Consider the following 144,179-nt stretch of genomic DNA (forward strand, 5'->3'; position numbering starts at 1 on the left):
GGAGGGGTTAAAGGACCCTTAACTCAAAAGGAACGTGAAAGGAGGCGGCAGTTAAAATGATGTCTTTATTGTGGGAATTCTGGACACTTTCTACGAGATTGCCCGGCAAAACCGCCCCGAAAGGCGGTAGGAGCCGCTGATAAAAACCATGAAGACTCTGTTTCGGGAAACGACTCCGCCCGACAAGTGTAGGGGTCCGCTTGCCGAGCTTGAAAACAAACTTTCAGACCTCGCATTTCATTGTGCCAATGGTTCTCGTAGATCCAGAACAGCCTAAGCGGTTGCATGCAATAAAGGCATACATCGATAGTGGGGCTATTGGAAACTATGTGGATCGTGAATTGGTCTCTAGGATTAACCTCCCTCTCCATCCTAAAACCAGCAAAGATGTCATCACCACAGTCGATGGAACTGAAATTGCCTCTGGACCGGTAACACATTCCACTACTGAGGTGACTCTTATTGGTCCCGACGGCCATCGGGAGGGTGTTGTGTTTGATGTAATCTTGGAATCCCTTGGTTAGAGACACATAATCCTCGAATTGATTGGCGAGCTAAGAGAATAACCTTCCCGGATTGTACACAAACCTGCTACCCAGAAAATCTGAAGATTAATCTAGCATCTGTAACCTCTGCCTCCATGCAACTACCTCCGGAATACCAAGACTTTCAGGACGTCTTCCAAAAGGAACAGGCCAACACGTTATCTCCTCACAGATCGTACGATTGCCAAATCGATCTGGTGCCCGGTGCACAACCCCCTTGTAGCAGGATTTATGCCCTTACCGAACCTGAGAATCTGCATTTGAGACAAAATTTGGATCAATACCTAGCTAATGGTTTTATTCGCCCGTCAAAGTCCCCGGTATCCTCGGCTTTGTTCTTCGTGCCCAAAAAAGAAGGCGACCTTAGAACTTGTATCGATTACCGCGCATTGAACCAGATAACGGTTAAAAACCGTTATCCTCTGCCTCTGATCCCTGAACTCCTTGACCAGGTGAAGGACGCTTGCATATACACCAAGTTAGATCTCCAGCGGGCTTATCATCTGGTACGAGTTAAAGAAGGCAACGAATGGAAAACTGCCTTCCGTACTAAATAAGGATTATTCGAGTACCAGGTGATGCCTTTCGGATTGTGTAACGCGCCGGCTGCCTTCCAATACTTCATGAATGATGTCCTTCGGGAACTCATCGATGTTTGTGTTGTCATATATATCGATGACATTCTTGTGTACTCCTCTTCGGAATCTGATCACAGAAAACACGTCAGGGCAGTAATTGAAAAACTGCGCCAACACAAAATATTTGCTAATTTGGAGAAATGTGTTTTCCATACCACAGAAGTCGAGTTTCTAGGTTTCATCCTGACACCCAAAGGAGTCCTAATGGACTCAAGAAAAGTGGATGCCATCCTCAAATGGCCATCACCTAGCTCTGTAAAAGGGGTTCAAAGCATGCCAATTTCTATCGCAGGTTTATCCCGGAACTTTCACGCGTGGTACAACCCATTACTGCACTCTTGAGGAAAAACAAACGTTTTGAATGGTCTGAAGAAGCCGAGCAGGCCTTTCAGGATTTAAAAGCTAAGTTTACCTCCGCACCTATATTGAAACACCCGCGTCCAGATCTCCCTTATGTCGTCGAGACTGATGCATCCAGCCTAGCCATGGGAGCTGTCCTGTCCCAAAGAGATCCCGAAACCAACCAACTGCATCCCGTAGCATTTTGGTCCAGAAAATTCTCAGCACCCGAGGTTAATTATGCAATCACGGACAAAGAACTGTTAGCCATTAAGTCCGCTTTTAAAGCCTGGCGCCATTATCTGCTTGGAGCTCGACATACCATCACAGTGATCACTGATCACCGGAATTTACAGTATTTGAAAACCGCCAAGGCTCAGTCATCACGGCAGCTCCGATGGGCTTTGTTTTTCGCTGAATTTGATTTCGTGATTACCTATCGACCTGGCTGCAAGAACGGCAAAGCAGACGCCTTATCCCGAATTGGAATGGGAGAATCTGATACAAACTCAGAACCAGTACCAATAATTCCCGAACAGAGGATTCTAGGCATGACTTCGTTACAGACGCTTGAAGACATTCAAGCCAGAGTGAAACAACTCCGACCCTACAACCTTACAGGATTGGATACAAAAGGGATCAGACTTTACCATAGATAATGGTTTACCTTATTTCCAAGGACGCTTATTCCTGCCACATAAGGAATTACACGAACTAGTTATTTCCGGTTATCATGATGCATTAATAGAGGGACACCCCGGTATTGCCAAGACAGAGGAAAAGGTGAAACGACAATTTTGGTGGGCCTCTTGGCGAAAAGATGTTAAATCTTTTGTGATGTCCTGTGGTGTTTGCGCCCAAAATAAAAGTCAAAAGAAAAGACCAGCCGGTCTCCTTCAACCTCTAGACATACCGCCAGCACCCTGGCACACCCTATCAATGGATTTTATTACGGACCTGCCTCCTTGTTCGGGGTACAATACTATTCTGGTAATTGTGGATTTGTTTTCCAAAATGGCCCACTTTATTCCTTTGAAAGGTTTACCTTCAGCTTCTGTCCTAGCCAAAGAATTCCTCGAAAATATTGTTCGGCTACATGGATTCCCATCTATACTAATCTCTGACCGGGGAAGCCAATTCATTTCCCACTTCTGGCGCAAATGTTGTCAAATGGCGCAGATCGACGTAAGATTATCGACCAGTCACCACCCTCAGAACGATGGTCAGACCGAGAGGACAAATCAGACCCTTGAGTAATACTTACGGTGTATGTTACAGCAATCTGAAAGCAACTGGAAAGACATTCTATGGATAGCCGAATACGCATAAAATAATTCGGTACACTCTGGAACTGGCCACAGTCCTTTTTATACTTTGTTTGGGCATCACCCTCGAACCTCAAACCTTGACTCACCTCAGAACCTCGGAATGCCTGCAGTAGAACATCTGCATTCTACAATTACCCAAGCCTTCAAAGAGGCAACTATGCATTTACAACAAGCCAAGAGAAAATACAAGGTGAATGCTGATCTACATCGGAGTGAAGCACCTCCGTATCAGATTGGGGATCAAGTGTGGTTAGCTACCAGACATTAACCACTCAAAGGGCCTCGAACTTTTAACCCGAAATATCTGGGACCTTATTCTATTACGGCAATAATTAACCCAGTGGCTGTTAAACTTGATTTACCAGCTAGTATGCAAATTCACCCTGTTTTTCATGTGTCACTTCTGAAACCATTGGTACCCGGAACCCGACTACTCAAACCTCCAGAACCTATTCTAATAGATGGGGAGCCCGAATTCGAAGTGAAGAACATTTTAGACTCAAAAATGTTTAGGTCAAAACTGTTCTACCTAATTGATTGGAAGGGGTACGGACCTCAGGAGAGGTCGTGGGAACCCAGCGACCATGTGCATGCACCTCGATTAGTCAGGAAATTACACCAACTCTTCCCAGACAAACCAAAACCCCCGGAGGGAACAACCTTGGGAGGGGCCTTGGGGGGGAGTGCTGTCATGATGCCCACTCCCGGGGAGCCGGTTCAAGCCCTGCGTCCGCGAAAGCGGACATCCAGTTCCCAAGGAAGGACCCAGCAACCTCATATAGGGGCCCTTTGGACAGTGTCCTGGTGCCTATGGTGCCAGGCTCATAAAAGACATCATTCCTGGCGCCATAGGCGCCAGGCTCATTATGGAAGTGCTTGGGTGCACTTACCTAATGCAGACCATGCTGCAGGATCCCGGCCTCCTTGAGGCCTGAAAGGAACTACTTTACCTGTGGGACTAATTTACCATCCGGGCGTGGTCAGGGAAGGATACATACTTATTGGAGGAAGGATACATACCTGGAACTTCTTCCAAGGCTATTTAAACCCCACCCGAACAGCCACACGTGCTTCGCGTTGTTCTGCATCTAGCAGCTGGACGCTCACCATGTCTGCTCCTGCATCCTGACTTCTGCCACGCCTGCCAGCATCCTGGATCACCTGCAAAGGAAGAGAAGAAGAGAACAGAAGAAGGAAAAGTCCTTACCTGCTAAAGCCGCATCCCGGAGACATCTCGCCGACAATCCTGAAAAGGAAGACTTTTATTTAAAAGCTCATCGCGTCGATCGCTGCAGCGCCGCATTCCACTCACCTTTACAGGGCGCCTCCATGTTCAGCAGCGATAATCCGGATTCGCAGTCACGCCCCAGCGCCTAGGGAGAAAAAGACCAGAACAAAAGGTGAGAGAGAGAAGGGAATAAGGAAAGCTAAATCTCCATGTTAAGACTTACTGTTGATTCATTCCCTCTTCATTTCGGGTCCGCGCCGCATCCTGGCATTTCCGGACCCCGGCCCCTAACGGGAAAAAGAGACATCAGTGTTAATGAGCGAATGAAAAGACATTACCAGAAAACGCTCATTAAAGACTTACCTGATTTCTACAAGGATTTCACCTCTCATCTCGGGTCGGTGCCTGTTCCCCGGCATTCCGTACCCCGGCCCCTATGAGGAAAAAGACACTAGCATTAGTACATGAATGGATGGACACAAGGGGAACCTCTTATCAAAAAACTTACCTGGAAGCCAAGCAAGTTTGGTTCTCACCAATCCGAAAATCCAGTGAAGTAACTGGATACCAACGCGCCCCTGCATCAGAAGCAGGATGGAGAGCTCGTCCTTCTAGACCCTAAGGTGAGACGCTACGAGGAATCACAGAAGGGTTTCGAGGAGGGTGAGAGGGGAAAGTGGGAGGCTGATTGCATTACCCCGCAGACAGTTAATCCCCTATTTTCGCCTACAGAAGGATACTTCTGCGAGCTAGACAAGCCAGATTTGGGGGCCCGGTCCAGTCCGTCTTCCGAACCCTGCGCATCACCTTAGAAGAGGTCACAGCAGCGCGAACCAGGCCAGCGCCTCCGTGGGAGTCAGGTGAGCGTTACAGGTATCTGCCAGAGAACAAATCTTTAAATTCGACCCCATCTCAGAGGCAGATATGTTGGAGGTGCTGAATAGCATGAAACCTACCACTTGCACAGAAAATATCCTGCCTCCTGGTATCATCCTCCAACACAAAGATATTTTTGCTCCCATCCTCCGGAGAATAGTGAATGCTTCGTTTCAAGAGGGCATGGTGCCTAAAGATCTGAAGAGAGTCACTATCACCCCACTTGTTAAAAAAGCGGGCCTAGATCCCAAAGATCCCGCAAACCTTCGTCCCATAACCAACTCGAACTTTGTTCTCAAACTGTTAAATAAGGTAGCAACACAGCAACTCCAATACTTTGTAGAGAACCAGGAGATTCTGCACCAGCAACAATCTGGCTTCAGAGCATCCCACAGCACTGAAACAGCCATGCTGGACTTGCAGAATCAGATGCTGACTTTGTTGGACGAAAACAAGTTGGGGATGCTGATGCTCCTAGACCTTAGTGCCGCATTTGATTTGGTGGATCACCACCTTCTCATAAAGGCGCTTAGAGAGAATGTTGGTTGCTCGGAGGGAGCTATTGATTGGCTCCTGTCCTTTCTTTCCAACCGCCAAGCGAGAGTACACTGGGGTAGCAGTTTCTCCGACCCATGTGACATCCTATTCGGAGTTCCTCAAGGGGCCAGCTTATCTCCAATGCTGTTTAACATATATATGCACACTTTGTGTAGCCTACTGGTGAAAGCCGGAGTGTTGTTTACAAATTACGCAGACGACACCCAACTCATATTGGAGTTGGGGGGTAGGAATCATGCCACGGACAGTGAAGTGATCACTAAGGTTTACAAGATAATAGACGACTGGATGCAGGCAAACTGGATGTGCCTTAACGATTCAAAAACCGAACTGATGCTGTTTGGCTCCAGTCCTCAGCTGGAAAAACTGGGGGCAGAGTACAACTCATTCCAAATTAAGAATGCCACTATTCAGGTGGTCCCCAAGGTGAAGACTCTGGGTATGATGGTCGACTCTGGGGTCGACTCTCATGCCCAGACCAGTTTCCTCCAAAAAAACACAGCGTACTATCTCAGGCTTATGAAAGCCATTAAGCCATTGCTTAATGAGGGAAATAGGGCAACGATAGCCAGAGCCATTATCCTCTCACGGCTCGACTACGGGAATGCCCTGCTGTTGGGGGCCTCATCCAAGGATCTATCCAGCTGCCAGGTGATCCAGAACAACGCGGTTAGGTTAGTGAAAAATCTGAAGAGGAAAGACCATGTTACTGAAGAGAGGCTTTCTCTGCACTGGCTTAGAGTAGAAGAACGCATAAAGTTCAAGGCTCTCTGCCTGGTACACAAGTGCCTTTTTGGCAGTACGCCTGCCTACTTGAAAACGAGTGTAGTGCCCTACAATCCCAGTAGAAATCTACGCTCGGGGGGAAAATGCCTCTTGATCGTGGCCAAGTTCAAGCTAAAAACCGTACTAGGCAGATCTTTTCTTGTGCTGGCTCCTAAATTGTGGAACAGCGTCCCCGTATCCCTGAGGTCGGAAGTTAATCACTCCGCGTTTAGGAAGCTGCTGTAGACACACCTTTTTAGATGAGAATTCGGGTGAAGGCCATTTCTTAGGGGCACTCATAAGGCAGTAGCTATTCGTACTTGTCGTCCGTCTCGTACTTGTCATTCCGTCTCGCAGTATCAGTGTTTTATGTACAAGCGCCCTGATGCCCGTGGGCTACCGGCGCTATACAAAAATTAAATACATACATACATACATACATATTGCATGATTTCAATGGATCGAGTCAGCATCAAGTTGGTCAAGTCCATTTGATGCGGTCCAGCAATGCGATATGGTTCTGAAGTCGTGATCAGTTTGAACCGACTGGAGAAGCGGTACCTGTACCACCGCTTCTCCAGTCGGTTCAAACTGATCACGACTTCAGAACCATATCGCATTGCTGGACCGCATCAAATGGACTTGACCAACTTGATGCTTACTCGATCAAAGCGGTCAAGTCAGTTCAAAGGAGTCCAGGGATGTGATGCAGTGCTGCAGCAGTAAATGTCTTGAGCTGGCTGAAGGAACAGGGAGGCGATGGTCAAGTTGGTGACTCAACAGCCTTCAGTGGTTTAAAAGGCATCAAGTGTTAAAGGCTGCTCCGTGGGCCTTGTAGTGGCTTGAAGATAACTTGAAAGGGGTTGCGTGTGCTTAAACATTATTCAAAGTGGGAAACAGAGCATAATGCTGTTCCTCTGCATCTGGATTAATGGGGTGTCTTGATTCCTTTATAAAGGAGTGACCAGAGGTCATGGGTCTACACCTCATAAGGAGGCTGTGACCAGTGGCTCCTAGCCATTAGTTTCATGCCTAAAGCAAGCCAAACATGATTCTAGCACCATGCATCTTGGGGCCTAGACTAATGTGCCTTTAGCATGACAAAACACAAACAGTCAGGGTATTTTATTGAGTTTGAAAACACCTGTTGCAGCTGACAGCTCTGAGTCATTGCACAAATGAAAATGCCACTGGGTTATATATCATGTATTTTAATGGTACCCATTATTTCCTAAAAGCAAGTACATTTATAAGGCAAGCAGCAAGACTAGCAAAGGTAACATAACAACCTATCAATCCTAACACTAAAACAGTATAATATAAGTGAACAATGAAACATGTATTCTAGTTTAAAATGCATGAAAAACACATCTTTCCCCTGTACTCCATGGCCAGTCTAAACACAGTCTCAGCAAGAGCCATTGTACTCAAGTTGGAAAGAAAAACAAACAGCTGCACGATAAATGGTTTCCTCTCCAATGAGTTCCATTCTACTGCCATCTGTCTTCCTCTCCCCAGCCCTCCAGATCCAAATACGGCTTGCGCCGGCCGAACAAGACTGCTGATAGTGTGTGTGTGTGTCTTGGCTTTATGTATTTAATTTGTTAACAAATATGGCCGCCAGTAAGTTTGAACATCTTAATGTCCATTCTTACAAGTCATTTGGTTACATGCTCCCCCCTCTGTATCAGAGTTAAGATCTTTGTAACTTCAAATGTTCAAGTCTCACTTACGCAGTCTGCGAATGCTTCTTACGCAGGGAAGTTTAGAATTCTTAACCAATGTGGATATATCTTGCTTTCTCAGGAGGGTGACAAGCTTTCTCAGCATAGAACAAAGGAAGCCTGTAGGGCTGCGCTTCCCCCAACCTGCAGTCTTTTTGTTTGAAACACATCTGCAGAAAGTGATACACAAATGTTAAATGAGTCACTAGAAAATAGCTAACTGAAGAGTTCTGGCCAGTATGCACATGTGAATCACCGATTTCGCTCATGAGCTCATTTTTACACCTTTGGACAAATATTATGACATTTTTTGAATCTTTTTTTAATTTTTTTTTATTGAAACATCAGTTTAATATGCCTCAGTGCAAACACTGTGGCATCAGACTTTTATTACAACATGATGACATTCTTAAATTTTACTAAAACAATGCATGATATGCTGCTCCAACTTAAATGCCCGAGGAAACGGTGGTCTTGGATTGGTCATAAGTTTGCCTCTAGTCTTAATGAGTCTACAAAATCGACTATGGCACAGCTCAGTTTGACACAATGACCAGCCACAGCATATGACCACCAATCACGGCCACTTGAGATCACAGGGATATGGTTTCCTAAGTGCAGCATCCGTTTTGGTATGATCTGCGTACATTCAGTAAGAAGATGTTCAGAGGTTTCAGTTTCATTCAGGCAGAAGTGACACATGTTGTCGTTTACTTCGTTCGAGTGACGAAGCCATAGCATCTCTTTGGTTTTCACAGCGTTTAAACGAAATCTCAGGAACTGGTCGCGGTGATGTCGAGAGGGACAGTTTGTTAAGTATCGACTTGGGACACTTAACTTGTGTGCTCCTATTCCAGAGTCTAAGGTAGTCGACATCTTGAGATGTTGATCATTGTTCTGGATCCAACACCAATGTTCAAACTTTTTTTTTGCAGATTGCGGTCTCATTATAAGGTCATTCGAAGTCAGATCGACGCTGAGTAGAATTAGTTCCATGATTTGTTTCCACTCTTCTAAACGTTTTGATTTTCCTGAGCCTGGTCTCGTGGAAAAAAGTTGAAATGCTGGCAATGTGTGAATCAAATTCATCTTCCGCAGTGCCATTAGAGATTTCCACATGACGCAGGCATGAAGAGAGTTTAATGAAAGTTCATACCTTATCTGAATCATCGAGATATAGGAGGGAAGCTTCAAAACACACCGCCAGAAAATACCTTCCAGCTTCTGCCAAAACAAGGCATCAATATTCCACCCCGCTTCTGACCCAAAGCTGATGGCCGGGACTACTTTTTGAGCATAGAAGGTCAAAACGGGAGCTAATGTAAATTTCCCGTAGGTTTTATTCAGCTGCTGGCCTTGTATGCTAAATTGAATCATTTGGTTTGTCATGTCGATCTTCCAATGATGTTTGCCAAGTGAACTGTTGAATGTGATTCCCAAATATCTTATTGAGCTCACTACATCCAGATGTTTACTGTCAATATTCCACGTAAATGAAGTTTGTTTTTTGATGTTTGTTTGATCAATAATGACGATATTGTTTTTTCGGTGTTTAACGCTAAATCGTTGTCATTCAAATATTTGTGTAAATGTGTTAGTTGCCGTTGTAAGCCTATCTGGGTCCAATCTATCTAGAAGGACCACATCGTCAGCATATATAATAAATACGATTTCAGTATTGTTTAGTATCGGTGGAAAACATCGCATGTTTTTGCGATGAACTGGGATGTCAGAAATAAAAAATTTGAATAGCTCGGCAGCCAAGGGGCATCCGTTTCACTCCCATATTCATTGATATTTGGTTAGATAGGGTGCCCTGGTTGTTTAGTCTTATGCTGATGACCGTTTCTGAATGTAGAGCTCTGATGGGTTCAATCAAATTACTGGGACAGTTCCAGTTTATCAGTTTTTGCCATAGTTTGGAGCGATTGGCACTGTCGAAAGCACCACGTAGGTCAATAAAAGCCAAGTATAGATGTGTTTTTGCCCTCAAACTTTCAAGCTTTAGTATGGTTAATAACAACAGGTTTACTTCCACACCGACACCTTTTTGAATCATCAGACAGGTGATCATTTTATAATTATAACTCATGGTTTTGAATTGGATATTAATTTGTAGGAAAATGTTTATCATAATGTAACAGACAATGCTGATAACATATGTTTATAGGTTTATGTTATGGGGTGAAGGGCATGGTGTTAACTGGAGTACAATGTGAAACAGATTAACTGGAGGCAAGCAGTGACCCAAGCCACACCCCCAAGTCTTTATCAAACAGCCTGCAACCCAAAGGGTAAGCCTACAGTGAAGGGTGCGGTGTTAACTGCAGGACCGTGTGAAACAGATCAGCTGGAGGCGAGCAGTGATCTAAACCACACCCACAAGCCTTTATCAAGCGGCCTGCAGGGTAAGCCCGCAGTGAAAGTCTCAGTATTAACCGTGGGTGTTCGCCGCAAGGTGGAAGTCGGCAGTGGCATGGACCTCAAGCACTAGTGTTATGGCCGCATCACAGCAGCATTACTACAGAGAGGCATGAGTGGAAAAGGCAAAGGTAAGGGGATTACTTGTTTACCTTACTTCTAATTGCGATTACAGACCACTGAACTCTGATTACTCCATGAGACTCTAAATTACAACGGAGCGCGAGCGACAAACACAATGGTTAAGCGGAACACTACTTGCAACATCTCACCTATCAATGGAAAGAAAAAACTTTACAACATTTTTAAACTGGTCGACGAAGTAACTTCACTAGTGAATGAGATAAAAAAAACTGCTGAATGATATTGATGGCATGGAGGAGGGAGGAGGGCCAAACAGGGGTAGAGCCATAGCCAACTGCATTGTGAACAATGATTGACTGGATATGATTCTCTCAGCATTGAACGACTTAGGGACAACAATTGTTAGACCAGGTGTTAAGACTGGAAGGAGAGCTGACCCATTTGAAGGTTGGGAGGTAGGCAAGAGACCTGGACAGATAGAAGTCAAAGGTTATTGCATCCCAGTGGGAGTAAATAGGACTTACGGTTTGGGCACTGTTGAAGGAAGCAGTGCATTAGTCGTTTTAGAATCATCATTGACTATTAGTGCTTTTGGGGCCACGGTGGAAGCTAGGTGTAATTCCCCATGTAATCCCCTAACTTCAACTACCTCTCAACCCCAGCTGAAATTGAACGAGCAGCCAGTGCAAAACATCCCGAGAATGGAAACATCTGAAAAGTCTGATGGGCGAAATTAATACACAGGATGGACGGGTCATGAAGATGATTGGAGCTTAAGTGACAGATGTGAGCAATCGTCTGGAAATGTGGTTCCTTTGATAGAGGGGACCACCAAGATTGATGCAATTAAATGGACTAAAGTACCTGCTAGAGGAGGAACAAAAGAAGGGGCAAAGTCTGTGGAAGGAGTAGAAGTCTTGGTATTATCTAATAGATATGCTCCTCTAGAAGACTTACCAATTAAGGAAGATTGAGTCGGCATGGTTGCTCTACCTGTTAGGGATACAGATGCCAGTAGAGACAACGATGTGATCCTTAGTGTGACCTTTGATGGTGAAGAAGGGGTTGGGGTTGCTGGCATAACTAACTTCTCAGCCAAGAGGATCTTGGTGAAATCAAGTCCCTAATCAGAAAATTGGCTGAGAAAATTGACTGCCTGGCAACAATAGTACTTAATATTGAGGGAGATCCAATGCTTGATTCGTCTGTTAAGGGTCCCCTTGACAGGTGCTGCAAAATCTGCAACCATGTGCTAACTTCAAGGCCAAAATTCAATGCCACCTAGAAAGCGAATGAAAGGGATGGTCCACCTATTGAGGAGCCATGGTTGGGACGGATCATTGGAGGTATTGAAGATAGCAATTTGACATCAAACTCGTCCAAACTAACGTATGTTTACCCAAAGAATGCCCCTTTGCTCTATTACCCAAATAAAGGAGGAGTCAAACTTCCTGCATCAAGATCTAACTGTTTGAATTCCCAAGCACAGACAGCACCAACATTACAGAGGAACAGGTTTGCTCTGGTATTTGCACAGTCATTGATAAATATGTGCAAGACAACCCACGTAGGCGGCCCCCACTGCAAGAACAATTAAATAGTACCCTAAATAAATCAATATATGTTTCCCAGATCTCGAGGAATGACAGTCATAGACCTGACTTGCAATCGGCTGGAGGCAACTATGCCATGGACAAATGTCGGGTCTACATGGTCAATGTCCAGAAGTTGTCTAGGGGACAATTCGAAGATAATTAATTCCTTATCAACAAGGTAATCCGTTGGATTAGCAACATAAGAGGATGCATGTCATTAATCAGAGAAGACATTCTTATCGGCAGCAGGAAACAAACATCCCAGCGTGGTCTTGACTACATTGAATTAATGTTAAGGAATTAATCTTTGGCAAATAGGCTTTTAGCTATAGATTGACGTACCTACCCACCGAGTTCGATTAGCAGCACTTTGCGGCTGCACCCCTGAAAGTTTTATCGAAGGGTGAGTCTCTGTGCAAATTTGTGGTGAACAGTCAAGTGTTCCAACTGACTCTGGTTTGGAAGAAGTTGATTGAGTCAGCCAGGAAAAAGATCATCTATTAGGTATAGCTCCCAGACTCCTCTCATGGAATGTTGCAGAGCTAGCGAAACACACGATAGATCCTGATTGGAATTTAATTTCAGGGTTTGATCTGATATGTCGTCAGGAGACATGGGCCTTGAAGCAAACCGATCTACAAGAATATACAACATACACAATACCAGCAATTAGGAGACAAGAGGCCGTCCAAGTGGGGGCATGTTTACCTGGGTTAGTGCCTCGTTGAATTGGAAAGCATCCCAATTGTAAATAGACTTGAATGATCTACAACATCTCGCTCTTAAACCAAAGGAGGACACCAGGGTCCATTTATATAACATCTTTAATAAGCCCATGAGTGCAACCCCAATGAGTACCTTGATTAAGATGCAAGACATCATAGAGGATAAGGCTGGTGATTCTGGTGACACAACTGTAACTTTAATAGTGAGCAATCTAAATCTTCAATTTGTGCCCTTGGGTCTTACAGAGGATATGTGGCAGGGACAAGATGAAGCATGTGGGATTCCATCTTTAGAAGGAAAACACACCCTATTGCATTGGAAGTGGCCCACCTTCTGAATACTGCTAACCTTAGAGCCTGTAATGGACACTGTGCTGAAGAACAACTGCCCTAGTCCACTTTTTCCGGCCATAAAGGCAGGAGTCATATTGAATATTTTATGCTAGGTGCCAAGGATTGGGGGCTGATCAAGTCATTTGACGTACTTGATTGACACAACAGTGACCATAGACCCATAGCTTTGTATTGGCGCCTAATAAGTATTCAAGGGCTGTTTCAGAGTCTGACAGTAGTGGGCTCTCGGGAAGATTTGTTAAGTGGGCGGAGGTGGTGACTAAGAATTGTTTGGCAGATATATATGCAAGAATTATAGGACATATTGAGGTCATTTGCAACCTGTTAATTGGACCGCAGGGATGTATTGACTCATTTTGATGAATTTGAATTGGTCGTAGCGTTGCATCCAGTATTTACTAGACCAGGCGCCAAATTAAAGAGACCTGCTCAGCTGTCCCAGGGATGGTATGATGCTGAATGTCAATGCAGTGAGCAGGATATTTTGGACTGTTTGAAAAAAAGACCAGCTGTTGACGCACCAAAATTAAGAACTTTAAGAGCAAAATATAAAGCAATGGGTGTGTCCGAGAATCATTTCTTCTATGGCGCAAGATGGGAAGCATTGTTGGAGGCAAGTCATGCAAACCATAGACATGGTTTTTAGAGGTTGGTGGGGGGCTTACCCACAGACGAACATCATGTTCCAGATTGTAGTATAACTCCGGAGGCTTGGAGGGTTAATTTTTCGAACTTGCATAAACTCTCTGAATCTCTAAGTAGTGTACCGAACCTGTGCATACAAGAAGGGACATCGCACATATAAGGCTCAGATGTCATAGTGAGCATGCAACAGGTTACTGAAGCCATTGTAGCCTTGTGGGGTCGTAAGGCGCCAGGGCCTGACTGTGCACCTGTGGATCTTTTTAAAATGAGTTAAACATATGGGTCCCAGAGATGACAAGAGTTTGTAATGCTGTTATTTCAGCGGGCTTAGTTCCTAGTACTTGAGGGGAGGCTGTAATAGTGCCAATTTTTAAAAAGGTGGTGTAAGCATCCACCAGAAAATGACTGCCCAATGTCATTGTTGGATGGGGTGGGGAAATTACATGCTAAGGTAATCTTGGGGCACCTTCAAGAATGAGTAGACTCGTCTGGAATAATCAATCTATTGCAGGTGGGCTTCCAACAGAGGATGGGCACTATAGAACAGTGAACTTATGGATGAGATGTATTTTTATTTTTACTTACATTGGTATTAGTATATTATTCTGTGTTTTGTTTCCTTTTAAAATAATTCTTTTTTAAAATTGTTTTATAAGTGATAATGGTATAAATATTGTAAAGTTGTTGTAAATCAGCTGAATCAATAAAAAAAAGAAAAAACAATATTTTTTCTCCAGATATATCAGAGTGAGAATACATTTTTTGTCCAAGCTCAATATTTTTGGTAAAGCAGTGAAGCCAGGATTTAAACCCATAGTGCAATTTATGTACTTGACAACATACCTCCAAGCTCTAATTGGTCAAATATATTTAGGTGTTCGCTCTCAAAGATGACCATTTTATAGAGTTTACTTGCAAAGTACACAGATTGCATAGCAGAGCGATGTGACAATATATAAGTCCTCACAGAAGTATGTTAAGCCAAAAGAGTACCCATTGCAGCTTTATTGTCCATGCCTTGAATGGAAGGCTTAGTGCCAGAATGCAAAATAATGCAAACCTAAAAAATCTCTTTGCTATATTTTCAGAATTTAGACAAACAATAAAAGAAATTGTGTAATGAAGACACCTGCCAAAAGTATTTGTTTGACACAAATGTCCAGCTTGTTATGCAACATGAATGCCAATATTATCCATTCCATTTGGGAGGCAAAAGCCCATTGCTGGTTTGAACTTTGAATTTGCAGTCCTGGGTTTATAATGGGAAAATCAAGGACTACCAGCCCCAGAATGCAAATTTACAACCAGAACTGGACTGGCTTCGCCCAAATGGATTTCATAATGCTAGTGTGTGTACAGTTTGTCCTGCCCCAACCCGGAGGACCACTTGGGATTGGGGCCAGCCCTCAATGAAAGCACACACACAGGCCGGTACAGACAAACGTTTATTGTACGCCTGTGTAAGGCCAACTGCCGTTTTCCCCTTGTTCCCACCGCCTCTCTACCCCAACCTCACTTACCTTTGTCCCAGCCCAAGTGTGGGCCTTCCCCTCATAACAATGAGGGAGGGCTATGTGCCCTCTTCACGACATGACATCTACCCCCTTTTTAAAGTGCCAGCTCAATTTACAGTATACCCCATCTCCTCAATTAGTCTCTGAGGCTTTATGCAGCATAGCTGGGGTTGCATCGGTACAGTAGGCACATTCACCATTTTTGGGCCATCCAACTCTTCCCTGCTGGTTTCTCCCTCTCACTGCTCTCCGTCTCCTAGATATGCGTCGTCAGAGACCAGGTCACTTTGGCTGCCTCAAGAAGATTCCCAGGCAGAGCACATTGTACCCTGAAGTTTTTTGAAGTGGGAGGAGTTCCTTGTATGGAGTTGTGCCGCTCACCACTTGCAGTTATCATGGTTCCTTGTCGGTTAAGACCATCCATTCCGGAGTGAACGGGGGGTCTTTCTTCCTCATTTCTGGTTAATGCCCTAGTACTTGATCTCCTATTTCTATGTCACACTCTTTTGCTCCTCACCTGGAGTTTGCTCATATTTTCATCTATCTCTTCTCTTCTTGATCTCGGGACTTGGCTTGTTGTTCCAGAGGCCCGGTGGGATGCTGTCTGGCACCTTCTGATAGTCATATCCGCACCGTTCTCTGGAACATAAGGTCAGATGGGCAGACTCCTGTGGTGCTGTGGGGAGTGTGTCGGGATTTGCGCAGGAGTTGGTATAGGGCTCGGTCAAATGACTTGTTAAGAATTTTGGCTATTTGTAGTGTTCTTTTGATGTTGGCCATAAACCTCTTGATGATGCCATTGGCTTGAGGCCATTGTGGTGTTATTTTCCTGTGCTGGAAGCCCATGTAACGTGGAAAGTTTTAAAAATCCTGGCTGGTGAAGGGTGGGCCAACATCTGACTTAATGACCTTGGGTATCCCATATGTTGACAGCATGCAGTCTAGTGGCGGTATGACGCAGGTGGCTGATGTGGATCCTGTTAATTGGGCATCGGGGAAACATGAGTTTTCGTTGCTCAGTACTAGCACGTACGCTCCATTTCGTAGTGGCCCAAATAAGTCCACGGCCAGTTCTTCCCATACGGCTTCTGGAAAAGGTGACATTTGCAGAGGGATAGGATGAGGGTGTTAAGCCACTTGAGAGCAGATGGTGCATCGGCTTGTGACGTTTTCTACTATGGTGTCTAGTTTGGGGAACCATAGTTTCTGCCTCAAGAGATGTTTTGTGGAAACTATCCCCTAGTGGTCTTTATGCACCAGCATGACCGGTCTTTCTCTGAGCGCTTCTGGTAGCACCACTTTGCAATCCTTCATAATAAGGTGGTCATCCACAAGCATCAGCTCATACTTTACTAGTTCTAGACATCGTATATCGTCTCTCATGCGCTCTGTCTCTTCCTTGGCCTGATTCTTTCTGGCCTTCATGGAGAGGGCAGGGTCCTGTTCCAATTCTTTTACGAGGGTGGTCCAGTCCACAGGGAGGGGCTACAGGTGATGGGTCATGTAATTGATGTACGCATCTGCAATGTAGGGGCCCACCTGTGCTGGCCCTGTGGGTTGTCTCGTTATATTGTCTTACTTGTCCAGCCCTTGTATGATGTCGAATTTGTAGTCCTGCAGCCGCAAACCCCAGTGTGCTATCCTCTGGGGCAACCTTGCTTTTGGGTCGCCGTAGATTGTAAGATGTGCTTGGTGCTCTGTGAGGACAATGAAGACTTTACGATATAGGAAGAGATGTAAGTATTCACAGGCCCAGACGACCGCCAAGATCTCCTTTTCAGTCTGGGAATATGCCTGTTCTGTGTGTGTGAGGCTCCTACTTGTGTACGCTATGATGAACGTGTTGCTTGCATCCGTTGGGTACCGCTGTGTCAGTATGGCCCCTAGACCCACAGGGCTGCCATCAACTATTACGTCAGTTTTCCTCCCCGCGTTGAAGTATGCCATGTCCTCGGACTTGGAAATGTTATTTTGGATGGTCTCGAAGGCGTGATGACAGTCTGCCAACCACTCAAAAGGTTGGTCCTTCCTTGTGAGTAGATGGAGGGGGGTGCTGATCGTCACATAATCCTGGAGGTACCTTGAGCAATAGCTTGTGAGTCCCAAGAACAAGCGGAGCTCGGGCACGGTCTGTGGTGGCTGGGTGGTGTTGAGGCTAGCCACCTTGTCAGGGTCGGGCTACATCCCCTTCTCTGAGAATATATGACAAAAGAACCTGAGTGAGCCCTTCTGGAACACACATTTGTTTTTGTTGAGCGTCAATCCGGCTGCATCAAGTGCTGCTTTAACTCAGTGAAGGGCTGCACCGTGTTCTTCGTTGAACTTTCTGAATACTAGGACATCTTCCGAATAGTTGAGACAGTTGGAGACATGCAGTAAAACGTTATTGATCTTGTCTTGGAAGATTTCTGCAGCGGACGATATGCCGAAGCTGAGCCGATTGTATTGAAAGAGACCCATATGGGTCACGAAGGTTGTGATGTAATGTGACTCAGGGTCGATCTCAAGCTGACGTATCCCTTTCTGAGGTCCAATTTGTAACAGGTGGATTGCATCAGTTATCCTGGGTGCCTGTTGTCTTTCCCGCTCTATTGCTTCATTCACTCTCCTCATGCCCACGCATAGCCTGATGGAGCCGACCAGTGATTATTTGGGGACGGGGACTATGGGCGATATCCAGAAGGTGGGTCCTGTTGCTAGTTCGATGATGTGCAGTTTCAGCAGCTTGTCTAGCTCCTCTTCGACCTGCTGTTGTATGTTTACAGGTATGCACCTGTAGTGTTGAGCGACAGGCTTGACATCTGGGTGAATGTGCAGTTGAATCTTTTGGTTTTTGAGTTTACCCAGTCCTCGAAACAAGTTCGGGAATGCCGTCTTGATGTCTTCTGTTTTCGCAAAGTATTTATGGGCCATGAGTTGATAAAAGATGTGCATGAAACCCATCTCCACAGCCGTTTTAAAGCTAAGAATGCATCCGCTGTTTATTTCGATCTTGAGTATGTGTAGTGGGACCTCTGCTGTGTGATATTTTTGGGTGCACGTAGCAGTAATGACTCTGTTGCATGATGATGGCGATGTTGATCTGTAGGGATAGATGTCGACGGTGAATCGCTTGAGTTTCGGGGGCCGGTGGAGTGACTTGTACGCATCTTCACTCATGATGTTAACCGTCACCCCTGTAGCTATGAGAAATTCTAGGGGGGTGTCATTGACGTGGAGCATGAGTACCGGGCTGTGTTGTTTGGCCATGTTGTTGTTCAGCGCCCAGATGTACCCTTTCTTGCATTGGTCGTCACCCGATGATGGTGATTCACTGCTAGGGGTTGACCTCATCTCGATGTACCAGACATAGCACCAGCAGCCCCATATCTGGAGCCTTCTTATGGCTTGTGGTCTTCCCGTGCAAGAGGCCGTATTCATGGTCGTCTCACCTATGTCTTCTGATTCACTGTCCAGGCCAGCCTCATGTGGGCTCGCCTGCGTCATCTTCCGGCGCTCTCTGAGTGATCTTCTATTGACTGGGGGCAGGGGTACGTTTGTGCAAACAGCACAAATGTGGTCATCGTGCCTCTGCATGCAGTGCATTTTTGTCCCAGTGCCGGGCATTCTCCAGTGTGGGTATTCATAACCGCATCTAGAACACTTTGCGTCCGAGTGTCGGGCCGGTAAGTTTGGGGCAGTGTTTAGTCTGTTGACGGTATCAGTCTTGGTTGCTTTTGACTGTATTGTGACTTTGCACAGGTTGTCCACCTGTAATTCTACTGTTGCTTCCATGCATGCCAATGCCAGGATCTCCTCCAGTGACCTCTTTCTGAATGCTTGAGAGTCGCATCCAGCGATAACTTGGGATCTCAAAGCCTCCTTGCTGGAGTACCGATGGAATTTGCAGTGTTTTAGCTTTATTCATAGCCTCGTGACAAAGTTGTCTAGGGAATTCCCCTTTGTCTTGCCAGTTTGTGTGAAAAATGTGTCATTCATAATCAACGTTGGTATGGCGCGTGAAGTATTCTGACAGTTTCCTGCTTAGATCCTGGAATGATGCTGTCTTTAGGTTGAGTAGTTCACCCGCAATGTCCCTGCGGGTCCAATAGCCATAGATAAAGTGTTCTTTAGTCTCTCGTCTTCTGTGAGCCCAATGGCTCCCCATAGAATGTTAAATCTCTTAGTTATATTGCCCACTGTGGCCCGAGGTTGCTCGTGTCACGTAGGTCAAATGCATGCGGCAACTGCAGCATCTGGGATCAGCCACCTGAGGGGAGAATGGGTCCCGAGTTGCCACCTGCTGACGTGGAGGCAACTTCATCTCCTGACATGATGTGCATGTTGTTTCACTTATTCCGTTGCAAAAAGTGGGGGGACTGTAGTTGTGCAGGTGTCTGTGTGCTGGTGCCTTGCGCTCTTCTTTGGGCAAAAATGAACGTCTTGTGTGCACCTCATCCCTTTTAACATGTGTGTGCTTTCCCCTCTCTTCCCCCTTATTTCGTGTTCCTTGCTTGGGGGGTTTCATAATATTTATTTTCTTGAGCTGAGAAGGGTTTTCCCCAGGGCCTGTGCCTCCCCCGTTGGATCTCCTTTGGTGGGGTTTGGGTGCGCTTCCCACTACTTCCGCATACACCGCCATTTGCAGGCGCCTCATGGGAGCTATCTGTATCCCTCCCCCGCCGTACCTTGAGCGAGCGCTCACATGCGCTGTGTCGCCGGGTTGGCACATTTGATGAGGTGGCGCACTGATGCACGTAGGCTGTGTCCTCCTGTCTCCCACCTTCACAAGTGTGCCAGTCAGGCCACTGTGGTTTGCGGCTCACCTGGCATTCGCAGGTGCGTGGTGATAACTGACACATGAGTCCAATTTTGGACACCTTCCTCGCCAGTGTACAGTTTGGCCTGCCCCGACCCGAAGTACCGCTCAGGGCTGGGGGTCGGCCTTCAATGAAAACACACGCAGGCCGGTACAGACAAACGTGTCTTTATTGTATGCCTGTGTATGGCCAACTGCAGTTTTCCCTTGTTCCCTCCTCCTCCCTAGCCCAACATCACTTGCATATGTCTTGGTCCAAACGTGGGCCTTCATCCTTCAAGTAAATAACCTGATACATGGGGCACATGCCAATGAGCATTTACCCTTTTTACCTTTGGTGGGGCTTTTGACTTTGCTACAAGTGTACTAAGGACATGCTTTGTTGGGTGTACCCTGCGGGTGCTGGGTGTCACGTGTAATGCGTGGCATTGGGGCTCTTGGGTTGCGGTGGTACATTAGTAGTAACACCACATTTTCCAACTGTCTACCTGGCTTTGTGCACAAAGATTTCAATGGAAGTATAGATAGAAGACACTTTTCGCAAGTGATGATAGGTATTTTATTTTATTTTTTATTTATTGGGTAGTTATAATGCGCCTATACAGTAAAAGGTGTTTCAAGGCACAACAAGGCAAAAGAGGGGTGGGGGACAGGGATGAAGAAAAATTAATACGGCCCTACTAGGCCTTGTGTCATTTGGATTGTGAAAGTGCAGTAACAAGAAGTGCGGGGGGGAAGGGAAGGGGGAAGTGCTGGTCAGGGCGGAGGGCCCATGGGCTTTGTGTGTGCCAAGGGGAGGCCAGGTGGACAAGTGCCAGGGGAATGCAGAGAGTGCAGGGGAAGGAAGGTCCACGTGCTACGTGCTAAGGACGGGGCTGGAAGGGCTCAAAGGGTACAGGTCCAGCCAGGCTAGTGCAGGGGGAGGGAGCCCGGAAGGGCAAGTGCAGGTTATGGGGGGTGTCAGGGGAGAGCAAGTGCAGGGGTAGACGGGTGAGGAGGGCCTTGTGCCCTGTGAGAATGTGAAGGAACCGGGCAGCCAGTCAAAAGAGGAAGAATTTGGAACAAGGGCATCCGTGTTTTTAAGTTTCCTCCATTACCAAAATTGTGGGATCCTGCTAAAATTGGCTTCTAAAATTCGAATGGTGGGTTTTGATACCTTCAACAGAGGGTGGGGCCCCTGCACCGCGGACCACAACGTTTTAATATCAAATATAACTGTAAGAACAACTTCCAGTAACGGCATGAAACTACGTCAGTACATTGTTTTTGTTGTACGTGCGAATGGAACTATTAAGGATGTTTGATGTTCAAAGACAAGAAGGTAGCTTTGGAGTCACATTATTGCTCACATGTGCTCGACCATCCAGATAGTGCACCTGCAACTATACTGGGGTTGATTGGCATTGAATATTGTTTTTGTGAAAATGCCAAATAGTTTCCTACCAAATTCGGAGAGAACACATAGGGCCTCATTAAGAGTATGGCGGTAGCCATGCCGCTTTTAGCGGCATGGCTACCCCCATACCGGGTACCGGGTCCGGGTTCATGGAATGGGGAAATACCGGGCCATTCTGACCTTGGAGGGCCCGTAATTCCCTTTCCCAGGACACGGACCCAGTACATCCCCATTCCCACTTGAGCCCCCATAGGGCTCAATGGGAATGGGGAGGATGCTAACAACGAGCCCGTTAATGACGAGCTCGTTGTTAGCATCCTAGCCTGCTAGCGGGTCCCGCTAAGTATGCCTGGTTTTACCAGACGTCCTTAGCGGGACCCGCGGGCAGACCTCGTAATGAGGCGATAGAGGGTTAACGGCACTGGCAGCTCTACCGGCGCCATTAACCCTCTACCGCCTGGGTCGTAATGAGGCCCAAAGGGCCTAATTCATGGAGCTATTAGCGTGGTGCAAAGAGAATTTGTGCTGGTGCAAAGGGACTTTGCACTGCCAACAAACGCCCTGATTCGCAGAACAGTGCAAAGTGTATTTTTGCAGTGCAAATTGACAATACACTTTGCATCGCTCTGTGAATCAGTGTGTTTGTTGGCAGTGCAAAGTCACTTTGCACTGTGCTAAAGGTTCCATAAATTAGGCCCATAGTTTACGGAGAAATGATGCAAACAAAATTAAAAAGTCAAAACTTGCTCAGCACAGTAGAGAGAATCCCTAAAAAGTGAATGGGTTAAATCTTTTTTCACCTTCAATGTTATATGTGTGCTTCTATTACATTAATATGAATAAAGAAGGCATGGTCTGGGAAAGCGGAGTGTTAAAGTGGTGGGAATGGCGCATGCACTTGGTTGGGCCTAGGGCATCACAAAACCTAAATACATTGCTGACAGTAATTTAGAGGTACAGTATTTATCATTTGGATCAGGGATGCAAATGGTTAAGTGCAGCCCCTTGCTCTCGGAATCGTGGCTTCCAGCAGGCAGTTCACAGGGGTGCGCATTACTCTTTAACTGACATGTGGCCAAACTACAGGGCAATTGCTAGGGTATCAAAAGCAGTTCCAGCACATATATAAGCATAGGGCATTGTGAAAGTGAGTCCCGATTAACAGTGCTCACTTTCTTAGTCTGAATTACTAGCATCATTCTGTGTTATAAAACTGTTTACAACCTGGGATTACCTAGCGGCGCAGATGGCGGGCGGGGCGTGGGGGGGGTGGAGGATGAGGATGGAGGGGGTGGGGGGGAGTGCGTGTGTGTGTGTGATAGACAAAATGAAGGGCAACATGCAGTTCTTCTCGGGGGTGGGGGGCAGTGCAAAAGGAAAGGGTGGCGGGGTTCTTAAAAGGAGAGGGCGTGTTGGATCCTCCGCTCTAATATGGAGCTGTACAGCATATAGTCTAGAAGGGGAGTGATATGATGGTGGCAGTGAGATCGCGCGCGCGTGTGTGTGTGTGTGTGTGTGTGTTGTATGAGTTGTGTGTGGCGGGGTTAGGGGACTTACTCGTTTTAGAATGACTATCGTGCATGTGGATGGCAAAGGGATTGGGGGAATCATGTCTGCTCTATGAAAGGGGTGTGTAGGGCTCTGGTGAGACATGTCTTGCACTCTGGGCATGTAATGGGTCTTTTGCCCGATTGGCTCAAAGAGCCAAGCCAGACCTCACCATTGGACCCTGGTTCGGCTGCCCCACCCCTATCGGGCAACGTTCCCTATAGCAGAAATGCACATCTCCAGGCCGTCTTTACATAATAAGCCTGCGTGCTTTATCCATTTTACGTGCCACTTCTAAAAATGCAGCAAAACTAAACTGATTGCTCCCTGGTTATCCAGATGTAGAAAGAAAGACGGGGAACATTCTGTGAAACGAATTTAAAACTCAAATTCATCGCGTCCCATAGTTCAAGATGCTTTCATCAAAAATGGCCGATTCGCATCATCTGAGAGGCAGGTGGAATGCAGGAAGCAAAGTATGACTGCACTCAAGGGCCTTGCGAAATGGGGCGGTAAAAACGCCGTCGTTTCCAGACTATTCCCAGTGAAAGAGGGAAGCATATCTTCTGCAGGGCCCTGGGCATTTCCCTTTAGTATTTAGGGCGGGAAATTGCTCAGGACCAAATCCAACACATTTTGAAAAACGCCCTCGGCATCCCTTGGTGTATCAAGGCCTCAGTCTTGAAATTGTGCCTGAGGGGATGAGCAGTAACCCGGTTGGAGGCAGCCGGGCCTCGCGTGTAGAATGCTTTTTCGTGCGGAAGATGGGAGAAGTGTAGCCACAGGAACCTCCAATGAAAAGGCGAGCCTTTGTGCGTGAGCCTGTTTACAGTATCTGCTGCTAGTATCTCTCGACTTACATTTTAAGATGCGGTTCTAGATATGAGACCACAAAAAGTCAGACATTATTATTAAGGGTCAAATGCTGCTGATTACGACTTTTATCCTTTTTGGAGGCATATCCTCGGACTTTAGCACAATAGATAAACCTTTATTAATGGTGGTTTAGTCGTTTTACAATCTATATGATGATAGTAAACATAAATGGTATTGGCGGTGGCACAATCAAGAATTTGTCGTCTCAATCAACGTTAATACACCACGTCCACAAGAATTGACTGTAAAATTGTACATTTCAGAAAGTTTCCTGGCTCAAATTTAGTTTACATTAAAAACTGCAGCTCTCATTTCAGATGCAATGCTGCCACCTAGTGGTCACCTGATTGTATTTCATTTGAACATACATGAATTCAGAGTAATGATCAATACACAAAGCACTGGAATCTTTCTTTTTGATTGGGTTTACTCTAATGTATTGCCTTACGTGCTCTGATGTTTCCAAAGTGTGTGCTAATTAAAAAATGTATGTATATATGTATCTATGTATGTATGTATGTATGTGTGTATGCGTGTATCGGATTCCATTATCCACAAAAGCTATAGCGAACCATACATAAAACAACGAAACGTTCAAAGCAAACACACACTATATGCAAACAGCAGTCCTAAGAGGTATACATAAACATCAGCAACAATTTAAATAAAGGCAAAGTTTTAAAATTGGAATACAACAATAAAACAATGTTCAAACAGAACAACTCATCAGCTGGCAGTATTTCGAATACGACAGCCAAGCCAACAGTAATATAATGCCCCCGTTATATTATGTAAATATCTGTTTTCTTCAGCTTTCAAGCTCGTGATATGAAGTTAATTACATCTCACCCAAGCAGATCAGATTTGGTGGAACCAACCAATTAATTATACAGCATTGGCAACAGTACCAAGCATTGGCAATGCCAAACGTTTGGGCTTTTGTGGAGGCATGGGAAAGGCACTTGCCTGGCACAGCCATAGTGATATTTACTGGCCAATGATGGTAGCAGATGCAAAATGGTGCAAGTACCTGGGCATCTGATAGCAGTGCCTGGCACATGCCTAATATGTTTATACATGCCTAAACTGTTGGCTTTGCCAATGGTTGTTTTTAACAGGACTTTAGTGAAGGACACGCAGAGTGCCTATAAATTGAGTGGTTGAAGGCAGACCTGGTAAGATATTTGTATTACACTATTATTGTTTACAGCTACAAATAAGTCATTAACACTCGGAACACAGCTTTGAAAAAACACTGCCAGGCGCTTAAAGTGCAACGTTTGATTGTAAGGCTTGATTAAAGCGAGCTTAAAGAGTTCCCATGAGGAGGTGTTTTGGCCAAGGAGGGGCCGGAACTGGGTTGAAATGGCCATAGGTATTAGCATGGCCATTGGCAGTTAATGGGTGGGTACATTGTTAGGAAAGATTTCATATTTGAATGTAATTTTCCCTGCATGTGTCAACCCCCAAACCTTTTGCTGCTGTTTTACACCCTGAACTAAACTTTGCCAGAGAAGCACAGCCCTCAGCTGCACTCCTCTGGGCTTTCGCTCACTTTTTATGGGGAAACTGACATGCCCTTAAAACAGTCAGTACTGGGAGACTTTGTTTCCCTTAGTACTTTCCTCATGTTGCAACTTTTGTGCAACATGTAACAGGTGTACAATGTAACTTACCTTACAGTACACTTGGGTCTCTAGTCTTTCCAAAGGCCCTAGAAACTCTTGCTGGACTTTTTATGAACTGCGCAGATGTGTCATGGACAAGACTGGTGGCAGCTTTCGTTTACATATATTTTTAACCCTTTTCTTGCCATGTTAACCGCGCTTACCGTGCTTGGCACGAATAGGTGACCTGGCTCCAAAATGGCCATGCCACGAGATTCTTTGTCCTGTCCTTTGGCCATTTTTCCCCTTCACCTTACCCAGGTCGACCCGGGTTAGTCCTTATTTGGTCATGCACTTTCCCGCGAAACCCAATGCTTTCGCGGGCTTCTGCATGCCTTGTGTGTGTGCCTCCAGGATGTGGGCTGGGATGTCTGTTCCCAATACACATCCTGGGTGCCAGAGAGTCTAGAGTGTCCTGAATGCCTGGGACCACTGTGGTCCGTGATTGGTCCACGTATGGAGTGAGTGTTTGTGAGCAGATCTCCCATTGGGTCCTCTCCGTTTTGGCGCGAAGGGAACTTTGGATAAGAGGAGGCTGAAAACACCACTACCAGGTCGATCTCCTGAGTCACACGAACGAAGTATAAGGAGTCAAGTATCCTGCAACAAGAAGCCGAGTCGAGGAACCGCTGGTGACCCGCTGGAAGGTTTGGCACCCTGAGCCCACTGTCGTCCTGCAGGACCCCTCTGCATCTGATCGTCCTAGAAGGTCTGTGAAGATGCTTCGACCCCTTGGAATAGGGGGACCAACTATTCTCGGCACCTTCATCAAACCCTGCAAGTAAGCCTCTTAGGAAGTGCCCCTGGGCCAACCAGTGGGCTGACCAGCTTACACGGGACATTTGCTCTGTCACCGCTGCCGTTTTGAGGAGACCCTCGAAACTTGGCATACTGCTAGCTCTGTGTCCACGGCACCCTCACACCGAATTTCGTACACTTGGCGGTCCCAGGTCTGAAGTGAGACGAGTGTACCCGGACTGGAGTAAACGCGGTTGGCGTGTTGCCCTGATGTGGCAATGACCTCTGCAAGTTTGCTGCATTTGTGACCCACTTGACCCAGAAACCTGCTACCGCGGAAACTACACAGTGTCGAGACATCCTGATCGTCGCATTCGAACCTGCCAGCGAAGTGGACTGTACTGGCGAAGTCTGGGTCTGCCTGCGTCGAGACCGGTGAGTAGTCCTTACCCCAACCGGTGGCCCCTAGCGCAGGAGCCCATTTTCACACACAAAGTGGCCCCTGAGGGCCCCTTTCCTTTCCACAGCAATTGCGAAATAGCGACTCCATCCCGCACTCTCCAACTGCCTCTGCCCTCAAGCAGAGGCCCTGTTTGAATAGTGGGAACTTGTTCTTCATCACCTTACCCACCTTCCTGAGCTGCTAGAGACCCTTGAAGAGACCCTATTTTGTCCATTGGCACAAGCGCGTGCATTTACTATTGAGCATAAGGCTCCTCTCTTCGTAGGGCTTGGACTGCCTCTTAGTTAGGTGTATTCGCGATGTGGAACTGGGTCTAAAGATTACCTGCACTGCCTGTTTGTGGAAAAAGAGAAATAATATGAGGCCGGGAAGCCCAAAATGAAACACACCAACACAGGTTACAAAGAATCAAACAAGTGCTTTATTTAAAAGCTACAACAGTTACCAAAGTCAATTGACAAACGGATAGCTATTCGGCTCTCAGAGTAACATAACAAACTTCAACGAGAGTTCAATGCGTTAGTGAGAGAGAACGCACATTGGAATACTTGGGTCTTTTATACAATTTGTCCAGCCCTTGGCCAACCCTTTCGTGGGTTAACCATTCTGTGAGCCGGGCCTATGGGTTCCTTGCCAGGTCAATCCTTTAATGTATGCATTTTGATTAGTTTCACTGATATAGTTGTACAATTACATATAGGTCAACGGTAGGACAAGGTCTCAGTTCGCGACCCCGACAAGTGGCCTGCAAGCATATTAATTATTCAGGTGTACGGAGGTCACACCGGCCAGAATCTTGCTCAGAATGTCATTCGGCCTCCATTTTGATGTTCAGGGTGACTTCCATATAACAAGAGAACCTAAAATGGCGGTTTAATCCAAGATGGCGACTTACATTACTTTCTCTAAGGTCAAGACCTTGCCGTGGAGTTTGTTCGCATATGATGTTTAGACAACTTGCGTAGGCCAATACTCATACAATTGTTGCGATAGGAGGCATAATATTGTTTCAATTCCGACATGTTTTCCTCCCCATCTAGGTGGTCTACATATTTCGTGCTTTTAACTCCTTGGACCCCATCGGTCTTGTATATATAGTGCATTGATTTTGATGTGTTGGTTTACTTTAGTGTTACTGTGATGTTTTGCTATGGTCGATGTTACAAAGGCCTTGTAATAAATGTGTCTATATTTTTAATATAACACCTGTCTGGAGTAATTCATAAGTGTCCTTACTTTGTGTGCTCATTGAGGTCTTTCAGTCACGCTCACCCCTCTTGAGACTTAGTCTTGACCGCCGCCATAGTTACCCTGATTGGTCTGGCTTGTCCAGAGGTTACCCTGTTCCAAGAAACTAGGCTGGCCTTCTGAACCTCTGCCCCTCCAGGTCAGATTTCAGAAATCCTTCTTAACAAATTGGTGTACAGAGGTGGGATAGGACTGAAGGTATCCAGTGTTGCGCACTAGTGAAGGCATTTTGAGTTATTTCTACCAGGACACATACTGAATTGTTGTAGTATAACTTTTTAAAGGCCATAGTTCTATCTAACAGTATGGAAACAAGTACCTTGTTAACTTTAAATGCTTCTAGATCCGACACATTAAGAAAGGTGTGTGCTGAGAGAGGTGTCTCCTCTCAAGGCACAAAAGTAGAAATGATCCAAAGAATCATGGACTGGCAAGAAGCTCAGTTTAGAGCTATAGCTTCTGAAGACAGTGCAGAAGGAGGATGGGCTGCTCTCACTGGTAGAACTGATGGTTCTGTCGCTGCACTGATCCACAGCAACCATGAGGACATGGAGGATGTAATGTCTAATGTTTCCTCTGCCAGTGCTGATGGGGAGGCCATGCTTGAATTCAAGAAGCAAGAACTGCTGTTTAGGCAGAAGGAGCTTGAATTCAATATGGCCAAACTAAAGATAGAGCAGGCAGAAAAACAGAAAGACAGGGATCACCAGTTGGAACTGGCCAAGCTTCAAGTTGCCCATGGATCCAAGGGTCCTGGACATGGGTCTGGGGCCTCCTCTCATCCAAGGTTTCCAAAAGATCTGCTCAGTGTGTATGAGGAAAAGAATGACATTATGGACTTGCTGAATACATTTGAGTATGCGTGTGATGTTCAACAAGTTGACAATGCTGATAAAATTGCCTGGTTACTTAGCAGACTGCCCCATTCTGGCTGCAGTGCCAATATGGAAATGTCAAAAGCTGAGAGAGCAGATTTTGCAATGTTGAAGCAGACTCTTATCTTAAAGTTTGGAAAGACTCCTGCCCAATACTTAAAAAGATTCAGAGTGTATAAGAAAAAAGAAGGTGGTACTTGGGTATCTTATGTAACCGAATCCTTAAAAAACTGACGGGCTGGGTTGAAGGTTATAAGGTTTCTACCTTTTAAGGCATGATAAGTCTTGTCATGCTGGAACATATTTTTGCATCTTCTTCCCCTGAGCATAAGCAGCATTTGGCAGATTCAAAGGAGATAGATCCTAAGTAGCTAGCCATTGCAGCAGATTTGTGGGTGTCACATCGAGTGTCCCATAAGGACAAGACTCATCCTGGTAAGCAGGAGGAAGGGAAAAAGTCCAACGATAAGGAGGGTGGGGAAACTGATAAATATTCCTCCCAAAAGAGCCACAAAAAGAAACATAAGGGTAAGACACAAGCAAACTCACAGGTTAGTGGAGGTCAGCCTCCAAAACAGAACTCTGGTTATAGTAAGCCTCCCTATGTAAACAGACCCAATGGATCTTGTTTTGCTTGTGGAGCAACTGACCATGTGAAGGGGGATCCCAGATGTAAGGTAAAAACTTTGGGGGTCCACTCTGCTAATCTGGCCTTCTCCTCCTATGAGGAAGAAGAGATTACAGGAGCATCCTTCTCCTCAGACTCCTCCCCCAGTGGGGTAGAAGCTGAGATAGTTTTAGTTTCCCTGGGTTCCTGGGAGCCTAAAGTCTCAGAGGCGTAGGCTAGGATTCCAGATAACACCAAGCACTACTTTAAAGACAGTGTGCTGATCAATGGAGTAGATACTCCAGCTCTTAGGGATAGTGGGTGCAGTCGAACTGTAGTGGATTCTACCTTGGTAGACCTAGAGGAAGTTGCCAGAGCTACTCTGATGCCCACTAAGTTGGATGATGGGCCACCTCTCATGTTCCCAGTAATACCCGTAAATCTTACTATCAATGGTACAGCAGTCAGGATTCCGGTGAGCATTCAGAGGAGTGTCCCAGGAAAGGTCTTGCTGGGCAAGGATCTCAGAGCTTTGGGGTTTGTGGGAGATACTGCTGACAGACCCTGCACAAGGTCTCAAACAAGGGCAGCACTGGCCAAGACCAATGCACTGCCCCAGCCAAAGGGGAAACCTAGGGCAAAAAGAGTCAGAAAATCAAAGAGAGGGAAAGAGAATATTCCCCCTAACAGTGGTAGCACTGTGGTGGAGGTAGTTGGTCCATCACCAGGACCTGACATGGAGGTGGTGATACCTGAAGTGTTTGACCCCAATGCCCATCCTGAACTAAATGATTTGTTAGTGGAAGGTGGTCCTGACAAGGAAGAATTCAGTAAAGGCCAACGTGAGTGCCCATCTCTGGAAGGCCTAAGGAGACAGGCCTGCTCCCAGCTTGAGGGTGAACCTCCTGGGAAGCATCAGATTTATTGGGAAGCTGGGCTCCTCTATAGTGAGCCCACAGAGTTTACAGAAGGAGACCATAGGAGGTTGGTGGTTCCCCTTGCTGTAAGACCCTTCCTCCTGCAGCTGGCACATGAAGTGTCCCTTGCTGGTCACCTTGGTATTAAGAGGACCAAGCAAAGGTTATCTATGCACTTCTACTGGCCCAAGATGGGGGTGCAAGTAGAAAGTCACTGCAGGAGTTGTGCCCCCTGCCAGTTATCTGGTAAGAGTGGCTGAACAATCTAAGCTCCATTGGTACCACTCCCAGTTGTGGGGGTACCATTTGAGAGGGTAGGGATTGACATTGTTGATCCCCTTGACCCCCAAACATCCTCAGGCAATAGGTTTATCCTGGTGCTGGTTGACCATGCCACCAGGTATCCTGAGGCCATCCCATTGAAAACTGTGACTGCCAAGTCAGTTGCAAAAGCTTTACTGGGCATCTTTACTAGGGTTGGCTTCCCTAAAGAAGTTGTGTCTGACAGAGGCAGCAACTTTATGTCTAAGTATATGCAGGCTATGTGGAAGGAATGCGGGGTCATCAATAAGTTTTCTTCCGCATACCACCCTAGACCAATAGTCTGGTGGAAAGGTTTAACGGGACCTTGAAAAGTATGATTGGGGCTCTGGAAGAACCTCAAAGGAGACAATGGGATCTTCTTTTACCATGCTTACTGTTTGCCTACAGAGAGGTACTACAAGAGGGTGTTGGCTTCAGCCCCTTTGAACTATTGTTTGGTCACCCTGTACAGGGACCCTTAGCCACAGTCAAGGAGGGATGGGAGATGCCCACCCCCTGCCCCATTACTACCAACGCAGTAGACTATGTGCTAGGGCTCAGAAAAAGAATGGTACTCCTGATGGGTCTGGCTAGTGACAAGTTGAAGGCAGTACAAGCTCTGGTGAAACACTGCTATGACCAGAAAGCTTCCCTCATCAACTTCACACCTGATCACAAAGTCCTGATCATGAATACCATAAGGCCTAGAGCTTTACAAGACAAATGGTCAGGCCCTTACACAGTGGTGGAGTCCCTGGGTGAGGTCAACTATTTAGTGGACCTTGGAAGGCCTGGGCAGGCTCCAAAAGTGTTCCATGTAAATAGGCTGAAGGCTTTCACCCCAAGGGTTGAAATAGCTGCACTGTTATTGGCTTCAGATGTTGAGGAAAAGGAATCTGAACCTCTTCCTGACCTTTTCCAAAGCAGTCCTTCAGATAGCTCCATTGAGGGTGTCCGAGTGACCCCTCATCTGACTTCTGATCAACAGGCTGTGGTGAAAACTTTGCTTAGGCAATTTTCCCCCCCTGTTTTCACAGTCCCCTGGTTTGACACCTTGGTGCAAAACACAACATAGACACAGGAGACAGTGTACCTACCAAAAGTAGGTGATACAGAATTTCAGACAAAGTAAGGTCTTACATTAAGACAGAGGTTAACAAAATGTTGGATCTTGGGGTGATTGAACCCTCCAGTAGTCCTTGGTCCAGCCCTGTGGTTTTGGTTCCAAAAACAGGTACTTCTGAATTGAGGTTCTGTGTGGATTACAGGGCTCTGAATGCTGTCACCAAGACAGATGCACACCCCTTGCCTAGAACAGATGAGCTGGTGGATACCTTGGGTGCCTCCAATTACCTTAGCACGTTTGACCTCACTGCAGGCTATTGGCAAATAGCCCTTGCAGAACATGCCAAGGAGAAGACAGCTTTCACAACTCCAGAGGGCCTTTACCAGTTCAGGGATTTTACCAGTTCAGGGTAATGCCTTTTGGGTTGAAGAATGCACCTGCCAATTTCCAGAGGCTTGTGAATCATGTGTTGAATGGGTTGGATGAATTCTGTCTTGCATATCTGGATGATATAGCAGTTTTCAGTGCCACCTGGGGAGAGCAATGTGTTACAGGCTCTTCAGAAGGCCCACTTGACCATAAAGGCCAGTAAGTGCCAGATTGGACAAGGATCAGTGGTCTACCTTGGACATGAAGTAGGTGGAGGGAGGATACATCCTCTTCCCAGTAAAGTACAAGCAGTACAAGACTGGCCTTCCCCCACTACACAGACCCAAGTGATTTCTTAGGACTCACTAGGTACTACCGAAATTTCATGGCAGACTATGGTACCATAGCTGCCCCTCTGACTGCTCTCACTTCTCCAAAGAAACCCAAGAAGGTAACTTGTTCTAAAGAGTGTGAAAAGGCCTTCGATGGCTTGAAAGACTCCTTGTGCCAGACCCCTGCTCTCAGGACCCCTGATTACCAAAGACCTTTTATTGTGCAGACAGATGCCTCTGACATTGGGATAGGAGCTGTAGTATCACAAGTAGATAAGAAGGATAAGGAACACCCTATTGGCTTCATTAGTCGCCAGCTTAAGGACAGTGAGCTCAGATGGTCCACAGTAGAGAAAGAATGTTTCTCTGTTGTGTGGGCCCTTAGGAAGTTGAGGCCCTACCTCTATGGGACCCACTTTACTGTGCAAACTGACCATAAGCCCTTAAAGTGGCTAATGAACATGAAGGGAGAGAATCCAAAGTTGCTTAGGTGGTCCATAAGTCTGCAAGGCTTTGACTTCACTATTGAGCATAGGCCAGGTGTGCAACATAGCAATGCTAATGGGTTGTCTAGAATGTTTAACCGACCTGAACAAGAAACTCATCCAGGGGTGTATTAGATCCCCCTTAGTCTGGGGAGGGTGAGTGTTAGGAAAGATTTCATATTTGAATGTAATTTTCCCTCCATGTGTCAACCCCCAAACTTTTTGCTGCTGTTTTACACCCTGAACTAAACTTTGCCAGAGAAGCACAGCCCTCAGCTGCACTCCTCTGAGCTTTCGCTCACTTTTTATGGGGAAACTGACATGCCCTTAAGACAGTCAGTACTTTGACTGTCCTTAAGACAGAAAGTACTTTGGTTCCCTTAGTCCTTTCCTCATGTTGCAACTTTTGTGCAACATGGAACAGGTGTACAATGTAATTTACCTTACAGTACACTTGGGTCTCTAGTCTTTCCAAAGACCCTAGAAACTCTTGCTGGACTTTTTATGAACTGCGCAGATGTGTCATGGACAAGACTGGTGGCAGCTTTCATTTACATATATTTTTAACCCTTTTCTTGCCATGTTAACTGCACTTACCGCGCTTGGCACAAATAGGTGGCCTGGCTCCAAAATGGTCATGCCACGAGGTTCTTTGTCCTGTCCTTTGGCCATCTTTCCCCTTCACCTTCCCCAGGTCGACCCGGGTTAGTCCTTATTTGGTCATGTACTTTCCTGCGAAACACAATGCTTTCACAGGCTTCTGCATGCCTTGTGTGTGTGCCTCCAGGATGTGGGCTGGGATGTCTGTTCCCAATACACATCCTGGGTGCCAGAGAGTCTAGAGTGTCCTGAATGTCTGGGACCACTTTGGTCCATGATTGGTCCACATATGGAGTGAGTGTTTGTGAGCAGATCTCCCATTGGGTCCTCTCCGTTTTGGCTTGAAGGGAACTTTGGATAAGAGGAAGCTGAAAATGCCACTACCAGGTCGATCTCCTGAGTTCACATGAACGAAGGATAAGGAGTCAAGTATCCTGCAACAAGAAGCCAAGTCGAGGAACCGCTGGTGACCCGCTGGAAGGTTTGGCACCCTAAGCCCGCTGTCGTCCTGTGGGACCCCTCTGCATCTGATCGTCCTAGAGGGTCTGCGAAGACACTTTGACCCCTTGGAATAGTGGGACCAACTTTTCTTGGCACCTTCATCAAACCCTCCAAGTAAGCCTCTTCAGAAGTGTCCCTGGGCCAACCAGTGGGCTGACCATCTTACACGGGACGTTTGCTCTGTCACTGCCGCCGTTTCGAGGAGACCCTCGAAACTTGGCATACTGCTAGCTCTGTGTCCACGGCACCCTCACACCGAATTTCGTACACTTGGCGTTCCCAGGTCTGAAGTGAGACGAGTATACCCGGACCACGGTAAACGCGGTTGCCGTGTTGCCCTGCTGTGGCAATGACCTGTGCAAGTTTGCTGCATTTGTGACGCCCTTGACCCTGAAACCTGCTGCCACGGAAACTACACGGTGTCGAGACGTCCTGATCGTCGCATTCGAACCTGCCAGCGAAGTGGACTGTACTGGCGAAGTCTGGGTCTGCCTGCGTCAGGGCCCGGTGAGTAGTCCTTACCCCAACCGGTGGCCCCCTAGCGCAGGAGCCCATTTTCACGCATGAAGTGGCCCCCGAGGGCTCCTTTCCTTTCCACAGCTATTGGGAAATAGCGTCTCCATCCTGCACTCTCCAACTGCCTCTGCCCTCAAGCAGAGGTCCTATTTGAATAGTGGGAACTTGTTCTTCATCGCCTTACCCACCTTCCTGAGCTGCTAGAGAACCTTGAAGAGACCCTATTTTGTCCATTAGCACAAGCACGTGCATGTACTATTGAGCATAAGGCTCCTCTCTTCGTAGGGCTTGGACTGCCTCTTAGTTTCTAGATGTGGAACTGGGTCTAAAGATTACCTGCACTGCCTGTTTTCCTCCCCATCTAGGTGGTCTACATATTTCATGCTTTTAACTCCTTAGACGCCATCGGTCTTGCATATATATTGTATTGATTTTGATGTGTTGGTTTACTTTAGTGTTACTGTGATGTTTTGCTATGGTCGATGTTACAAAGGCCTTGTAATAAATGTGTCTATATTTTTAATATAACACCTGTCTGGAGTAATTCATAAGTGTCCTTACTTTGTGTGCTCATTGAGGTCTTTCAGTCACGCTCACCCCTCTTGAGACTTAGTCTTGACCGCCGCCATAGTTACCCTGATTGGTCTGGCTTGTCCAGAGGTTACCCTGTTCCAAGAAACTAGGCTGGCCTTCTGAACCTCTGCCCCTCCAGGTCAGATTTCAGAAATCCTTCTTAACAAATTGGTGTACAGCGGTGGGATAGGACTGAAGGTATCCAGTGTTGCGCACTAGTGAAGGCATTTTGAGTTATTTCTACCAGGACACATACTGAATTGTTGTAGTATAACTTTTTAAAGGCCATAGTTCTATCTAACAGTATGGAAAGAAGTACCTTGTTAACTTTAAATGCTTCTAGATCCGACACATTAAGAAAGGTGTGTGCTGAGAGAGGTGTCTCCTCTCAAGGCACAAAAGTAGAAATGATCCAAAGAATCATGGACTGGCAAGAAGCTCAGTTTAGAGCTATAGCTTCTGAAGACAGTGCAGAAGGAGGATGGGCTGCTCTCACTGGTAGAACTGATGGTTCTGTCGCTGCACTGATCCACAGCAACCATGAGGACATGGAGGATGTAATGTCTAATGTTTCCTCTGCCAGTGCTGATGGGGAGGCCATGCTTGAATTCAAGAAGCAAGAACTGCTGTTTAGGCAGAAGGAGCTTGAATTCAATATGGCCAAACTAAAGATAGAGCAGGCAGAAAAACAGAAAGACAGGGATCACCAGTTGGAACTGGCCAAGCTTCAAGTTGCCCATGGATCCAAGGGTCCTGGACATGGGTCTGGGGCCTCCTCTCATCCAAGGTTTCCAAAAGATCTGCTCAGTGTGTATGAGGAAAAGAATGACATTATGGACTTGCTGAATACATTTGAGTATGCGTGTGATGTTCAACAAGTTGACAATGCTGATAAAATTGCCTGGTTACTTAGCAGACTGCCCCATTCTGGCTGCAGTGCCAATATGGAAATGTCAAAAGCTGAGAGAGCAGATTTTGCAATGTTGAAGCAGACTCTTATCTTAAAGTTTGGAAAGACTCCTGCCCAATACTTAAAAAGATTCAGAGTGTATAAGAAAAAAGAAGGTGGTACTTGGGTATCTTATGTAACCGAATCCTTAAAAAACTGACGGGCTAGGTTGAAGGTTATAAGGTTTCTACCTTTTAAGGCATGATAAGTCTTGTCATGCTGGAACATATTTTTGCATCTTCTTCCCCTGAGCATAAGCAGCATTTGGCAGATTCAAAGGAGATAGATCCTAAGTAGCTAGCCATTGCAGCAGATTTGTGGGTGTCACATCGAGTGTCCCATAAGGACAAGACTCATCCTGGTAAGCAGGAGGAAGGGAAAAAGTCCAACGATAAGGAGGGTGGGGAAACTGATAAATATTCCTCCCAAAAGAGCCACAAAAAGAAACATAAGGGTAAGACACAAGCAAACTCACAGGTTAGTGGAGGTCAGCCTCCAAAACAGAACTCTGGTTATAGTAAGCCTCCCTATGTAAACAGACCCAATGGATCTTGTTTTGCTTGTGGAGCAACTGACCATGTGAAGGGGGATCCCAGATGTAAGGTAAAAACTTTGGGGGTCCACTCTGCTAATCTGGCCTTCTCCTCCTATGAGGAAGAAGAGATTACAGGAGCATCCTTCTCCTCAGACTCCTCCCCCAGTGGGATAGAAGCTGAGATAGTTTTAGTTTCCCTGGGTTCCTGGGAGCCTAAAGTCTCAGAGGCGTAGGCTAGGATTCCAGATAACACCAAGCACTACTTTAAAGACAGTGTGCTGATCAATGGAGTAGATACTCCAGCTCTTAGGGATAGTGGGTGCAGTCGAACTGTAGTGGATTCTACCTTGGTAGACCTAGAGGAAGTTGCCAGAGCTACTCTGATGCCCACTAAGTTGGATGATGGGCCACCTCTCATGTTCCCAGTAATACCCGTAAATCTTACTATCAATGGTACAGCAGTCAGGATTCCGGTGAGCATTCAGAGGAGTGTCCCAGGAAAGGTCTTGCTGGGCAAGGATCTCAGAGCTTTGGGGTTTGTGGGAGATACTGCTGACAGACCCTGCACAAGGTCTCAAACAAGGGCAGCACTGGCCAAGACCAATGCACTGCCCCAGCCAAAGGGGAAACCTAGGGCAAAAAGAGTCAGAAAATCAAAGAGAGGGAAAGAGAATATTCCCCCTAACAGTGGTAGCACTGTGGTGGAGGTAGTTGGTCCATCACCAGGACCTGACATGGAGGTGGTGATACCTGAAGTGTTTGACCCCAATGCCCATCCTGAACTAAATGATTTGTTAGTGGAAGGTGGTCCTGACAAGGAAGAATTCAGTAAAGGCCAACGTGAGTGCCCATCTCTGGAAGGCCTAAGGAGACAGGCCTGCTCCCAGCTTGAGGGTGAACCTCCTGGGAAGCATCAGATTTATTGGGAAGCTGGGCTCCTCTATAGTGAGCCCACAGAGTTTACAGAAGGAGACCATAGGAGGTTGGTGGTTCCCCTTGCTGTAAGACCCTTCCTCCTGCAGCTGGCACATGAAGTGTCCCTTGCTGGTCACCTTGGTATTAAGAGGACCAAGCAAAGGTTATCTATGCACTTCTACTGGCCCAAGATGGGGGTGCAAGTAGAAAGTCACTGCAGGAGTTGTGCCCCCTGCCAGTTATCTGGTAAGAGTGGCTGAACAATCTAAGCTCCATTGGTACCACTCCCAGTTGTGGGGGTACCATTTGAGAGGGTAGGGATTGACATTGTTGATCCCCTTGACCCCCAAACATCCTCAGGCAATAGGTTTATCCTGGTGCTGGTTGACCATGCCACCAGGTATCCTGAGGCCATCCCATTGAAAACTGTGACTGCCAAGTCAGTTGCAAAAGCTTTACTGGGCATCTTTACTAGGGTTGGCTTCCCTAAAGAAGTTGTGTCTGACAGAGGCAGCAACTTTATGTCTAAGTATATGCAGGCTATGTGGAAGGAATGCGGGGTCATCAATAAGTTTTCTTCCGCATACCACCCTAGACCAATAGTCTGGTGGAAAGGTTTAACGGGACCTTGAAAAGTATGATTGGGGCTCTGGAAGAACCTCAAAGGAGACAATGGGATCTTCTTTTACCATGCTTACTGTTTGCCTACAGAGAGGTACTACAAGAGGGTGTTGGCTTCAGCCCCTTTGAACTATTGTTTGGTCACCCTGTACAGGGACCCTTAGCCACAGTCAAGGAGGGATGGGAGATGCCCACCCCCTGCCCCATTACTACCAACGCAGTAGACTATGTGCTAGGGCTCAGAAAAAGAATGGTACTCCTGATGGGTCTGGCTAGTGACAAGTTGAAGGCAGTACAAGCTCTGGTGAAACACTGCTATGACCAGAAAGCTTCCCTCATCAACTTCACACCTGGTCACAAAGTCCTGATCATGAATACCATAAGGCCTAGAGCTTTACAAGACAAATGGTCGGGCCCTTACACAGTGGTGGAGTCCCTGGGTGAGGTCAACTATTTAGTGGACCTTGGAAGGCCTGGGCAGGCTCCAAAAGTGTTCCATTTAAATAGGCTGAAGGCTTTCACCCCAAGGGTTGAAATAGCTGCACTGTTATTGGCTTCAGATGTTGAGGAAAAGGAATCTGAACCTCTTCCTGACCTATTCCAAAGCAGTCCTTCAGATAGCTCCATTGAGGGTGTCCGAGTGACCCCTCATCTGACTTCTGATCAACAGGCTGTGGTGAAAACTTTGCTTAGGCAATTTTCCCCCCCTGTTTTCACAGTCCCCTGGTTTGACACCTTGGTGCAAAACACAACATAGACACAGGAGACAGTGTACCTACCAAAAGTAGGCGATACAGAATTTCAGACAAAGTAAGGTCTTACATTAAGACAGAGGTTAACAAAATGTTGGATCTTGGGGTGATTGAACCCTCCAGTAGTCCTTGGTCCAGCCCTGTGGTTTTGGTTCCAAAAACAGGTACTTCTGAATTGAGGTTCTGTGTGGATTACAGGGCTCTGAATGCTGTCACCAAGACAGATGCACACCCCTTGCCTAGAACAGATGAGCTGGTGGATACCTTGGGTGCCTCCAATTACCTTAGCACGTTTGACCTCACTGCAGGCTATTGGCAAATAGCCCTTGCAGAACATGCCAAGGAGAAGACAGCTTTCACAACTCCAGAGGGCCTTTACCAGTTCAGGGTAATGCCTTTTGGGTTGAAGAATGCACCTGCCAATTTCCAGAGGCTTGTGAATCATGTGTTGAATGGGTTGGATGAATTCTGTCTTGCATATCTGGATGATATAGCAGTTTTCAGTGCCACCTGGGGAGAGCAATGTGTTACAGGCTCTTCAGAAGGCCCACTTGACCATAAAGGCCAGTAAGTGCCAGATTGGACAAGGATCAGTGGTCTACCTTGGACATGAAGTAGGTGGAGGGAGGATACATCCTCTTCCCAGTAAAGTACAAGCAGTACAAGACTGGCCTTCCCCCACTACACAGACCCAAGTGATTTCTTAGGACTCACTAGGTACTACCGAAATTTCATGGCAGACTATGGTACCATAGCTGCCCCTCTGACTGCTCTCACTTCTCCAAAGAAACCCAAGAAGGTAACTTGTTCTAAAGAGTGTGAGAAGGCCTTCGATGGCTTGAAAGACTCCTTGTGCCAGACCCCTGCTCTCAGGACCCCTGATTACCAAAGACCTTTTATTGTGCAGACAGATGCCTCTGACATTGGGATAGGAGCTGTAGTATCACAAGTAAGGACAGAGAGCTCAGATGGTCCACAGTAGAGAAAGAATGTTTCTCTGTTGTGTGGGCCCTTAGGAAGTTGAGGCCCTACCTCTATGGGACCCACTTTACTGTGCAAACTGACCATAAGCCCTTAAAGTGGCTAATGAACATGAAGGGAGAGAATCCAAAGTTGCTTAGGTGGTCCATAAGTCTGCAAGGCTTTGACTTCACTATTGAGCATAGGCCAGGTGTGCAACATAGCAATGCTAATGGGTTGTCTAGAATGTTTAACCGACCTGAACAAGAAACTCATCCAGGGGTGTATTAGATCCCCCTTAGTCTGGGGAGGGTGAGTGTTAGGAAAGATTTCATATTTGAATGTAATTTTCCCTCCATGTGTCAACCCCCAAACTTTTTGCTGCTGTTTTACACCCTGAACTAAACTTTGCCAGAGAAGCACAGCCCTCAGCTGCACTCCTCTGAGCTTTCGCTCACTTTTTATGGGGAAACTGACATGCCCTTAAGACAGTCAGTACTTTGACTGTCCTTAAAACAGAAAGTACTTTGGTTCCCTTAGTCCTTTCCTCATGTTGCAACTTTTGTGCAACATGGAACAGGTGTACAATGTAATTTACCTTACAGTACACTTGGGTCTCTAGTCTTTCCAAAGACCCTAGAAACTCTTGCTGGACTTTTTATGAACTGCGCAGATGTGTCATGGACAAGACTGGTGGCAGCTTTCATTTACATTTATTTTTAACCCTTTTCTTGCCATGTTAACTGCACTTACCGCGCTTGGCACAAATAGGTGGCCTGGCTCCAAAATGGTCATGCCACGAGGTTCTTTGTCCTGTCCTTTGGCCATCTTTCCCCTTCACCTTCCCCAGGTCGACCCGGGTTAGTCCTTATTTGGTCATGTACTTTCCTGCGAAACACAATGCTTTCACAGGCTTCTGCATGCCTTGTGTGTGTGCCTCCAGGATGTGGGCTGGGATGTCTGTTCCCAATACACATCCTGGGTGCCAGAGAGTCTAGAGTGTCCTGAATGTCTGGGACCACTGTGGTCCATGATTGGTCCACATATGGAGTGAGTGTTTGTGAGCAGATCTCCCATTGGGTCCTCTCCGTTTTGGCTTGAAGGGAACTTTGGATAAGAGGAAGCTGAAAATGCCACTACCAGGTCGATCTCCTGAGTTCACATGAACGAAGGATAAGGAGTCAAGTATCCTGCAACAAGAAGCCAAGTCGAGGAACCGCTGGTGACCCGCTGGAAGGTTTGGCACCCTAAGCCCGCTGTCGTCCTGTGGGACCCCTCTGCATCTGATCGTCCTAGAGGGTCTGCGAAGACACTTTGACCCCTTGGAATAGTGGGACCAACTTTTCTTGGCACCTTCATCAAACCCTCCAAGTAAGCCTCTTCAGAAGTGTCCCTGGGCCAACCAGTGGGCTGACCATCTTACACGGGACGTTTGCTCTGTCACTGCCGCCGTTTCGAGGAGACCCTCGAAACTTGGCATACTGCTAGCTCTGTGTCCACGGCACCCTCACACCGAATTTCGTACACTTGGCGTTCCCAGGTCTGAAGTGAGACGAGTATACCCGGACCACGGTAAACGCGGTTGCCGTGTTGCCCTGCTGTGGCAATGACCTGTGCAAGTTTGCTGCATTTGTGACGCCCTTGACCCTGAAACCTGCTGCCACGGAAACTACACGGTGTCGAGACGTCCTGATCGTCGCATTCGAACCTGCCAGCGAAGTGGACTGTACTGGCGAAGTCTGGGTCTGCCTGCGTCAGGGCCCGGTGAGTAGTCCTTACCCCAACCGGTGGCCCCCTAGCGCAGGAGCCCATTTTCACGCATGAAGTGGCCCCCGAGGGCTCCTTTCCTTTCCACAGCTATTGGGAAATAGCGTCTCCATCCTGCACTCTCCAACTGCCTCTGCCCTCAAGCAGAGGTCCTATTTGAATAGTGGGAACTTGTTCTTCATCGCCTTACCCACCTTCCTGAGCTGCTAGAGAACCTTGAAGAGACCCTATTTTGTCCATTAGCACAAGCACGTGCATGTACTATTGAGCATAAGGCTCCTCTCTTCGTAGGGCTTGGACTGCCTCTTAGTTTCTAGATGTGGAACTGGGTCTAAAGATTACCTGCACTGCCTGTTTTCCTCCCCATCTAGGTGGTCTACATATTTCATGCTTTTAACTCCTTAGACGCCATCGGTCTTGCATATATATTGTATTGATTGTGATATGTTGGTTTACTTTAGTGTGTCTGTGATTCTTTGCTATGGTCGATGTTACAAAGGCCTTGTAATAAATGTGTCTATATTTTTAATATAACACCTGTCTGGAGTCATTCATAAGTGTCCTTACTTTGTGTGCTCATTGAGGTCTTTCAGTCACCCTGACCCCTCTCTCTTGAGACTTAGTCTTGCTGCCGCCATAGCTACCCTGATTGGTCTGGCTTGTCCAGAGGTTACCCTGTTCCAAGAAACTAGGCTGGCCTTCTGAACCTCTACCCCTCCAGGTCAGAGTTCAGAAATCCTTCTTAACACACATAACCATCACACAAAAATTGGAGAACAATGACCTGGCTGTCCCTAGTGGAAGAACACCCTGTCCCTGAAAGGGGTGCCTGGCCCCAGGTGATGGATAGTACACAGCCTATCCAATAGGGATAGGAGAAGAGAAGTGATTCTTTTTATAAAAAGAAGAACATAGAGCAAACCATTAGCATATATTTAAACAGGCAAGACTGGTAATTAGATCTTGTCTGGATCACAAATTGAATAGAAAGTTACTTGGAACCTGGGGGTTTCTACTACTTTTATTCACCGATAAAGGTCAAGTATACCAAAACGAAATTGGTTTGTTCTGATGCTTCATAGATAAAAAAAAGCCTGTATAGTCGGAAGTGAGAAGTACCCAAATTGACATAGGATGGAAGACCCTGTGGGTGCAGAAAAGCTTTACAAATTGCAATTCCAAAGGTGTCATTTATATGATTACCTGCCCGTGTCATCTCAAATACATTGGTATGACCACATGGGAAGTGAGGAAACGCATGATCGAACATCGGTCATGTTTCAGGACAGTCAAATTAACTACACCCCTTGTTACCCATTTCTTGTCTGAAGGACATTCTCCCGAAGACTTCAAGTGGACGATCATGAAAAAAATCAAGTGTCCAAAAAGAGGGGGCAACTACCACAATACTTTACTAAGGAGAGAACAATCCTGGATTTTCCGCCTGGACACTTGCAAACAGGGACTGAATGAATCAATTCAATGGCAAGAACTAGCCGTTATGCCACGCTAATTACCATCTTTGTATCATAGTCCGTAGATCCATCATTCTGTTGCAAGCACCATTCAATACCAGACTTTGAGGTTACACATATGGTTACACCCTTGTCAACACCAAATGCTTGACGTTGGTATATTTAGAGTTGGCGCACACAAGCGTACAGCTTTTTTGAGCCAGACCCAGCCATACCCATCTGTCAGCCACACACTTCTGTCGAGTGGAAGACCCACTAGCATGGCACATACCTATCAGAAGAAGCAACATGTTTTTCTACTCGAAAATACATCAAAAGCAATCGCTTAATTTAACTGTAATATTTTCTTGTTAAAAAAAACAATAACAAAACAGACATGCCTGGCCATCTATCCAAACTAATGACACTGTGCGCCATTTGAGAGAGTGTAAATCCACAACCCTCCAACATGGCTCCTTGTGCAGCCAGAGAGTGTGCTTTGACACACTTAGAACATGCCCCTGTTACGAAAGCGGAACGGCTTTCACATACTGTCCACGTCTCACCTGAGGCAGTGTTTCCTGCAAGCGCAACCCGAGGAACAGCCACTGATGATCGAACTCTTCACGATCACAGCAAGGTAAGCGTTCGGATCTATACCGCACCATTGAATTTGTATACGGCGCGTGCTCTGTTTATTTTTCATGAAAACCATGTGACAGCCTATCCATGCCGTTCCTTTCTTTTTGGTTACCATACAGAATCACCAAGTATGGTACTTGTGAAATAAGAAGTGCATTGTTCCGCAATTACGCTGTTCACCTCCCCCTGCCAGCCGTTCTTTCGCTCCCAGGTGGGTGAACAGGGGTCCTGTACCCCATTTTTCAATAAAACGGAGCACAGATACCATTCTCCCCAAAGGGGGCGGCATTAATAATGTATACTTTTTTTTTTTTTTTTTTTTTTTTTATTTGTAACATCTAGTTTTTGCAAACTTTTATTACAACTCATTTTCCGGTCATTGGTGACATTTTTCCTTGTCGATTTGCACTTGTGCCTTTTAATTTAGTACTATGTCCAAAAAATTTATCACTGAGCAGGTTAGGAGTATCGAACTTCCGCTCAGTATCCGAAGCCACAGATCTTCCATCTCATCGTTTGCGGGTTTAAATTTGTTCAGATGGATAGATCTCAACTCGTTTATTGCCACACATTCAGTTGTTAGATGTTTTAATGACTCCGCATGCAATTTACAGTGCCGACAAGCTTCTTCGGTAACAGGCTTCATTTTTCTTAACACCAATATTTGGTTAGTTTTCAGAAGGTGGACAAACTCGCAACATTGCCGACAGCATTAGATCTTGGACCAACAAAGAATAAAGTAGACAAAATGCCAAATTATCTGTGCAAATTTCCGTCGAGGTATCACAGAGATAAATTCCTTAGACTCAGATTGAACCTTCTGAAAACTAACCAAATGTTGGTGTTAAGAAAAATGAAGCCTGTTACCGAAGAAGCTTGTCGGCACTGTAAATTGCATGCGGAGTCATTAAAACATCTAACAACTGAATGTGTGGCAATAAACGAGTTGAGATCTATCCATCTGAACAAATTTAAACCCGCAAACGATGAGATGGAAGATCTGTGGCTTCGGATACTGAGCGGAAGTTCGATACTCCTAACCTGCTCAGTGATAAATTTTTTGGACATAGTACTAAATTAAAAGGCACAAGTGCAAATCGACAAGGAAAAATGTCACCAATGACCGGAAAATGAGTTGTAATAAAAGTTTGCAAAAACTAGATGTTACAAATAAAAAAAAAAAATAATAATGTATTCTGCACGACCATGATTTGTGCCCTTTTCTCTCCCTTCCTCCCCTTGTACTTTGTGTCCTTTTTCCTTCATGGTGCTCCTGCACATTCACTTTAGCAGCACAGCATGTGGCAATCCACCAAACACTCCAGGCAATGGAAAGTCACCATAATTGAAGACACAGATCCACCATGTAGTTTGTGTAAGAATGTGGCTGTTTTTGTTATATACATATTGAATCAGGCCACTGGGCTATTCTCACCCAGCCTTATGTACGTTTTGTCTCCACACAGGGGATGGACGGGCCCGCCGGATCTATTGCATACAGGTGCACGCTGGAACAGGAATTACCACTGTAAAGTCACTGGTCCTGAAGAGGATGGCATAAATTTAGACCTGCTATCGAAACCGGTCGACACTTGGGTCATGAATGCCCTCGTGACCTGCTTGATATCCCAGAGAAACAAGGGGGATACGATACCAGACAATTAATATTCACTCACGTTGCGTGAGCCTTTTAAAGTTTGCCCTGACTATACAGGCTTTTTTTTAATCTATGAAGCATCAGAACAAACAGATTTTGTTTTGGTATACTTGACCTTTATGGGAGAATAAAAGTAGTAGAAACCCCTAGTTTCAAAGTAACTTTCTATTCAATGTGTGATCCAGACAAGATCGAATAACCAGTCTTGCCTGTTTAATTATATGCTAATGGTTTGTTCTATGTTTTTCTTTTTATAAAAATAATCACGGGAGAAATTATGCATCTAATCCAATTGATTCTCTTCTCCTATCCCTATTAGATAGGCGAAGCACCATCTATCACCTAGGGCCAGGCACCCCTGTTAGGGACAGGGTGTTCTTACACTAGGGACAGCCAGGTCATTGTTCTCCAATTTTTGCTTGATGTTTACGTTAGCAAAAATATTGCACCGATTTGTTCTCCCAAGGAACCATTTTTGTTGTGGTAAGAAGACTGTTTTCTAACGGTTAGGGAATGTAATTAGTCCTCATTAGGTGCAAAACCTAACCCTGTTGTTGCAGCTTTTGGGTACACAACCAAACAGCACCTACAGGCTGTGTGTCCCTCCTCATATGCCATTCCTCCCTATCTGTACTCTAATGCAATAATTTTGGTTTATAGGTGTCACAAGCAACCCTCTGTACCCAAACTGGAAATGCCTTGAGCTATGAATAAGGACTTGAGCCTCAATTTTCAATATCTGACATAGCCAGGACCAAAAAGAAGAACCTGTGTGAAACCTCTAATACTTCTGGAAAGAAATGGCACCATGCACTTAAGATCTATGCCTTATTTAATTTGCAAGCATACCTGCCAATGGAGAAAATCCCAACAGGGATGACATGGCATTATGTAAACAAAACTACAGGACCATGGGGCTCAATCCGAGTTTGGCGGTGCAGGAAAAAGTGGAGTTAATTCCGTTACCGCTACTTTTTTGGGCGGTTGCGGAATCGCCTCAATTTTTCCTGTACCGCCAAATTACAGGTTTTGATGGAATTTTCACTAGCGGGATTACCGAATGGTGATCCCGCTGATTTTTGAATGACTTTTCCTCCAAAAATCAGCAGAATGACGGAGTGATAATTCTGCCAAAATTCCACAGTGGATAAATGGGAATAACAACGCCCTCCCACCACACGCAATCCTGTGGTAAACCCACGGGACCATGTGGCGGTTACAGTATCTGCTTTTGGCAGTAATTTGGCAGAATTACCACCAAATTACCGCCAAACTAGGAATGAGGATCTATATATTTTTTGGAAAGCAGGTACTCAATAATTTGCTTTTAACTGTAGGTGTCAACATTTCCTTTTGGGACCATCCAGGAGAAGCCTCTTTAACAGCATGTCTTTTATATGAATCGATTACTGCCCAATCCTCCCGATACTCCAAATTGATTTCTTTTTAAACACACTTAACATGGATGAAGGAGAGAGTAGATCACACCTTTGGGCACTTCAGACACCACACAAGAACTGCTCTAAATGCTATAAGCACCAGACACCCAATCGCCGGACTCAATACAAAAAGTGGTGCAAATTCACTAGGACCTGAATATCCTCTAGGCCACTTTCAATTTCACTGGGATTTTTGTGGAACTTGTCAAGAGTTCCAAGAGGCTTTTTTCAGATTTATAGCTTTCGTAGATCAGAAACAACGTCAAAGAACCATATCTCTGTACCCCACAATACAGATAAAATAGCCTGGGCTTCCATGTGCCTCCAAGACAGGAATCATAGCATTACCACCAGAATATCTCAAAAGCACCTTTCAAATCTCACTGCCATTTCAGGATGATGCAGCTTTTGTCACATTGTAGTGGCCTTCTTGATTTGATCTGATCGGATTTGATTTGATTTAGGCTAATTTATAATGTGCATAACATAGGAACATAACGTTCTGGGCAGTGGGTACTGCATTTAGAAGCAGTTGTTGCTAATTAAAGAACTGTGCTGAGTGCTAGAGTAGGAAAGTTATCTGAATAGAAGAGTTTTTTAATTCTTTGTAAATAATAATAATAACTTGATATTAATATATTTCGCTTGATACAAAGTGCTTTACAAAGCACATATTTGCATAAACTAATATGATATTACCTAATCGAAATTGGTACTCGCTTTATCGACCTCGGAAGGATGAAAGGCTTAGTCGACCTGGCCGGGATTTGAACCTGCAAATCAAACACATATCACAGCAACGAGCGGTTAACTGTCAGGCTTCGCCCTTGGAAACTGTGGCAAGCTTGGATGTATTGCTTGAATAAGTTTTTCAGTCTAGTCTTCCACCAAGATGGCCACTGTTTGTTTATATTGGAACCACGCCCCCCTGCACAGCACATTGTATCTGTCCATTCTCCTTTGGACCGCGCTGCTGTGAAGTTCACAGTTTTTCCTCTTGTGTACCCTAATTTTCCCTGATCCATCTGGCTTTTGGCTGTTTTTCCTGGTTCTCGCCCTTGCTAGGCTCTGTGCTCTGTCCTCCTTCGTTCTTCCGGCACAGCATTTTACCGTTGCTTTCAGCTATCCTCAATCCTCAGCTGTCCTCCGTTTCTACGCTCTTCTGTTCCACTCCTGTTTCCACATGGCATTTAACGATGCGTTCCGTTACTTATTGCTATCCTATTCTCTCTCTTTTCCACATTCTGGCACCTCACTCTATTCGTCTTACCTTTACTTTCCACCACTTACAGCTATTCCGTCCTTCTCTCTTTCTTCCACGTCCTGACACCTCACTCTAATTGACGTTAGTTTCTTTGCCTTAGCTTACTTACCTTTTCCGTCTCTCTCTCCCTCTCGACGCTTTCTGGCATCTCTCTCTCTCTCGCTGCTTTCGGGCATCACGCTCCACTTTCTTGCCCTTCTGTACCCTGTCTTACTCGAGCTATTCTATCCAAATGCTCTGGCTGTCTTAGAAAGGGTACCTTCTCTGGTCTCTTATCCGCTCCATTCGGACTGCATTAGATTCTCCGTTTGGAAGGGTTGCTTGCCCTACTGACATCTTGGAGTGTCACCAATCAGTGCATCCATCCAGTATTCGCTCCTTCCTACATCCTGGGATCAGACTTCCAAAGTTCCATAGGATTCTACACCTTCGTCCTATTGTGCCCCAGCTTACCACTTGCAGAGGACTTCCATCTGTTTTCGCTGTTCAGAGCATCCTAAAGGAAACCTTCCACCCACAAACACCATCTACCAGGGATTTTTGTTGCTTCGGCTTTTTCCCTGGTCTGGGGTTCAGCTCCTCGGAGTTCCCCAGTGACAGGTTTATCCTGCCATGGTGGCCTCGGAAGGAGCCAGACATTACTTGCACGAAAAGAAGGAAAAAAGGCCGAAAGAAAAGAAAGAAGCCGAACTAAAGAAGACACGCAGAAAGAAGCTATCTGATCGCAAGGACAGCTCTTCCGAAGATAGAGGTGAGGAGGAGGTTCGGGAGGGTAGGATTCAGTCAGAAACTCCTGACATTAACCCACCGAGCCATCTGTAAAAAAGTGGTAAGGGAGTTGGCATTCCGAATATGAAGAGGTAGAAAGTTTGTGGCCCTCATTAAGATACTGGCGCTAAACCATGGCGCTATTAGCACCATGGTTGGTGCTGGTATCGTAACGAGTCCGCCAATGTTCAATGGGGAATTACCACCCCATTCCAAGGTTGGCGGGGCAGTAATTCCCCATTGAACATTGGCCCTTCCCCATTCCCATTTTTGCCCCATAGGGCTCAATGGGACTGGGGAAGGCGCTAAGTACGGTACCGCAAATTGCGGTACCGTACTTAGCACCAAGGTCCATTTGCGGGTCCCTACTTTAACGGCTGGGCTAGACCAGCCGTTCAGGTCGGGTCCCGCCAAGGGACCTCGTAGTAAGGTGCTAATGGGTTAACGGCACCACAGCCTTTAACGGCGCCGTCAACCCATTAGCGCCAGGGTCATAATGAGGCCCCTTGTGTTGGCACTTACTCTAACTCCTAAATAGTGATACAAGTAAACTTGTTCCAGCAGCCCATTCTGAAGCATGACCTTAGGTTTCACTTTCTTGCCAGCTCTACAGGTCATGCATTGATGCATTTGGGCTTTTGAAAATGGATCTCAAGGCTCTTAGCTACATATTCATAATGATATGAGTCAAGCTGCCTTTGCAGTGCAGCTGCCAGATTACAGAAATTTGCACCAGTGCAGGTGCAAAGTTGTGCGGTATAACCAATAGGGCAAAGTTTTCCCTGTTGCAATATTGCAGTGAAAATGTACCTTTTTTGCCTGAGGGCAATTTTTGCCATGGTGCTTATACCATGCCAAACTGCACTTGTCATGGTGCAATAGTTTTCTAATAGGTCCCAGTGTTTTTGAAAATAGGGCAAACTTTACCCTTGTGCTAACACCATGTAACTTTGCACCTGCACCATCGCAAAGCCCTGTAATCTGGCCCCAGATCAAGTCTTTGAAATTAAGATGGTATTGTCTGCAAATAAAATAAAGGATGCCAATCTTACGTCGATCAAGAAGTGGGGCATCTGGTTCTCATTTCAAAATGAACTGAACCAGGGGATTCAAATATCGCAAAACAGCAGGGGGGGGCATAACACCCCCCCCCGCCTTACTCAGTTATCCGCTGGAAAACTCCTAGCACATTCCCCACCAGGGCTGTATTTTATCAATGCCAAATTGCAGGTGTGTAAAAGATGAATGGAAGCTAAAAACATGTTGGTGCACTGAAGTTACGCAGCAGCTGTCATAGGGTGTGTGAGGTGGTATCAAACCCAAGCCTGAAATCAACAAACATGAAACATAACATTCATTTTCTTGCTATTACATAAAATCAAAAGAAACCGAGAAGTTGGCCTATGATTCTCTGGGGACAACCAATCCACATTTTTTATTTTGGCTATTAAGTGCCATCTACAAAGGGGAAAATATTGCAATGAAGTGCAGCTAAGATCGAAATGGGCTATCTATCTATCTATCTGAAACTTGTATAGCGCAAACTTTCACAAAAGGCATCATGGTGCTAAATGGAAACATAGGACCTGGCTGACATCCATCTCCACCCACGTCCTTGTCCAGATGCCCAGAGCATCCAACACAGAGACCGACGTAACAAGACACGTGGAGGCCTTGCAGTCATCCGCAAGACCTTGTGGCCCTGCACAAGACTTGACGTCAACAACATTGGCTGCTTCAAAGTCTTCTCCCGCCACTTCCCGCTCTACCTGGAGGACACAGTCACCTTCCATATCTTCTACAGACCACCCAAAACCCAACACCGCCTTCATCTGAGATTTCACTGATCTGGTCACCACAATGTCCCTCACCCATGCCAACAACATCTTCCTATGCGACTTCAACCTTCCAGGCAACGAGGCCACCAAACCGATGAAGGAAGCTCTCCTCTGCCTTCTCGACACCCTCAGCCACACACAGCACATGAAAGACCCAACGCACGAGAAAGGTAACATCCTTGACCTAATCTTCACTGCACTGCCATCCCTCCACTACAGCTCTCTGCTCTTGACTGGTCTGAGCACCTGCTCATGCCTTTCAACATTCGGCACACCACCCCAGTGAAGCACTCCCAGCAGGAACCCATGAGACAAACCTTCAGGTCCTTCAAGAACTTTCTGGTGCAAGCACTCATGAAAGACCGTGCTATCCTCCACCTCAAATGGATGGAACACCCCCAACCAGACTGAAACTCTCTACTGGAAGCACTCAACACCCCCCTCTGGGCCTCCATCGAGAGACACGCACCTCTGAAACAACGCACCTGCAAACCGAAACCATCAGCACCCGGGTACATGCAAGAACTCAACCTCAGCAAAAGAGTCATCAGGAAACAAGAGAAAACCTGGTGCTGCTCCATGAGCGTATCTGACCTGGCGCTCCTCAAGGAACTTTGAGCAACCCGCTGACAGCTATGGAACACAGCCAAGTCCTCCTAATATCAGAACACCATAGAAGAAGCAGACAACAAAAGCAGAGCCCTCTTCAAAGCGGTGAAGCACTACATCAACCCGCTACCTGGCCCTGTCATACCACACTCCATTGAAATATCCACTGCCATCAACACCTTCTTCATTGACAAATTCAGCAAGATTCACCAGTGCGTAGACACCAGCTCTGCATCCACAAATCCACATCACGTCCCTCCTCGCGAAATCTCCACACCCTGGATAACATTCAAGACACTGTTTACAAAGGACTTAGTAGAAACCCTGGTTGCCCTCAAGCCACTTCGTATACAGGTGACTAACTTAAGGCACTGTCCCATCGACCCTAAAGACAATACACATCCTCCCTCTACTAAAGTAACCCACTCTGGATCTTGACAACCTAGTTAACTATTGCCCAATCATCCATCTTTCCATCCAAGGTAAGATTATCGAGAAAGCGGTAGCCGTGCAACTGCAGCAACACATCAACACCAACAATCTCCTCCACACCTACCAAACCAGGTTTAGACCTGGATGCAGCAGGGAGACAGCAACCATACAGGTGGTCCACAATGCCCTCAACATCCTTGATAATGGCCACCCCTGCATCCTGGTTCTGCTCGTCCTCTCGGCCGCTTTTGACACAGTAGACCACCAGGCGCTCATGGATACCCTGCATTGGCACTTCGGGATCAGAAACCTTGTCCTATGCCGGTTCAAGTCCTACCTCGCCAACCACCAGCAGTTTGTTCAGATTACCCCACTAGATTGCCAATGCTAATCGTCACCTGTGGAGTCGTGCATGGTTGCGTCCTCTCCCCAGAGATCTTCAATCAATACATGGAGCCACTGGGAGCCCATAATAAACAGCCACATCCACCAATATGCTGACAACACACAGCGATACCTCAAGACCGACTCCATCAAGGACATCCACAAGCTCAAAACTTGCCTTTTGCTGATCCAGTCTTGGATGTGCAGTGCATACTTGAAGCTCAACCCCTCCAAGACCGAATTCCTACTCCTCACTCACAACACCGAACACCCAGACATACAGACCTGGCCATCAACCATGAAGCCTGAAGGCTTCACACCCAAGCTCACCTCCTACGCCAAGTCCCTCAGGTTCCACATCAATAAAAACTTCTCCTTCAAGACACATGTAAGAGTATGATTTTAATTTCAACATTATGACTCTAAATTTCGACAGTTAGACTCATCATTTTAGTATGCACATTTTAGCAAGGGTTTGAACTTCAACTGAGGCCCAGGCTGGGAAACTCATTGCTAGACTCAAGAGTGTGAGTCTCAGGTAGAATTAAATAGATGCCAATTCGCATAGCACATGCTTGACATTGCACTTTGCTTAAGGATGTTATTTCAATGAACTGAACTGCACTAAATATAATGCTAACCTAAATCTAACATACTAATTAACCCAACCCATTTAACATGTAACATATCCCATAATAATATTTAGTGCAAATTAGCTCATGAAATAAGCTGGATGCAGACTGATAAAAATGCATAATTCTCTGAAAATGGGAAGAACAATTTACTTTAGATGTGCATTCTGGATTTGCGCTCTGTTGTAAGCTGAAGAATGTGAAGATCCGTTCTGCTAAAACATAGCTTTGTTGTGGAGCAGGAAGTGCAAGAGAAAAATGGAACATGTTTCTCTTCAGCAATGCAGGGAGCCCAATAAGGAAGGCACAGAGAACGATTGCGTGATGTGGGTAGGTCTGGTGTCATAGAAAAGGGTTTGGAGGCAGAGTAGAGGGGCATTGCTCTTCTGGCCCTGATGGACGAAGGAGGCAGAAACTCTGGTTGCTGAGCAGACAGAGTTCAGTGCCTGCAGGCTGACTAAAAGCTGAAGCTGTCTCTCCTGGATTGATGGCCCTTAGAAAAACTGCAGTCTTGAGAATCCTTATCTGAGTGTCCCTATGCAAGGCAGGCAGAAAGACTGAGGAAGATTTCACCACCAAGCTAAGTCGGGATTTCGCGAACAGTTTAGATAAATATGAGGCTAAGTGAGGTGCTGGTGATGTGAAAGCTACTAGATAGCCCAGGTAAAATAGTTCACTTAATTTTAGGTGCTGTATTAGAGATTCTAATTTCAATGTGCATGTACTACTGTGTTCATATTTCTCAATGTTTTGCTGTTTTTTTTAAAGAGTATTTTTCTTGCCAAGTTTCACGAAGCCAATGGCAATTGGCAGGGCTTTGCACAGATAAAGCGCTGAAAGCTATTGCAAGAAGAAATGTACTTGCACTGTGAAGTACAATGTGGGCATATGCGTCACTGTGTAATTTGCATAATTCTATTTTATGATAAAAGAACACATTCAAAAAGTAATTTAGTCTCATTAGATTTTTTGCACATTCAGTCCCTTTCATTTGACATGCTTAGATATTGTTAGGCAGAGTTACCTGCAGTACCCTTTGGGAACACTACAGGCAATTAGGACTACAAGTGTAAGCACAATTTCACCTTTGGTACAAGCCTGTACTAAACAGTAAAGTGGTAGCATTGGCTGAGCAGCCAGACTTATCTCAAGAGTTTAAGTGAGCAGTAGAACAAGTTACACAAAGGACCAACCAATACAGTGATTCAAATAAACACTTACTCAAGGTTTCTTGGTAACAGAATATACATGTATTTACTCAGTCGGTTAGAAAGCATTACACTAACATAAGCAGCTCAATATCACACACTAATAAACCACAAAAAAACAACTGGAAAGTAAATGAACAAGTTTAGCTCCAAATGAAGTGGGAGCAAAATGGCACTTCAGATACTTAATAAAGGGGTAAAATGACAAGGTTATAAGAATAGACAGCCCACATACATTCATAGGCAGGGCAAAGGATTTCAGTTAAATACAACCAACAATTCTTCTCAATAGGCCTGGGCCAAAGTCAATAGTTCAGAGTCTTTTGTAAAGGATAGCACAGTTCTGGTAGATAACGGTTAATTCTTTGCCACGGAAATTAGAAGAATTTGGCTAGGCGAAAAGTTTGACAAATGTTAAGGGAAGGACAAGCCTTCATAGTTGAGGAAAGTTTCACGCACTTTCTCGATGGCCGAAAAGATTTCCGGACCGCGTTTACACAGTACCTTGTTAATGAAGAAAGCTGTAGCTGAGGCAGTTGTTCCTGGCAATTCGAGCAGATCATGCTGTTCCTGAGCTTCAGTCATGGGGACAAGAAAGAGGACGTCGGGAGGTTCTTGCACTGCCCAGGGATGAGGCCAAAAGCTTTAGCAAGATGTCGGTTTAAGGTGTGAGTGCCTTAAAGTCCACGAGCTGGTTTCCATCCCTCTGGATATCCGGTTTTCAACAGCACTCTGATGAAAATTCGACCAGATGAGGACGGTGTCCAGGTGGCTTTTGAGTTGGTTGTTCCCACCAAACTCAAGGGAAGAAGTTAACGTTGAAGGGCTTCTCTGTCGATGGAGTTTGTTGGATATTTTGTCTTATTGGGGTAAATTTGGGGTTTGGCAGTATTTTCTTACCGTCAAAATATGAGCGGTAGTTTGGTGGTAAATTAGCCTTGCATTTAGATTGGGTTTGGCCTCATATTATTTTAGTGACCATACCTTGTTATATTATATTGGGGAAACTAGTGATATATTGTTTGTGGTATTTAGTATTTAGTTTTCTTCCCTATATTATAACCCCATCATAAAAACAAAAGCTTCCTTTCTATTAGAGTACCTCCCATTGGTCTATAGAGAGCCTTGGGCCTATGCACGTGATGAAAACACAACAATTTTATTCAGAGTGCCACCTACAGTTTGTGACCGGTATCTCTGGCTTATTTACATCCAGTGATCTATGTCTTAAAGTTTTACTGGCTCATGGACGTCCAGTAATCTATATATCATCTCAGATTACCCCCATAATCATGCAATAAAGACACAGACGCACGCATGCACGCACGCACACGCACGCACGCACGCACGCACGCACGCACACGCAGGCACGCACACACGCACGCACACACACACATGCACGCACGCACACACACGCGCGCGCACGCACTAAACTGCTTTATCACTGAATATTATTAGCTTCTTTTGGATTGTTGTATCATCTGCAGTGGTAAATTGAAAAATGCACTACTGAACAAAATGAATCTCCCCTGTATATGTACATAAATACACAGATGCAAAAATGACACTAAACCATTTGTGTTCATGAATGCTTATTATTTGGAACCTTATTCACATATTAACAAATCTTACCATGGATACATTGCATCATCATCTGAAATACAAAAAGAGAGAGAACACAGAACAAACAAGCCTTTTAAAACATGGTTAATTTTTCCCCATTCTGAACATGGCGAACAAATACATGCAGTGACTTCCCTGCCTTTCTACGCTGTTCTAAAGCTCAGCCATTCATGCAGCTTTTAACGGTATCCTTACTCGTACTTATCTCCTTACCAAAAGTGTTTCTTTGAAGTCCCCAACACGACCTTGTTTCACTCCCCTCACAAAGACAGGCCCAGTCAGCACGAACGGCTCCTGTAATCTTGAGTGTGTGGGAAGCACAGCGAGAAACTCTCAAGCCAGTGCTCTGTGACACCTTGGACTTCTGTCTTCACAGCCCAGTCTCAACAAACTAACTCTCCTCCGCAGTTTTTGCCATTAGCAAAACTCGGATCATTTCCATTTTGACGTGGAATCTTCAGACACTTTCCTCCAATCAGGTTAAAAGCATGTTTTCAGCACCACCCTTCACTTTTATAACAATGGGATTCTTGCTCACTGAGCAACTGTTTCAATTTTATTTCCTGCCGCCTTCTCCCCTCTGCTTTCTGAAAACTAACACAGAAAGAGAGAAAAAAATGGCAGTGTGCATTTGAAAACGAATTATAGCAGTGCTACCAAAATATGTATTTTCACCTCATTTTGCAAATGAGACTACAATATAATGTTAGAGAAGTTAGAATTAGTGTTTTGTAAACGTTAATTAAATTAGTCAGTTATATGATTAATGTGGTCTCATATATAAGGCATCACAGAAAAAAAATTGGTGCACTTTATTCTCTGCAGTTTCAAGCTGGGCTTGGCTGTGTTATGAATTCTATACCTTGCATGCCACCAACAACATATTCAGATGTTATACTGGCAACACAAAATAACTATATGTGTGTGCCATATTACTGCAGGCAACAAAAAATAAATGCCACTACATTTACAATAACACACCATAAAATGCCATCATATTTAGTAAAATGCTATATATACTCTTACAAGTTTCAGGCAATTCGGACCTGCAGCAGGGCTTCACCGGTCGTCCAGGAGTTGCAGCAGTCCTCTTCCTTTAGCTCGTCTTCTGTTCTTTCGTTCCAGTGGTCAACTCTGCTTTCCAAGTTCCAGAGACCTGCTTTTAAACAGTTTTCCCCCATTCATTCCAGCTTGGTTGTCACTCACACAGCAGGGTAGCTGTCCTTGCCGGAGAGCCAGCTGGCCAATCACGCCAGAGTGCATTCAGGTCTCCTAGGAGACTAAGCACAGGGAGTTTCGGACACCTCCCTCACATCCTGTCCACCCCAGACAACCTGGCGCCAGAGGAGGGCTTCAGCACTGAAGCCCGCCAAAGGCCAACGGACAAAGGGACCAAACATGGTTTGGTGCGCAGAGACAAACACAAGAAGGACCTTTCCTAAAAGAAATGCCAAAAAAAGATGACCAGAGTCTGTTTTTACAGATAGGTCTAGGGAGCCATATTGAAAAACATGGCTGACCCGATTTTTAGCTACCGTTGTTAGCGGTCGGGAAAAATCATGGTAGTTTGATCTAAACTACTGCCACCAGCCATTTAAAGTAGGAAAGGGTAACATTTTACTGTTACATGAGTGTTTTGACTCAGGGGAAGCTAGGCAACCCCTCCAGCACTCTATGGGAAGATAGTGTGTGCTGGGTCAGTAAATTTAAAGAGACTAGTAAAGTTAATTTAACTTTACATGCTCTGGGATACAGTAGTCAGTCCCAGAGAAGGTATTTAAACCTTGGAAAGTCTGAAAGAGAACCCTGTGCCACTGCACTGAAGGTGCTGTGTGACAAACAGAACAATATTATGCCTCTGGAGTTGTTTTAAAACTCCATAACTAAAGAACACAAAAGTAAACCACACATCAATATACATGAAAGAGTGGGGAAAAAAAAGGCCCACACTCTTTCCACATAAAAAAATCAAATCCTCGAAATCCTACAAAGTTGCTGGGGGTCTCAAAAGGTAAGGGAAATGAGCACATATTGAGAATTCTCCCTAACGGAGAGATGCAGGCGTGCAGTAAGAAATATCTTAAAGCAAAGTAGCCGCAGTGAGCTGTTTATTTAGAGAGACTGAATGAATGTACAGTATTTCAATTGCATGCTTAACATTTGTTGAAACTCAGCCAAAAGGGCATAATCTGGTACCCTACATAAAATTCCACAGGAGGGCATGAGCCATCTATCCAGAGTGTATGAATTCCAGTATTTGTTTGTTGTTAGTGACCATGGTAAAGATCATTACTAGGCAGTATTATGAAATCAGTCTCACCACTGTAAAATACCCCAAAAGGTTTACCACAAATACCACCAAATCAAAGGTACCACAATAAAATACCACAAAATAATAGATATAATCCCAAAACATATTTTACAGATTTGGTGCATTGGCCATTGGGAAACATTAAAACAGTTACTGGGTGTGGCCTTACATTCTAAAGCATAACAATATTGTACACTCAGGTAGTGCAGTACTGTGTGCTCATTTGACTCCCATCATAGTGCTATTAGCAATAGTGCTTCCATGTCCCAGATTCAGGCTGAGTTTTCTGAATTGTCAAATTATCTTGAGGCAAAGCTGTATGCCCATGCAGTCTGGTCCTCAGAAAATGTGACAATATGGAATGACAGAATTACAAAGGAATGCCAGTCAAGTTATTAGCAGTCACAATGCAACTTGGACAATGAATGTGATCAGGTACAGCAATTGGAAGCAGAATTAAAGCAGAGGGAGCTAGACACTGAATTGCAAGCTAAATGCAGCGATCTGGCTGCTCAATTGACTCAGAGAGAGAAACTATTTAAATGAGCAAGAATTAACACACTTAAAAGCAATTTTAGATGAAATAAGACAAGATAAAGATGTTGTTATTTTGGAAATACAAGCCCTTAAAGAAGATGCCAAGGAGAAAGATAGAGAATTCCATGCTATGGAACAGGAGATATTTAAATTACTGGAAGAAAATGACAAAAAGGCCAAAGCGCTTAATCAGTATCAGATACAAATCAATGAATTGCAAGCAATCATCAATAAGGTCAGGGATGAGAATTCTGATCTCTCTCATGAGGCAGAACAGCTTCACAGACAGTGCAAGAACCTAGAACAGCAAATATTTAATCTCAAGTCTCAGGAAAGGCGACACAGCACTACATTCAATGGAACTGAACTCAATCACAGCTACGGCCAAGGAAACAATGTACCAACATCTGTCCCTGCGGCCAGACATGGTTATAACCCAATGGTGGGGTATGAATCACTTGCAAATGTTCACATGCATTCTTGCCCACAAGAGAACAGGAATGAGTGACAAAATGACACACACCAGAATGCACCATGTAGTCCTATAAAAATTACGAAATCCATCAAGACCTTAATTAAACCATTCAAAAAGGGAGTCGATTGCTGCATGGAAGACCATTTAGAAACCATTTGCGATATATTCAAAGCCCCCCAGATACCTATGGAACAATATAGACAGTACTTTCACCTAACCCTAAGAATAACGAGACAAAACCAAAGTCTAAAGAACCCACACCAGTGATTTTGGAGGTAAAATCTGTAATGATGCTGCTAGAATAAGCCCAAACTCAGGCAAGGATCAACATGACGTCTCGTCAAAGGGGCATGCCTCCACAGAGGACATCACCCCAAAATCCTATGTTCCAATCCATTGATCCCAGCAATAGGGATTCTTACATTAGCCCTAGATATTTGGGTGATTGTCCCAGAGTGGGATTTCGTCAGGATATGCCAGGCCTAAATAACAATCAAAATCAAATGTGCAATGACCCATACCAGACACTAGGGGGCCACAGTAGATTTGACCCTAATACAATCGTATATAGCCACCAGGAAAGACCAAGATATGTGGATAGATTCATTGAAAATGGAAACCAGCGTAGAGAACAATTCCTACTAAATAAAAGACAAAATATGAATTATGCCCCTCGCCAATATAACCAATCACCACCAACAGTTGACCATGGTCAAGGGATGGTCACTCCGCGGTCCCCACCTTCTATGTCACATGAATTCAGAGGTAACAGAAACAGAAATAATTATCTTGAGAGGTACCGGAACAGGCCTATTCAGGGTGACTTAAACATTACTGTCCCAGGCCACAAAGGGAGGAATTCAGAGACATTGACAGGTTTCAATGCTAAGAGGCCCAAGTTAAAATGTGTATGAACAGATAGGAAAGTTATGTGCAGTCCAAAAGCAACAGCCAAGTGAAGGTGCCGAAGGTCATAGGAGTGCTCTTGTGCGTTCTGACAACAAGTGACTAGCTAATCACCTTTGCACTGATGAAAACACAGATGCCTATGAATCACCTGTGAATTACTGAATTTCTTGCTGATTTAAAAATAAGAAAACAAACAAAGGAAAGTGAGAAAGGGCATTTCAACACACACAAAAAAGGAGTGTAGTTCAATTTAGAGTTGAACCAGACTATTCAGGTGTGTGAAAATGAAGAACAAGACGTGTGAAAATGAACAAGAAAAACCCAAAGAACAGTGAAGCAGATTTAAGAAGAGCATCCAACATGAAAATAAAACACAAGATGAAGGGTTAGGATCAACATATAGATTATCCTTAATTGATAGTCAGAATACTGTTGATACCCATACAGAGGAAGCAGTAGCTCAAAAGGAGGGTGCATGGCAGTCACCTGAGGAGTATTTTGAACCACAGATATTCCAAGGGACAGAAATGACAGGCTCTGTGCAAAACACAGATAAGTGTCATGCACCCGAAGTTGACAGGCTGTCACGTGACACTTGTGAAAATACGCAGTCAAAAGGTTGCAGTGTAGAAATGAATGGCGAGGACCCAGACAATGAGAAAAGTACAATGAGAAATTGGGGTGTGAACACTAGTGGTCCCAAGTCAGAGGGGCAGTCAGTGGCTACACTCCAATATGGATTCTGAGCCCAGAAGAATAGACAAAGAAATACAAAATGAAGTGGGCAAAAAGGAGGGTAAAATGTCCTTTTATATGCCCATTTGCCTAGCAAAGAGTAAAGAGGAGCTAAGGAAAGTAAGACCTGAAACCAGCAAAAATGCACACTTTTTTTTAATCTATACTAGAAGAGGTTGAAGATAGGTATTATGCTCCTATGACTATTGAAGAAAAATGTAATGCATTTGCAATGATTGATACAGGTGCCCAAGCCACAATAATGTCAAAAGAACTAGGGAAGAGTATCAATGAAGGGAGATCCCCACAAAATCATATAACGGTCACGCAACCAGGAATCTTGATTTCCCTCTGAATAGTTTAAATATTCAATTAAGAAGTGGTTTCTTAAATGCAGCTTCAAAGACAAGTAGTTTCTCAGACTTGAATTCAACTCTGCAGTTAGAATTCTTCATTCACTTTTAGTTTCTCATTTTCTTTCAGGACATGATTCAACATCAGCTTAATATTAGCAGGTTTGCTTTTTCATTGAGTTCGTTACATAAGATTAGCAGATTTTCTGGTTTAATTCAATTTGGTATTCAATATTAGCAGTTTGCTGCTTTCATTCAATTCAGTATTCAAGATTAGCAGTGTTGGGGTTTTCATTCAGTTCAGTATTCAATATTAGCAAATTATGCTTTTCGTTCAATTCGATATTCAATATTAGCAGTTTATGCTTTTTTGTGGCAGCTGCATTTCGCTACTTAATTTAACTGCACTGTTCCACTTGTAATGTCAGTCACTGGAGTAACACGGGCCCCCATACCCCCTGCGGTGTCGGGGGCCCCGCCAGCACATGTCTTGGAAGGGGGCCTGCCTGGAGAGGAAAAAAAAGAAAAATATTTTTTTTCTTTTTGCATTTACGCTGCATTCATAAAGAAATGATTTCTGTTACAGAAATTATTTCTTTATGAAGGCAGAGAGACTACAAAATGAAACGTTCTTTTGGAAGTCTGAGGGCACAGCCCTTCCCATCGCATGGAAGACCCTAGCCTGGAGGCCTCCATGTCATGGGGTGGGGGAAGCCCTATGACTTAAAAAAGAAATAGTTTATTTTTGATGTCACTCAGCCTTCACAAAGAAATTATTTCCGTTATGGTTCGCTCCTTAACGGAAATCATTTCTTTATGAAAGTTGTTGCTGGACCCGTAATAATTTACTGGTGCCCGACTTCCCGGTAACACCGGGGGATTACAACCCTGGCGGTCCGGGAAGACAGGCACCGGCAAATGGGAAGTCCCCATTTCCAACGGACTCTATGGGAATGGGGACAACAGAAGCACCGGCACCGTTAATAACGGTGCCGGTGCTTCTGTGAAAACTCTGCGGGTGGGTGCCGTTCTGCCCGGCAGGTCTGAACGGCCGGGCGGGACGGCATCCGCCCGCAGAGTTGTATTATACCGGTCTGGAAACAACAGTTCCGGTAAACGTACTGCCACTGTTGTTTCCGGACCGGCATAGTTGTAATGAGGCCCAATTTCTTTTTGAAGTATTAGGGCTCCCCTCAACCCCATGACATGAGCATGTGTGAGTGTATGGTGAAAGGGTGCACACTTTAATGTACGGGTGGCTGCCTGAGGGTGCCTGTATGGGGAAAGGGGGGGGGGGTGTGTATATGGTGAATGGTGTGTGTGCTTGCGTTCAGGGGTGCAACAAAACCTTTATTTCAGGGGCTAACCCTTCAAATGTTGGGAGGGGCACTAACGTCATTTGCGGTGGGGGAGGGGCAAACTTATTTGTTTGGGGGCATCTAATTTCTTTATGCATTTTAAGGAGACTATTCTAATGCAGCTTCAATGTTACAAGCAGTTAGCTCTCTCCTTTAAGGTTGAAAGCACCCACTTATGGACTGCTGTGAGAATGAGTGGTCTCCTGTTCCCCCTCTACCCTTCCAATCACTCCCCTGGCATGCAAATATTAAACCCACATCATGATTTCAATTGCCTAAAAAATGTGGCATTTGAATGCAGGTATTAACAGTGAAATGCTTTATGTTAGTAATTGCTGGGCTCTTGTTAACAGCGAAACCCAGGTGCCATTTAACATCAGTGTCCTGTTCTGTCTGGCAACTGCTCTGAAGGTCAGTCAGGTCGAGTCAACATAGCCAAAATTTCAGGGAGGGAGGAGTGCTGAATCCCAGTCAACGGTGTTGCATCAATACTTGTGTTTAATGACTTGATTACTCATTACTCCTAGCCCTATTCTTCCTCGTCCCAGGGTGTATGAGACGGCACTTGTGTATAAGGCAATCTGCCTCATACACAAGTACTTGGATGAGGTAGAGGTACATGGAGGTAATGCCTGACTTAGCTACCTGTAATCTTCATTACTCCTAGTAAGTAAGCTCTGGGACAAGGAAGAGGGACGTGAAGGTAAATCTGGGCCCAAGAGCTGATTTTGGAGGTTGTGGTAGGGTTGGGAGGGAGAGGGGATGTGTGGGGGGGGCAGGATTGTGCAACAAATCATAATGGCTGTCCCTGTCCAGGCTAAGCAGACATGATGTGTGGTATTAGTGGCTAGAGAGGCATTTTGTTGCAGCCAGTCTAGTCATTCCTCAGTTTGGTATGACTTTTTTTTAACTGGGCATTTCTGATAAAGCAGTCCTGCTAAGTGAATTTCCTGGCTAGACTGCCATTTGTGTGCTGCCAGTCTAGCCATTTCTTACTGCAGCATTGTATATTTTTCTGGCCATCTGTGATCAAATGATATGATATAAGTCATGTATAACGCACCTGTACCCAAGTGTTTCTAGGCGCGACAAGACATGTCAGGGAAGATAGAGGGAGGACAAGACAAACAATCTTACAAGGCCTTGTGTCATTTAGATTGTGCAAGTGCGAGAACGAGAAGTGCAAGGGAAAGGGAGGGAGGAAGTGCAAGGGACAGGGCAGCAATGATCTGAGTAAGTGCAGCCAGGGCAGCGGGGCTCTGGGTAGTGCAAGGAGAACAAGGGACTGTAGGGTTACAGTTACAGCCCTTAAATGCATGGTAGGCCCAGAGGCAGTGCAAGGGCGACTGATCAAGAAAGAGTCTGGACTCAGTTAGACTCTGAGGGTAGCCAAGCAACCAGCCAATACAGCAGACAGGTAGGTCAGGTAGACCAGCAGGGGAGAGAGAGAGAGAAAGCAGAGGAGAAGAGGAACGTTTTGAGCTGCTTCCGGCCCTGCAGGTGGTCCGGCTCAAATTTGAGAGGGGCACTGAGGCTATTGCAGAGGGAGGCACCTGCAGAGGAGAGAGATCTACCCCCCACTGTCTGCCTGGAGAAGCGTCTAAACCTTAGAGAGTTGTAGGTAGCTGAGCGAAGGGCTCTAGAAGGAAGATATTTTGGAAAAGAACGTTGGATGTAGTGCAGGCCCCAGGCCCAGAAAGCCTTGTGGACAATGCAAAGGGCCTTGAACTTGATCCTTGCAGCAAGTGGGAGCCAGTGGAGAGATTTCAGGGCTGGATAGATACGATCCCTGGGATTGGGGCCAAGGTTAAGTCTTGCAGTTCTGTTCTGGATTAGTTGCAGAGGGTGGACAGTAGAGGAAGGCAGATTGAGAAAGTGGATGTTGCTGTAGTCCAGCCTAGAGAGAACCAGGGCTCTGGCGACAGTGAGCTTCTGGGGGAAAGTGAGAACGGGAAGAGTCCCTTTGAGGAGGAGCAGCTGGTAGTGGGACTTCATGGGGCCATCCGAGATGTGAGGAGAGAAAGAGAGAGTGGAGTCAAAGATGACACCAAGGTTGTTTGCCTCACAGGAATGCGAAGGAAAAGGGCCCAAAGCGGGCAGCCAGAGTGAGGGAGGGAAAGCAGGTGCAGGAGTCCGAATCAGAAGGATCTCAATCTTACTGACATTAAGGCAGAGATTGTTGGAGGCACAACAATCCTGAATCGCGGATAGACAGTGGGAAATGAGCGAGAAAGGAGAGGAGTCTGAGGGGAGTCTGAAGGAAAGCGGAGTGTCATAGGCATAACACTGAAAGTTAGAGGAGAAGGTAGAGATCAGGTGGGCCAAAGGGGCCAGGTAGAGGTTAAAAAACCAGGGTGAGAGGATGGAGCGGAGAGAAACGGACCAAATTGGACCTGGGAGGGGCTGTCCAAGAGAAGGAGGTCAGCCACTCAAGGGACTGATCCGTGATGCCCAGGTTCTCATGGAGTCGATTGATCAGGATTGATCAGGATGACGTGGTTGACCGTGTCGAAAGCAGAGGAAAGATCAAGGAGGATGAGGACAGAAGGAATGCTGGAATCAAGGTTAGAGAGCAGATCTTCACAGGTGTTCAGGAGAGCAGTCTCGGTGACTCTGGCAGCTCTGTAGCCAGACTGAAGGTCATGGAGACAACCAACAGATTCCGTGTGGAGAGTAAGCTGGGAGATGGCCAGCTTTTCCAACAGTTTGCCCAGGAAATGGGTGATCGAGATTGGGCAATAGTTTGCCGGGCAAGCAGGATCAGCAGACAGCTTCTTGAGGAGTGGCTGCATAAGGGAGTGCTTAAGGGGAGAGGGGAACGTTTCAGTGGCGAAAGAGTGATTACAGAAATCAGCCAAGGCAGGAGTGAGGGTGTCAATATGGTCCTTGATGGTTCTGGAGGAGCACGGGAGCACCTGTTTGGATGACACTTTCATAGATCAGGAAATCAAGCGTTTCGAGCTAGAAAAGTCCTCTTTTTAGGGGGCTACGTGGGTGAGGACAAAATGCAGACATATAAGAACAGTTGTGCCACTAAATACAGCGACCCCCCTACACACGTGCTAGGTGTGACTAGTTGCACCAAGTGTTAACAAATCATGTTGGTCTATAAATCCAAACAGGAAAAAGGGATAGAGATAAACATATTTTAATCAATACATGAGAAAACTCAACATGTTAAAAAACAATGCATTTCGTTTACACAAAACATAAAAACATGGTTTGAAAATCAGCGTGTATCCTAACCAGAAAGACAACAACTGCAAACATAATTTTTAAACAGTGTTGTGAGGTTAGTACAAGTGTGGTAATGACAATTCATATATCCTCAATGGTTGTTATTATTTTTCCTTGACTCTGTCGACACAGAGGAATGTGTTTCTGGGTTCCAGCGGATGTTGTTAGAAAGAAAGAACTCTCTAGCTGACGTTAGATTGCTATGAGACGTGTGCTGGACCCGTCTTCAGGACAATAATTTGTAAGGCCACTGGGTAAATTTCAGGGACACAATGATAATGCTAAAAACCAAAAACACAAAAAAACGTGTTAGTGGTACCTTAAAAACTAGTTGAAAATCTCTATGGGTGTACACGTGCAACTATTAGCACTAACCTTTCAATTGCTTTGTAGCTGTGTGTGGCATCGGATTTGGTGACCATATAGACCGAATTTGATAGTAGTGACTGTGGGAACTCACAGTTAGAGTGACTGAAATGGAAAAATGAATTTTAGCTTTTTGTTTAAACAACATTTATTTGTGTTTTAATTATTGCATTATGTGCAAAAAACTGCACAAACCCTAAGTGAGCAGCTTAGGCTATTGAATATGAATTTTTCGTTGACTATCCGTTTGTTTTAGTGATAGTCCTATGATTGAAAAATATATAAAAAATATAAACAGGCCTACATATTGACGTGCAGAATTTGACAATCATGCTGGTAACAGTTATTACCTTCATGCACAGGCCAAGGTGTGCCTGTTCGTTGGTGTCGGTCGACGCAGTGTTGGCCGAAGTGGTGCGGCTAATACAGAGTGCGTCATGTGGCTATTTCTTTAAAATGAAAAAGAAAAGCCGGGAAGTGCCTTAAAGCGCTAGTGTGAGGTCTGGTAAAAGTGTGAATGTTCTGTCCTCTTACCTATTCGGACACCAGAATGAAGTGTTGAAGGATTGCAGGCTGTCACAGTACCGAGTGCTTAGTGAAACACTGAAGGATACAGATTGGGTGAAGCCATATTTGAATGCTTGAGAGCTAGACCGTGGTCGTGCTAAAAGAATGGATTATATCGGACGCTATCTTAAATGAACAAGAGGCGGATATTGACAGAACTAAAGTAGTCATATACCTGGATCCCTCTATGAGGGTGGACTACAGAGTTGATTTTCAGCAGACCAGGCGATATGGTAAATGTTGAAATGGTCACACTGACACAAAATAGATGGTTATCTGTGTGGATGGCGCCTGTGTCCAAACAAAAGGGGTGAATCATTTGTGAAGGAATAGACTCCATTCTATCCCAATGTTTAAGCCAGCTTGGACAGTGTTCAATTGGTAAATCCATTTTTGCTCAAGCTGTCTTAATTTTCGGTCTCTATCTCCCCCGCGGGGATGTGGTCGTACTGTTTGAAGTATGACCCACTGGATGTCTTTGACAGTATGTTTGGCTTTGACAAAATGAGCCACTAGTGGTTTTTCAGGCACTGCGTTTTTTACACATGAACGATGTTCGCAGATCCTTTGTTTTATAGGTCTCTTAGTTTTGCCAATGTATATAAGCCCACAAGGGCACGTGATGGCATAAATGGCCCACTGTGTGTTACAATTCGTGAACTTCTTGAGATACCAAGTGAAACCATTTAAATTGATGCAGTGCCTGAAAAACCACTAGTGGCTCATTTTGTCAAAACCAAACATACTGTCAAAGACATCCAGTGGGTCATACTTCAAACAGTACCACCACATCCCCGCGGGGGAGATAGAGACCGAAAATTAAGACAGCTTGAGCAAAAATGGATTTACCAATTGAACACTGTCCAAGCTGGCTTAAACATCGGGATAGAATGGAGTCTATTCCTTCACAAATGATTCACCCCTTTTGTTTGGACACAGGCGCCATCCACACAGATAACCATCTATTTTGTGTCAGTGTGACCATTTCAACATTTACCATATTGCCTGGTCTGCTAAAAATAAACTCTGTAGTCCACCCTCATAGAGGGATCCAGGTATATGACTACTTTAGTTCTGTCAATATCCGCCTCTTGTTCATCCAAGATGGCGTCCGATATAATCCATTCTGGTAGCACAACCACGGTCTAGCTCTCAAGCATTCAAATATGGCTTCACCCAATCTGTATCATTCAGTGTTTCACTAAGCACTCGGTACTGTGACAGCCTGCAATCCTTCGACACTTCATTCTGATGTCCGAATAGGTAAGAGGACAGAACATTCACACTTTTACCAGACCTCACACTAGTGCTTTAAGGCACTTACCGGCTTTTCTTTTTCGTTTTAAAGAAATAGCCACACGGCGCACTCTGTATTAGCCGCACCACTTCGGCCAACACTGCGTCGACCGAAACCAACGAACAGGCACACCTTGGCCTGTGCATGAAGGTAATAACTGTTACCAGCATGATTGTCAAATTCTGCATGTCAATATGTAGGCCTGTTTATATTTTTTATATATTTTTCAATCATAGGACTATCACTAAAACAAACGGATAGTCAACGAAAAATTAATATTCAATAGCCTAAGCTGCTCACTTAGGGTTTGTGCAGTTTTTTTGCACATAATGCAATAATTAAAACACAAATAAATGTTGTTTAAACAAACAGCTAAAATTCATTTTTCCATTTCAGTCACTCTAACTGTGAGTTCCCACAGTCACTACTATCAAATTCGGTCTACATGGTCACCAAATCCGATGCCACACACAGCTACAAAGCAATTGAAAGGTTAGTGCTAATAGTTGCACGTGTACACCCATAGAGATTTTCAACTAGTTTTTAAGGTACCACTAACACGTTTTTTTGTGTTTTTGGTTTTTAGCATTATCATTGTGTCCCTGAAATTTACCCAGTGGCCTTACAAAGTATTGTCCTGAAGACGGGTCCAGCACACGTCTCATAGCAATCTAACGCCAGCTAGAGAGTTCTTTCTTTCTAACAACATCCGCTGGAACCCAGAAACACATTCCTCTGTGTCGACAGAGTCAAGGAAAAATAATAACAACCATTGAGGATATATGAATTGTCATTACCACACTTGTACTAACCTCACAACACTGTTTAATAATTATGTTTGCAGTTGTTGTCTTTCTGGTTAGGATACACGCTGATTTTCAAACCATGTTTTTATGTTTTGTGTAAACGAAATGCATTGTTTTTTAACATGTTGAGTTTTCTCATGTATTGATTAAAACATGTTTATCTCTATCCCTTTTTCCTGTTTGGATTTATAGACCAACATGATTTGTTAACACTTGGTGCAACTAGTCACACCTAGCACGTGTGTAGGCGGGTAGCTGTATTTAGTGGCACAACTGTTCTTATATGTCGACTTTCATAGATCAGACTTGTCTAGAAACCTTGTCAGGTGTTGTCAGAGAGAAAGAGGAGAAAGGAGGAAGAGGGATAGAGATGGCCTAAGGGGGTCTGAGAGAGGAAGAGGGAGAGGGAGAGGAAGAGGAGATGGAGGACAGGATGTCCTGAGTTTAAGCGGGGAAGTGAGATGACAGAGCCATATAGAGGGCCTCGGAGGGAACAGGAGAGGTAAAGACTGACAGGATTGACCAGTTCCTCTCAGATTTTAAAGAGTTTGGCCGTGTTGTTAGAGGCCATGGGCTTGAATGTGTGTTCTCTTCTTGATGAGTGTAATTGGTTGTAAAAAGTTTATTACATGTCTACACTGGTCTACATTGTGCAGCCAGTTGGACATGTTTTCATTGTGGCATGGCATTTTTAATAGCAAAGCATTAATGTTCCTGTGCACTGTTGGTGACTTGCATCTATTGGCTTGGTGTTACCCTACAAAACAATTGCAAACACTCTGGCTTTTTAGCCAATTTTTCTCAGAAAGTGTGCTGTATATCGCATTAAAACACATATTTAAATCTTTCTCCTAGTGCAGTGTGCAGCATATCCTTTCAGCAGCACGTTTGCGCGTATTGCGCAAGCATGATAATCTATGCCAGCCCAGAGTGAAGCGCGGCCAGTGATTTGTTGCCGATTTGGGGCGGGGCCCTCAGCATGGCTCACAGGGGGGCCCCACATTTTGTGTTACGCCACTGATGCCAGTATTTGTTCTCTCTGCATTGTTTGCAACCTGTGTAGCCCGCCCGGAGTACCCCGGTATTTGGGTAATTTTCCCAGCACTCACTGATTGCAAGTGTCTTCCTCCGGCGGTCCTCTTTGGCCACTGCTGCTGCTTCGGCGAGCCCTGCTCATGTAGGGACAGAAGTTTGGTTGGCTTCAGCGTATTTGGTAACTCTGTGAGGCCGGGTGCAGCATTACTTGCGTTTGTGCCTCACCACAACTACTTTTGCTCCCACTTGGTGCGGGAGGGTTCCCTTAGTTTGTGGACATCTGACGATGTATCATCTTGGGTTCCACTATGGCTGCTTCTGGATTCCCTGGGTTTCACAATAATCTCCATCCAAGTTTCCCAGGTTTTTCTCTCTTACTCCTGCATGCCTTGGGCTTTTATACACCCGTGGTCCTTCAATGGACTGCAAGTGTATTCCATCAGTCAATTTTGCTGGACTCTGATTAAGAGGCCATGCCTGACCTTCATACCTTTTATGCATCTTCTTCATCTCAGTACCTAAGTGGTGAAAGTGAAGGTTGTTTGTTACTCTTACTTGCTTCTTCCTCATCTCAGTACCAGAATGGGGAGAGTGTGTCCCAAGAGGAGAAAAAGTGGAGTTGACATACAATTACCCATAAAGGTCGGGGGAGGGCTAGATTGGTTGGCATTAGGATAACAGGAATAGCATGTCTCGCCTATAGGTATCCCACTCTCAATCCACAAGGAAGCTCCACCCAGGTGATCCTACCTCACTTGTCCAACCCCAGCGTCAGGATCTAAAAGCAATGGCCTTTCCCTGGCCATCTGCGTAGAGGATCCCAGGGGAGTAAGAGTGAGATCCTCAAGTTTCTCATACTATACAGGACTTGCATCTTGAGGGGAGAGCACTCACAAAATATTCAAAATAACAGAGTATACATGTTGCCATGCTCATTACCCTTCCAGGTTCCATATCATATGATGCAGTGAACCCTTCATTCTAAAAGCTGGACCGCTGTCATATGACCTGCATTTTATTAACACCAATAGATCACTGTGCTTAGAATTTGGAAGTCCATCAGGCCAAACCAGCAGTGTTGAACCCAATGATGCATGATCCAACTCTATAATCAGTGAAAATATATTGGCAGTTCAAAGAAAAATTCTCCTCTCATGCTCTATGTTCAAATCAAATGGAACAGTCTGATATCTGTAAATCATTTGAGCTTCAGTTTGCTGCAAAAGTCGTTCCATGTCACTGCCCCTTGGAACACACCTGACAGTCTTCAGACCCACACATCTTATATCATTCTTCATGTCCAACTGGTGTTTTTCTTGCCAATGTTGAGAAAATGGTAGTCTGGGGTCTTGACTGCCAATTTAATTAATATGCTCCCTGATCCAGGTACAAAGTTTAAAAATAGTGCTTCCAATATATACTGAATTGCCTACACAAAACGTTTCAAATACACGTAATATTTGATGCAACGGTTTATGAACTCATTGATCTCAAACACTACCCCAGTACATAATTCCACAGATTTGTACACATGTGTGTATTGGCACATATTGCATGAACCATGCATCTCTTTCTTTGTCTTCTTTCATGTCTGCTCTGTGTTCACAACCTTGTGGTGTTCCTTGTCCCCTTCACTTTTTAATATGTACATCCAGCCCTTGATCTGCCTCATCGGCTCCATGGGCTTCAGGTGCTACACTTACACTGACGACACCCAGACCTTGACTCAATTACACCTGAACCAGGTGGAGGTCTTGTTGCACCTGAGTCAATGCCTGGGGGCTGTGGGGTATTGGATGGCCAGAAATGTGCTGAAGCTGAATGGGGAAAATACTGAGGTGTTGGTGGTGCCTCCCCCTACCCCACACACACACACACCTAGTCCTGCTTTCTGGTCTCCTTGTTTCTGGCCAATGGCACTGGGTGATTTTCCCCTCCCTGTGTCGACTGTCAAAAACCTCAGGGTCACTTTATCATCTAAACTCTCTATGGCCAGTCAGGTCGGGTTAGTGTGCAGGGCTGGCCATTACCATTTTAATTTTTTTATTGGTGGCAGGTGCTCCCCTTTCTGCCATGCCATCTTAGATCCCTGGTAGGGGCCTCTCTGTTGTTGAGCTGCATAGACTATTGTAATTCTTTGTCTTTGGCTCAGCCAGTAGGGCTAATCCACCGGCTTCAGCTACTGCAGAATTTGGCTGCCAGGATGGCCACCAACACTCTGTATGGTGCCCACATTATCTCAGCTCTGTCCATGGCTGCCGGTTGCTAGGCGTATGGAATGTAAGGCCCTTTGCCTAGTCCATTGGGCATTCTATCACCAAGGCGCAGACAATTTATGGGATACATTTTCCCCATACCGCCCAACTTGAGCTCTTCAGTCAGCTAATGCCTGCTTGATCTCTATTCGTAGAGTCCGCCTCTTCAGAGTGGGAGGATGTGCCTTTTCGGTGGCAGCCACAAAGCTATGGAATACTCTCCCTTTTGCCCTGAGAAGCAATCCAAATCATCTGAAATATAGGCGCTCTCTGAAAACACTCCTGTTCTAAATCGGTGTGCTGTGTATCTGTCCTGATGCTTAGCGCCAAGATGCCTACGAGCGCTTTATAAAACCTGCTAACATAACAACATAACATAACCACACTTGTAGAAACCATTCCAGTTAGCATGTAGCCACATTCCCTGCTGTGTTTCACCTGGATCCAACATGGAAGAGCTCAATATGGTTTCAAGCGTGGAGGCTATGGTGTAAGTAAAACTCAGTGAGTTTTTGATATAGTTATTTAGATCAGAATCTAATAGCAATAACAGCCAATGCTTCTTGAAGATTTTGACCAGCATATGACTCCGCCGAATATCAAGTTATCATTTTGACATTTTCCTGAAATGTGCTCCTATTTTTTTCTTTCGGTTTCAGTAAGTTCTTTTGTTCCATCTTCATGCTTTTCGTTTTGGCATTCAAGGCAACATCTTGATGAGACCTGAGTGGTTGAAACATGTGTAGGCTGTTGTTTTATGCTGCATATATCAATAAAGTGCAACTGAATTTTTGGATCAATCATATCAAGAATTGCAGGATTTCTTTAATATAATAACTTTGGAATGGCACTGTGATCACCAGGATAAGGGATTAGCACAGCCACTTGTTAATTATGTTCAGGTGTTCATGGGTCCAGGTCAGCCAATTATCCCCAACTGTGCAGCTCACAGATTTATAATCATATTGATGCCTTAGCCATAACTCTGGAATTACCCCACTTTTCTGTCACACACTTGTTAGAAAGGAACCTGAAGTGAGAGAGGCCGAAGATATTGCCCTATTACCCGATCTTGCCTTCTCACAAAGGAATAATGCTGACCTAATTGTCGCCTTTGGAAGGTGAATTTCGGAAGAACAAGGACATAGCCAAGCCAATCCTTTTTTTCCAGAAAAAGGGGTTACTTTATCAGTGAGACTTGGGGAAGGATGTTCTTCACTGTACACAACTGGGGATTCCTCATAGTCATCGGGGGGTAGTACTCGAGCAGGCCCACTCCCATCTCACGGCCATAAAAGACAACATTTGTTGTGTTGTAGAGCTAGGTGGTTTTGTGGTCAGTAGAGTGACCAAACTCACAGTGGACGCTAGTGGAGTAGGACTGGGAGCAGTGTTGTCCATGCTTGTGGAAAAACATGAAAAAGTGATTTGTTATGCTGCAAGAGCAGTCACTGGAGTGGAAAGTAGATATTCAATCATAGAAAGGGAGTTGTTAGCTTGTGTGTGGGGCATACATTATTTATGCAAGTATATTTGGGGAAGCAGATTTACTGTGTGTATAGACCACAAACATTTGGTGGAATTTTTGACAGTGAAAGGTTTATGCAAAGCTACCCCGAAGTTAGCGAGATTGAGTGTAAGATTACAGGGATACGATTTTGCAGTGAGGTGTGTACCAGATATAAGAAATACGGTGGCCGATTTTCCCTCTCGGTTGGCGGTTAAAGATAAAGTTGTTGATGAAGAAGAGGAAGTAGTGACAGCAGTAAAAGAAGTGGTTTCCAAGGATTAATGGTTGGAGGAGCTTAAAGAAGATGAAGTGTTTAAGAAGTTGAAAGAATTTACAATTAAAGGGTGGCCAGCTAAAGGTGAACTGGATGAGAAGGTTAAGCCATACTGGGAAGTTAGAGAGGAGTGTTCCATGGAGGGTCGTGTACTTGTGAGAGGTGGCAAGTTGTTGCCGCCGGAGAAGTTGAGGGCGGACTCGATGGAGAAGGCTCATCAAGGTCATGCTGGCTCCACTATAACAAAGCGTAATTTGAGGGCAAAGTATTGGTGGCCAGTCATGGATTTAATGGTAGGGAGATTTGGGAAACAATGTTGGCCTTGCAGGAATGCAGACAAGAGTTGGAAGATTGAGAAGGTTGAGTGCAGTGCGGTGCCGAATGCTTGATGTAGCGTGGGAAGAGTTGGGCATTGACATTGTAGGACCATACAATAGGTTGGGGAAAGAGAAGTAGTTTCTGATACCGATGGTGGACCACTGTTCCAGATGGGTGGAAGCTAAGTGGGTCAGGAGTGGGGACACTAGTGAGATAATGAAGTTTCTGGAACAGGATTTTAGAAGAGAGGGTTATCCCAAGAGGTACATGAGCGAAAAAGGGGTACAGTTTAGGAGTACTGAAATGAAAAGGTATGCACAGAAAGGTGGCATTAAATTGAGGTTTTTCAGCACTTTATGACCCTCTAACAAACAGCAGGGTGGAGAGATGTAATAGGGTTGTGGTAGAGGCAGTTGAGCAGGCAATGAGAAACAATTGGGATGTGAAGTCAGCGATTGAGGAGAAGTTGTGGTATGTGAGAAATTCAGTGGGTAAGGATTCAGAGAAGTTACCATTTGAGATGATGAGAGGCAGCAGCCTAATTCTATGCTTAATCCTGCATGGGTCAATGTGAAAGAAAATGTAGATAAAGAAGGCAAGTTTCAAAGTACCTCGAGCATGATGGATTTTAGCAAGAGGATGTTCAAGCTGGTTGACTATGTGAGCATAAAGAAAGGTGTATTTCCCAGTAAAGATGGTTCTAAGTTTTCGAATCCTGTAAGGATAAAAGAGGTATTCGACAAGTCTGTTGGAATTGAAGATGGAACCGTGTGGAACATGTGTAGTTTGATTAAGTGGAGGTGGAAGAGTGGATTTGAGTGTTTGTGAGGATAAGAAGGTTGATGTGTGGATGGAAGAAGATATGGAGGAAGCAGTGATGGGAGAGAATAACAACAGTTGAGGTGATGGTAGACTACAAGATGGAAGCATTGTAAGAGGAAGTAATGGTGTCGATGATCTTTGTACAGGTATCAGAATTCGTAGACCATCCAACTGGTCTAAAGACTATGGGCCTCATTACAAGTCTGGCAGTCCAGAAATAAGGGTAGCAAAGTACTGCACCATTTCCGGACCACCAGACTATGACAATGCCGGTAGGGTCCAGGGATCCGCTGGCAGGTCTGACCTGCCAGGAATCCTGGCCCCTACTGGCTTTGTCTTCAAGGAGGAACCAGCACCTTGACAACAGTGCCTTCCAATCCCCATTCCCGTAGAGTCCTATGGGACTTCACAGGAATGGGGAGTTTAGAGTTTCCGGCGCTTGACATCCCGGGTCACCGTGACTTGTAATGCCCTGGTGGCACAGGCGATGGGAACAGTGTTACAAGGTCGGCAGCAACCCGCCAGTAGCAACCGGCAGGTTACCACCAACCTTGTAAGGCCCAATGTTATGTAATAAAGAATTGTTTTTTTTCTTCTTTAGGCAACTGTTTATTCTAGTTTATTTTTTGTTTCTCCTTATCTGACATGTGCATGGTTTATCCCTAATTAGAAAATTCTAGTCATTATATCTCACCTCTGACTGTTAATTTCATAGTTTTTTATATTATTTTTTTGGGGAGGGAGTTGTGTTGTGTGTACGCGAGTGGTACTAGAATGTTGAATGTGGGGGTGGACAGTTGAGAGAAGCCTTAAGGGGTTTGAGGGAGGTAGCTGTGCCAGCCCACTGGCAATTAAAGATGTAAAGGCAACATCACTCACTGACTCTGTGTAGTGTATGATACATCAATTTCCTATACTTAGGCTATCCTCACAAATGTTAATGTTAAAGGATATTTGTCCCGCACACTATCATCACAGGAGTGGTCCTCTGGCGCTCTGGCGGATCTGAAAAGGGAACAGGGTGTGAGTTAGTGGGAAAAGTGCAAGAGATCAGTGATGTGCTGTTGGCAGCCTCATCCCAGTTAACACTGTTCGCTGGGCTTGGGTGCTTATGGTTCGGTAGCCGTCGTGTGCTGTTGTGCGAGTCTGTTTTGGTTTGTTTTGTTGTTGTGATGTAGTGAAGTTTGTGCGGTTTGTTGTGCTATAGGGTTGTGGTTGTGTTTGTTTAGCGATTGAGAGGTGTATGCAAAGGGGTGAAAATGTTAGTGGGTTGGTTAATGGCATCGTTGCTTAGAAGTGATGTACTATATATCCACATTGCGACACATGCTAACATTCACAATCCTATCTAAGTGTGGCATATGCTGACATTCACAATTCCATCCAGGTGTGGCACTTGCTAACCTTCAGAATCCTGTCTAACCTTCATGATCCTGTCTAGATGTGACTCAGGCTAATGTTCACGATTCCAACTAAGTGTGGCACATGCTATCATTCACAATTCCATCTAAGTGTGGCACATGCTAACAATCAAAATTCCATCTAAGTGTGGCACATGCTAACAATCACAAATTCCATCTAAGTGTGGCACATGCTATCATTCACAGTTCTATCTAAGTGAAGCATATGCTAACATTCAACATTCCATCTAATTGTGGCACCTGCTATCATTCACAATTTGGTCTAAATGTAGCGCATGCTGATCTTTACATTACTATCTAGATGTTACTTAGGCTAATGTTCACGATTCCATCTAAGTGTGGCACCTGCTATCATTCACAATTTCAACTAAGTGTAGCGCATGCTGACCTTTACATTACTATCTAGATGTGACGTAGGCTAATGTTCACAATTCTATCTAAGTGTGGCACATGCTAGGATTCACAATTCCAGCTAAGTATGGCACATGCTAACAATCAAAATTCCATCTAAGTGTGGTATATGCTAACATTCTGAATTCTATCTAAGTGCGGCACATGGTAGGATTCACAATTCCATCTAAGAACGGCACATGCTAACAAACAATCAAAATTCCATCTAAGTATGTCATATGCTAACATTCACAATTATCTAAGTGTGGCACTTGCTAAGCTTCAAAGTACTGCCTAGATGCGACGCAGGCCAATGTTCATGATTTTATTTAAGTGTGGCACATGCCAACCTTTACATTTATATCTAGATGCAACGTAGGATAATGTTCATACTTCTATCTAATGTGGTACTTAATAACCCTCAAAATTCTATGTAAGTGTGGAACTTGCTAGCATGCACAAATATGTCTAGATGTGATGCAAGGCAAAAATGACAATCCTGTCTCGGACAGACGTAGGCTAATGGTCAAAATTCTATCTAAGTAAGAGTGTTGTAAGTGATGTTTGCCTGGCGGTCTATGTTTTGGTAAGGTAATGTAGTGTGGCAGGGCTTTTGGAGTAGAGTGATTGCTTTACTCCCCACCCATGCCACACTTACTTTTTTTTGCGCTGTCGGTTGGCAGCTGGCTTCAATCGCTTCCCCTGTTGACACCTGCAGACACTTTCTGGAGCCACCGGTGTTGGAGCCGTCCTTGCCTTGGGGCCCTTGGCCGCAGGGGGCTGCTGGACAGAGGGCTGCACTGAGAGGGTCCGTTAAGGCCATGTAAGTGATTTCAATCCGGCACTTCACCTAAGTCAATGCCTAGCGTGTAATGCACAGCTGAAATCCTTATTTATTTTGTGTCTAAAAGTTATTTTATTCTGAACGATGTACCTCTTATATCACGCCCCTCTCTTGGAACCCTCCCCCCACCCCCGGTCACACTGAACCAGGAATCAGGCTGGTTTGCAAAGTTAAAATATTTATTTATGTATTCACAATATAATCACACTATTTTTAATGGGGATACCACAATCACCAATGGGGTGATGTCACACTAAGCAATCGCTTTAACCACAGGGTGTAATAATGAGCCAAAACAATGCAGCACAGCAATAATAATTTTGTAGGTGTGTGTTCAAATCAAATAGCAAGGTGGTTACTCTTTCCCCCAGTGCCCCCCCAAACCCCCCAATATGCAATATAAAGATATAGGAGGAGAGAGAACAGGTTTCAGGAATGCAGAATTCAAACAAATGTCAATCCCAATTTCCCCCAGCAAACACAAGAGAGAAACAGAATTGATTGGCACACTGTCAAAATGGTTTTACAGTGCTCTTGAGAATGAATTGGGTAAAACAATGTGGCTTAAATTACTGAAATTGTTTACATTTTAATGGGAGCCGCTTTATATTGTTGCAGACAAACACTAGCAATGATTTGACACTAATAAGCAATGTGCAAACTGAAAATTAAGGACGGGTGCAATCAAAAACTGTTTTCACACATGTAGTATTTTGCCAAAACGAAAATTTGTGGCAAACTTTTCCGTGCGCGGTAATCGCGATTGTGGGAAAACTATATGGATTTGAGATGCGGTTTTTGGTTCGATGGAAAGCTGTGGAGGTTAGCTACAAGCAGACATTTAAATTGTATCTAGCATGAAAAATGAGAAAGTTATGGACGTTTCAGTGGAGGTCTTTTTTTTCAAATAGCCACAGAAATGAGAAAACAGGGATGCGGTTTCAAAAGACAAACAGGATTTCTTTACACTAGGGGATGACTATGAAGAAGCAAATACCACACAGAAGCACAGCCACTAGACCAGGGCGCCTCTGGATCAGGGCGACTGCCCGCCGAGGAGCTTGCCTTCATCAGATTAAATATATCAGCGCAAAGATATATTTAACAATACTACTACAGAAGGAGATAGTAGGGATAAGATAGAGAGTTCAGGCAATTCAAAAATATTTCTAAAAATGCCATTCTGGATATAAGATAGGATGGATCTGGATAAGGATTACTAAGGATAGTACATATGCTAGTGACACAGTCCTATACTATGGATACTCACTATATATGTTTGAACAGAACCGTCAGGAATTTTGGTCAGGGATTCTGGTCAGAAATTCTGCTGGGCACAAAGGACTGGGACAGGCTGCTGGGCATACCAGACTGGACTGGGTCGGCAATGGCTCTGGTCACCGCTATCTGGTCACAGCACGGCACAGCACGGCACAACTGGATTGGGTCTTTTGATCCTGGTAATAATTCTTTAGCAGGAAAGCAGTTACAGCACAGCCTGTCTGTTTCTTTGGTTCCCCTTTAAGTTTGGGGAAAATTCGGGTTTCTAGAATTTTAAGGCCAAGCTGAGAATGGTTCAGCTATAGAATGGGCCTTTCTGCTTACCAAGTTTCAGGAGTCTGGAGCAAGGAAGATGTCTGGTCCTCTCGCAGGGTGCTCCGCCAGTAGTCGGTTAGCGGGTGAATCTGTGTGTGTTTTCTAAGTCCTCAGCTTTCTCTATTTATGCATATGGTAAAGTGGTGTGTGTGCTGGATTTTCCTAAGCACGCCCCCTAGGTAGGCTATTGGCTAAAGGCTCCTCTCTCCCTTGATTGGAGGAGAAAACAGGGTGTCACCATGATGATGTGGGTTTATGAGTCAGAGAATCCTCCCCTTGTCCCTTTGAACATGAAATCTACTTTTAGTATAATACATATTTACATGTGTGCAATCTTTATAACAATAACGTACATAGATCACATATTTTGTGAAGCAGACACCCTTCCAATCCCTGTCGTTGTAGGATCTTGTGTCGGCTTTCGACAGAATTCTGCCCTTTTGGGCCAGAACACAATATCTAGTTTATCCAAAAATGTGTATAACGGTGTGCATTGCATATGGGCATAAGCGTGTGAAGTTTCATGCTTTTAATATAAATACATTTGCTGCAAAACCATAATTTTCACAGCTACTTCCCAGAACATAGCACAGAGTTCTGGCTCCTCTTAAAATGTGCAGCCAAAAATTAGGTTCAGAAGTCCGGGGTTTACATATTTTTCATAATTGTACACAGTAAATTATCAGTCTTTTTAGAAATATCCTTTTTGTCCCTGCGAATCAACAAAAGGTTGTCTGTCCCCGCCTCCTTCTCCTTCTTGCAGCTCAGAAGCAATCTCCGCCCCCTTCCTTCTGGCAGAGGCCATTTACGATCCTTCCTGATTAGCATCTTCTTGACTTGGAGGAAGTCCATTGTCCTCTTCCCACAGCAGCCCAAGTTCTCCTCCCACCCCTTAATCATCGCATGGGTGTGAGATCCTTGCAGAGAGCAGAAGGGAGGTGCCTGGGCCCTGTGGGGGAAGTTGTTCTACTGGTTTTGGCTTGGACTCAGGCTTAATTTAAATGTTATTTTTCTTTGTTTAAAATAAACTTGCAATTTTCAAACAAGCAGTTAGAACACTTATTCCAGCTTCTAAACCATGGGATTTAAATGGTTACAACCTAGGTTACTATTGTTAACAGGTCACTTAGATTTCAGACATTAGATTTCCATGGTACAAGTTTACAGTTTTAATGCAGGCTTTTGAAAACAGTCATTCAGGCAGCTGAGAGTACTGTGCCCAGATTTTGACAGATCCCACAAACAGGCACTCTGGCTATGGATGTTTTTATGACAAATTCAGCTTTTCAGGATACTGCAATTTCACAAGGATTTCTTGAACTCAGTGAATTGTGACACCCAGCAAGAATATTGGATGTTTGATGGTGTTTTGGACCGGCATTCTGTATTTTCAGCAACCAAGAAAAGATTTAAATGCAAGATTTCGGATTTCTTCCAATAAAGCATTGCTTTTCATGCAGTCTCCATTTTTACTTGTTGGGCAGCCCAATTACAAGTTTTAGGAGTCTGCTCTCTGTTTCACCACTGACAACATGCATGGTAGATTTGGCAGCCATCTTTTTGTGTTGTAAAGCGTGATTTCCATAGGTTTTGGCACGCATTGGGGTTTTGTGGCCATTTTGATGATTCTGGCACCACCAAGACACAGTGATGCCGTAGGGCAGAGCATAAGTGGGTTAATACATCCCACAGCCAGAGAACTAACCAATCACAGGTGTAGGAGCACTCAGGAGGTGAACAGCCAATCACGGGTGGAGGGAGAGTTGGGAGGCGGGCGGAGGGAGGTGGAAGAGAAAGGAAAGGGGCTGTAAAGCGAGATAGCACGCAGGGCCTGGGGCAAACATGAACACGGCCAAAGTTATTATTGAGGCGCACAGGGGTCAAGGACCCTGCAAAGCTCACCTGGGGATGTCGGATGGAAGTGGTGTTGTCCACAGTGTAGCTGCTCTACGAGGCACTCAGGAGGCAAACAGCCAATCACGGGTGGAGGGAGGGTACGGAGGCTGGCGGAGGGAGGGTTGGGAGGCGGGCAGAGGGAGGGGAAGAGAAAGGAAAGGGGCATGGAAACGAGATAGTACTTGAGACCTGGGGGCAAACATGAAGGCAGCCACATTTATTATAGAGGCCCACGGAGGTCAAGGACCCTGCAAAACTCACCTGGGGATGCCGGATAGAAGTGGCGCTGTCCCACGGTGTAGCTGCTCTACGAGGCAAACAACAAATCACGGGTGGAGGGAGGGTTGGGAGGTGGGAGGTGGGAGGAGGGAGGGGAAGAGAAGGAAAGGAGCCGTGGAAGCACGATAGCACGCGGGGCCTTGTGACGAACATGAATGAAGCCAAAGTTATTATTGAGGCTCAAAGGGGTCAGGGACCCTGCAAAGCTCATCTGGGAATGCCCGGATGGAAGTGGCATTGTCCCAAGGTGTAGCTGCTCTACGAGACACTTAGGAGGCAACCAGCCAAACACGAGTGGAGGGAGTGTTGGGAGGCAGACGGAGGGAGGCGAAGAGAAGGAAAGGAGCCCTGGAAGTGAGATAGCACGTGTGGCCTGGGGGCAAACATGAACTCGGTCAAAGTTATTGAGGACCACAGGGTCAAGGACCCTGCAAAGCTCACCTGGGGACACCGGATGAAAGTGGCATTGTCCCATGGTTTAACTGCTCTATGAGCCAATCACGGGTGGAAGGAGGGTTGGGAGGTGGGCAGAGGGAGGTGAAGAGAAGGAAAACAGCTGTAGAAGTGAGATAGCACGCATGGCCTGGGGGCAAACATGAACGCGGCCAAAGTTATTATTGAGGCCCACGGGATTCAAGCACCCTGCGAAGCTCACCTGGGGATGCCAGATGGAAGTGGCATTGTCCCAGGGTGTAGCTGCTCTACGAGGCACTCAGGAGGCAAACAGCCAATCACGGGTGGAGGGAGGGGAAGAGAAAGGAAAGGGGCCGTGGAAGCGAGATAGCACGCGGGACCTGGGGTCAAACATGAATGCGGCCAAAGTTATTATTGAGGCCCACGGTGGTCAAGGACCCTGCAAATCTCACCTGGGGACACCGGATGGAAGTGGCGTTGTCCCACAGTGTAGCTGGTCTACGAGGCACTTATAAAGCAAACAGCCAATCACGGGTGGATAGAGGGTTGGGGGGTGGACAGAGGGAGGGGAAGAGAAGGAAAAGAGCTGTGGAAGCGAGATAGCACACAGGGCCTGGGGGGGGGGACATGAACGCGGCCAAAGTTATTATTGAAGCCCACGGGTGTCAGGGACCCTTCAAAGCTCACCTGGGGGCACCGGATGGAAGTGGCGTTGTCCCATGGTGTAGCTTCTCTATGAGCCACTCAGGAGGCAAACAGCCAATCATGGGTGGAGGGAGGGTTGGGAGGCGGTGTAACGCTCACCTGATTCCCGTAGAGGCGCCGGTCTTGACTGGGCGTATACCGTATCTTCAAAGGTGATGTGTAACACACGGCTGGCTATTTGGGCTGGACCTCTGTGCACTGTATGTCTGGCTCGAAGGGTAAGATGTCTGCAGATAGAAAATGTGGGATTAATGAACTGGGTTATTGAATGTCTCTCTCTTCTTCCCTTTCTCTTCTCCTGTAGAACCCCAAAGGTTAACGCTCTCACCTTAGGTAAGTGAACGCCGTGCTCTCCATCTGCCTCGAGGCAGGGTGCTGTAACCAGTTTCTTCACTGGATAAGGGGAGCAGGCCTCTTGACTTCAGAGGACTGCTGTCCGCCGTTTACTGCACGAACGGTAAGTTTCGAGTAATTCTAATGTCTTTAAAGTCTTTAGTAATGATGTCTCTTGTTTTGCAGGGTTCCGGCGATGGCGGATGGCGGGCTGAAGTGAGTTGAAGATGGAGCCCGTGTGATGAATAGAAGCGCCTGGAAGCACGTAAGTAAGCGCTTGTTGCCTGCTTCACGATGCGCTCTAACTGTCTTTTTATTTTGCAGGTACAAGTTCAGGGCGGCTGCAGGGTGCCGGAATACCCACTGGGTTAGATGTGGAAAGGGGTAATGGCACGTGAGTATTAAAGTTCCCCAATGTCTTTAAACGCACCTTGTTTTGTCTTTCAGATGCGGGATGCAGCGCCGAAGGCCTCCGGAGCGTGCGAAGAGTTGGTAAGCTAAAGCCTTTGTCTTTCAGATGCCGGAATGCAGCGCGAGGCGTTGGTGACAGCCGATGGACCAGGTAAGTGAAGAGCTGTCACTGAAGACTGTAATGCTAACCTGTTCTTTCTTGTCTTTATAGGTGTTGCTGAAGACTGGATTCAGAATGGTAAGCCTTTTTCCTTAGGCCCAGGATCAGATGCAGAAGACACGATGAGCGTTCTGCTGCAGAGGGTGCAGAATAACGCAAAGCAAGATTCATCCATCGGGTGTGGTTTAAATAGCCTCCTGTAGTGCTTAGGTGTCTCCTTCCACAGCCACGCCTAGGTAAAAAAAGAGTTCCTGCTTTCCAGAAGAGTTCCAATGTTCTGAATCTAGGGAGTGGCTCCTGCCCCACCCAACAGGAAAAGTAGTTCCAAACAGAAGAGGATCAGAGACTCAACTGGCAGGCAAGTAAGCAGCATGGTCTGCTGCAGGTAAGTCCACCCAAGCATTATGAGCCCGGCGCTTCCAGCGCTGGGACTGGGCATATTTATGAGCCTGGTGCCACTGGCGCCAGGACTGGGTCCAAAAGGTCCCAATAGGGACTGGTTGGCACTCGGAACCTGGGTTATGGATCTGCTTCCAAGGGAGTTGGGAAAACCCTGACCTTTTGGAAGCAGAGATCATGACAGTACCCCCCCTCAAGGCCCCTCCCAAACCGGGCTTCTCCGGGGGTTTTGGCTTGTCAGGAAATGTTCGGTGAAATCTTTTGATTAGGCGAGGAGCGTGGACATATTCAGCAGGTTCCCAGGATCTCTCTTGGGGGCCGTAGCCTTTCCAGTCAATTAGGTAGAATAGTTTAGATTTGGAGATCTTGGAGTCCAGAATGCTTTTGACTTCAAACTCGAGTTCTCCATCAACTAGGATAGGTTTTGGAGATTTGGTTAGTCGGGTTTGAGGTTGCACGGGTTTTAATAGAGAGATGTGGAAGACCGGATGTATCTTCATGTGCGGGGGCAAGTCCAACTTGACCGCTACTGGGTTTACTATGGTAGTGATGGAATAGGGACCAAGGTATCTTGGGTTGAATGTGCGTGGCCCTTTTAGAGGTAGATATTTGGTGGATAACCAGACTTGATCCCCTACTTGATATTGAGGGGCTTCCTTCCGATGTTGATCTGCTCCTTTCTTGTATTGTTCTTTAGCCCTTTGAAGGTGAGAAACAGCTTCCTTAAAGGCTTGGGTGATTGTAGAATGCAGGTAGTCTACTGCTGGTGTTTCAAGATCTTGGAGGGGATCCAACTCCGAGGTTCGAGGGTGACTGCCGTACAAAAGAAAAAACGGGGTTTTCCCAGTTCCCGAATGGACAGAGTTATTGTAGGCATATTCGGCTATCCAAAGGATGTCTTTCCAAGTTTTTTCAGTTTGTTGCAGCATGCAGCGTAAATACTGTTCCAGAGTTTGATTGGTCCTCTCGGTTTGTCCGTCGGTCTGAGGGTGGTGACTGGTCGATAGTCTCACATCAATTTGAGCCGACCGACAGCAACTTCGCCAAAAATGAGAAATAAATTGACTACCTCGATCCGAAATTAGAACCGAAGGAAAACCGTGCAGTCGGACGATGTTTTCGAGAAATTCTCGGGTCAGAGTTGCTGCTGTTGGCAAGCCTTTGAGCGGAATGAAATGCGCCATCTTGGAGAATAAGTCCACGATTACTAAAATCGTATTGTATCCGGAGCATGGAGGTAGATCGGTGATGAAGTCCATAGAAAGCGTATGCCAAGGGCGAGGTGGGATGTCAATAGGGCGTAAGAAGCCTGCTGGTCTTTCCTTTTGACTCTTGTTTTGGGCGCATACTCCACAGGACATTATAAAGTCTCTGATATCTTTTTTCCAAGACGGCCACCAGAAGTAGCGCTTGATCTTTTCTGAGGTCTTGGCCATACCGGGATGTCCTTCCATTAAAGAATCGTGATAACAAGAGATTACTTTTTTCTGTAAATCTGTGCTGGGTAGGTATAATCGTTCTTGGAAATACAATAAGTTGTCCTTTACTGCAAAGTCCTTTCCCTGCAGATGCCAATTCTGTATGTCTGCTGGAGTTACAAGTTGCCTGGCTTTATCCTTAACTTCCTCTATGGATTTTGTGGCGATTACACCCAGAATTCTTTGTTCGGGAATGATTGGTACAGGTTTAGGGTTGATCAAGTGTTCTTCCACTCCCATCCGAGAAAGGGCATCAGCTTTACCGTTTTTTGTACCAGGTCGATGGGTAATTATGAAGTCAAACTCGGCAAAGAATAATGCCCAACGGAGTTGTCTAGAGGATTGGGCTTTTGCGGTTTTCAAATATTGCAGGTTTCGGTGATCCGTAATCACAGTAACGGTGTGTCCGTGTTGTTGTGCACAGTAACTGCAGGAGGAAGGAAGTCAGATTTGCAACAATTGCAAATGTATAAGCGAAGCTATTGTTTAAAAGTAGGAGGATGAGAGATGATGGATTTCATTGGAACACGTCATAAAGAGGGCTGAGAGGAAATATTTATGGTGCGTTGCAGGCCGGGAAAGTGATCATAGAGTACCTACTGGGCGTGGCAAGCGTGTCTCACACTGCCATTTGCACATTAAAGGGAACCCATTTTATAATAGCAGTGTGCCACTAAAAACGAATTTCAGAATGTCACAAAGGGAAACCACATTCTCAGATCTAGTGCAATATTTAGAGGCAAAGTTATTTGCACATGGGAATTGGTCTTCGAACAGTACCTTAGAATGGAGTAACCGCATTCAGGGTGAGGTGCAGAAAGAAAAACTAGACAATATTTTTGCAGAAGGCAGCATAATTCAGGTCTGCCTTACAAGATTATTGAATGCAGCCGATAAAAGTGCAGAGAAAGACTGTTTAATACGGCTATGGGGCAAAATATGGTTTATTTTAAACAAGTCACTGCGAATGCAAGAGAATGATACTCAGCTAATTAACAGGTTAAAGAGTGAATTAGATGGGGCAAGTAAAAATCAGGAAATGTTGAGAGCAGAATTGGATGTATGCCAAAAAGACATGCAATTAAAATGCAGAGACTTTGATACTCAGTTATCCAAAAACAAGAAACAATTTGAAGATAGTGAGCAAGAATTGACACACTTAAAAGCCTTAGTGGATCACATTAGGCAGGATAAAGATGAGGTTGTTTCAGAAATGCAGATTTTACAAAAAGAACATTGCGAAAAAGAAGGTGATCTCCAGAGTGTAGAACAAGAAATGATTAAAATGATCCAAGAAAGAGACAAGAGAAGTAAAGAGTTCAATGAATGCCAAATGCAAATGTGCGATATGCAGGAGGAAATTAATAAAATGAGTGATGAAAATAATTATTTGCATGATGAAGCCAACAGACTCCTTAAAAAGTGTAAGGACTTAGAACAGCAAATGTGCATTCCCAGGTCCCAGGAGAGGCGGCAGGGCACCACATTCAATGGAGTGGAGGTGAATTCTAGCTCTGCCCAAAGAGCTAGTGCCCCAGTGACTGGGCCGGTGACTGAACTTGGTTGCAGCGCCCTTGGGGGATTTGATACTCCCATTGGGGGCAGCCACCAATCTCATACACCTGAAAACAGGATTGAATCACAAAATAGTGCAATTCCATGCATTGCAACAAGTAGCCCCATAAAAATAATGAAATTCATTAAAGCCCTGATCAAACCATTTAAAAAGGGAGGTGAATGCTGCATTGAGGATCACTTAGAAGAGGTGCATGACATTTTTAAAGCGCTCCAGATACCTAAGGAACAGTACAGACAATATTTTCATTTAACTTTAGATGCCCCGACGGCCAGCATCATAAGGGGATTAAATGAACAGCAGAATATGACATGGCTGGAGTTTGAAAAAGAAATTAGGCGCCATTTTTCTCCTTTTCAGTCATTGCAGGAGGCAAAGAAAGTTGCGTACACTATTACTGCTGGACCTAATACATCACCTCGCCAATTTTTACAAGACTTAAAAAGAGCATTCTCTCGCTTTGATGTATCTTTTGACTCAAATTCCAATGAGTTTAAAACCGCATACTTCTATGGGCTACAGAAAGACATTATATCCCAATTGGTCCGTGAATTTGACCGTGACAAGTCCCTTGAATGGATTGTACATCAAAGCACCAAGCTATATGAGGTACTCTATTGTCAGGGTAGAGAAAGTGATAAAATGAAAGATACTAGGCCTAAATCTAAAGAACCCTCAGCCACAGTAATGGAAATCAGGTCAGCCAAAATGTCCCTTGAGTCTGCTCAAAGCCAAGGTAAAAATAATGTGACACCTGAACAAAGGGGTAATCAACAAAGATCGCCATTTACTGTACCAATATTCCAATCACATGATCCTAGTAATAGAGAGAGCTACATCAGCCCTAGATATTTAGGAGATAGACCCCGGGTAAGATACCGGTCTGATATGGCAGGTATGAACAATAATTAGAGACAAAATGAAGATCAAAGAAATGATGGTCCCTACCAGTCATTGGGGACACAGAGCAGATTTGATCGCAGCACCATGATATATGGTAATCAGGATAGGACCCGATATGTGGATCGATTTACTGATAATGGAAATAAATATAGGGGCCAGTACCCACAATCTGAGAAATAGGACATGAAGCAAAACGTGAACTACAGTCCACGCCAGTACAATGATTCCCCACCAGGGGACTATAATCAAAGGATGGGTGCAACCCGCTCCCCTCCACAAATGAATCAAGAGTTCAGAAACCATCCCAACCGGTATCAATCACCTGAGAGGTATCAGAATAGATCCAATCAGGGGGAAAACAACCAATATCGACCTAGGCCACAGAAAGAGGATCCTAGAGAGGTGGAAAGGTTCCAATGCCTTGAGGCCCAAGTGAAAATGTTAGCTGAGCAAATAGGAAAGCTCTATACAGCGCAAAAACAACCTTCCAAAGAGGGGGCTGATGGCCATAGCAATGACCGGGGGGCTTCCGAAAAGTGACTAAGTACTCATGATGACTGCAGTGCCAAAATGACAGATTGCTCTGATATAATCTTGCATAACGACTCTGAGATGTCTAATGGATTAAAAATGAAAGTACCAGTAAATGAAATTGTGACAGAAAGTGCAAATACTTCTAAAAAAGAGGTACGGTTTAACTTAGAGCTAAATAAAACAGTAAAGATTTGCACAAATGAAAAAGAAACATTAGGAATTCCAAAAGAACAAAGGGACAGATTTAAGAAAAATGACTCATGCATGGGGAATACCAGTGAACAGGGAGTAAGTGGGGATGCCATAGCTCCTTCCCTGGGCAAGCAAAACAATTACCAAACACAGACAGAAAAAGGAAATACTCACAAGGAGGGTACAAGTCAATCACCTGAAAAATTCTTTGAGCCACATATTTTTGAAGAGGCTGAAAGGGCTGGTATTACACTAAATGATCACAAATGCACAGAATTAAAAAATGACAAATTGCTGAATGATGTTGTGACACATGTTCAGTTGGAAGGTTGTAATGTGGTCTCTGATGTTACCCAGATGGATGGGCGAACGGTGGCCACACTCCAAAAAATCTCTGAACATGGAGAAATGAATAAAATATCTCGCACAGAAATGGGTAAAAAGGAGGGAAAAATGTCTTTTCATTTACCAATGTGCTTAGCGAAAAGTGAAAAAGGCCTGAGAAAGGTGAGCCCTGAAATCAGTAAGAATTCACATTTCTTATGTGTATTAGAGGAAGTTGAGGACAGATATTATGCACCCATCACTGTAGAAGAAAAATGCCACACCTCTGCTATGATTGACACTGGCGCACAGGCCACAATTATGTCCAAGGAGCTGGTAAAGAGTATCAATGAAGGGAGGCCTCCACAGAGTCAGATCACAGTGAAGGCAAATCAAGGTCCAGTGCATAACTTTAATGGGGAGGAGGTGCCCATCATAGGTGTAACTGAGGTTGACATAAAAATAGGAAAGCACAGAATGAAACAAGAGGTATTGATCACATCTATTTGTGAAATTCCATTTCTGATGGGGACAGATTGCCTGAAAAGATTGTCTCCTCTCATAGATGGGGTGAATGGAGTGCTGTGGTCCTTAACCAAAAAACCATTGAGGCCTAAGAAACTAAAATCACAAAACAGCAATATAAAAGAATGTCACACCATTGCCAAAACAAATGATGCTGTGGAGGTATATCTCCAGAATAGCTGCATACCTAGTGTCACTGTTATATTAAGGTGTCAAGACAAAGATCAGAGCGACAATGAAAAACTACCTGTACAAATATACTTGGACCCAAGGAAAGATTGGCAGACTGCCATAGATGAACACACATTACGTTTCTATTTAAAAGAGAATACATGCAAACAGAATATTGTTCCTAAAACAGATTCAGAAAAACACATTACCACTCTGGCAGAGATACACATGGAAGATGAGCAACCATGGGTTCACGCTGGTATAAATGATTATCTTAAAACAATAAAAGCCACTTTAGCGCTTGAACATGAAAGGAGTTTCATTAATGAGAAATTGTTGCAAAAAATTATGGAGAGGGAAGAAATCCCGAAATTTAGGATTAAAAACCAATATGTTTCTGGGTTGGACAGTCCAGACTTTGAAAACCGAATTACAGGCAGATGCATGCTTAAAATTAGCATTGGGCAGAAAGCAATTTACCATAATGTATGGATAGTGAGTGGAGCACAAAATGAATTTTACATGGGCAATGACATCATGCACAGAATGTGTATGGTGTTAGATTTCCTTAATCAAAAAATATGGTCACGCCTAGGTGGGCCGGCGCCTGAATTTGAAGACAAAAGAAGGGCTTATCATTGTGCACAACTAGTTCCTTATGCAGTCGAATTACAGATGAGGAAAAACACTATTGTTCCTGCATTTACAAAACAGTTTGCAATAACACTGAAATGCAAAAATGGACAGCAGATGAAAGGCTCTGATGCATTTGTATGCCTGAATGAATCCATAAAACAGCAAGGCCTGGATTATGAATACATTCCATTGGTAGACATTGGTGAGGGATCTGTAAAAATCATGGTGAATAATAAAGGTTGTCAGGATATTCATTTAGAGGAAAACTCCCCATTAGGAATGGCCATACAAAAATCACATTATACGGCAGATTTAAATAACATGGTGATTGGGAATATTCCTGAAAAATATGTAGATGCCAAGGGCGAGTTGCCAGAACACCTGGACTCTCAGCCCAAAGGAATATTTAAAATTCATTCTGTGTATCCTTATGATTCAAATGAGACAGTGTGCTGCCATCAAGAGGATTGCATAATATTTAATTTAAATGAAAATGAAACAGGAAATCAGCCCATTGAAGTGGAAGCTGATATGCCAAAATATTTGAAAGTGGCAGCTCTACAAAAAGACACAGCCACACAGTTAGAGGAAAGCGCTGAGATTCCTTTACCAGAAGAGTTTCCAGAATTTTCCAGAATGGTAGAAGAGCAGATCTCCTTAGCGGATGCATGTAACAGCGATGAGGATCGACGCAATCTGAGGGAAATATTTATGGAGTTTAAGGATGTATTTGCAAAAGATGCTTATGATTGTGGTTTAACTGATTTACATGTGGCCACACTACCAGAAGGTTGTAGCAGAAATCCAGTGTTTGTACGCCAGTATAGATTACCGCTGGCATGTTTAGAATCATTGGCAGAGATTATTAAAAATTTGGAATCACGGGGAATAATTAGGACCATTCATAGCACATCCAATACGCCTATTTTAGGTGTGTTAAAGCCAAATGGTCAATGGCGGCTGTGTGCAGACTTAAGAGAGTTAAATAAAAGAGTACCAGTATCTAGATGGCCACTACCATTCATTGATCAGGGCCTAGCTCAGATACATGGTTCAAATGTATTTACCACGTTAGATCTCACATCTGGATATTGGTGTGTGCCATTGGCAGAAGAGATACAACACCTATTTTCCTTTACATTTGACAGGACTCAATATGCCTGGCTTAGAGCTCCGTTCGGGTACATCAATAGTGGGAGTGAATTTGGCATATTTTTGAGAAAGGCCATGCCGGATGCAGCGGAAAGAGGGACAATAGTTTATGTGGATGATGTCTTGATAAAAAATGAAAACCTTAAAAGCCATTTTGATGAAATAAGACATGTGCTTGGCCAATTGCAGAAAGCAGGCGCCAAAGTATCTTTGCAAAAAGCACAATGGTGCAAGAAAAAAGTGAACTTTCTAGGGCATGAAGTGACTGAACATGGGCTAAATCCACAAAGGAAGAAAATAGAGGCCATACAAAGATTAAAAGATCCTAAAAATGTGAAAGGAGTAAAAAGTTTATTAGGGATGACAGGCTATAACAGAAAGTTCATTGAGAATTATGCAGAAATCACTCAACCATTGACTAAACTGCTTAAACTAAATACTCCCTGGAAATGGGGAAGAGAGCAGTCTGATGCAGTGGCTAGATTGAAGGAATGTCTTGTAAAGGCACCATGTTTAGCATACCCCATAAAGGACAGGGATTTCTTTATAGAAATAGGCTTTTCTGAACATTGTATGTCAGCAGTGTTATCACAAAAACACGATTTGAATCACAAAACCATTGCATATGCAAGTAAGGCATTTTCCCAAGTTGAAATGAAATTTAATGAATGCGAAAAGGCCCTATTAACCACTGTGTGGGCGCTACAACATTTCCGCCCCATTGTTCAGGGAGAAAAGGTGATTATTGAAACAAATCATCAACCTTTGCAATTTTTAGAGAGTAAAAGAATTAGATCAGGGAATCTAGCGGAATCCAGAATCACTTCATGGACGCTGGCATTACAAGGTTTTCCCGTAGAAGTAAGATATGGACAAAATAAAAAGAGCCCAATTGCTCAAGGGTTAGCTGACTTACATGACTGTGCAGCTGAACAAATAACAAATGAAATGGATGTGGAAGCTAGTTTGCAGGAGTTTGAACAATCACCACACAAAGCTTTTGATGAAAAAACATGCAAGGATTTGCCAACTGTATATGTGGATGGTTGTGCTTTTCACATTGAAAATGACAGTAATAAACAATTAGTGGCAGGAATAGGAAATGTCTGGTTGAAATGTGAAGGCGTTCCTAGTATAGGGATGAGGATTGGAGATAGGAGCAGTGAGGTAGCGGAATTGGCAGCCATCTATAAAGCAATTGCTACTGCAGTTGATAAAAAGTTCAGTGAAATTGTCCTGGTGACTGATTCTGACTATGCACGGAATAGCTTTGTGGAGTATTTGCCTGGTTGGAAAGCAAGAGGCATGATTACATACAACAAAAAGCCACTTAAACATGGAAAAATGATACAAGCCATAGACAAATTGGTGTCAGAAAATAATTTAACAATATACTGGAGAAAAATTCGTGGGCATTTAAAAACACCAGGAGAGGATAAGGAGGGAAATGATAAGGCAGACCATCTGGCTAAGATTGGGGCTGTGATGGGAGAATTGCTACCTATTGATTATTTAATGGGTGAAATACAAATTGATGCAGTCACACGTTCTAAAGCACCAAAGGAGGTAGATCAACCGGTGGTGCAGTGGAGTCATGACACGCCAGAGCAAGATTTGATTGAGGCACAAAAGAATGATCAAATTTTGGGAATCTATTATAATCATTTGATAGATCCTGAACAAAATCCTTTAACAGAAAATGATTGTATGGGAAAAGAAGAGTTGAGGGTGTTATTAAAGAACAAAACACGAATTAGATTACAGGATGGGCTCATGATTAGAGAGTCCATAACAGGGCAAATACAGTGGGTAGTACCCCTTTCATTCAGAGGACTAATGCTACACCATGCACACGATGCCATAACTGCAGGCCATAGAGGTTCACAAAAGACATTAGAAATACTAAAAGATTATGCTTACTGGCCACATATGTCCCAAGATGTAGAATTATATACTAGAGGATGTCTAGTATGCGCCCAATTTAAACCTGCTTCACCAATGCATAGAGCACCATTGATGAAAAGAGGCCTAACTCTCCCATGGTCAGATTTGCAAATAGACTATGTAGGTCCTTTAAAAAGGTCGAGCAGGGGACACCGCTATATTTTGAGTGTGGTATGTTTGATGTCAAAATGGATTGAGTGCATTCCCGCACCAGATTGTAGTGCGCAAACAGCAGCCACATTGCTGGTGAACCATGTGTTCTCAAGGTTTGGGTTGCCACAAAGAATTGAGTCAGACAGAGGAAGTCATTTCACAAGTACTCTAATGAGTAAGGTATGGCAAATACTAGGTGTGAAAAGGAAACTACATATCGCATATCGGGCGGCGTCTTCAGGTACAGTTGAAAGAAGCAATAGGTCTGTTGTGGACATTTTAAAGAAATTTGTGGCAGAAGCAGGTTCCAGCTGGGATTTGCGTTTACCATTGGTTTTGATGGCAATCAGGTCGACTCCTGCCAAAGCAACAGGTGTTAGCCCCCATGAGGTCTTAACAGGTAGGAAAATGGTGTTACCACAACACCTACTATACAGAACACATGAGCAAACTCTAGTGAGTGCATCCACAGTTCATGAATATATTGATGAACTGAGGAGGCATTTGCAACATGAATTTGCTTTTGTGCAGAGAAATCTGGAAAGAGCTGCTGACAGTGCTAAGTCATATTATGACAAAAAGACATCAGTAAAGGAATACAATGTAGGGGATCAGGTGTACAAGTTTCATTTTGGAAAAAGTAAACAGAAAAATTCTAAATTTCTGGCAGCCTGGCAGGGGCCATTCCGAATTATAGATAAAGTCTCTCCTGTAGTGTATAAAATTTTGAAAAATGAAGGTGAAACAGCAATAGAGCAGTTTGTCCATGTAAATCAAATTAAACCATGCCATCCCAGAGATGAGATCAGGCAGCTTGAGCATGTGGAAACGGATAGAGTCCCTTGAGAATATAAATGGGTGTGTTCAGGAGGCAGTGACAAAGAAGTTAAAAAAAAAAAAAAAGTTGATTGTTATGATGGCACATAAACACTGTAATATATGTGAAAATATATAATATAAATAAATAAATAAATAAATAAATAGATAAATGCACATATAACGGAAGCTCGTGGTTGGTGTGCAGAGAGAAAGTGTATTAAATATTGAATGCTGTTTTATATGTGTTTGTTTTCTTTTAACTTTGTTTAATTTCAGAAAAAAGAAAAAAAAAACGAAGTATTTTTACCGAGCATGTTTTATTTTTGGCAAAAGGATGAAGTTAGTATTGTGCTATGTACTTAATCTGTTTATTTTCTATTTTGATTTAGACGATTAACATTATTTGATCGGAGGTTCCGGGATCAGAGGCCACGGGAGACGATGGAGTCCTGGAGTGCCCTGGATGAAGAACAAAAGATGCCCGCCTCCAGGTGGAGGTGAAGACAAAATAACCGGAATGCCAAAAGAGATGACTACTGTGGATTCAAGATTGCCAAGATGAAAGAGTACTCGAATGAACCGAATAACATCGCTGGTCGGGACATATCAAAAGAGAGAAAACAAAAGTTCCGGCATATGAAGTTCCACGTATTTATTATTTTAATTATTTATTTTAACTTGTTATATTACTTATTTGTTTTAGTTAGTTGTTTTATTTCATTGTTTTTAATTGACTTGGAAAATTTAAACTTAAAGTAATGCCACTTCCACTGAGAAGGCAAATGTGGAACATTTTATGAACTGATGGACTCAGATGAAATGTTAATTGCAAATTTTCATTGATGCACATGAATATTCATTTTGTTGGATTGCTATATTGTAAAAAAAAAAAAATAGAACAAGTTGTTTTTAGGAATTGGCTTGGATTATAGCCAAGTTCTAAAAACAAAAGGAGGGTATATGTAAGGATATTTGGAATGTTACAGCACAGAGTACAGCACTACTGCACAAGTAGCATTACAGCACTACTGCACAAGTAGCATTACAGCACTACTGCACAAGTAGCATTTTTTTTTTTCAGCACCACCACAAGGGTGCGGTGCATTGCTATATGGGTTAGCAGATTAACAAGGAAAGACAGGCTATTCAGTCAAAAAACGATTTTAACATATAAGATGCAAAGCTATTTTTACAGTTAAAAGCACACGTGTTCATTTAAAAATGCACACTATTTTTCACCTGAAATGCCTATATTGCTAGAGACACATTTGAAAATTAACAGCTAACATATTAACCATTAACCTGACTAATAAAACCTTATTTTATTATAACTCACTAATAAAATGTGTTCTCTACTGCAGAATTAGGCATATTTTGAAAACTAGTTAAATGAGTGTGCAGATTTTTCCTCTCTTCTCTGCCTGATTATCCGTGTTGTTGTGCACAGTAACTGCAGGAGGAAGGAAGTCAGATTTGCAACAATTGCAAATGTATATGGCAGTGTGAGACACGCTTGCCACGCCCAGTAGGTACTCTATGATCACTTTCCCGGCCTGCAACGCACCATAAAGATAAGGGATTCTGGACATTGGGGCCACAAATAAAACAAGGGAATTATGCTCACCAAAATACCACCAATCACGTATACCAAATATGCAGGTCTGGGTGCTGAAATAATGCATGTCCATTGTATTATTGTTGCACATGGCCAAATCTGAATACAAAGAGTGATTATTGCTAAGTTATTTCTCGGCGGTAATAAAATACCGTCAGGCCCCAAATCTCCACAAAATACCCTACATATTTATGGTGCGTTGCAGGCCGGGAAAGTGATCATAGAGTACCTACTGGGCGTGGCAAGCGTGTCTCACACTGCCATTTGCACATTAAAGGGAACCCATTTTATAATAGCAGTGTGCCACTAAAAACGAATTTCAGAATGTCACAAAGGGAAACCACATTCTCAGATCTAGTGCAATATTTAGAGGCAAAGTTATTTGCACATGGGAATTGGTCTTCGAACAGTACCTTAGAATGGAGTAACCGCATTCAGGGTGAGGTGCAGAAAGAAAAACTAGACAATATTTTTGCAGAAGGCAGCATAATTCAGGTCTGCCTTACAAGATTATTGAATGCAGCCGATAAAAGTGCAGAGAAAGACTGTTTAATACGGCTATGCGGCAAAATATGGTTTATTTTAAACAAGTCACTGCGAATGCAAGAGAATGATACTCAGCTAATTAACAGGTTAAAGACTGAATTAGATGGGGCAAGTAAAAATCAGGAAATGTTGAGAGCAGAATTGGATGTATGCCAAAAAGACATGCAATTAAAATGCAGAGACTTTGATACTCAGTTATCCAAAAACAAGAAACAATTTGAAGATAGTGAGCAAGAATTGACACACTTAAAAGCCTTAGTGGATCACATTAGGCAGGATAAAGATGAGGTTGTTTCAGAAATGCAGATTTTACAAAAAGAACATTGCGAAAAAGAAGGTGATCTCCAGAGTGTAGAACAAGAAATGATTAAAATGATCCAAGAAAGAGACAAGAGAAGTAAAGAGTTCAATGAATGCCAAATGCAAATGTGCGATATGCAGGAGGCAATTAATAAAATGAGTGATGAAAATAATTATTTGCATGATGAAGCCAACAGACTCCTTAAAAAGTGTAAGGACTTAGAACAGCAAATGTGCATTCCCAGGTCCCAGGAGAGGCGGCAGGGTACCACATTCAATGGAGTGGAGGTGAATTCTAGCTCTGCCCAAAGAGCTAGTGCCCCAGTGACTGGGCCGGTGACTGAACTTGGTTGCAGCGCCCTTGGGGGATTTGATACTCCCATTGGGGGCAGCCACCAATCTCATACACCTGAAAACAGGATTGAATCACAAAATAGTGCAATTCCATGCATTGCAACAAGTAGCCCCATAAAAATAATGAAATCCATTAAAGCCCTGATCAAACCATTTAAAAAGGGAGGTGAATGCTGCATTGAGGATCACTTAGAAGCGGTGCATGACATTTTTAAAGCGCTCCAGATACCTAAGGAACAGTACAGACAATATTTTCATTTAACTTTAGATGCCCCGACGGCCAGCATCATAAGGGGATTAAATGAACAGCAGAATATGACATGGCTGGAGTTTGAAAAAGAAATTAGGCGCCATTTTTCTCCTTTTCAGTCATTGCAGGAGGCAAAGAAAGTTGCGTACACTATTACTGCTGGACCTAATACATCACCTCGCCAATTTTTACAAGACTTAAAAAGAGCATTCTCTCGCTTTGATGTATCTTTTGACTCAAATTCCAATGAGTTTAAAACCGCATACTTCTATGGGCTACAGAAAGACATCATATCCCAATTGGTCCGTGAATTTGACCGTGACAAGTCCCTTGAATGGATTGTACATCAAAGCACCAAGCTATATGAGGTACTCTATTGTCAGGGTAGAGAAAGTGATAAAATGAAAGATACTAGGCCTAAATCTAAAGAACCCTCAGCCACAGTAATGGAAATCAGGTCAGCCAAAATGTCCCTTGAGTCTGCTCAAAGCCAAGGTAAAAATAATGTGACACCTGAACAAAGGGGTAATCAACAAAGATCGCCATTTACTGTACCAATATTCCAATCACATGATCCTAGTAATAGAGAGAGCTACATCAGCCCTAGATATTTAGGAGATAGACCCCGGGTAAGATACCGGTCTGATATGGCAGGTATGAACAATAATCAGAGACAAAATCAAGATCAAAGAAATGATGGTCCCTACCAGTCATTGGGGACACAGAGCAGATTTGATCCCAGCACCATGATATATGGTAATCAGGATAGGCCCCGATATGTGGATCGATTTACTGATAATGGAAATCAATATAGGGGCCAGTACCCACAATCTGAGAGACAGGACATGAAGCAAAACGTGAACTACAGTCCACGCCAGTACAATGATTCCCCACCAGGGGACTATAATCAAAGGATGGGTGCAACCCGCTCCCCTCCACAAATGAATCAAGAGTTCAGAAACCATCCCAACCGGTATCAATCACCTGAGAGGTATCAGAATAGATCCAATCAGGGGGAAAACAACCAATATCGACCTAGGCCACAGAAAGAGGATCCTAGAGAGGTGGAAAGGTTCCAATGCCTTGAGGCCCAAGTGAAAATGTTAGCTGAGCAAATAGGAAAGCTCTATACAGCGCAAAAACAACCTTCCAAAGAGGGGGCTGATGGCCATAGCAATGACCGGGGGGCTTCCGAAAAGTGACTAAGTACTCATGATAACTGCAGTGCCAAAATGACAGATAGCTCTGATATAATTTTGCATAACGACTCTGAGATGTCTAATGGATTAAAAATGAAAGTACCAGTAAATGAAATTGTGACAGAAAGTGCAAATACTTCTAAAAAAGAGGTACGGTTTAACTTAGAGCTAAATAAAACAGTAAAGATTTGCACAAATGAAAAAGAAACATTAGGAATTCCAAAAGAACAAAGGGACAGATTTAAGAAAAATGACTCATGCATGGGGAATACCAGTGAACAGGGAGTAAGTGGGGATGCCATAGCTCCTTCCCTGGGCAAGCAAAACAATTACCAAACACAGACAGAAAAAGGAAATACTCACAAGGAGGGTACAAGTCAATCACCTGAAAAATTCTTTGAGCCACATATTTTTGAAGAGGCTGAAAGGGCTGGTATTACACTAAATGATCACAAATGCACAGAATTAAAAAATGACAAATTGCTGAATGATGTTGTGACACATGTTCAGTTGGAAGGTTGTAATGTGGTCTCTGATGTTACCCAGATGGATGGGCGAACGGTGGCCACACTCCAAAAAACCTCTGAACATGGAGAAATGAATAAAATATCTCGCACAGAAATGGGTAAAAAGGAGGGAAAAATGTCTTTTCATTTACCAATGTGCTTAGCCAAAAGTGAAAAAGACCTGAGAAAGGTGAGCCCTGAAATCAGTAAGAATTCACATTTCTTATGTGTATTAGAGGAAGTTGAGGACAGATATTATGCACCCATCACTGTAGAAGAAAAATGCCACACCTTTGCTATGATTGACACTGGCGCACAGGCCACAATTATGTCCAAGGAGCTGGTAAAGAGTATCAATGAAGGGAGGCCTCCACAGAGTCAGATCACAGTGAAGGCAAATCAAGGCCCAGTGCATAACTTTAATGGGGAGGAGGTGCCCATCATAGGTGTAACTGAGGTTGACATAAAAATAGGAAAGCACAGAATGAAACAAGAGGTATTGATCACATCTATTTGTGAAATTCCATTTCTGATGGGGACAGATTGCCTGAAAAGATTGTCTCCTCTCATAGATGGGGTGAATGGAGTGCTGTGGTCCTTAACCAAAAAACCATTGAGGCCTAAGAAACTAAAATCACAAAACAGCAATATAAAAGAATGTCACACCATTGCCAAAACAAATGATGCTGTGGAGGTATATCTCCAGAATAGCTGCATACCTAGTGTCACTGTTATATTAAGGTGTCAAGACAAAGATCAGAGCGACAATGAAAAACTACCTGTACAAATATACTTGGACCCAAGGAAAGATTGGCAGACTGCCATAGACGAACACACATTACGTTTCTATTTAAAAGAGAATACATGCAAACAGAATATTGTTCCTAAAACAGATTCAGAAAAACACATTACCACTCTGGCAGAGATACACATGGAAGATGAGCAACCATGGGTTCACGCTGGTATAAATGATTATCTTAAAACAATAAAAGCCACTTTAGCGCTTGAACATGAAAGGAGTTTCATTAATGAGAAATTGTTGCAAAAAATTATGGAGAGGGAAGAAATCCCGAAATTTAGGATTAAAAACCAATATGTTTCTGGGTTGGACAGTCCAGACTTTGAAAACCGAATTACAGGCAGATGCATGCTTAAAATTAGCATTGGGCAGAAAACAATTTACCATAATGTATGGATAGTGAGTGGAGCACAAAATGAATTTTACATGGGCAATGACATCATGCACAGAATGTGTATGGTGTTAGATTTCCTTAATCAAAAAATATGGTCACGCCTAGGTGGGCCGGCGCCTGAATTTGAAGACAAAAGAAGGGCTTATCATTGTGCACAACTAGTTCCTTATGCAGTCGAATTACAGATGAGGAAAAATACTATTGTTCCTGCATTTACAAAACAGTTTGCAATAACACTGAAATGCAAAAATGGACAGCAGATGAAAGGCTCTGATGCATTTGTATGCCTGAATGAATCCATAAAACAGCAAGGCCTGGATTATGAATACATTCCATTGGTAGACATTGGTGAGGGATCTGTAAAAATCATGGTGAATAATAAAGGTTGTCAGGATATTCATTTAGAGGAAAACTCCCCATTAGGAATGGCCATACAAAAATCACATTATACGGCAGATTTAAATAACATGGTGATTGGGAATATTCCTGAAAAATATGTAGATGCCAAGGGCGAGTTGCCAGAACACCTGGACTCTCAGCCCAAAGGAATATTTAAAATTCATTCTGTGTATCCTTATGATTCAAATGAGACAGTGTGCTGCCATCAAGAGGATTGCATAATATTTAATTTAAATGAAAATGAAACAGGAAATCAGCCCATTGAAGTGGAAGCTGATATGCCTAAATATTTGAAAGTGGCAGCCCTACAAAAAGACACAGCCACACAGTTAGAGGAAAGCGCTGAGATTCCTTTACCAGAAGAGTTTCCAGAATTTTCCAGAATGGTAGAAGAGCAGATCTCCTTAGCGGATGCATGTAACAGCGATGAGGATCGACGCAATCTGAGGGAAATATTTATGGAGTTTAAGGATGTATTTGCAAAAGATGCTTATGATTGTGGTTTAACTGATTTACATGTGGCCACACTACCAGAAGGTTGTTGCAGAAATCCAGTGTTTGTACGCCAGTATAGACTACCGCTGGCATGTTTAGAATCATTGGCAGAGATTATTAAAAATTTGGAATCACGGGGAATAATTAGGCCCATTCATAGCACATCCAATACGCCTATTTTAGGTGTGTTAAAGCCAAATGGTCAATGGCGGCTATGTGCAGACTTAAGAGAGTTAAATAAAAGAGTACCAGTATCTAGATGGCCACTACCATTCATTGATCAGGGCCTAGCTCAGATACATGGTTCAAATGTATTTACCACGTTAGATCTCACATCTGGATATTGGTGTGTGCCATTGGCAGAGGAGATACAACACCTATTTTCCTTTACATTTGACAGGACTCAATATGCCTGGCTTAGAGCTCCGTTCGGGTACATCAATAGTGGGAGTGAATTTGGCATATTTTTGAGAAAGGCCATGCCAGATGCAGCGGAAAGAGGGACAATAGTTTATGTGGATGATGTCTTGATAAAAAATGAAAACCTTAAAAGCCATTTTGATGAAATAAGACATGTGCTTGGCCAATTGCAGAAAGCAGGCGCCAAAGTATCTTTGCAAAAAGCACAATGGTGCAAGAAAAAAGTGAACTTTCTAGGGCATGAAGTGACTGAACATGGGCTAAATCCACAAAGGAAGAAAATAGAGGCCATACAAAGATTAAAAGATCCTAAAAATGTGAAAGGAGTAAAAAGTTTATTAGGGATGACAGGCTATAACAGAAAGTTCATTGAGAATTATGCAGAAATCACTCAACCATTGACTAAACTGCTTAAACTAAATACTCCCTGGAGATGGGAAAGAGAGCAGTCTGATGCAGTGGCTAGATTGAAGGAATGTCTTGTAAAGGCACCATGTTTAGCATACCCCATAAAGGACAGGGATTTCTTTATAGAAATAGGCTTTTCTGAACATTGTATGTCAGCAGTGTTATCACAAAAACACGATTTGAATCACAAAACCATTGCATATGCAAGTAAGGCATTTTCCCAAGTTGAAATGAAATTTAATGAATGTGAGAAGGCCCTATTAACCACTGTGTGGGCGCTACAACATTTCCGCCCCATTGTTCAGGGAGAAAAGGTGATTATTGAAACAAATCATCAACCTTTGCAATTTTTAGAGAGTAAAAGAATTAGATCAGGCAATCTAGCGCAATCCAGAATCACTTCATGGACGCTGGCATTACAAGGTTTTCCCGTAGAAGTAAGATATGGACAAAATAAAAAGAGCCCAATTGCTCAAGGGTTAGCTGACTTACATGACTGTGCAGCTGAACAAATAACAAATGAAATGGATGTGGAAGCTAGTTTGCAGGAATTTGAACAATCACCACACAAAGCTTTTGATGAAAAAACATGCAAGGATTTGCCAACTGTATATGTGGATGGTTGTGCTTTTCACATTGAAAATGACAGTAATAAACAATTAGTGGCAGGAATAGGAAATGTCTGGTTGAAATGTGAAGGCGTTCCTAGTATAGGGATGAGGATTGGAGATAGGAGCAGTCAGGTAGCGGAATTGGCAGCCATCTATAAAGCAATTGCTACTGCAGTTGATAAAAAGTTCAGTGAAATTGTCCTGGTGACTGATTCTGACTATGCACGGAATAGCTTTGTGGAGTATTTGCCTGGTTGGAAAGCAAGAGGCATGATTACATACAACAAAAAGCCACTTAAACATGGAAAAATGATACAAGCCATAGACAAATTGGTGTCAGAAAATAATTTAACAATATACTGGAGAAAAATTCGTGGGCATTTAAAAACACCAGGAGAGGATAAGGAGGGAAATGATAAGGCAGACCATCTGGCTAAGATTGGGGCTGTGATGGGAGAATTGCTACCTATTGATTATTTAATGGGTGAAATACAAATTGATGCAGTCACACGTTCTAAAGCACCAAAGGAGGTAGATCAACCGGTGGTGCAGTGGAGTCATGACACGCCAGACCAAGATTTGATTGAGGCACAAAAGAATGATCAAATTTTGGGAATCTATTATAATCATTTGATAGATCCTGAAAAAAATCCTTTAACAGAAAATGATTGTATGGGAAAAGAAGAGTTGAGGGTGTTATTAAAGAACAAAACACGAATTAGATTACAGGATGGGCTCATGATTAGAGAGTCCATAACAGGGCAAATACAGTGGGTAGTACCCCTTTCATTCAGAGGACTAATGCTACACCATGCACACGATGCCATAACTGCAGGCCATAGAGGTTCACAAAAGACATTAGAAATACTAAAAGATTATGCTTACTGGCCACATATGTCCCAAGATGTGGAATTATATACTAGAGGATGTCTAGTATGCGCCCAATTTAAACCTGCTTCACCAATGCATAGAGCACCATTGATGAAAAGAGGCCTAACTCTCCCATGGTCAGATTTGCAAATAGACTATGTAGGTCCTTTAAAAAGGTCGAGCAGGGGACACCGCTATATTTTGAGTGTGGTATAGTGGTGAGCATAGCTGCCTTCCAAGCAGTTGACCCGGGTTCGTTTCCCGGCCAACGCACCATAAATATGTAGGGTATTTTGTGGAGATTTGGGGCCTGACGGTATTTTATTACCGCCGAGAAATAACTTAGCAATAATCACTCTTTGTATTCAGATTTGGCCATGTGCAACAATAATACAATGGACATGCATTATTTCAGCACCCAGACCTGCATATTTGGTATACGTGATTGGTGGTATTTTGGTGAGCATAATTCCCTTGTTTTATTTGTGGCCCCAATGTCCAGAATCCCTTATCAGGTCCAGCAGTAATAGTGTACGCAACTTTCTTTGCCTCCTGCAATGACTGAAAAGGAGAAAAATGGCGCCTAATTTCTTTTTCAAACTCCAGCCATGTCATATTCTGCTGTTCATTTAATCCCCTTATGATGCTGGCCGTCGGGGCATCTAAAGTTAAATGAAAATATTGTCTGTACTGTTCCTTAGGTATCTGGAGCGCTTTAAAAATGTCATGCACCGCTTCTAAGTGATCCTCAATGCAGCATTCACCTCCCTTTTTAAATGGTTTGATCAGGGCTTTAATGGATTTCATTATTTTTATGGGGCTACTTGTTGCAATGTAAGGATATTTGGCATGTTACAGCACAGAGTACAGCACTACTGCACAAGTAGCATTACAGCACTACTGCACAAGTAGCATTTTTTTTTGCAGCACCACCACAAGGGTGCGGTGCATTGCTATATGGGTTAGCAGATTAACAAGGAAAGACAGGCTATTCAGTCAAAAAACGATTTTAACATATAAGATGCAAAGCTATTTTTACAGTTAAAAGCACACGTGTTCATTTAAAAATACACACTATTTTTCACCTGAAATGCCTATATTGCTAGAGACACATTTGAAAATTAACAGCTAACATATTAACCATTAACCTGACTAATAAAACCTTATTTTATTATAACTCACTAATAAAATGTGTTCTCTACTGCAGAATTAGGCATATTTTGAAAACCAGTTAAATGAGTGTGCAGATTTTTCCTCTCTTCTCTGCCTGATTATCCGTGTTGTTGTGCACAGTAACTGCAGGAGGAAGGAAGTCAGATTTGCAACAATTGCAAATGTATAAGCGAAGCTATTGTTTAAAAGTAGGAGGATGAGAGATGATGGATTTCATTGGAACACGTCATAAAGAGGGCTGAGAGGAAAGTTTTAGTGGGCAGTAGCAGGGAAAAAGACAGGCAGACATCTTTCTGCACTACTGGGGAGAAGACCTGGCTGTGGGGGTGTCCTGCTGCAGTCGAGACTGGGGAAAGCTGAAAGAATTACATTTCCACTGGCAGAGGCTGTCCTATCTGAAAAAGCTGAGAATTCCAGGCAATGACCCCGGCTTGAGAAGGCAAGCGTCCCTTTTCGTTGGAGTTAAGCCAAGAGAGCCACATTCACAGAGAGAATCCTCTAAACAGATAAGGTAATTACCTAACTGGGGGAGCTGTGTGTGTGCACGAAAGTATGCAGTCAGTGTAGAAAAATGAAAGTCCCGTGCGTGTCTTAATCAAGTGCTAATGTTGCAATTTAAGTTCTGTTCTCCGCCACTATAATTGCAGTGTGTCATTGAAAATGCTTTGATTGTTCCCTTTTATTGCTGTAAAGAATGAGATTATGTCTAAATGCAAATTTTATAATACAGAAAATATTTGAAAACAGACGGGTGGTTTATTTTCTATTTACCATTACAATGCCAATGATGTGGGGAGATTTTTTAACAGTGCAATGGTCATTTTAAGACAGATGTGTGTATGTCAGAATCAGTATGAATAATTGTGAGTGACTGTAGTATAACTTGTTGGAGGTATATGAGCCAACGGGAAGAGAGACTCTCTGAACATAGCTCCCTACCGTATATAAGGTAGTGGAAATTACCACAAGACTACCACATATAGCTCTCTGTCGTAAATAAGTCAGTGAGTTTGCCCATGGTGGCGCACCAACACTATCCCTGGAAATTGTGGTTTCCCTAGAATGCAGGTCTGAGGTCTCTCTAGTGATCACACGAAAAATCTAAGCGAAGATAAGGGATTCTGGACATTGGGGCCACAAATAAAACAAGGGAATTATGCTCACCAAAATACCACCAACCACGTATACCAAATATGCAGGTCTGGGTGCTGAAATAATGCATGTCCATTGTATTATTGTTGCACATGGCCAAATCTGAATACAAAGAGTGATTATTGCTAAGTTATTTCTCAGCGGTAATAAAATACCGTCAGGCCCCAAATCTCCACAAAATACCCTACATATTTATGGTGCGTTGCAGGCCGGGAAAGTGATCATAGAGTACCTACTGGGCGTGGCAAGCGTGTCTCACACTGCCATTTGCACATTAAAGGGAACCCATTTTATAATAGCAGTGTGCCACTAAAAACGAATTTTAGAATGTCACAAAGGGAAACCACATTCTCAGATCTAGTGCAATATTTAGAGGCAAAGTTATTTGCACATGGGAATTGGTCTTCGAACAGTACCTTAGAATGGAGTAACCGCATTCAGGGTGAGGTGCAGAAAGAAAAACTAGACAATATTTTTGCAGAAGGCAGCATAATTCAGGTCTGCCTTACAAGATTATTGAATGCAGCCGATAAAAGTGCAGAGAAAGACTGTTTAATACGGCTATGCGGCAAAATATGGTTTATTTTAAACAAGTCACTGCGAATGCAAGAGAATGATACTCAGCTAATTAACAGGTTAAAGACTGAATTAGATGGGGCAAGTAAAAATCAGGAAATGTTGAGAGCAGAATTGGATGTATGCCAAAAAGACATGCAATTAAAATGCAGAGACTTTGATACTCAGTTATCCAAAAACAAGAAACAATTTGAAGATAGTGAGCAAGAATTGACACACTTAAAAGCCTTAGTGGATCACATTAGGCAGGATAAAGATGAGGTTGTTTCAGAAATGCAGATTTTACAAAAAGAACATTGCGAAAAAGAAGGTGATCTCCAGAGTGTAGAACAAGAAATGATTAAAATGATCCAAGAAAGAGACAAGAGAAGTAAAGAGTTCAATGAATGCCAAATGCAAATGTGCGATATGCAGGAGGCAATTAATAAAATGAGTGATGAAAATAATTATTTGCATGATGAAGCCAACAGACTCCTTAAAAAGTGTAAGGACTTAGAACAGCAAATGTGCATTCCCAGGTCCCAGGAGAGGCGGCAGGGCACCACATTCAATGGAGTGGAGGTGAATTCTAGCTCTGCCCAAAGAGCTAGTGCCCCAGTGACTGGGCCGGTGACTGAACTTGGTTGCAGCGCCCTTGGGGGATTTGATACTCCCATTGGGGGCAGCCACCAATCTCATACACCTGAAAACAGGATTGAATCACAAAATAGTGCAATTCCATGCATTGCAACAAGTAGCCCCATAAAAATAATGAAATCCATTAAAGCCCTGATCAAACCATTTAAAAAGGGAGGTGAATGCTGCATTGAGGATCACTTAGAAGCGGTGCATGACATTTTTAAAGCGCTCCAGATACCTAAGGAACAGTACAGACAATATTTTCATTTAACTTTAGATGCCCCGACGGCCAGCATCATAAGGGGATTAAATGAACAGCAGAATATGACATGGCTGGAGTTTGAAAAAGAAATTAGGCGCCATTTTTCTCCTTTTCAGTCATTGCAGGAGGCAAAGAAAGTTGCGTACACTATTACTGCTGGACCTAATACATCACCTCGCCAATTTTTACAAGACTTAAAAAGAGCATTCTCTCGCTTTGATGTATCTTTTGACTCAAATTCCAATGAGTTTAAAACCGCATACTTCTATGGGCTACAGAAAGACATTATATCCCAATTGGTCCGTGAATTTGACCGTGACAAGTCCCTTGAATGGATTGTACATCAAAGCACCAAGCTATATGAGGTACTCTATTGTCAGGGTAGAGAAAGTGATAAAATGAAAGATACTAGGCCTAAATCTAAAGAACCCTCAGCCACAGTAATGGAAATCAGGTCAGCCAAAATGTCCCTTGAGTCTGCTCAAAGCCAAGGTAAAAATAATGTGACACCTGAACAAAGGGGTAATCAACACAGATCGCCATTTACTGTACCAATATTCCAATCACATGATCCTAGTAATAGAGAGAGCTACATCAGCCCTAGATATTTAGGAGATAGACCCCGGGTAAGATACCGGTCTGATATGGCAGGTATGAACAATAATCAGAGACAAAATCAAGATCAAAGAAATGATGGTCCCTACCAGTCATTGGGGACACAGAGCAGATTTGATCCCAGCACCATGATATATGGTAATCAGGATAGGCCCCGATATGTGGATCGATTTACTGATAATGGAAATCAATATAGGGGCCAGTACCCACAATCTGAGAGACAGGACATGAAGCAAAACGTGAACTACAGTCCACGCCAGTACAATGATTCCCCACCAGGGGACTATAATCAAAGGATGGGTGCAACCCGCTCCCCTCCACAAATGAATCAAGAGTTCAGAAACCATCCCAACCGGTATCAATCACCTGAGAGGTATCAGAATAGATCCAATCAGGGGGAAAACAACCAATATCGACCTAGGCCACAGAAAGAGGATCCTAGAGAGGTGGAAAGGTTCCAATGCCTTGAGGCCCAAGTGAAAATGTTAGCTGAGCAAATAGGAAAGCTCTATACGGCGCAAAAACAACCTTCCAAAGAGGGGGCTGATGGCCATAGCAATGACCGGGGGGCTTCCGAAAAGTGACTAAGTACTCATGATAACTGCAGTGCCAAAATGACAGATTGCTCTGATATAATTTTGCATAACGACTCTGAGATGTCTAATGGATTAAAAATGAAAGTACCAGTAAATGAAATTGTGACAGAAAGTGCAAATACTTCTAAAAAAGAGGTACGGTTTAACTTAGAGCTAAATAAAACAGTAAAGATTTGCACAAATGAAAAAGAAACATTAGGAATTCCAAAAGAACAAAGGGACAGATTTAAGAAAAATGACTCATGCATGGGGAATACCAGTGAACAGGGAGTAAGTGGGGATGCCATAGCTCCTTCCCTGGGCAAGCAAAACAATTACCAAACACAGACAGAAAAAGGAAATACTCACAAGGAGGGTACAAGTCAATCACCTGAAAAATTCTTTGAGCCACATATTTTTGAAGAGGCTGAAAGGGCTGGTATTACACTAAATGATCACAAATGCACAGAATTAAAAAATGACAAATTGCTGAATGATGTTGTGACACATGTTCAGTTGGAAGGTTGTAATGTGGTCTCTGATGTTACCCAGATGGATGGGCGAACGGTGGCCACACTCCAAAAAACCTCTGAACATGGAGAAATGAATAAAATATCTCGCACAGAAATGGGTAAAAAGGAGGGAAAAATGTCTTTTCATTTACCAATGTGCTTAGCCAAAAGTGAAAAAGACCTGAGAAAGGTGAGCCCTGAAATCAGTAAGAATTCACATTTCTTATGTGTATTAGAGGAAGTTGAGGACAGATATTATGCACCCATCACTGTAGAAGAAAAATGCCACACCTTTGCTATGATTGACACTGGCGCACAGGCCACAATTATGTCCAAGGAGCTGGTAAAGAGTATCAATGAAGGGAGGCCTCCACAGAGTCAGATCACAGTGAAGGCAAATCAAGGCCCAGTGCATAACTTTAATGGGGAGGAGGTGCCCATCATAGGTGTAACTGAGGTTGACATAAAAATAGGAAAGCACAGAATGAAACAAGAGGTATTGATCACATCTATTTGTGAAATTCCATTTCTGATGGGGACAGATTGCCTGAAAAGATTGTCTCCTCTCATAGATGGGGTGAATGGAGTGCTGTGGTCCTTAACCAAAAAACCATTGAGGCCTAAGAAACTAAAATCACAAAACAGCAATATAAAAGAATGTCACACCATTGCCAAAACAAATGATGCTGTGGAGGTATATCTCCAGAATAGCTGCATACCTAGTGTCACTGTTATATTAAGGTGTCAAGACAAAGATCAGAGCGACAATGAAAAACTACCTGTACAAATATACTTGGACCCAAGGAAAGATTGGCAGACTGCCATAGACGAACACACATTACGTTTCTATTTAAAAGAGAATACATGCAAACAGAATATTGTTCCTAAAACAGATTCAGAAAAACACATTACCACTCTGGCAGAGATACACATGGAAGATGAGCAACCATGGGTTCACGCTGGTATAAATGATTATCTTAAAACAATAAAAGCCACTTTAGCGCTTGAACATGAAAGGAGTTTCATTAATGAGAAATTGTTGCAAAAAATTATGGAGAGGGAAGAAATCCCAAAATTTAGGATTAAAAACCAATATGTTTCTGGGTTGGACAGTCCAGACTTTGAAAACCGAATTACAGGCAGATGCATGCTTAAAATTAGCATTGGGCAGAAAGCAATTTACCATAATGTATGGATAGTGAGTGGAGCACAAAATGAATTTTACATGGGCAATGACATCATGCACAGAATGTGTATGGTGTTAGATTTCCTTAATCAAAAAATATGGTCACGCCTAGGTGGGCCGGCGCCTGAATTTGAAGACAAAAGAAGGGCTTATCATTGTGCACAACTAGTTCCTTATGCAGTCGAATTACAGATGAGGAAAAATACTATTGTTCCTGCATTTACAAAACAGTTTGCAATAACACTGAAATGCAAAAATGGACAGCAGATGAAAGGCTCTGATGCATTTGTATGCCTGAATGAATCCATAAAACAGCAAGGCCTGGATTATGAATACATTCCATTGGTAGACATTGGTGAGGGATCTGTAAAAATCATGGTGAATAATAAAGGTTGTCAGGATATTCATTTAGAGGAAAACTCCCCATTAGGAATGGCCATACAAAAATCACATTATACGGCAGATTTAAATAACATGGTGATTGGGAATATTCCTGAAAAATATGTAGATGCCAAGGGCGAGTTGCCAGAACACCTGGACTCTCAGCCCAAAGGAATATTTAAAATTCATTCTGTGTATCCTTATGATTCAAATGAGACAGTGTGCTGCCATCAAGAGGATTGCATAATATTTAATTTAAATGAAAATGAAACAGGAAATCAGCCCATTGAAATGGAAGCTGATATGCCTAAATATTTGAAAGTGGCAGCTCTACAAAAAGACACAGCCACACAGTTAGAGGAAAGCGCTGAGATTCCTTTACCAGAAGAGTTTCCAGAATTTTCCAGAATGGTAGAAGAGCAGATCTCCTTAGCGGATGCATGTAACAGCGATGAGGATCGACGCAATCTGAGGGAAATATTTATGGAGTTTAAGGATGTATTTGCAAAAGATGCTTATGATTGTGGTTTAACTGATTTACATGTGGCCACACTACCAGAAGGTTGTAGCAGAAATCCAGTGTTTGTACGCCAGTATAGACTACCGCTGGCATGTTTAGAATCATTGGCAGAGATTATTAAAAATTTGGAATCACGGGGAATAATTAGGCCCATTCATAGCACATCCAATACGCCTATTTTAGGTGTGTTAAAGCCAAATGGTCAATGGCGGCTGTGTGCAGACTTAAGAGAGTTAAATAAAAGAGTACCAGTATCTAGATGGCCACTACCATTCATTGATCAGGGCCTAGCTCAGATACATGGTTCAAATGTATTTACCACGTTAGATCTCACATCTGGATATTGGTGTGTGCCATTGGCAGAGGAGATACAACACCTATTTTCCTTTACATTTGACAGGACTCAATATGCCTGGCTTAGAGCTCCGTTCGGGTACATCAATAGTGGGAGTGAATTTGGCATATTTTTGAGAAAGGCCATGCCGGATGCAGCGGAAAGAGGGACAATAGTTTATGTGGATGATGTCTTGATAAAAAATGAAAACCTTAAAAGCCATTTTGATGAAATAAGACATGTGCTTGGCCAATTGCAGAAAGCAGGCGCCAAAGTATCTTTGCAAAAAGCACAATGGTGCAAGAAAAAAGTGAACTTTCTAGGGCATGAAGTGACTGAACATGGGCTAAATCCACAAAGGAAGAAAATAGAGGCCATACAAAGATTAAAAGATCCTAAAAATGTGAAAGGAGTAAAAAGTTTATTAGGGATGACAGGCTATAACAGAAAGTTCATTGAGAATTATGCAGAAATCACTCAACCATTGACTAAACTGCTTAAACTAAATACTCCCTGGAAATGGGGAAGAGAGCAGTCTGATGCAGTGGCTAGATTGAAGGAATGTCTTGTAAAGGCACCATGTTTAGCATACCCCATAAAGGACAGGGATTTCTTTATAGAAATAGGCTTTTCTGAACATTGTATGTCAGCAGTGTTATCACAAAAACACGATTTGAATCACAAAACCATTGCATATGCAAGTAAGGCATTTTCCCAAGTTGAAATGAAATTTAATGGATGCGAAAAGGCCCTATTAACCACTGTGTGGGCGCTACAACATTTCCGCCCCATTGTTCAGGGAGAAAAGGTGATTATTGAAACAAATCATCAACCTTTGCAATTTTTAGAGAGTAAAAGAATTAGATCAGGCAATCTAGCGCAATCCAGAATCACTTCATGGACGCTGGCATTACAAGGTTTTCCCGTAGAAGTAAGATATGGACAAAATAAAAAGAGCCCAATTGCTCAAGGGTTAGATGACTTACATGACTGTGCAGCTGAACAAATAACAAATGAAATGGATGTGGAAGCTAGTTTGCAGGAGTTTGAACAATCACCACACAAAGCTTTTGATGAAAAAACATGCAAGGATTTGCCAACTGTATATGTGGATGGTTGTGCTTTTCACATTGAAAATGACAGTAATAAACAATTAGTGGCAGGAATAGGAAATGTCTGGTTGAAATGTGAAGGCGTTCCTAGTATAGGGATGAGGATTGGAGATAGGAGCAGTCAGGTAGCGGAATTGGCAGCCATCTATAAAGCAATTGCTACTGCAGTTGATAAAAAGTTCAGTGAAATTGTCCTGGTGACTGATTCTGACTATGCACGGAATAGCTTTGTGGAGTATTTGCCTGGTTGGAAAGCAAGAGGCATGGTTACATACAACAAAAAGCCACTTAAACATGGAAAAATGATACAAGCCATAGACAAATTGGTGTCAGAAAATAATTTAACAATATACTGGAGAAAAATTCGTGGGCATTTAAAAACACCAGGAGAGGATAAGGAGGGAAATGATAAGGCAGACCATCTGGCTAAGATTGGGGCTGTGATGGGAGAATTGCTACCTATTGATTATTTAATGGGTGAAATACAAATTGATGCAGTCACACGTTCTAAAGCACCAAAGGAGGTAGATCAACCGGTGGTGCAGTGGAGTCATGACACGCCAGACCAAGATTTGATTGAGGCACAAAAGAATGATCAAATTTTGGGAATCTATTATAATCATTTGATAGATCCTGAAAAAAATCCTTTAACAGAAAATGATTGTATGGGAAAAGAAGAGTTGAGGGTGTTATTAAAGAACAAAACACGAATTAGATTACAGGATGGGCTCATGATTAGAGAGTCCATAACAGGGCAAATACAGTGGGTAGTACCCCTTTCATTCAGAGGACTAATGCTACACCATGCACACGATGCCATAACTGCAGGCCATAGAGGTTCACAAAAGACATTAGAAATACTAAAAGATTATGCTTACTGGCCACATATGTCCCAAGATGTGGAATTATATACTAGAGGATGTCTAGTATGCGCCCAATTTAAACCTGCTTCACCAATGCATAGAGCACCATTGATGAAAAGAGGCCTAACTCTCCCATGGTCAGATTTGCAAATAGACTATGTAGGTCCTTTAAAAAGGTCGAGCAGGGGACACCGCTATATTTTGAGTGTGGTATGTTTGATGTCAAAATGGATTGAGTGCATTCCCGCACCAGATTGTAGTGCGCAAACAGCAGCCACATTGCTGGTGAACCATGTGTTCTCAAGGTTTGGGTTGCCACAAAGAATTGAGTCAGACAGAGGAAGTCATTTCACAAGTACTCTAATGAGTAAGGTATGGCAAATACTAGGTGTAAAAAGGAAACTACATATCGCATATCGGGCGGCGTCTTCAGGTACAGTTGAAAGAAGCAATAGGTCTGTTGTGGACATTTTAAAGAAATTTGTGGCAGAAGCAGGTTCCAGCTGGGATTTGCGTTTACCATTGGTTTTGATGGCAATCAGGTCGACTCCTGCCAAAGCAACAGGTGTTAGCCCCCATGAGGTCTTAACAGGTAGGAAAATGGTGTTACCACAACACCTACTATACAGAACACATGAGCAAACTCTAGTGAGTGCATCCACAGTTCATGAATATATTGATGAACTGAGGAGGCATTTGCAACATGCATTTGCTTTTGTGCAGAGAAATCTGGAAAGAGCTGCTGACAGTGCTAAGTCATATTATGACAAAAAGACATCAGTAAAGGAATACAATGTAGGGGATCAGGTATACAAGTTTCATTTTGGAAAAAGTAAACAGAAAAATTCTAAATTTCTGGCAGCCTGGCAGGGGCCATTTCGAATTATAGATAAAGTCTCTCCTGTAGTGTATAAAATTTTGAAAAATGAAGGTGAAACAGCAATAGAGCAGTTTGTCCATGTAAATCAAATCAAACCATGCCATCCCAGACATGAGATCAGGCAGCTTGAGCATGTGGAAACGGATAGAGTCCCTTGAGAAAATAAATGGGTGTGATCAGGAGGCAGTGACAAAGAAGTTAAAAAAAAAAAAAAAAAAAAGTTGATTGTTAGGATGGCACATAAACACTGTAATATATGTGAAAATATATAATATAAATAAATAAATAAATAAATAAATAAATAAATAAATAAATAAATGCACATATAACGGAAGCTCGTGGTTGGTGTGCAGAGAGAAAGTGTATTAAATATTGAATGCTGTTTTATATGTGTTTGTTTTCTTTTAACTTGTGTTTAATTTCAGAAAAAAGAAAAAAAAAAACGAAGTATTTTTACCAAGCATGTTTTATTTTTGGCAAAAGGATGAAGTTAGTATTGTGCTATGTACTTAATCTGTTTATTTTCTATTTTGATTTAGACGATTAACATTATTTGATCGGAGGTTCCGGGATCAGAGGCCACGGGAGACGATGGAGTCCTGGAGTCCCCTGGATGAAGACCAAAAGATGCCTGCCTCCAGGTGGAGGTGAAGACAAAATAACCGGAATGCCAAAAGAGATGACTACTGTGGATTCAAGATTGCCAAGATGAAAGAGTACTCGAATGAACCGAATAACATCGCTGGCCGGGACATACCAAAAGAGACAAAGCAAAAGTTCCGGCATATGAAGTTCCACGTATTTATTATTTTAATTATTTATTTTAACTTGTTATATTACTTATTTGTTTTAGTTAATTGTTTTATTTCATTGTTTTTAATTGACTTGGAAAATTTAAACTTAAAGTAATGCCACTTCCACTGAGAAGGCAAATGTGGAACATTTTATGAACTGATGGACTCAGATGAAATGTTAATTGCAAATTTTCATTGATGCACATGAATATTCATTTTGTTGGATTGCTATATTGTAAAAAAAAAAAAATAGAACAAGTTGTTTTTAGAGATTGGCTTGGATTATAGCCAAGTTCTAAAAACAAAAGGAGGGTATATGTAAGGATATTTGGCATGTTACAGCACAGAGTACAGCACTACTGCACAAGTAGCATTACAGCACTACTGCACAAGTAGCATTACAGCACTACTGCACAAGTAGCATTTTTTTTTGCAGCACCACCACAAGGGTGCGGTGCATTGCTATATGGGTTAGCAGATTAACAAGGAAAGACAGGCTATTCAGTCAAAAAACGATTTTAACATATAAGATGCAAAGCTATTTTTACAGTTAAAAGCACACGTGTTCATTTAAAAATACACACTATTTTTCACCTGAAATGCCTATATTGCTAGAGACACATTTGAAAATTAACAGCTAACATATTAACCATTAACCTGACTAATAAAACCTTATTTTATTATAACTCACTAATAAAATGTGTTCTCTACTGCAGAATTAGGCATATTTTGAAAACCAGTTAAATGAGTGTGCAGATTTTTCCTCTCTTCTCTGCCTGATTATCCGTGTTGTTGTGCACAGTAACTGCAGGAGGAAGGAAGTCAGATTTGCAACAATTGCAAATGTATAAGCGAAGCTATTGTTTAAAAGTAGGAGGATGAGAGATGATGGATTTCATTGGAACACGTCATAAAGAGGGCTGAGAGGAAAGTTTTAGTGGGCAGTAGCAGGGAAAAAGACAGGCAGACATCTTTCTGCACTACTGGGGAGAAGACCTGGCTGTGGGGGTGTCCTGCTGCAGTCGAGACTGGGGAAAGCTGAAAGAATTACATTTCCACTGGCAGAGGCTGTCCTATCTGAAAAAGCTGAGAATTCCAGGCAATGACCCCGGCTTGAGAAGGCAAGCGTCCCTTTTCGTTGGAGTTAAGCCAAGAGAGCCACATTCACAGAGAGAATCCTCTAAACAGATAAGGTAATTACCTAACTGGGGGAGCTGTGTGTGTGCACGAAAGTATGCAGTCAGTGTAGAAAAATGAAAGTCCCGTGCGTGTCTTAATCAAGTGCTAATGTTGCAATTTAAGTTCTGTTCTCCGCCACTATAATTGCAGTGTGTCATTGAAAATGCTTTGATTGTTCCCTTTTATTGCTGTAAAGAATGAGATTATGTCTAAATGCAAATTTTATAATACAGAAAATATTTGAAAACAGACGGGTGGTTTATTTTCTATTTACCATTACAATGCCAATGATGTGGGGAGATTTTTTAACAGTGCAATGGTCATTTTAAGACAGATGTGTGTATGTCAGAATCAGTATGAATAATTGTGAGTGACTGTAGTATAACTTGTTGGAGGTATATGAGCCAACGGGAAGAGAGACTCTCTGAACATAGCTCCCTACCGTATATAAGGTAGTGGAAATTACCACAAGACTACCACATATAGCTCTCTGTCGTAAATAAGTCAGTGAGTTTGCCCATGGTGGCGCACCAACACTATCCCTGGAAATTGTGGTTTCCCTAGAATGCAGGTCTGAGGTCTCTCTAGTGATCACACGAAAAATCTAAGCGAAGATAAGGGATTCTGGACATTGGGGCCACAAATAAAACAAGGGAATTATGCTCACCAAAATACCACCAACCACGTATACCAAATATGCAGGTCTGGGTGCTGAAATAATGCATGTCCATTGTATTATTGTTGCACATGGCCAAATCTGAATACAAAGAGTGATTATTGCTAAGTTATTTCTCAGCGGTAATAAAATACCGTCAGGCCCCAAATCTCCACAAAATACCCTACAGGTTTTCAAATATTGCAGGTTTCGGTGATCCGTAATCACAGTAACGGTGTGTCGGGCCCCCAGCAGATAATGCCGCCAAGCCTTAAAGGCAGACTTGATAGCCAGAAGTTCCTTGTCAGTAATCGTGTAATTGATTTCAGGAGGCGAGAATTTGCGGGACCAAAATGCCACGGGATGCAACTGATTGGTTACCGGGTCCTTTTGTGATAGAACTGCCCCCATGGCAAGGCTTGAAGCATCAGTTTCCACGATGTAGGGGAGTTCGGGGCGAGGGTGTTTTAAGATTGGTGCAGAGATAAATTTAGTCTTCAAATCCTGGAAAGCTTGTTCCGCCTCGGTAGACCATTCAAAACGTTTGTTTTTCTTTAACAAGGCAGTGATGGGCTGGACTATTCGAGAGAATTCGGGGATAAACCTGCGGTAAAAGTTAGCGAAGCCTAACATGCTTTGCACACCTTTTACGGAGGATGGTGATGGCCATTTGAGAACTGCATCGACCTTCTTTGAATCCATACGCACTCCGCCAGATGATAATATGAATCCCAAGAATTCAACTTCAGTCACGTTGAAAACACATTTTTCCAACTTAGCGAAAAGTTTGTGTTGACGCAATCTTTCGAGGACCATTTTCACGTGTTTCCGATGTTCAGATTCCGATGAAGAATAAACGAGGATGTCGTCAATGTAAACAACAACACACACATCTATGAGCTCTCTGAGGACATCGTTCATAAAATATTGAAAGGCGGCCGCGGCATTACAAAGTCCGAAGGGCATGACCTGATATTCAAATAGCCCATACTTGGTGCGGAAGGCCGTCTTCCATTCATCGCCCTCTTTTACTCGTACCAAGTGGTAAGCTCCTCTAAGATCCAGCTTTGTATATATGCATGCTTTTCTGACTTGGTCCAGGAGTTCAGGGATCAAAGGTAACGGATATCTATTCTTAACGGTGATCTCGTTCAGGGAGCGATAATCTATACAAGTTCTAAGGTCTCCTTCCTTTTTTGGAACGAAGAACAAAGCTGAAGAAGCAGGGGACTTGGAAGGACGAATAAACCCATTTGCCAGGTATTGATCCAGGTATTGTCGAAGGTGAAGGTTCTCAGGCTCGGTGAGGGCATAAATTCTACTACAAGGAGGAGTAGATCCAGGTATCAGGTCGATCTGGCAGTCATAAGACCTATGAGGAGGTAGAGAGTTAGCCTGATCCTTCCGGAAAACATCTTGGTATTCTAGGTATTCGGGAGGTAACTGGGGAGTCTCTGAAGAAATTGCTGCCAGTGCAACACCAGGTGGAGGGTGACAAGTAGAGACACATTCTGGAAACTGGACCGTTCTTGCTCGCCAATCGATCAGAGGATTGTGTTTCTCTAACCAAGGTATTCCTAGAATAATCTGAAACTGAGGGGCCTTGATCACATCGAACACGATCTTCTCCTGGTGTCCATCTTGACTTACTAGCGTCACTTCTTGAGTGGTATGCGTTACTGGCCCGGAGGCTATCTCCGTACCCATCCACCGTAGTAATGACGTCCTTTACAGCCTTGGGACAAAGAGTTAGATTCATCCTCAAAACCATTTCATGATCCACATAATTGCCGATGGCACCGCTGTCGACGTAAGCTTCAATTGCATGTAATCGATCCGGATTATCAGGGCTAATGAGGACCATAGGTATCACGAAATGCGAGGTCACAGAACTGGTTTTCACGCTCGGCAAGAGGACCTCTATTCTTGTCGGGCGAGGTCGTTTCCCTGCTCAGAGTTTGTAACTTTGGTAACTGCAGCTCCTACTGCCTTCTTGGCAGGTTTCACCGGACAGTCTCGAAGAAAGTGCCCTGAGTTTCCGCAATAGAGGCATAATTGCAACTGTTTTCTCCTCTCCTGCTCCTTTTGTGTTAGAGGACCTTTCAGACCCCCTATTTGCATGGGTTCCCCGGAGTCTACTCCTTTGGAAGGAGTTGGCGGTTTGGAAAATACTCGAGCATCAAACTTGGAACGATCAGCCTTCCTGTTTTGCAGTCTGTGATCTATTTGAACGACTAAGTCTATATAGTCCGAACAATCTTGTGGGGGATTCACTACTTGGGCTAACACATCTTTGAGCTCTCCGCGTAGACCTCTATAAAACAGCGTAATCCTTTTGTCCTCAGGCCAGTGAGTTTCCACTATCAGTCTGTTGAAAGACGCAATATAAGCCAAAAGGTCTTGATTACCTTGTCGCAACGAAAGAAGCTCATTGTCCAAGGCCTGCCCCTGTGAATGTCTTGCGAACAGTTTTTCCATACTGAGCTGAAAAGCTTGAAAATCATGGAGGACCGGATCATCTTGATTTACTAGAGGGATCGACCAGTCTGCCGCATTGCCACTAAGGTACGAAAGCACGAAAGCTACTTTAGCTTGATCAGTTGGAAAAGCTGCTGGCCGGCATAAGAAATGCAACCGGCACTGATTGATAAATACTGCAAACCTCTTTGGGTCACCAGAAAATCGTTCGGGCGGAGCCAGAGGTACATTCCCAGGTAGGTTGATCTGCAGTGGATTCATAGAGGGTGTAGAAGGAAGATTTCCCCCAGATGCGGGTAACGGGGTCTGTCCGGCTTGTGACTGTAGCAATTGTCTAGCGAGATCATCTGTTCGCTCCTTGGAAATAATCAGTTCCCTTCTTAGAGCGTTCGTTTCCTGATGGGCTGCATGCACTTCTGCCCTTAGTTCCCCAAGTAACTGGGCTAGCTGGTCGGTATCCGAGGTTTCCATAGCGCCTGGACGGGAGTTTTGTGGTAGCCTTTGCGTTCTGTAACGCTCACCTGATTCCCGTAGAGGCGCCGGTCTTGACTGGGCGTATACCGTATCTTCAAAGGTGATGTGTAACACACGGCTGGCTATTTGGGCTGGACCTCTGTGCACTGTATGTCTGGCTCGAAGGGTAAGATGTCTGCAGATAGAAAATGTGGGATTAATGAACTGGGTTATTGAATGTCTCTCTCTTCTTCCCTTTCTCTTCTCCTGTAGAACCCCAAAGGTTAACGCTCTCACCTTAGGTAAGTGAACGCCGTGCTCTCCATCTGCCTCGAGGCAGGGTGCTGTAACCAGTTTCTTCACTGGATAAGGGGAGCAGGCCTCTTGACTTCAGAGGACTGCTGTCCGTCGTTTACTGCACGAACGGTAAGTTTCGAGTAATTCTAATGTCTTTAAAGTCTTTAGTAATGATGTCTCTTGTTTTGCAGGGTTCCGGCGATGGCGGATGGCGGGCTGGAGTGAGTTGAAGATGGAGCCCGTGTGATGAATAGAAGCGCCTGGAAGCACGTAAGTAAGCGCTTGTTGCCTGCTTCACGATGCGCTCTAACTGTCTTTTTATTTTGCAGGTACAAGTTCGGGGTGGCTGCAGGGTGCCGGAATACCCACTGGGTTAGATGTGGAAAGGGGTAATGGCACGTGAGTATTAAAGTTCCCCAATGTCTTTAAACGCACCATGTTTTGTCTTTCAGATGCGGGATGCAGCGCCGAAGGCCTCCGGAGCGTGCGAAGAGTTGGTAAGCTAAAGCCTTTGTCTTTCAGATGCCGGAATGCAGCGCGAGGCGTTGGTGACAGCCGATGGACCAGGTAAGTGAAGAGCTGTCACTGAAGACTGTAATGCTAACCTGTTCTTTCTTGTCTTTATAGGTGTTGCTGAAGACTGGATTCAGAATGGTAAGCCTTTTTCCTTAGGCCCAGGATCAGATGCAGAAGACACGATGAGCGTTCTGCTGCTGAGGATGCAGAATAACGCAAATCAAGATTCATCCATCGGGTGTGGTTTAAATAGCCTCCTGTAGTGCTTAGGTGTCTCCTTCCACAGCCACGCCTAGGTAAGAAAAGAGTTCCTGCTTTCCAGAAGAGTTCCAATGTTCTGAATCTAGGGAGTGGCTCCTGCCCCACCCAACAGGAAAAGTAGTTCCAAACAGAAGAGGATCAGAGACTCAACTGGCAGGCAAGTAAGCAGCATGGTCTGCTGCAGGTAAGTCCACCCAAGCATTATGAGCCCGGCGCTTCCAGCGCTGGGACTGGGCATATTTATGAGCCTGGTGCCACTGGCGCCAGGACTGGGTCCAAAAGGTCCCAATAGGAACTGGTTGGCACTCGGAACCTGGGTTATGGATCTGCTTCCAAGGGAGTTGGGAAAACCCTGACCTTTTGGAAGCAGAGATCATGACAGGCGGGCAGCGGGAGGGGAAGAGAAGGAAAGGAGCCATAGTAGTGAGATAGCACGCTTGTCCTGGGGGCAAACATGAACGCAGCCAAAGTTATTATTGAGGCCCACGGGGTTCAAGCACCCTGCAAAGCTCACCTGGGGATGCTGGATGGAAGTGGCGTTGTCCCACGGTGTAGCTGCTCTACGAGGCACTCAAGAGGCAAATAGACAAACACAGGTGGAGGGAGGTTTGTGAGGTGGGCCTAGGGAGGGTTGGGAGGCGGGCAGAGGGAGGAGAAGAGAAAGGAAAGGGGTCGTGGAAGCGAGATAGCACGCGGGAACTGGGGTCAAACATGAATGCGGCCAAAGTTATTATTGAGGCCTACGGGGATCAAGTAACCTGCAAAGCTCACCTGGGCACACTGGATGGAAGTGGCGTTGTCCCACGGTGTGGCTGCTCTACGAGGCACTCAGGAGGCAAACAGCCAATCATGGGTGGAGAGAGGATTGGGAGGCGGACGGAGGGAGTGGAAGAGAAGGAAAGGAGCCGTGGAAGCGAGATGGCTCCAAATCAAATATGGAGGACGGAAATTCCTTATCTCCTGTCTCACAGCTTTATAGGTGTCCGGTGAGTCTATGTTAGGACTGTCATATGGCTGAGTGGGTGACACAAAGTGGATGTACCCCAAGGGTAAGGTCAAAAAGGTGTTTGCTAATAACACGCATCAAAGTAATTCAAACAGTCTCAGCTCAGGTCTCACTGTCCAATTAGTCTTTGGGTACTACTACCTGTGAGTTGGCTTGTTCATCTTTATGAAGGCTAGGGTAATTGGTCTCTGCACCCTGGTTTTGCTCCCACTAAGGAAGCTCCTTCTGGAATCTTGTTTTAGGCTAAAGTACTTCCCAAACCCTACTTCTCTGTGTCCTTCAGGCTTTTCCTCTCAGTATCAGGGCATGGGAAGGCAGACTAACCATTTGAATGGCTGGGCTGTTATTTTGAAACTCATATGTATCTTGGAATTTTACTGAATGGAGCTGAGTGCTGTTTCCTGTATGCGTCATTTGACATTACTGGTAAGTATGGGATACACAGTTTTACTTGCAGCTCTCCCCCTGTACTTAGTACACTTGTGGAACTAGTTCTGCCAGCTTCATCATTCCTATGTGAACCTCCTTTGCAAGCCACATGGGAGAATACATTCTGACTGTTCCAGATGTCCATGTAGCCTTGCAAGACAAGTACAGTAGATATTTCTTAAAGGCGCCTAAGATCTGTGAGGGCTGTTATGTCAAATGGCGGCTAAGGTTTAAATATCCCCTATGGTATTTGTTTCCCACACAGAGTCCTGGCGGCTCAGTTTTAAATGTCCCCTATGGTACTTGTTTCCCACACAGAGTCCTGAATACATAAAGGAACAGTTTCATCATTCAGTGGATAATGGGTTGATTAACAATTTTTCATGGGACCTGGTGCATTTTGGACAGTGTTTAAATGGCCATTGTCCTTGCTATTTTCCCTGTGACAGGGGCTAAGCAGCGGTGACTATGGAATCATACACATATCACTGCCAGGCCCATCATCCTCTGGCTTGAATATTACAAAAGGCCATCCTGAGCTTTTTAGTTTCAGTTGCAAAGCAAAATGATGCTGGTTTTCCTAGAAAGTTATTCCTGTTTATCACTTTCCAATGCTTCATGTGAAAATAATGTATATTACACATGTGTACTCTTCTTGGGCGCTGTCTACTGACACACCAGCAGCTGCAATGTGATCCGATAACTTTGCAGCCACAGAAGTAACATGTAACTTCCTGAAACAGCCTCCAGCAATCCAAATTATTCCATCAGCCAGTGGCTGCCTTTCCGCCAGTGGGCACCCATGACTCAAATTTCATATAACTGCATATCCCACAGCCAGGTGGTGGTACATTGGTAAAATATAAACATAAAATAGTGGCCTATGAGGAGGTACAATTCTAAAAGAAACACCCATCTGATGTCATTTTATTAGCAGCTGCTTTACTGTGACTGCTGCAATTGTTAAAGCTTGTGTCCATTACTGTCTGGGGCAAAATGGTTTCACCCACACAAAATGTTGGGCGCAACTCTGGAGGCTCCTTTGCTTTCTGCTCCGCTTAAAGCCGTGAGGAATTCCCAGCGGAACAGGACATACCACCAGGTGGTACTGTGGAAACTATTGCGTTAAAGCAAGCTTTTTCAATCAAGCAAACTTTATTTTGTGTGTGCTCCCATAAACGTATACATACAATCAATATTACAACGTTCTTAAACCGGAAAAAAATGTGAGTCCCTGATCACGTGATCACGCAAGGGATCCTTTACTCTAGTCAGAAGGAAAAATCTGTTTGTGAGCGGGGCGCCGTTCTATAACAGATACAATCTCCAAGGGTTAACAAGTGCTATGCTCTGCGCCATCACTGTCCCCGCCACTGCCTGGGTCTTGATGCTAGTGCTCCCCTAACTAGCAGGGGAACACCTGTGAACACTGCCTTCCCCCACACCCCCCAGGTGGCCTATCATTACAGTTGCGAGTCCCAGGCACATCAAATTAACGGCGCTCTCCACATCAGGAGAGCGCCCAATGTGTTTAGCCCTACTGGGTTGCGTATATTGAAGGCCAGCACACAGTCAGGTGGCCCACCTGGCAGATGTGGCCCAGGTTGGTAAGCGTTGTGGGGGGGACCCGACGCTGAATATGATTGCGGGGCTGCACCATGCCTATGCAGCCCAGCCCAAGAAAAGACTTTGGGGCCGCACAGTGCTGCTGTTCCATGCTCTCGGTCTGCCGCAAGTTCCACCTTGAGGGAACAATGCCAAAACCAGAGAACATCACATCAAGAGAGCAGCAGCAAAGACCTTAAGACAGCCCTGGCCAGGTTGGAAGTGTAGAGTATATTAGGAGAGGATCAGTGCTGTGGGGAAGGGTCCTACCGTTGTAAAAATGCCTAGGTCAAACTTTCTTCCTATGATCCCCCCTAACCTCCTGAAGACAAGACATTCTGGGAGCTGACATCCGAAGCCAATACCTTTGTTAAAGCAGCAAGGATAGGCCACTTGCAGAAGGCTTGGAATTGTCCAAATCACTGTGCAAATTAATTATATACGGGGGTTAGGCCTCCCCCTTAAGTGAATCATCTTCAGAATCTGCTTGTTAAAAAATCCTGAAGATTTCCCTCTAAAAAAGATTTCACTTGAACCTTGTTGGGTTAAGTTCTGCAAAAAGTCCCCAGCCATCATAGTGGAGATAAGGATCTCCAAGGATGGAGCTTCCCCATAACCACCTCACAGGAACATTTGAAGTGACCTGCTGCTACGGAAGCCTGCCTACTCTTCGAACACTTGTACCCAGGACTATGCCTGATGAAGTGCCAAATATGCAAGAGCTCCAGGCAATCTTCCTGGCTAGGAAGAACAAAAGAAGAAATTACCCTTTCCTCAGAAGACCCTGGACAGGGCCTCAGACCAACATAGGATCAAAGGAAGTTGCCTCGGTCTCTCCCTACAACTTCAAACTGCTGCGAGCTGGTGTTGGTCTCCTGCAAGACCCTTCGAGCCACGGCAAGGGCCCACAGGAGCTGCTTTTGAAACTCTACCTTTTTGAACCACTTCGAGCACTTTGGAGTTACGCTAACACGACATCACCTGACATTGCCTGCCTGTTTCCCAGCATCTCTGGTGTGGTAGAAACATAATTCTGATAATTATATGTAGAATACCATGCAGAGAGAGAGTGATGTATAACAGCACATTGAATGTGTTAATGATGACTAGTGATGGAAGAAAGCATACAGATGCAAACATATATGTTTCTATTTTTATTTTATTTTTTACATTTGAAGAGCACACTACAGCCCAAAGGCATCGAGGCGCTGTTACATGAAATTGTACGTAGGCATGATTCATGGTTACATTGGAGGCGGTAACAAGTAGGGTTTCTTGGTTACAGATACATTTAGGAGCAGAAAGTTAGTTACAACAGTGGCGAACAGTGAAAGCTTACTTCAATATTAGCAAATAATACATTTTTAGGAGGGTTTCAAAGTCAGAGATGCTGAACATCCGGCCACAATAAGGCGAGATGTGGGGAATGGGAACAGGTGCAGAATCATATACGTCACACAATTAGCCTTGTTTTAATAGCTTTGCGGTAGGCTAAGTAGGAGTCAATCATAAGGTGCGTGGGTAGAGCGTTCCAGTGTGATGCAGCCATAGTTGGGAATCTGGTGCCGCCTGCACACACTCTCCAGGTCTTAGGGGTGGAGATCATGTTAGTGCAGGCCATTCTCATAGGCCTGGAAGAAGTTGGCTTTGATTTTCTGTGGACTAAGTAAGTGGGTGCCAAGTCATGGAGGCATTTATTCATGAGGGAGAGGGTTTTAAAGACAATTCTCTCTGACGGGAAGCCAGTGAACCTGCCTCCTTACCTCAGAGATGTGGTCCTTCTTGGACATTCCTGTGGCGGCCCTCAGGCATTGTTTTGAACCAATTGAAGTTTAGCAATGTTTTGGCCAGAGGTCCCTACAAGGAGGGCATTGCAGTAATCCAATCTTGACCTGATAGTTGCCCTAGCAATAGTGAGGCAGTTCTGTAGAGATAGGAAGAGTCTTGCTGCTATGAATGTAATAGTTCTAGTCAATGTAACAGTATTACGGCCTATGGAGGGACGCAAAATCATATATTCTGCGATGTTCGCCAACCTTCCTGCTTGGATTATTCTTGGATGAAAGATGTGCCTGTTACAAGACTTCAAGCTGTTGCCAGTGCTGAATCGCATCAAGTTGCATCTAGTTGAGCGAGCTTGCAGCTGAAATTGCATCTTAGCATTCATGCACCAAAACCTGTCGTGCATTTAAACTGCATGTCTCTGCACATCAATGCTTGTCCCAAGCTTCTTCAAGCTCCATTCTCGATAACATGGATTCGCCTAATGATTCTCATGTTTTCACCTTTAAACCCGTTTCTACAGCCGAAGTTATCGACATCGTCGTAAAACTCAAACCCACTTCCTGTAGGGGAGATGTTTTTCCGGCCTCCTTATTTAAAGATCATATTCATACCCTTGCCCCATGGGTTACTACCTTTGTTAACAGATCCTTCAGTGAATCATATGTCCCCGAAAGCATAAAAGAAGCATGGGTCACTCCTTTGCTTAAGAAGGAAAATCTGGATCCTGCAGAGGCAGGAAACTATCGCCCAATCACTAATGTTCCCTTTTTGCTGAAAATCATAGATAAAATCGCTTACTGTCAATACCAAACTTTTGTCGAGGAACATGATATTCTAGCCTCTCAACAATCAGGGTTTCGCCCCAATCATGGGACCGAGACTGCACTGCTAGATTTAAAATCCTACATTGCTGGCCTTATTGACAAAGGGCATACCGCCCTGTTACTATTATTGGACCTATCCGCTGCGTTCGATTTAGTCGATCATCAACTACTGGCGGATAGACTAATCACAATTGGCAAATGTTCCCCTGAAGCTTCTGCCTGGTTCAAATCTTTTTTGGGACCACGGAACATGAGAGTTACTAAGGATAATGCTCACTCCATGGCATCCCTCCTATTATGTGGTGTTCCACAGGGCTCATGTCTTTCGCCTCTTCTCTTTAACATCTACTCTCGTCTTCTCTGCGCTCTTCTGTCAGCCCTAGGCATTTATTTTGCCAATTATGCTGACGACACGCAGGTTGTTATTAAACTCACTGGTGAGTATCAAAAAGATGCTGAGCACATCAACTCAATCTTCACTGAAATCCAGAAGTGGATGGCTCTAAACTCACTGGCCCTCAACAATGCAAAAACAGAACTGTTGATTTTAGGTACCCAGAAAAATCTGAAGAAACTTGACACAAAATATGACAACTTTCTGATTGGCCAACATACAATCCCTGTATCTCAGTCCGTAAAGACCTTAGGAGTTTACTTTGACCCGCAGCTATCTTTCACCCGTCAGGCCAATTATCTCAAATCCTCGTGTCATTATTATATTCAACTTTTATGGCAGATCCGTCCTTATCTGTCTATAGAGAACCTTGCTGTGATTGCAGCTGCCATTGTAAACTGCAAGCTCGATTATTGTAACAGTCTAATGATCGGTACCTCCCAGGCCAACATCAAAACCTTGCAGATCATACAAAACAACGCAGCACGCGCAGTAATGGGCCTTAAGCGCAATATGCACGTCTCTGACGCCAGGCGTAGCCTTCATTGGCTCCCTGGGAAACAGCGCTTACACCACAAAGGCCTTACTACTGTGTTTAAATGCCTTCATGGCCAAGCTCCATCCTATCTCGCTACCAGGATCAAAAAGAAACCTGTCACCCGTTTCTTGCGCTCAAGTAGCAACACCGTCTTGGTTCAGCCCCCATCTATCCTGAAAAGATTTGGGGATATTAGCTTTGACTCTTGGGCTCCAGCTCTCTGGAATGCTCTCCCTAAATACCTCTCTAATAGTGAGTCTCTGCCTATCTTCAAAAAGAAATTGAAGACCTTCCTGTTTGATAAAGGATAGGTCCTTTTCTGTCTTCTTAGCGTAGCTCTCTCGGTACTTGAAATCAGTTCTCCGTTATCTTCTTCCTCATTCTGCTGGTCTTTATGAGGTTTTAGATTTCACCAGTTTTCATGTCTTTTCGTTCTCCTTGTCTGATATTGTTTTCTGTTGTTTTTGTCCCTTTCCTCCTCTTGTGAGCGCCCTGAGGCCTATGGGTTGGTGGCGCAATACAAAAATATAGATAGATAGATAGATAGATAGATAGATAGATAGATAGATAGATAGATAGATAGATAGATAGATAGATAGATAGATAGATAGATAGATAGATAGATAGAAGCCATTGCTGTTTGCTGAGTTGCCCACGTGGTAGTATCTCATCAAACCAGCTCAACCGATTTGAATCTAACTCGACTCGACAGAAAACACTCAGAAGCCCTGCTTGATACTGTTGAACCCCTGAAAGAAGATTGAAGGTATACAATAGTGGAGTGGGGGGAACATGGGAAGACCAAGCCACAGTCACACCATAAAAGAAGACCTCATTGGCAAGGGCAGGGGTAGAGATGCATCGTGTGTATTTTCAGCCCAAGGGACCTTTATATAATTAGCACAAGAAAAGTAAAAACAATATCCTTGGTAAACACACAGCAGGGAAGCCCCCAGGGCAGGCCCAGCCTGGGAAACCCTGATCTGAACCACATGATCAGCACTACGGGGGCCAGGGAGGAGGGTGACAGAGCTCAACCTGCACGTCACAGGCAGATCAAAGTAGCTAGAACAACACTAAGTGATGTAATTACAGGGCAGTCAGCCAATCTAGCAGTCACACGGAGTAGGGGGGAAATGGATCTGAGCCACTGAACGGTTACATGGCCACCAGTACCCATCAGCAGGTGGCTATGGGAAAGAGACACTGAACAGAGTGGCGTTCCTGGGAGAACCAATCAGATGGTAAGTGACTGTGTTCCTGATAGGTGGCCAGCATTCAGAATATCCACCACAGGGTTTGCGAAGGCCATTATCTAGCAGATATCATGTGAATGTCTCCCTTCCCACCAAAAGCAGTGTTCCATCGTCAATGGTGATGACCAATGGCAGTGCAATGAAGCTCTGGCAGTCAGCACAAATGTTATTTTACTAATAGCAAATTGTTCCGGGGTGGGCTGAGAATCAATGTGGCACAACATGGGGAGCTGACGTGTTGGGATACTGTTGAACTGTTTGCTCCAATCATTCTTCACTAACATACGTCTAGCACTAAGGAAATGACATAGACTAGCCAATTAAATTTCTGGTAAACCTCAAAAATATGAAAATACTAAATTTCAAGTGTTTCAAAGAGTCTCGACCGTTGTGTTTTATGGCATAAGACTAATGTTTGTAGTACACGTAGATGTCAGCTTTCATCAATTAGATCTGTTCCACTGTTCTGTTTGATCTGTTCTTGCCCAGCTGTAATAAACAGCGTTACTTCTTGCCCGGTGTGTTCTCCTTTTTTGAGTACATGATTTTATGCTGTGAACGAAGGACCCGTGAGTAAATTATTTTGAGGCCCCAGCAAGATATTCAATCCTCCTGGATAGCTGAGGGTATCCAGGCTGCCCTCCCTGGGGGTGTGGGTCTGGCGACCGCAGCCCAGATTGAGGCGCATCACTGGGGTGTCCCTGCAGACGCCGACTTCACAAAAGTCTGCCTGGTCCCGAGCACCACCCCATGCTCAGAGGGAGAGGTGAGCTTGTGCTGGAGGCTCGGTGCTGAGGGGACTTGAGGGTCTCTAGGATGCTAGTATAACCGTTCAAGAACGTGCTACATAGTGGTGCATGCCCATGTGGTGAGGGAGGGATAGATTTTTATGGTGTTTAGGATGCATCCTCAAGGGGGAGTGAGCGTGTGCGTAATGGGAGAATGGGGAGAGGGAACACGGGGTAGACGGGATCAAAAGCAAGGGAGGTCGGGGAATAATGGCTTACATGGACTGCCCCTTTGACCACATGTGCCAAAAATTGCCAGAGTACAGTGAGAAATTATTAAAGTACAAATTTGGGCTCAGGAGACCGCAGGTCAGTGCTTCCATGAATGTCCAGGGGAATGTACATTTGACAGCAAAATAATAGAAAAAATATGTTCTCGTTTCTGTTAACAAAATACAAGGGCTCCAAGTTGAAGACCAGACCTAACATATTGGGGCTCTGGAAGCTATATGAAGAAACAAAAGGGGAATAAATGAGAAAAGGAGGAGACTGAGGGAGGAAGCAGACCAAGCTATGTAAAAATAAATAAGTGCCAGTGCCCAAATAATCTTGGCTCACTAATACCGGCCCCGGCAGCAGTGCCGCAGCGCTGGCAACCCGGTTCAATATCAATCTCGCTGAACGCTATTATGTTGCTTTGTAGTTATGATTTGTACAACGCTGACATGTGCTCTCGAAATAGCGCTGATACAATAATTGGAGAAGAGTGGTTGTACCCTTTATGTGTGCCCCGGCCCCCCTAGTGCCTGTAGTACAGCAGGACACTAATATGGTGCCATATGCCAAAAGTGCACATGTCCCAGCATTGATAAAGAACTTGGATTAGCAGCTTCACAGAACGTACAACTGCTGTGGCATTGATGAAAGCAACACACCTGGTGCAATGAGTTTAATACACATACCACATCATGGATGGCGGATACAGAATAGTTAGAGGTCCCATTTCTTTAAGTAGTGTGGCAATGAGTGCACCAAGAAACAAATTATTATGCGCTATATACCAGAACTCCCTATTACTATACATGAAGCAGTGCTATCGCCAACTAAACCATGAGTGCAGATTTTTTAAAGTGTGCACACTAAGAACAAAATTACTCTGAGCTGTTGACCATTTTGAAATATTAGGGACTGGGCTTGTGAATTTTTACAGGTTAGGCCAGAGATGGAAGAGGAGTATAAATCATTGGTACGCCGTACCACTAGTTCTTTTAATATTTACAGAGTGTACATTTGTCTTTTTCCTGAACCAAATATAGGATCAGCTCAGGCTGGACATTCAAGCACTACACCTAAACACCCCCACACACATACCTACACACACATACCTATACACACACACACACACACACACACCATGGCTATGCAGGTTGCTAAGGTGCTCAGGTTGTATACACATTTCAGTGTCAGAGCCTTTCATATGCATGATGGAACATTTCCAACTCAAAGAGCTCACAAAACACCAGTTAGCTCGCAAATATGTACAAGTTAAAGTGAGAAAGACAATGTGCCCATTTGCAGATTTTTTTATATCCATTATGTCTACTACCTTGATATGCAAAACAATAAAGTTGCTGGACGTAATATGGCCTGATTTGCAAAGGTGTTTTTCAATCGGACAATCCCATTGAAAAGCACTTTGTAAATCATTTACTACTTGTTACAGCATTCGCGATTTCATGGCCCGTCGCTGTTTTTCTCATGCTGCAGCTAGACGCACACCACTTGTACATCACCATTGACAGGTCTTCCCGCTCATATACTACTACGATCCAGATTTGGCTGAGCATAAAAGCCTATTTATATCTGGTCTCATTAAGTTGCAAAACATCACCAAAGCCAAACCAACTGTGTATAGACTAGCCGGCCTTATTTGAACACCTGCAGGTATGTTATGTTATTTGGCATTTATGTAGTGCTCTATATATCATTGGTATGACCTCAAAGCGCTGGTAGGTTGAACGCCCTCAGGGACCATTGTCCAGGTCAGTCGAGAGAGTAGGGTGCCATAGGATGATTGGGTGCAACGGACATGTGCACAGCTGATGCGATTGCCTGATTGTAGCTACATCCTAGCATTAGGTGTGGTGGTATTTGATAACAGTTGAATGTGTGCCGTCTGGAGGGAGGTCACCAACCGCTAGGTTTTGGCTATGCTAGGCCTGTGTAGGACGCTTATGTGTGCAGTTAGGCTGATTTTCGTGGGTCTAGCTGCGTTTTATCAGAATATTGAGGTGTTCATGGAGCATTGTTCATATGTGAGCAGCTAGGCCGAATTGATCGAGGGGTGTAGTATCGCTCTAATTGTGTGTTGGTGTAGAGTAGAGAGTGAGCATAGTGATAGCAGAGTGTCTGGGTGGAGTTTTAATCTAACAAGCTCGGTATTCCGAATTTCAAGTGCGCGTTTGCGATTGCTGCCTTCAGAGTAAACTTATTAATGAGTTAATAGGTGCATTCGGTGGCGTCATTGCTCGGATCTCATTGAACATTTGTCATCTGGTTGCAGGTCTCAGTCGCTTTAGATGGTCTTAGTCGGTTTTATGGAAAGAGATAGGTTTTTAGAGCTTTGCAAAAGGTCATGTAGTATTGGGTGTGTCGAATATGAGGGGGGAGTGGTTCCACAGAGTTGGGGACAAGGGCCAAGGTTGAGAAGGCGGATCCTCTGATCCTTACAGAATTAGAGGGTGGAATCACTAGAAAGAGGGCAATGCTTGATCTTAGGGTGCGAGATGGGAGGTAGGGTTTTAACTTCTCTTGTATGTACGCTGGGTCGGCCTTGTGCACTGCTCGGTGGGTAATGCATAGGGTTTTGAAGGTTGCCCTTGTTCCGACTGGGAGCCAGTGCAGGGTTCGGAGAGCGAGTGAGATGTGGTCTATGTGTCCCAGGGCGAGAAGGGGATTGGCAGCAGCGTTATGGGCTCTTTGGAGTTTATTGAGTTGGTATGCCGGTGCTCCCAGGTATAGGGAGTTGGCATAATCCAGTCTCGACATAACAATAGACATAACAGCGGCGAGTCTGTTGGGGTAGGAGAGGTAAGGAAAAATGCATCTAAGAAGTCTGAGGTGGTAGTGACAGCATTTTGAAACATTATTGATCTGACGGGAGAGGGGTAGGCCAGAGTCCATCGTGCAGCTTAGGTTTTTGACTATATCGGAGGGAGGGCGTGGTGTGCCGAGGGAGGGGGGCCATGGGAGCGGATGTGGGAGATGGGCAGTATTGCTGCACACCATGATTTCAGTTTTATCGGGGTTCAGAAGGAGGTGGTTACTTGTCATCCATCGGTCAATATCACAGAGATAAGCCTCAATGTCGGGACAAGGGTCGATGTTTGTCTTGGGGATTCTTAGGATAATTTATTTATCGTCGGCCTAGTTGTAACAGGAGAGGGTGTGCGCCCGGGTGATTCCCAGTCGAGTAGTCAGTTAGAGGTTGTAAAGGAGTACTCCAGTGTTCACTGGGCGAGCAGTTGAGACAAAAGGGGAGAGGAAGGCAATTTGTTTCCTGTTGCTAGGGAAAGAGGAAATCCATTTGAGTGCTGAGCTACAGATTCCTAGGGAGTGGAGGCGGTCAAGGAGGATTGAATGGTTAACCGTGTCAAAGGTTGTAGAGAGATCGAGGAGAATCAGTGCTGCGCAGCCCTCAGAGTCTGCCGTGACCTTGAGATCATCCCACATCGAGATCGGAGTGGTTTCTGTTCCATGTCGTGGTCTGAAGCCTGATTGTGCGGGGTCGATGAGTGTGTTGGATTCTACAAAGCAGTTGAGATGGGAGTATGCAGTCCGGTCAATGAATTTTGTGAGAAATCTGGTGTTGGAGATCGGCCTGCAATTCTTAGGGTCAAGGGATGCCTTTTTTTAAAGTGGCTTGTCATACGCAATTTTAAAGGCTTCAGGGAAGATGCCAGAGGTGAGGGAGTCATTCAGTATGGCTCTTGCATGTTCTCCTGTGAAGGTAGAGGAGAATATTTATTTCAGAAGAGAGGCGAGGCACGGGTTGAGGGGTGACCCGGAGGGTCTGCTGGCTGATAGTAGGTCAAGGAACTCATCTCTGGAGATGGGTTTGAAAGAGTCGAAGGTCGGTAAAGTGGGCGTCGGGGCAATGGGATCAGGAGGGCTTGGTGTGTGGTAGGAGGTGAGTGAGGACCATTTTGTGTTAAGGGTTGCAATCCTGTCTAGTGCGGTGTTGTAGAAATGTAGCGAGAGGAAGTCGCAGAGTGATTGTGTGAGAGTGGATTGGGCAGAGGTGCAAGTAGGTTTTAAGAATTCAGAGATGATCTTGTGGAGTTCTTTGCTGCTGCTGCCACAGTTCAGAATTTGTTTATTGTAATAGGCTTTTTTTAGCCTTTCGGATCTCAGATTTGTAATTACGGTGGTGGAGGGCGAACATGGATCTGCTGAGATTGGGTTTAGATGCTCGCCATTTGCGTTTAAGAGAGTGTTTTTTTTATTACAGTCCTCAGGTGGGGTGTGAACCATTTGGGGGACAGTCCTTTGTGTGAGATTGCAGGGCACGAGGGGGTAAGAGGAATTAGTGATTCTGTAAACCAGGACTCAAAGGAATTGATGGTTAAGGGTCTACCACAGGGCAGCATTGCAGGGGGACAGAGTAGCAGGGGTTCAGCTAGGTCGGGGAGTACCTTGACTTTGTTCCAGCATTTGTGATCAAGGGCGGGGGTAGGGGGAGCTGTAGGAGATGGGGCAGGTGTATGGATATAGAATGGGTTGACAAAGTGGTCTGTCTAGATAAGTGGTTTAGGACTGGATATATAAACCAAGTCATAGGAGCTGATAATCGCATCAAGGGTGTGCCCACCTGAGTGGGTTGGACCAGTGGTATGTTGAGAGAGGTTGAGTGCATCAAGACTGTCAACCAGTGGGTGCATCATGGTGTTGTTGGGCATATCAAACCAGATATTGAAATCTCACAGCAGTGTAAGAGATGGGTGATTTACCTGAATGGTAGCTATTGAGTCACAGAGATTGTTGGCAAAATGTCTGTTGTATCCAGGGGGTCTGTAGATGAGTAGGAAGATGTGGGTGAATGTCGATGGTAGCAGGATTTTTACCAGAAGGGATTCACAGGAGGTGCTGCATGTCTGGGATTCGACGAGTGAGATGGTGAAATGGGGTCTGTGGAGTATTGCCACTCTGCCAACTCTAGAGGGTCTATAGTGGGCGATAAGCGAGTAGTCAGGGGAGAAGGCCTCATGCGTGACTGGTGTAAAATCTTCGGAGAACCAGGTTTCAGTCATAAAAATGAGGTGAGGATTGTCAGAGGATAGGAGTTCAAAGATGCTGTGTCTGTTTCTTGCTACGGAGCAGCCTTTAAAAAGGATGCATGTGACTTTGTGAGGGGACGTGGTTTTCGTGACACTCACCGCAGGGAGTGCTCAGTGAACATGGGTGCCAGATGAGGTGGGGGATGTGATAGGATCATTCTGGGTGGTAAAGACTTACTGGGGGGGCAGAGGGGGGACTGGATGCCTGTGGACTTTGAGTGTCAGGTGAGAGGGTTACGTCGATGGGGGGCGGAAGAGTAGGCAGGCGGGTATATGATATGATATGGCATTTATAACGTGCCTATACACAAGTGTTTCAAGGTGCGACAAGGCAAGGGGGAACAGAGGGAAGAACGAGACAACAATCTTACTAGGCCAGGTGACTTTGAGATTGCGCAAGTGCAGGGGAAGGGGGAGTGGGAAAAGTGCAGGGGGTAGGGGGAGGGGCAGTGCAGTACATGGGATTGACAGTGAAAAATAAATAGAATAAATAAAAGCAATAAGTAAAAAAGTGCAGCCTGCTGGTGGCAAGTGCAGGGGTAAGTGCAGACATCAGGTGTCAAGTGTTGGCAGGGGACTGTAGGGATACAGAAAACAGTCCCCAAGTACAAGTGTTGCCAGGGAGGCAGTGCAGGGGTGCAACTGGTGGGATAGGGGACCTGGGCCCGAGAACAGAGGGTGGCCAGGTGACCAGTGCAGTCTGGTAGCCCAAATAATCAATAAATGTATACTCGGGGGGATACCAATGCATTTAGAACACATTTGGCTACGATATGAAATGCCACCATGGCTCTGCTGGAGGGTGGGGTCCCCGTCAAGAGGTCCAAAAACAGCCAGTACCTTTAGGGTATGTTTGCAGCCACATAGGAAGTGTAAACACTGTTGGGAAAGGGAATGAACGAAATGTGATCGCCCATCCACCCCGCCTTTAAGACTCGACATGCTGAGTCAGAAGAGGACAGTAGGCATATCTTCCAAAAGGTGTTGTTTCAATGTACCATCTCTCCTACTGCTTAGACCTTGCAGTTTCTTGTGTTGGCATTGCCGGTTGTTTACGAGTACGAAAGTGGCCAGGGCCCAGGCCACAGTGAGAAGTGTCGCAAGCAGGGCTGCATTGGTCTTATGGTGGGGGGGTCTGTGTTGGAATGACAGATCTGTTTTACCTAACGTTTGAGTTCGGCAGTCCACCAACCATGGTGTCAGGGTGCGGCTCGGCTGAGGGGGCTTGTGTGGCTCGGGCAGGCAAAGGGATTGCCATTGCTGTGCATGTGTGTGACATGCAGCGCTTGCACAGCAATGAGAAAGCTGACTGCCTGACATTACCCTGCCTGGCCTTCTCTTGCTGTGTCTGCTGCAGCAGCATTGCGAGGCAGACACAGCGCAGCTGCAGCCTTAGCCCCTCATACTGTGCAAGGTCCGGACAGACTCATTGTCAGTGGTACTCTGTGGCCCCCGGTACACCAGTGAAAAGAGTGCTGGTGCTGAGAAAAGAATGCCGGCCTTGGCCACCAGCACAAATTAAGCACTGGGACACCTGCCAAAACGAGGTTGAGAAAAGAGCGAAAGCGACAGGACACTGACAGGAGTGACAGGGACTGGCCCACCTCCCTTCGCAGCAGGGTAGGAAAGGTGAAAATGGGACTAAAACAGGCTGAACAAAAGGGAGGGGATAGGTCCCAAGACACGAGTAATGCCATAACTACAGAAATGCAGAGGGGGTGCGCATTTTGTACCATGGCAAACAATGGAACGAGACAACCTAACATGCAGACTACAAAGGAGTAATATTAAGCACAAATGTTCATGATGGGGCTCCATTTAATAATTGGTGAGCACGTGTTTGGGAGGTCCTGAGGAGTATGTATCCTGATAGTTGTGACCTGCGGACAGTAATCGCCCATAAAATGAAAGGCGATGATGACCCAGCAGACTATATACAGCGAGTACAAAACCTATGGACACAAGACACGCGAAGGTCATGGGATGAATGCATACCCTCGTTCTATCACATTCTGATAAAAGGGTTGCCGACAGAAGTACGGTCATCTTTGGATAGCATAGTGGGCATTGAAGATAAAGGCTGACCCAAAATACAGGAAACTATAGTACACTATTGTAAACGGAAACAGGAAAGTGAGAGGCAGGCAGTAGAAAATGCTGCCAAGGCTGAAAACAAACTGGTGCAAAAGAAACTGGCAAAATACACAATAGAAGGGGTGATGCTTGTGCCAGAGGCTACATGCAGTCGCAATACACACCACAATAGGGAACACCACCACAGGGGAACTACATGCATGTGGGATTTTTTCCTGTGGAAAGAGGGTACCCACAGTGGCGTAGAGGTGGTATAGAAGACCCAGGGATATGGTCTTCGGACCGTGTTACAAATGCCAGAAAATGGGACACCTGGCACGCACTTGGCCTTACGTGCAGCAGGCCCAGGAACATGCAATCCAAGTGGCACAGCAACAGGTGATCAGTACAGTACAGCCCCAGTAGAAACAGATGCAGCTTCTCCCAGGACAGTCACAGCTCGCACAAATGTCCTTGCAGCAGGGAGGTACGCAGATACAAGGGTGGACAAACAATGGCGGGATAGCAGTGCCTGCTACAACACAATCCCCAGCAGTGATGACAGGGACTGCTGTGGTGTTGGGACAAAACGTAGTGCTCCATTATACTGGGGTCCGCACTGTAGGAGGAAATCCTTTCCCACCAAATAACACGCAACAACAGGGGGGCCCACAGAGAGCCTGATTGTGTCCAGTCCTAGCAGTAACTGACAACCCCGAAGAGGAACCCTAGGTGGCAGTAAAAATAGGACCAAGAGAATTCTCCTTTCTCAGAGACACAGGAGTAACCAAATCCTGCATCAGGAACAGGGAATTCCCATTATCCATCAAGCTGATGGATATGCAGGGCTTCTCTGGGGTGGTGGTCACAGTTCCAGTTACAATAAATGTACCACTGACAATATGGACACAATACCTTGTATATCATCATTACTATGGTCCAAAGACACTCCTATCAATATCTTAGGGTGTGATTGGCTCAGCAAACTAAGTGCAACGATATCATTCATGGAAAAAGGGATAGTGTGCACTATGCCTGCCATTTATTATGCCTGTGTGGCCACCCTCCTCTTGGCAGCAGGCGCTCAAAGCACCTTGCAAGCACAGCCCTGTACCCAAGCATGTTCCTGTATGGGGTCGAGGTCCTGCTAAAATGAGTGCTGGGGATAGAGGGGAAGGTGTTCCGACTGGCTTCAGAATTCCTGTTCAGACCACAGTGCCAGAAGGATGACCTAAAGGGGACAATGGTTGTGTTACAACTAGATGAACTAGTGGTACGCAAAGACGTTTTGATCTTTTGTGGAATGGATAAAGATTGCAACAACCCTACACTGACAATTACAGGAGTATCAGATGAACAGTTGCTCTCCAATGAGGAAGAGGAAAGGAGAGATGGTATTTCAGATACAGATACCGTGCCCAGTTCAAATAATGGAAAAACAAGTACCAATTCTCACACAGATAGTGAAAAGAGAGAACAAACACACAGAGGAAGATTTTAAAAAAGTGCCAGAGAAGTTATGAACCAAGGGACCCCACGATCTAGGGGTACTAAAAGGAGTTGGGGCAGTCAAGATAAAATTAAAGGAGGGGGCAATATTGCCTCGTGCAAAGCAATACCCATTGTGCAGAGAAACAGATGAAGGGCTATATTCCACTGTACATGCATTGTGGCAAAATGGCATTATCCAGACAACCTGGTCACCATGTAACACAGCAATATTCCTGATAAAGAATTCAAAGGATGGGTTGTGGCGTTTTATCCATGATTTGCACCCACTGAATGATGTGGTGGAAGCAGAATTTGCTGTGGTCCCGCACCCCGCCACAATATTGTGCAATATCCCAATGAAGGCAAAGTAATTTACAGTGATCGACTTGAGGAACGCCTTCTTCTCCATACCCTTTCACACAGACTCAAGATATTCAAGCACATTTGTTTGCCTCAAGGATACTGTGAATCACGTAGCATTTTCAACAGGGTAATCCAGATGGACCTGTGCAATGTACAAACGCCAAGCACAGTGATTCAGTATGTCAAGGATTTGTTGATGTTAGGCAAGATTGTATGCAGTACCCTTGGGGTGCACTACAACAACCCTGACCTCCTGGCAGTAGTAACCCAACCTTTGGTATAAGTCTGTACTACACAGGTCGGTAGTGTGGACGAGTAGCCAGGCTTATCTCAAGAGGGGTCAATATGAGCTGTAGGGGAGTTACACAGAGGTTCACAGTGACAAGTATTCAAGCAGACACTTACACACAGGGTACCTTGATAAAAACAATTATTAATTTATTTACCATTCAGTTAATATGAGCCTTCTTCAGAAGGGAGCACTGTAAAACACCACACAAATAGACTTCAGAATTACGCAACCTCTTAGTTCAGAATCAGTAAATACCCATTTGGGATGGCATACAGCAGAGACCTACACCCTCAGGTGACTTCAATTGCTAGGGTGCTGTTGACATTAATGTATTACTGTTGGCATTCAGAATTAGTTAAGAGCAAGTAAAAAGGGAAAGATTATTAGAGCAAACAGGATACCACAAACATTTCTTAAGCAGGCAAATACTTTCAGATCTCCCAATAAGAGTCATTCAGTTAAAACTGGCCAAGCCAAAGTCAATGGTCAAGAGTTTATATGGGCTGAAGCACTTCTTTGAAGATGGGTAGAAAATTCGTTGCACAATGTTTCAGAAGTCTTTGAAGAAAAAGATGAATCAATGTAGGGCCACAAGCTGTTAGACTTGTGAGTAGTAGAAGATGCAAGCAACTCTACAGCAAGAGGTAAGTTCTCTTAGACTTTGTACAGTACCTTTACAATGAAGAAAAGATGTAGCAGATGACTCCTGTTCCTGTGAAGCTATGCATATCTCACTGTTCCTGGGCCCCAGTCGTGGGGACAAAAGGGAGGATGTCGGGGAAATCCTGCACTGCACTGGGACGGTCAAAACTCACAACCGGCAAATGTAACTTTCAGTGGATGTTCAGTGTTTCAGCTCCTTGCGTCTACCGCAAATAGCAACACTGCAGTTCCTGGCTGTTGAGATGGACTATCCTTGCTTCTGGGGTCCCGCACTCTGTTGAGGGGGCTCAGGCTCGGTCAGTCCTGCTTCCTGGGAGTCCAGAGGATCTTCCTGGAGCTCTTGGCCAACTTAAAAGCAACGCACACAAACTGGTGTTCCGCTCCCTGGCTCTACGGTTTCCAGCAGCAACTGTGTGGAAATTCAACCAGCTCTGACATGGATGTCCAGGTGGCTTAGTTTGGAGTTGATTGGTCCCACCAACTCAAAGGGAGAAGTCGTCCTTGCAGAGGCTTCCCCGTTGATGCGAACTTGGCGTTGCTGCACTTCAGCAGGGCTTCACCGGGCAAACCAACGGTCCAGGAGTTGCAGCGGCATCCCCTTCAAGTTCTTCTTCGGTTCCTTCGTCCAGTGGTCAACTCTGCCTTCCAAGTCAAAAGACTTGCCTTTTATACAGTTCTCTCCTTTTCATTCCAGCCTAGCTGTCACTCACCCAGCAGGGTGGCTGTCCTTGCAGGACAGTCTGCCAGCCAATCATCACAGAGTGCATTTGGGTCTCCTAGGAGACTAAGCACAGGGAGATTCGGGCACCTCCCTTACTTCCTGCCTACCCCAGACACCCTGGAGCCAGAGGCGGGTTTCACTCGTGAATCCCAACAAAGGCAAAACAAAGGGACCAAACCTGGTTTGGCGCGCAGAGTAAATCTCAAGAAGGACCTTTCTTGACCTCTTCACAAAGAAATGGTGAAAAAAGAAGACTGGGCCATTTTGACAAAAATGGCACCCTTGGGTGCTTTACTGCAGCTGCAAACGCAGCCCGCGGTAAATGCACACCATGGTAGTAAAAACATAACCACTACCACCAGCCATTCAGTGAGGAAAGGGTAACATAAAAATGTTACCTGAGAAGCTAGACAAAGGGGAATTTGTCTAGCTTCTCAGGTAACTATACTAGGTAACCCCTCCAGCACCCTATTGTAAGATAGGGCGTGCTGGGTCTAGACAGTTACAAATGTAAGTAAAGTCAATTTCACTTTACTGCTCTGGGAAACAGTAGTTTATCCCAGAGAAAGTATTTAAATCTGGGGAAATCTAAGAGACTTCCCTGTGTCAATGCACTAAAAGTGCTGTGTGACAAAATGTAAAAGATGATGACCATGGAGTTTGTTAGACTCCACAAGCAAAAGAAACACAGAGTACAAAATAAATCACATTACAATACATGAGAGAGTGGGAAAAAGGGTTTCACTCTCTCCAGGTAAAATAATCAAGCCCTCACAATCCAGCAAAGTGCTCTAAGGTAGAGGGAATTGGCACATTTCTGAGAATTCTCCCTAACACTCGTCCCCCTAGCCCCCCCACACTAAGGGACAGGAGGATTTAATCCACCCCTGGATGAATCTCCTTACTCCAGTCGGTCCTACTTTCTGGAGAGACCATCAGCATTTTGGCGATTACACCCTGACCTGTGTTCAATGGTAATATCAAATACCTCTATGGTTGCCCACCTTGTTTCAGGGTCCTTCAGTTTCCTACTGATAAAGCAGATTGGGTGTTCCCTGCCTTTCTCATCCAGTTGACTCAGAACTGCACCTATACCTGTATTGGAAGCATCTGTTTGAACAATAAAGGATTGGTTGTAGTCAGGAGCTCTTAAGACTGGAGCTTGACAACAGGCTTTCTTAAATCCTTCAAATGCCTTGGTGCATTCCTCATTCCACCTGACCTTCTTGGGGAATTTGGGTCAGGAGATCACATTCAAGGGAGAAGCTATGGTCCCATAGTTATCTATGAAGTTCTCATAGTAACCTGTGAGACCTTAAAAGGCTCTCACTTGGGTTTGAGTAGTAGGGGTGGCCCGGTCTTGTACAGCTTGTATCTTGCTAGGCAGTGGCCTTATTTCACCTCCTTCTACCACATGTCCAAGGTAGACTAATTTACTCTGACCAATTTTACTTTTACTTGCCTTTATGGTCAGATTGGTAACCCTAGGTCTCCTGGGGGCAACCAGACGTGGTCTCCCTCTCACTGTGCTTAGAGAGGCATCAGCTTCACCTCACTGATGATCCCCAACAAGGGTGAAACACGTGTATGGGGTTGCTGGTGGTACTCTCGTTCAGGTTGGAATTGCCATTGCATTTCGGTGCTGGACTGCCCCTGGGCAGGACAAAGACTGATATGCAAATGGATATTTCCCATCTGTGAAAGGCACAGTGAGTAAAAGCGGTGGCTGCGAACTCTCAAGTGGTTAATAACCACTGAACAGGTTATCAGGCCTTGTTCTGTCGAGAGAGGGGCGCCCGCTACCTTTGCGAACTTTCTTTCCAAGTAGGGCTGAACACTGATGTCATCCCAGTATGACATGCATAAATCCTCCATCCCATCCAGAACATGATTGACCATCCTTTGGAATGTAGCAGGTGCATTCTTTAGTCCAAAAGGCATAACCTTAAACTGGTAGAGGCCTCCGGGGGTTGAAAATACAGTTTTTTCCTTGGATTGATCTGTCAGAGCTATTTGGTAATAGCATGATGTTAGGTCAAATGGACTGAGGTACTTGGCTGAACCAAGTTTGTCCACCAGCTCATCTGTCCTAGGTAAAGGATGGGCATCGGTTGTGGTGACTGCATTAAGAGTTCTATAGTCCACACAGAATCTCAACTCTTTGGATCCTGCCTTTGGTACTCGCACAACTGGACTAGCCCATGGACTGGTAGAGGGTTCTATTACCCCAAGATCAAGCATCTTCGTGACCTCTTCCTTTATGTGGGTTCTTACATGGTCTGACATCCTGTAGCCTCTGCTTTTAACAGGTAAACAGTCACCAGTGAGAATCTCATGCTGGCCCCAAGGGGTCAAGCCTGGTGTCAGTGAAAACAGGGAGGCACACTGATTTAGCAGAGATGTGCACTCTACCTCCTGTTCCAGTGTCAGATCAGAAGAGAGATTGACTCCATCTTCCCATCTAAAGGTTGTCCCCTGAGGAGATCAGGCAGAGGTTCACCCTCCACCTTCCCCTGAGCAGATGCTAAGAGCAAAGCACCCAGTTCTGGTTTAGAGACATAGGCCTTTAGGCGGTTGGTGTAAAAGACCCTGGGGCCTCCTAGAATTGCCTAAGTCCACCAAATAATTGACCTCTCCAAGTTTTCCCACAACCTTGAAGGGTCCAATCATGTGTCCTGCAAGGCTCTCTGCCTTGTAGGCACCATAACAAGAACTAGCTGGTCTTGAGCAAACTCAACCATGTTGGCCTTCTGGTCATGCCAATGCTTCACCAGAGCCGGACCAGCTTTCAAGTTGTCAGAAGCTTCTGTCATCATGTATGTCATTCTCCTTCTGAGACCTAACACATAGTCAGTGACTCTCACTGGCTTGTTGGAAGGAGCACTCTCCAACCTCTCCTTGATTAGGGCCAATGGACCTCTAACCAGATGACCATAGAGAAGCTCAAAGGGGCTGAAGCCAACCCCTTCTTGAGGGACTTCTCTAAAAGCTATAAGCAAAGAGAAGGCATGGCAGTAGAAGGTCCCACTTTCTTCTAAGGGGTTCTTTTAAAGCACCTATCACCTCTCTGCCAACCCATTGGTCTAAGGATGATGGGCTGTTCAGAACTTGTAGGTTACCCCACAGTTTTTCCACATGGCTTGCATTTAGTGGGACATAAAATTGGCCCCCCTGTCAGAGATCACCTCCTTAGGAAAACCTACTCTGGTAAAAATACCAAGTAGGGCCTTAGCCACAGCCTGAGCTGTGACAGTCCTCATAGGTATTGCTTCAGGATACCTGGTAGCATGGTCTACCACAACCAATATAAATCGGTTGCCTGAAGATGTTGGAGGGTCTAGGGGACCAACAATGTCGATTCCCACCCTCTCAAAAGCGACTCCAACCATTGGGAGAGGCACTAAAGATGCCATATTCTCGGCTCCACTCTTGCCAGACGTCTGACAAGTGTGACAGCTCCAACAGAATTTATCTACATCAGACCCCATCTTGGGAGAGTAGAAATACAGAGAAATCCTTTCTTTGGTCTTCTTAAAGCTTAAGTGACCAGCTAAAGGGATCTTATGGGCTAACTGTAGGAACTGAGGTCTTACTTCTTGAGGCACTACAAGTCTTCTGTAGTCCCCTGGAGTAGACTCAATAGGTTCACTGTAGAGGAGGCCATCCTCCCAGTATAACCTGTGCTTCCCTGACTCTTGCCCTTCCAGCTGGGAAGCTGCCTGTTGGTGATAACCTTCAAGAGTAGGACACTTTCTTTGTCCTCTGCTGAAGTCTGCCCTACAGGGGCCACCTTCTGCAAGTAACGTCTGCAGCACAGGGTGGTCTTTAGGATCCAGATCTCCAACAGAAGGAAGGTCTTCTTCCAGCTCTGAATAATCAGTAGCTGATTTACCATCCTCTGGTGGTTTCTCACACTCAGCCTCAGCTGGTATAGGAGTCACGGGTGTGACTTGGGAATGTCCTCTTGGGGATGTCCTGGTTTTGTGCACAGGAGTGCTACTCTTCTTATTTCCTGAGACCTTGGGTTTCCC

The sequence above is a fragment of the Ambystoma mexicanum genome, chromosome 14, assembly GCF_040938575.1.
Source record: "Ambystoma mexicanum isolate Mex_15411 chromosome 14, UKY_AmexF1_1, whole genome shotgun sequence".
In the NCBI taxonomy this organism is placed as follows: domain Eukaryota; kingdom Metazoa; phylum Chordata; class Amphibia; order Caudata; family Ambystomatidae; genus Ambystoma; species Ambystoma mexicanum.